Source organism: Thermobia domestica, chromosome 17, assembly GCF_964235325.1.
Source record: "Thermobia domestica chromosome 17, izTheDome1.hap1.1, whole genome shotgun sequence".
NCBI lineage: Eukaryota > Metazoa > Arthropoda > Insecta > Zygentoma > Lepismatidae > Thermobia > Thermobia domestica.
Genome location: NC_137470.1, coordinates 149,654,103 through 149,798,281, shown reverse-complemented (window position 1 = coordinate 149,798,281; position 144,179 = coordinate 149,654,103). Strand labels below are relative to the sequence as shown.

The 144,179-nt window shown below is 36.8% G+C and overlaps 3 protein-coding genes across 9 annotated transcripts in view; 2 read left to right on the top strand and 1 right to left on the bottom strand.

Annotated features, from left to right (window-relative positions):
- The window catches only part of LOC145674406 (putative Na(+)/H(+) antiporter nhx-9), a 310,549-nt gene extending 296,559 nt beyond the window's left edge, over window positions 1–13,990 (top strand). For all 6 annotated transcript variants that reach the window (XM_081744429.1, XM_081744424.1, XM_081744426.1 and 3 more), the window contains one exon: window positions 13,405–13,990. In XM_081744429.1, coding sequence (XP_081600555.1) covers window positions 13,405–13,649 — 245 coding nt within the window. In that variant the 3' untranslated portion in view covers window positions 13,650–13,990. The remainder of the gene's footprint in view (window positions 1–13,404) is intronic.
- Window positions 13,991–29,270: 15,280 nt separating this feature from the next.
- On the bottom strand, window positions 29,271–46,957 carry mRpL44 (mitochondrial ribosomal protein L44). Its single transcript, XM_081744423.1, has 6 exons — window positions 46,726–46,957; window positions 42,722–42,827; window positions 40,550–40,807; window positions 37,939–38,023; window positions 31,634–31,937; window positions 29,271–29,570 (listed from the first exon to the last, which is right to left on the bottom strand). Exons 1-6 carry the CDS (start codon window positions 46,781–46,783, stop codon window positions 29,386–29,388), a joined length of 996 nt encoding a protein of 331 aa, XP_081600549.1. The 5' UTR covers window positions 46,784–46,957; the 3' UTR covers window positions 29,271–29,385.
- A 464-nt stretch (window positions 46,958–47,421) lies between these two features.
- Window positions 47,422–109,539, top strand: Urod (uroporphyrinogen decarboxylase). Of its 2 annotated transcripts, XM_081744421.1 has the most exons (8): window positions 47,424–47,554; window positions 55,586–55,694; window positions 59,567–59,745; window positions 72,779–72,940; window positions 83,510–83,671; window positions 88,224–88,361; window positions 95,832–95,999; window positions 106,960–109,539. In XM_081744421.1, exons 1-8 carry the CDS (start codon window positions 47,552–47,554, stop codon window positions 107,098–107,100), a joined length of 1,062 nt encoding a protein of 353 aa, XP_081600547.1. In that variant the 5' UTR covers window positions 47,424–47,551; the 3' UTR covers window positions 107,101–109,539. The 2 variants fall into 2 exon arrangements, with proteins under 2 accessions (XP_081600548.1, XP_081600547.1); XM_081744422.1 differs by lacking the exon at window positions 83,510–83,671 and having other exon boundaries at window positions 47,422–47,554.
- The last annotated feature ends 34,640 nt before the right edge of the window (window positions 109,540–144,179 follow it).

Below are 144,179 nucleotides of genomic sequence, written 5' to 3'. Positions count from 1 at the left end.
TTCCAATTTTTTCATCATTCACTTGCCTTAATCATAGTCTTCCTTAGCCTAAAGGACGTAAATGAGACGTTAAAATGAGATTTCATTTTTTTCGGATCATTTCAGTCTATAATCTTGATTCACTAAATGGGGTGACATTTCTTATTTATATACTTTCCTGTCCTTTTTAAAGCGACTTTCAATTAAGTTTCCTTTCGTTGAAACCAAACTTAGTAGTAATTTGTTACAAAATGACTTCAAATAAAAGTCTGATTACTAGCTCTGATTACTAGCAATAGTATGATTAATATATGTTATGCCTTTCTTAATAATGAATCCTCTAACCAGTTGCAGAGTTACGACGAAAGTATTTGAGCTATAATTAAGATTTTGATCGTAAAAGTTTGTCATGAGTATGAATAAAATGTTCACAATTTACCAACATACTAACAACTGAAGGAATTTGTGTTAATAAAATCTAGTCTTGGCATAAAATTGCCTAAGTGAGGTGACTAGCGTGGCCAGAACAGGTGATTGAAGGGAGAGAAGGCAGGATAACATGTTTACTTCTGTCAAAATGGAAACAAACATGAAGTATTGTATTCTGTTAGGCTTGATTTCGTAGGTTTTCTCGGGATACTAGTTTCCTTCCACATTCTCATTCCACCAATTCTTCCATCATTCACTTGCCTTAATCAGTCTCCCTTAGCCTAAAGGACATAATTGTGGGACGTTAAACTGAAATATTTCATCTTAATTTCTTAGGGTTGGTAGGGGGAGATGATTTGAATTTTGATCTTCACATGGTTGCGCCAGTGAGGAGCGACCGGTTAACTTTGTCTCCATGATACAGAACAGTGAAAAGTAAGCTGAAACTAGTTAGCATGACCATTTCGTTATATTTCCCAATAGAAGTGGCAAAATTTAATCTGAAATGCTGAAAGATATAATAAGATGAGGTAGACCATAGTAGAGTATACTTTTCAGAACATTTCCGGAGACTGACTCCAGAAGTGTCCAAAACTAATACTCTGCTTCGTAGCAAAACTAATACATTGTTGGTTTAAAGGGACAAGTTTTGTCGATAGATGGCAGTACAATCTTCGTATCTCTTCCATGTATTTTTTACCCTTCACGAAAATTCACGATTTCTGTTACAAATTTCAACCTGCAGACTTCAAACTTTTAGAAAAGTAACTTCATAACCTATTAAAGGGAACAATCCGTGCCGATTTTTTTAGAAATTTCTTCATTGTTGAAATGTCTTGATTCTTGAAATGGATATCCAAACCTTTAACAATGGAACTGTTTCAACAATGAAGAAAAATCTAATTAAAAAACCAGCACGGATTGTTCCCTTTAATAGGTTATGAAGTTCCTTCTCTAAAAATTTGAAATCTCTACGTTGAAATTTGTAAAAGAAATTGTAAATTTTCGTGAAAGGTAAATAATACATGGGAGAAATACGAAGACTGTAGTGACATCTATCGGCAAAACTTGTCCCTTTACACTAACCTTAAGTTGTATATTCAGTTTTGTCTAAAAACCTATTATTTCTCGTTGAACCCTATTTCCTTATCTATAGATTGAATTAACGTGAATTTTGTTTGGCCAGTTTTTCTTGAATCATTCGTACCACACTACATGAACGCTTGTTAAGTTTAATCTTCACGGAAACAAGAAGTATAATGGTTTATGAAGCGCCTCATACTAAAATTGCTGATAGTTCGAAAAAAGTCTAAACTGACAGAATATAAAATTTGTGGAGTTCTTGGTGACTTGCTGCAGTGTTTCATAGGCATCTTACATGGATGTAACGTTTAATGTTTGAAGTTCATATGATATACTGGCCTTTATCATCACTTCCACTTTTCATGATTATCATAGACAGGAGGAGATAGATCTTTACCCACCTTTTCCTCATTCTTGCTAGGCACATGATCGAATTCTGAGCAAGTCTCCTCTATCTCGTTTGGAAATGGTTTAAGTAGTAATAAAATTTGAATCAGTAAATCAATCACTGCTTTTACTGTTACATTCTTGTCCACAACATTCACAAAAGCTTTTTCCTTAAATGTCATTGTAATGAGAATTTCATGAGCTTTCAATTGATATTCCTTATGTCCACACTTAACAACCAAACAGAAATTGCAACTTAACAAAACCACAAGACTGCTACTCACAGAGCAAAGTCCCATATATACTATTGTATAGTAATTTTAGTAGCCATGTGTACGTTCTCAGAAATATATCCCTTTGCACGAGAAAATAACTTTGATATTGCATGACTCGTACCACTGTCCTCGTCCTGTGGAAGCACTCGCAACCCCTGGTGAACGTCTCAAGCACACTGAGGATCTGTGTTGTCAACTGTTCTACTCTCTGATCTTCTTTTGTCTCTAGCGTCACAGAGAGTGTTACGACATTCAGGTCGTTCCTCAACTCGTGCAAATACTCTATCTGATATTAGCAGGCCCCCGCATTCAAGGAGACCGCCAACTAAAAGAAGAGCAAGTACAAGTGATTACGTCCAGTTTTTGTTTTTCCAAACGTTACTGCAAATCCGCCACGACAGGAAGCACGCGGAAAATGTTCTTGATGAGTGGACAGGTAAGAATGAAATCGTGAAAGTTTGAGGGAAGTATGTAAAGCATGTGTTTTCGATATGCTTTATTATATGCAACGAGAACTTTTTTTTTTTTTTTTTTTTTTTTTTTTTTTTTTTTTTTTTTTTAAGAAAAAAAACTTTTGACTGGATTTTGTTTTTAAAGAAATCATAATCCAAGACAGTTCGTTACTAGATAACTTGCCATCAAATTGAATGTCATACCGTGTGTAGTATCTGATTGTACAGTCCGCAGCAAAAAACCTGCAACATGAGCATGTAACTTTATTGTGAAACGACGAAGTCTTTTGCTCCAAAATAAATGTAATGGGGGAGGACGCCGAGGTTTCTCCTGGCGTGATTCATGCCGCTTAGACGTTATGTTGATTCCCTGGGCTGTTAGGCCTAGTTTCACAATAAACTTACATGCTCATGTTGCAGGCTTTTTGGTGCGGACTGTACCAAAAATAAGCGATTGGATGTATTCTGTCGTCGTTCAAACTACTAAGACTAATTATTTTCGTTCCTCACTACGTTGAGAGATTTTTATTCCGACTAGAAGTATAGACTTCATTATGTGATAAATTTGATACATATAGGTTTCAATTTAACATTACAAAATAGAGTAAGTTGCATTGTTTAAATGAAAGGACACAGATAAAACATTTGTAAGTTTTCTAAAATTGGTTCGTACTTTTAATCATTTTGTACAAATTTTCTGTTTGTGTTACAATTTAAGTCCGAAATTATTTTGAAAATAGCTAGCCGAAATGTGAAATAGCATTAACTGAATATGTTTACTTATTCGTATCAAGGATAGGGTATGCAACCTATATATATTTTTTCAATGGTCTAGTATAACACCTAATACAAAGGATGGAACAATGTCTGTGTAATTGGATACTTTCTGCAACTGTGATCGTTGTATTGAAACAAACTATACATGTTTTACTAAATTGTGGCTATAACTGTAAGTAGAAAGTTTAAAACAGAATTGGGGGAATATTATTTGAACATGGCTATACATTCATAGTCTTTCGTTCTGAAAATAATGGAAACTTGAAAAAGAACGTTCTAGTAGTCATTTCAAACTAGGAAATTATATACACAGCGTGTTTATAAATGAATTGTGTAATTTTAAAAGTTAATAATAAATCTATTACCTTTTTTTATATGGGCAAGCCTTACAGCACAAGCAGCGGCAATTTTACAAGTTTCTGATGCATTACTCACAATCCTTCAATACGTGTACGCTTGATCACATGACACACATCAAATTTTTCCCGTACTCTTTTGTTGATCGTCCGCCGTAATGGTCTGCAGTGCATGAGCTATCTGATCGCAAACTTCAAGGGGCACAATCATTGGCGGTATACATAAACTCTTTAGCAACCCCCCCCCCCCAAAAAAAAATGGTGTTAAATCCGGCGAACGGGTGGCCAAGGGAGAAGGTTGTTGTCACCTGTTGCAGCACGTCTTACGTTTGCATCCGACACACGAGGTTGACCAGAACTCTTGCCTTTACACAAGCATCCAGTTTCCACGAACTGTCGGTACCACTTACGTTATTCATGTATGGTGGGTCTTTCCTAAACCGTGCAGGAAACTCACGCTGCACTGTAACCACAGATCTGGACACTTCAAAACGGGGCGCGCGCACACACTTTTCCTGTTGCGACGCCATATCGGAAACTGACGCTGCGGCTACGCAGTAAGCATGACAAGCAAACATCAGGTAGCGTATAAGAAACTTGGACAGTTGCCACTGATTGCGTGTAGGTTTTAGCCATGTGCGGTAGTAAATAGATGCATTAATTTTTAAAAAACCGCACCATTAATTTAAACACGCTTTATATATAAACCGTAGCGTAATCTATGGTTTTGCAGGTCATGACTGTGTACACTCATGTCCAAAATGATTGTCACATATCTATAACTGTCTTGTAAGAATATAATTTGATAATGATTTTGCAGGATACTTTTAATACTGATACTATGTATATAATCGGGAAATGTATATTTGTGGTAAATTTCATAGGAAAAGAATTATAAACACGAAAATTAGATTGAGTAAAACAAAATGTTGCTAAATGAACAAGAGAGTTTTATTTTCGTTTTATTGTTCTTATTTACTGCTCTTTTGACATGAAATTCACCACATACTTGTCTTTGCCGATTATACACATGCTAACATTATAAGAAATACTGGGCGAATTCGTTATCAAATTATATTCCTACAACAACAAATTTATAGACATGCGACAATAATTTTGGAGATGAGTGTACATAGTGTCATTTCCTCTGTTCTATTCCTTCGATTGTAGAAAAAGCATGATGCTATGTTCTTTTTTTTATATATATATATATATATATATATATATATATATATATATATATATATAAAATAAAATATTAGGTACAGGTATATGAAGATCAGTCCAGTTTTTCACATATTTTCCTAATGTTGTGTGTACCTTGTATTTTGATATTGACATTTTGAAAATTGTACAACTTAATCCGATTCCTTTTCAGGTGGAGGACTAACGTTTAAGCCAGTGAAACCTTATAGTAACGGTACAAGTGCGTCTTTCCTTCTTACTTTCATTGGAATGCTATTTTCTTTTTCCACCTGCATTAAAGTCCGATACACTTTATAATTTGATTTCGCTTGTTTTCAGTACACGATATTACTGTATTAATTTTCTTGTCTTCAGCAGTTTTGAGTTTTAAAAAAATGCAGCATTCTACTTTTGTTTTCCTTTTGTGCTCTTTGATCTTATTAATACGAGTAATATTTGCACTAATTAGTGGATTTTTCTAGATATTAGTTTTATTATAGCAGTAAGTAAAAAGGTATGTAGTTGTTTAACGACTCCAGTGGTTGCATTTCTTGCCTGCTCGCGATCTCGCAGTTTGGGATTTAAAATAGGTAACACACCCCAACTGATATGAACTTAAAAACTACAGGACACATCCAAATGATGGACCTGATTTCAGAAATGTATTGTGAAACTAAAAAACATATGTTACTGTGAGACATGCGTTTCGAAAGGCTAACTCTTAAAGTTTAGTTTCCACGCAGTGTTTCCACTTTTTTACCGCTAAGTCAGCAGCGAACAGTTAAGCAAAATGGCGTTGGCTGGGCAATAGATTTAATTGACAGGACAGAGATAGGTTATCGGCTTGATGTGTGTCGTGTTACGCGATATGCTCCCATAGAACACTTGTGATATGTGTTTGAAGAAAACTTGGACAGTTCACCTTTCTTAGCACATGTCTATTCATAATAACATATGTGTATTAGATTTCAGAGAATAAATTACTGAAATCTGGTCCATCGTTTTGACTTTTCCTGTGTAAGAAAAAAGAAATGGTTAGATGTTTCAAAAGTTCGTGGCCATATGTTATCTTCGTTATGAGTAAAGTTAAATATAAATGGAAAGAGGAAAGTTGTTTGGAATAAATGGTTTTAAATTTAAAATGGTGGACTTTTTCCTATCCTACCAACCATTTGAACTCGACACTGGTAAAGTAATGTTAAAAGAGAAAGTAAAGTTTCCAGTTGACCAAGCTGCTCCAACGCCACGTAAGGCTACGCAGAAATGACAAGGGGGAACCTTCCCCCCTAAGGTGCGCATTGTTGTGTAAAGGGGAACCTAGAGCACCTAAAGTCAGATTCTTAATGTGGTATTGTTGGTGTGGTGAGGGCCCAAGGAACAACCTGTCGAACTGACAACGTTGGTTTTTCATTTAACATCGCGCGCTTTACCAGTGTCTAATACAAACTGCTGGTGCGATTGGGATAATTTCACTGACACCGGGAAAATTATGGAATGGAAATCAGTATTGAAAAATTGAGTCATGAGAATATCCTGAGGAAACGCGCCCTTATGGGTCAGAGTAGAATAAAGAGAACTTGAAAAGGTCGATTATTTCAAGTATCTGAGATGTATTTGGACGAGAGAGACTTACTGCACCCGAGACATCAAGTCAAGAATTGCCATAGTTAAAGCAATCAACAAGAAAAGATCACTCTTAACTAGCAGGCTTAATATTGGACTTAAGAAGTTGGTCAAGTGCTATATCTGGAGCATTGGATTGTATGATTCAGAGACTTGGACATTACGGAAGTTACAGAGGAAATATTTGGAGAGCTTCGAAATGTGGTGTTGGAGGAAGATGAAGATAAAATGGACAGAGGGCGCAATGAACGAAGAGGTTTTAAGACATATAGGAGAGAAGAGGACACTTCGAGCCAGCATCCTTTGTAGGAAGGCCAATTGGATTGGACACATCTTGCAAAGAAATTGTCTTCATACCGCCATAGAAGGAAAGATGGAAGAAAAGCTAGGACTAGGAAGAAGTACACACTTGATTGATGATTTGAAAATAGAAGAAAACATTGGGAATTAAGAGAAAGCTGAAAATCGGGGAACATGGAAGAAATATTTTCAGACCCCCCCCCCCCAAAAAAAAAAATCTATATATATAAAAGAGAACGTACAAAATCCTTTGTCCGCTCATCACGCTAATACGGCTGAACCAATTTCTTTCATTTTTGGGGGGTTATTAGGATTTGGACCCTAGATGGTTTTTATCATATCACTTTAATTTTTAATTACCAGTGTCTTGAGATAATTGACCATTCAAGTGTCCATAACGTACAAATCCTTTGTTATTAGTTCATCATAGGTAAAAATAAACGTATTTATATGCAACCCGCATGACCGTGTCACTCGGCGGGTTAACATAAATGACAGGCGATATACAGCGGAAAATAGCTTGAATCTTCTGTTTAAAATTTTTTAATTGATTTGCTTATTTTTACAGACACTTTTACAATATGCCAGCACCGGGATGACCGCAGCGAAGCGGGGCGGGTTAACATAAATGACAGGCGATATAATGTTAAGATTTACTGCAATCTTCTATGGTTTTTATCATATCACTTGAAAGCGAAAAAGTAAAAATTATCTAAGTAACAAAGTTTATTGCGTTCCGGGGTGACCGCAGCGAAGCGGGGTGAACGCTGCTAGTTAAATAATAAAAATAAAAAGGCCTACTTAGTCTGAGAACCTGCCAAAAGGCAGAATACTTCACCCTTTCGTGCATGAATTATGTTCTCATTGACATATGATATTGATTTTTTTTTTTACTTAGTGTTTTTGATATATTATGGCATGTAAAACCGAAAATTTTGAAATTTGATATTTTCTTAGCAGAATTTAATCATTATCTGTCCACTTGATTGGACCTCATGCATTTCGGGTAAGATAATAATTTCTGAATTGTGGCACATAAAGTTTGCAGAATTACACTAAAAATAAATGGAATAAACGTTATATTGTAAAAAAAAAAAAAAAAAAAAAAAAAAAAAAAAAACTTGCCAATCTCATTTTGGTACAAATCATAAGACATAAAATTCAACATATTCATGAAAATCGTACAAGTAACCACTTCTCCATGCCCTTACCCAAATTTTCAGCACCAAGCTTTCGGCTTCGTGGGTGTATATTGTTTTATAATAAGTCTAGTCTTGAAGACCATGATTTGCCCTTCAATATATTTATACTCTTCATAATGCATAGCAAATTCGAATCTCTCCTTCAGTTTATTCAGTACATACCGTAATTTATCTCCATATAAGGTCAAACCGGTATACTGACTTCAGCTACAACTTTACAACGTAAAACTTCATCTAAAGACCAATTATATCGTCTTCTTGGGTAACAGATAAGTCATTTAAAAGATTTATTTCAAGAAACACTTTGATTTCACATGAGTCAATCCAAAATGTTCCTTGCCATTTTGATTTGCACACAGATTGGTCTGAAACAGTCATTTACAAGGTTATCTGTAAATAACTGCGAAAACAAATCAGTTTTCATTTCCTGTAATATTTAAATTATTATTTCCAAGAAATGGAGAAAAATTTTGAGAAAATTTAGTGCCATATACTGACCACCTCACTTTTGCTTGTTGCCGCCTTTTGGTTGCTTCTAGTCCAAGAACGATCTTCAATTTCTTTTTCTTCATTCGCTGATGCTGGTTCACTTGTCATCCTCAACATGCAAAGTAACATATGATCATGGCAGTTTGTGTACAGGGCTACAGGTTCCTGAATTCAGTTTGATTTTAGGAAAGATTGGGAGGTGTTCTGCACATACCAATTTTGTTTGTCATAACGTGTTGGAGTAAAGTGTGGCGACATCAACTGAAAATCGAACATAGATTTCACACATATATTAGTCAGAAGTATTGATGAGGCTCATTGGTTTCCACAGAGACTCCAATTATATTTTTGTAGGTGGCAAGCAACAGATTTTGCAAAACCAATCATATCTTCAATTGATGCATGAAGTCCATTACAGTGGACAGATTGAAGATGAATGTGCTTCAGATGCATGCTGTCCACTGCATGGGACGTCTGTTTGGATGATTTCTGTAGATATAAGAACAAAACCTGATATCATGATGAAAGCTTGTTTCAGACATTGTAACAAAGAATAAAAAAAAAATCACTTGTTTTCCAAGCCCTCCATAGAAGATATCAGCAGATATTCCAGAAGTCGCTACTCCTTTTTCTTGCCTGTTTCAAGCATGCACTGATGACTTCTCATCCCTGCTTTCAGTTTCAAGATAGGTGGCAGAAAAAAATCAGATCGTCATGTCACCTAGATAACTTCTGTTGAAAAAGAATGCACTTGGGTTGCGGGTGGAGAGTTCTGACAGAACACAGTCGTAACCAATCAGCAGTGTCCACTCCAGTGGACGTTATGCACGAAAGGTTTAATAATACTCATAGCGAAGTTGGGCTATGGCCCCGGACTTTACATACACTCAGTATATAGTCTACATCTCTATCTTGAAATGTACGTTTGACGAGTTACTATATTCTAAGAAATGTTACAAGAATATACCTAACTGCTGCATCTCTTTGCAAAGGAACAAATTCTAAGGTTCCATTTGAATAGAACTACAGAAGGGAATACTTCTAATTCGTTCTGATTAAACACACAGTTGTAATTACTATAATAATAATTCCAGAATTCCACACACCTTAGATACTGAAACCTTTTATGCAAAATTGAAAAATAACAGAGTTTAACATCAGTTTGCTGAAATTAGAAGTTTGGAAATTATTCGAAGATAATCTCGTAGTTTTTTCCATAATTTATTATGTACACAATTTCTATTCTTCTGATGCACGCTTTTATTTATTTATTTTTTTTTTATTCTTCTGTAGTGCACTTGCATACTCAAGTTTTTTTAGAAGCAAAATGTCCATCTTCAATAACAAGATATATTATAGCTCTTTTTAAATTTGAGTTACTTCAGCATAAACATTAAAGTGTTCTTTAATTTTTTTAAAATTGTAGCTTAATATTTTAAAACCTGAAGTTGTCTAATATACGCAAATATATTGCATCGAAAGCTTGAGATTCTGATTTACTAAAAAGCCACTTTCGATTTTCTAATTTATAGACAAAAAAGAAATAGTTTTGTTAAAAAAAAAAAAAAAAAAAAAAAAAAAAAAAAACTTGTAGTAATTAAAAAAAAAAACTACCCATCTCTATAAAAAGTCTTATATTCTTACCTCTAAATGGAAGTAAATGAAACATACGAATCTCTTTAGACAATTGGTATATTTATTTCAAGCCAGTGTATTGGAGTGTCCAACTTACTGTTGCAAAACAGTATGAATCTCAACTTTAAAGAGGTGGTTGGACATTTTTCAAAATTAATGATTACAGGTATATTTCAGAAATACCGAAAACCAAGATTACAACGGGATTTAAAGTATAAAGTGAGTTCTATGCTTATTCATAAAAAGCAGATATTAACTGTCTTCGTACAGAGCCTTTTTTTTTTCTTTCTTCAAAATCTTAAGCCATGAGAGAACCATCACATGAGGTGATGAAACTATTTATAGAATAACACAAAGCTGGTCATTCGACATTGCCTATCTCCCCCTCCCCCCCCACTGATACACACAGACGTTTATTATTGAATTGCAAGCGTGAAAACATGTAATCAAAACGCCAGCCAAGTGTGAACTACATGCACGTGATGTAATTTATCCAGACAGCTTGCTGAGTCTCTTGAAATTCCACATCAAATCGTTGAGAAATAAGCTATGCCTTACACGAACCACATGATTCACGCGTTCAGCAAGGTCTTCTGCCGCCACAGATTACGTGTACATCGTAAATCCTTTACTTTCTAAAGAACTCGTACACAGCCATCACTCATATAGTCCCCACTCTAATCCTTACTCATTTGACCATTAATTGTGGCTGTATTATGACCTCCTGGTGAAATCTAATTACATGACGTAGTTCACACTTGGCGGGCGCTTTGATTGCACTCGATATATTTTCGTGCTTGTTAATTCAGGGATTCAATGACAGAATCTATCGATCGGCGAGTGTGGGTGGGAAGGGACAACGTCCAATTAACTTTCTCAGGTTCGTTATCGCATGTTCTTCTCTTCCAGTGGCTTAATTGGTTGGAAAAAAAAACTTAAAAAAAAGAAAAAAAAACTAGCGAATAATTCCCTCTTTTTGATGCGAAATTGAATTAAGCTTTATCTACGATCTAGCTTAGAAATTTGCGCTAATCATAAGTATTCAACCGTTGGGCCTAGACTATTTTATTCAAAGTTGGAAGGCTTCCGTGCATTGTTGTTTCCAGCTGAATCAATTTTCCTTAACGTAAGAATTATCATATTCACAACACATTCTTCTTTCATCTTACACAGTATCTTCTGTTGCATTCCTAATAACTGTTTCTTCACGAAAGTTGCTGTAACTAGTTTCTTGTATTTTAAGTTTTCAAAAGTCTTGTGTTATCTTTAGTTTTAATAGTTTCTCGCAATGTTTTCATATTTCCAAGAGCACTCACCCGACGTTTTGCTTTTAGTTTCGTACAGTTTCTTCTCTCTCCACTATTGATCAGTTATCTCTGCTTTTGATAGTTACTTGTATAATTGATCAATATTGAAAATAAAAGTACGAGGTTACCGCAAAAGTCGTAGAATTTTTTTTTTCCTCCCATAATGGAAACTTAACTTTCCATTTGCATATTCAGTGTTTCTTGCTAAGATATACATAAATGTTAGTGTGCATGAACATAGATATCCCCATCAGATATAGCACGAGAAAAATGAGCACAACGAATTGTTCATTTCATACCCGTTTTACCTTAAAATTATAACATTACAAACCATACTTTCAGCTTTGAAATTCGAAATCGCAAGGTGATACGTCTGGCGAATATGGTCTGGGCTTTACGCATAATTGTAATTATACTTGTGAAGGTTTGTAATGTAATTTGGGATAAAACACATGAAACGATTCATTGTATTAGGGTGTCAATGAAATTTCGTGACTTTTCTTTACCAAACCATAAAGTTTCGTAACATTCTCAAGAGCGAATTAGGCCGAATTTTCATGCATGCGATAGAAGAGTGCTTTGCTTGCAATTTGGTAAGTCATAAAGCCAACCGTAGACATTTTTGGTGGTGAATTTTGACGTTTTATGGAACAAAATTTTCCAATCTACTTATATTTGTCCAGATGAAAAAAAAAATCGTGATCCAAAAGTTAGATTTCGTTACTTTTTTTCCTTTTTCCTTTCATGACAATTCTGAATTCGTGACTTTTTGGACTTTCGTGATCGATAGACATCCTTCTTATATTCATTTTTCTTGTGCTTTATCCTGACGGGGATACAAATATTCATTCAACGTTGACATATGTCCTAACCTTCCATTTTCATATTCCAGATTTTCTTGCTTCGTTGCTATTTCGTAAAATGTAGCTGCCATAACTTTTGCGGTGACCCTCGTGTTTACTTTTGCTAGTTTCTATTTTTTTTTTTTTTTTTAAAAAAAGTTCTTTTATTTTCAATTTTAATCGGTTCTCTACTTTTGCGTGTTTCTTGTACAGGATATCCAGAATGGGATTGATGGTTTTTAAAAGTGTGTATAGTTTTAATATGGTCAGAGATAAAAAAAAAAAAAAAAAAAAAAATCATATTGAAGGAAAACAGTTTTCAGCAAATTTTCATACTTGGACAACTACCGGTGACGGCGCTAGTATCGCCGATAAACAGAAATGGCGTCAGCAGTTGAAAGGGCTCAATGCGTGCGGTAGTTTGCAGAAAGAAAAAGTGATGTTTAAGTTCTTCCTGTTGGTGGTATGTGAAACACCTTGTGTATTCTGGTGAAAAGGTGCGTAATCTTGAAGAAGTGAAGAACCGTATTAGGAATGAGATTGCTTCAGTAACACCTCAGATGTTACAATATCTAGGCTGAACTCACTCTCCACGTATTCTGTAAGAGTTACAAATGGACCTCACGTGGAGTTACACTGAGTTAGAATGACTTGTAAGTAAGACACCACAAACTTTTTGAGTTCTTCTTTAAAATGAGTTTTTTCTTCTGTATCTCTGACCATATTAAAACTATACACTCTTAAACAGTCCCATTCCGGACACCCTGTATTTTCTATATTTTAATGTCTATCAATTTGGATAAATTATCTGAAATTTGAATAGTAATGTCTTACTGCTGTTCCGTTATATGAAGCTAATTACTTAAGTATTTCACTGTCTTGAAAAAGTTTGAATGGAAGGGGTTGGAAGTAATTAATATTTGCTATCCATTCCTGAACCTCCTTTATTAATCTAATGTCTAAACTAAAGTACACGTACATATCCAATAATTTCATATGTTTAAAATGTATAGCTGTTGTGTTTAATTGAATGTAGCAGGAGCTCTGTACGTTTATTTCTTAATGCGTTATTTTTCTTTTCAGAGCTGGCAAGTGTGTTTCCGGAAGACTGGGAAGGAACGGACGTTCTGTTAGCACGACATGAATATCGTCAGACTGTTGCACGGCAGCGATCGATATCTAACGCCGATTCACTATCGGGTACCGCATCTCCTGCTCCATCCCTTCGTCCACGGTCGGAGCAGCACGATGGAAGGTACACACCCACGCCTTCAGGAGAGAAAAGCGCAGACGAAATGACTACATTCCATCCGAATATCCCGCACTGAAAATGGTCCAACAACGAGAATGTTTCCTAATAAAACTATGAATAGTGTTCGAATGTTTCTTGAATTAGAAACGCCTAATTATTTAAAATTAGGCCGAGAACTATTTGTGCGAATGTGAGATATCGTTTTCCTGAACGTCAGTGTTGTAGATTACCTACAAATGACAGTGCATATGTGAAATAGATAGATTTATATTCGAAATTGTACATTGTATATACATATATATATTTCTAAAATTTAATATTTTTTACATGGAAATAATGCTTTAAATTACGTACTTGTTTGTAGTGATAAAATGTTTCGAAACGTTCGATTTATTTAATGAAAAGTTAAAATTTAAAGTTTGTTTCATTTATATAGTAATTCCTTTCTGCAAATTTTCTAACGTCGTCTTTAAGTGGCTGAAGTTTTTGTTTTCAGTGAAGAACCTAAGCTAGGAAACTAGACCCAACAATGGATGAAGTGACAGACGAGTATATTCCCTTCTGTTCTCCTTAACCCAATGATCGCCAAACCGTGGATCGCGAGCTGTTAGTAGCTCACGGAGACATTTTCGATCTCCGCGTAATGTAAGTTTATATGCAATAAACAAACGTCAGTTTTTTTTTTTTTTTTTTTTTTTTTAAGTTGGTAGCCCAAAGTAGGATTTAAAAACTGTAGGTAGCTCAGAAGCTTCATAAGTGTGGCGACCATTGCCTATGGATCCGACCTACAGTACCACTTATTTTTTTTTAGGTTTGTGCACCTTTTGGGAATCGAACCAGATAGGACGGGTGTTTAACTCCTTGGCCACGAAGAGACGCTAATGTACTCTTCGAAATATGTAAGTTTTGAAAATAAATGCTGTCTAATAATAATTGTCTGCAATAAACACAAAATGACGTCGATATTTGAAAATCGCAGAAACTAGTGTTAAAATATAATTACATGCTTTATTATTATTATTATTCCTCCTTTCCAAAAGCATCCCGAAAGTAATACCTCCTCTGCTGTAAGAATTTTAAGGGGAGAAGAAAGAATTGGAAAATTTCAAGTGAAAATAGATACGTATCGTGGGTACCTAACTATTTAAAATATCGGATTCCTAACTCAGTTCAAACGCACGTCTGAATTTCGTTCTAGAAAAAGGAGTTCTTCGTAATCCATGAATTTACAGGAATTTCAATGTCCTACATGCTCTAGAATTGTTTTTAAGATACGGTAATAAATGGAAGTAAAGTGGGACTAAATCAAGACTAAGGTATTGGTGCATTACTGACCATCCCATCTTTGTAATGGGCTGTGAACTTTCCATTGATAAATGCTGACTAGCGTTTTAATGATGCAGAACAGGCGAGTAGAATGCGCACTCAATTTCGTCGAGAAGATTCCCTCAACTCATGAACTAATCTTTCTATAGCATTCTCCGCGACAAATCACCTGACGAGACTAAGGACAGAAGTCAATAAAGAGCCTTTGTGAACACAGCATTGAACCTCCGGGTTTCATAGGCCATATATTTAGTAACACATTGAGGAAAGCAGGTGACAGTAATTATGATAAAATTTACGCCACCTCATAAAATTTCCACTGTTAAAACACACAATATTAATATTTTGTTGTGAAAGACACGTTTTTAAGCCATTGTGTGTCCCCGAGGATAAGTGGCTGAGTGTCGCACTCGAAATATTGGAAGAAAAGTTTACTGAGGACAGTGTTCTTACTGATCTGGAGAAATCTATTTCCCTGATTTCTCCCTGATCTTTGGTAGGAAATTCTCTGACTTTCATGACAGCTGTCGGATGATTGTCTTGTAAATAAGGAATAAATAACTGTGAATATGTATGAGAACATTTATTCTATCGAGACAAATAGTAATCAATTGCTCATACGTACATTTCACTTACCTTCCATAAAAAAACTGAACAACTTCCATTATAATGGTTGGCTAAGCTGAAATTGGTATACAATTAGTTAGAAAACATATTTTATAAAATTTCCCTGTCACCCTGATTTCCAGTCTTTTTCTCTGAACTTCCTTGATCTGCACCATTTTTTCCGTGAGTTTTCCCTGACCTCTGACCAGTAGGAACCCTGGAAGAACATTACTAGCTAAGTAATTTGAAATATGACGTATCTGTGTAGAATTATTAGTGGTAGTTGCGATTTAGCAAGAAAACTCATGGAAAGCCACTGTTAATATGCTTACTTTATGGAGTATTCTCTGCGTGTTAACAGTATACGTAATATGTCAAAGTTTATTGCTTCAGTTTGGTATACTTCAGATATACGCGACGGTCTTTCTATATACAAAGTCCATAAAATTATCACCTGAACAAAGAACCGAGTAAAGAAATATTAACATTTAAGGGTGATCTTAGCTAATACTTGATCGCGTAGAAACTCGATTGATGTTTCATCCAACTTGTCGCTCCAAACTTCCATACAAGGAAAATTAGATACACTGTCATGATACTCTTCAAAATAACTTGAAAAGGATGGTGAAAGGAAACTTCGGATTTTTTAAAACTCCTTTATGATTATTTTAAGGATTCCTTACCTGTAATTATTATTATTATTAATATTATTATTATTAATATTAATATTATTATTATTATTATTATTATTATTAATATTATTATTAATAATAATAAAAAAAACTGTACTTTTTTTGAATTTGTTTCCACGTATCACATCAACTATCTTACACAACGTTATTGTGTAAGTTCATACATGGAAAAACATGATAGAAGCATATTCCTGTAGGTACAGTCAGCGACAAAAGTTCCTTAAGTTTAATAAAAATTTGTTTCGTAAATAACTTCAGAATGGAAGGACAATTTGAGTAGTTTTAAGTAAATTAACCCTAAACTACGCAAGGTGTGCCTAGGAGGCTCAACGGGGTACATTTTCTCTTACACACTGAAAATATTTGTCAAGGGAAATGAGATTTCTTGTTTTCCTCAAGACCCTGGTTTTACAGATCATATAAGCCTTTAAAGTTTCTCGTGCGGTTTATGTGACGTAAAATTTGATTAGAATATTTAGGTCCTCAATTGACGCAAAGTGTGCCTCAGAGGCACAAAGAGTAATTCTAATATTACGTTATTTTATTCCTTTATGGAGTAAATTTACGATGTGGTTGATATCAGTTTATATATTGAAGATGAAATAAGTCCTCAAATTGTACTTCATACATTAACTCAGTATTGTAAGCGGACGTCACATGTGTCTAGTGTGTACGAAGCTTGCTTATTGGTTTTATTTTATATATTTTTACTATTGAGTTTTTTATATCTAGACTGTACCTAATTTACCATTCGTATCTAGTTATTATTAGTTATACATGATTTGCTTATTGTTCTTCTATTAATAATAAATTCCCGCAAATGAATTGTTCCAGTTTACTGATATACTGTGGATAGGGAACATACTGATTTACTGAGGAGAAGCTTGCTGAAGTATTCTGTGCATAAATCTCTGTCGTGTATTGTAGTGACATAGTGTGTAAGATGGCTTGACAAACTCTGTTGAAGATATATATGCTGCCTTGTTAGAACATGTGAATTCTGATGGTGATAGTGACTGTATTGGAAAGGGTAGTGAAGTGGATCACGTTAGTGTAGAAAGTGAAGAGCCCGACGAAGTAGGGTTCGACAGTGACGAAAGTAACAATGATAGTGAGAGGTCCTGAACTATCTAAAGTGGGTAATGCTTTCTTTGGAAAAGACTGTGGTGGATGGAATGAAGAACCTCAATTGCAAGAAAAAGTCCCTAAAGATATTATAAAATCACAAATGAATAAAGTGAAATCGCCTCCTTTGAAAGTTGTTAAAAATCCGGCTGATGCTTTTGAATTGTACATTTCGGACGACGTCATAAATAATAGTGAAATATACAAATGCTATGGCTGAGAAAGTTTGTGCTTCGAAAAGTCCTCCTGTTCGTTGGAAGCCATGTGACGGTTCTGAAATAAAGGCTCTTGTGCTGCACATATAAAAGTCAATCACTCGAGTACAAGGATATTATGGAGTAGTTTATATGAACCACCTATATCTCGAACAAGAATGGAACTGAAAAGATTCGTTGATCTGATAACATACTTGAGGTTTGATGATGCAACAACCAGAAGTGTAAGAGAAACAGAAAAAAATTGAAGCTTTCAGAGATGTGTGGGACATTGTAAATGTTAACGTAGGGAAATTTTCTCCCCCAGGAGAGAATCTCAATTGAAGAGCAACTAGTGCATTCAGAAAATGTAGGTTTCGACAGTATATAAGATCAAAGCTAGACAGATATGGAATAAAAAAAAAAAAAAAAAAAAATCTGGGTTTGTGATTCTAAGATACTGTATCCATTGAAAGGCATACCTTACCTTCGGAAAAATAAGAAGGGAGATAGGAAACGTAATGTGGCTGAAGATGATGGACAGGTTTTAGTAGAACGGTTTCATGGTACAAAATAGTGTTACTTCTAATAACTTTGCGTCGCTTCCGCTAGCAAAAAAAAAAAAAAAAAAAAAAAAAAAAAAAAAAAAAAAAACGTTACAAAATGGTCTGACCATTGTAGGCACTATAAGAAAAAAAGATTTACACCGAAGGAGTTTCAATGAATAAAAACAGAAAAAGAAAGATCGATCTTCAGTTTCACAAGGCAATTCATGTTTGTTTCCTATGTGCCTCATAAGAAAACGTACAAACAACTATGCATCAGTCCAAATTTGAAACGTGTAACCTTGATATAATAAAGACTAACATTATTCTAGTATTCCATCACGTATGTAAAGGTTCCTCAAAACTAGTAATACATTTAAAAAATGTGTTATAGAGTGAAAATATAAAGTATATTGAAATAAGTGAAAATAGGTATTTATAAAAATATTATAAAGGAAAGATAACATTCTTTACAAAGCAGAAATATATATATATATATATATATATATATATATATATATATACTAAAATATAAAAATTACCATGAGCCTCAGAAACTCACCTTGCGTACAGTAAGGGGAAAATACCTTGCGTAGTCTAGGGCTGAAAAGAATGTAATGTTCTGTACGTTCCAGCCGTACCACCGTTATTCCCAAAATAAATTTTACAAAACTGAAAGATCTTTCGTCGCTGACTGTACATGTACACGCATGTCCAAAATGATTGTCGCATATCTATAATTGTCTTCTTATAAGAATATAATTTGATAATGATTTTGCAGGGTAGTTTTAATACTGATACTATGTGTATAATCAGGAAATGTACATTTGTGGTAAAGTTCATATGAAAAGAATTATAAATACGAAATCAGAATGAGTAAAACAAAATGTTGCTAAATGGACAAAGTTTTATTGTTCTTATTTACTGCTCTTTTGACATGAAATTTGCCAGATACATGTCTTCGCCGATTATACACATACTAACATAAGAAATACCAGGCGAATTCGTTATCAAATTATATTCCTACAACACATTTATAGATGAGACAATAATTTTGGACATGAGTGTACCTACTATTTTCATCACTAATACAGTAGATGCTTTACCTCAGCATTAGAAAAAAAAAATGGATTCTCTAAGTTGTGGCATTGCGACGTTAGACTATAGAAAGAGGACTCCGATCGGATCCGACCTGAACATTAGAGTAATAGTTACGAATAGTGAAGTGTATAGTCTCTAGGACTTGAATTATACGAACATGTATAAGTCTACAACATAAAAATAAGTTGTGTCAATGCCTAGTGATGATATGGTACTTCGATCATTTCCATAGACACGTATAAACATAACTTACACGCATTGAAATCATTCTCAGACACTCAATTGATGGAAAATTGTACTCATGTGTAACGCCTTATGTGAAGGTTTGGCTCTATCAGTGTTGTTACTGATTATTTCCGTGACTTATGACAATTTGAAACTGCCAGATACAATGATGTTATAAAATAAAGAATCTGCTTATATGTATCTTCATCCTGTTACCTCAATGAAGCCAAAAAAAAAAAAAAAAAAAAAAAAAACAACCGAGCATCGGCAGGAGGTTAAATTTACATTGAAGTGGCACCACCCGATCGTGACGCCACCCGTCTCGGAAAAAAGAAACCATGCATTTTAAAGAGAAAAATAAAGATTTTATTGGTATTACGTCATTGTGACTCACAAGTCAGTATAACTCGACTTGAGCTGCTTTTATCACTCTGATAATATCCAGCCTGAACTCAATCTCTCTCCACGTATTTTCTAACATCTGAGTTGTGACATAAGCAATCACATTCCGAATACGATTCTTTAGATTGTCCATGTTACGAACCCTTTCACCAGAATGAACAGTCTTTCGCATATCCCCAGAGGGAATAAATTCGGTGAGTGTGGTGGCGAGGGAGTTGGCTCACCACGGCCATATCCAACGTCTAGGAAATCCCGTACGATCATAGTATCACTTGCAGGCTCCAATGTGGCGGGGTCCCTCCAATTGGAATATGATTTGAGGTTGCAAATGATGTAATTCGGGAATTGCAAAGTTTTGATTCATGGCTAGGAACACATTTCCTGTAGTGGTTTCCTCCACGAAAAAGAAAGGGCTTATAATTTGTGTGTTAATGCAAACCAAACCACCACTGTGACATTTCACTGCACTTTGTGTCGATAGAAATTGAGGCAGCATCCGGAAAAAGGGCACGTAAGTCAAGTTTCTTTTGAGATATTGAGCCTTTCAGTTTTTAAACGCTTAACTCGTAATATATAAATGATTGATTTCATGTTTTATCATAAGTGTTTGATTACTTACTTTTTATCTATACTGTGTGTGATCTTAAAAAAAAAAATATTTTTAATTAGACAGTTAAATAAAATGTGTTATGTGCCCTTTTTTCCAACCAGGAGTTAGGTTTACAATAACGTATACTCTAAGATTTAAAATATTCATTTATTGTACACTCAAAGTATAAAATATCTTGGTTGTATGGCTGCAAAACTAACTTTTTGGCAAAAATAAATATGTGAGAGAAAAAGAACAGACAAAATTCACATATTAATAGGTTTTTTTTTTTTTTGTAAAACTACCCATGTTAGAAAAGCCAAGTTTCGAGAAAAACTAACTACACAACATAGTTTCTCCAAAAAACGTCTATTTATTTATAATATAGCAAGTGTAGGCAACAGCTTGACAGGTGCAGATATCTCACAAAATGTGTGTCTACGCGTAGCAAATACGATATTGTTAATTTCGTGTCTGACAAAACTTGATATATGTCGTTTTACAAAAATCGATTCACATATCTGTCTTAGGACGTGTAAACCCGTACTCCATTTAAGGATTTCGATTGAATATATGAAGGCTTTTAACAGATACAGAGACTCACTTTAATATTCGGCCACCACATTGTAGTGGCATTTTATCTTATATTATGAACTACAGTAAAGTTGAGTGATAATATTGTTTATTCTATGTGAAACTTCTATATTTCCTGCAACTTTTTACAAAAAATAAACTATAAAATTTTAACTCTTACGTACAAAAATCAGAACATTTCTTCTCAAACACAAAAATTATAATCACTTTAATATTCGGCCACCACATAATGTGGAACTTTCTTGTCGCCTTCTTCGATGCAAGAAAAAGGTTTTAATACCTAATTGGATACTCTTTATTGTGTACCACCTCCTTCAAGTGATTTTGCATATTTCCAGTTATTTTTGCGGTATATTCAGCAGCAATATTGGCCCATTCTTCTGTTAACCTTCTCTCAAGTTCCTCCTTTGATGTTACTGCCACTTTCCGAACTCTAGGATCGAGTTCATCCCACAAATTTTCAATGGGATTGAGGTCTGGACTTTGTGGTGGAGTTTCGATAGCTTTGGGGCAGTTGTACAGAAGCCAGTCACGCACAACATGCGCCTTATGTTTTGGGTCGTTATCGTGATAGAATTTTTAAAAGTCTCGCTGATTCCAAATTTGTCCGCACTCTTGTGAAAAGTCTCTTTTAGAATGCTCAGGCATTGTTCTTTTGTCATTTTAGCATTTATAAACCTGAATTCATCCATACCGACAGCAGATATGCACCTACAAACCATTATGTTACCACCACCATATTTGACTGTTGCTTGTAAATTCAGTTTCCTTAGTTCTTCATTCGCCTTTCGCCACACTATAACCCTGCTATCTGTCTTTAAAATGTTGAATTTGCTTTCCTCAGTAAAATAACGTCTTTCCATCATTCTGGTTTCTTTTGCACATAGAATTTAGGAAACTGAAGTTGTTTCTATCTGCACACTTTGACACATGGTTTCTTTGTAGCTACCTTTCCGTGGTATCCTTCGTTTCTCAGTACTTTCCGAACAGTCTCTGGGTGTACATCCTTTCCACACCCTCGCAACAATTCCGCTGCAATCTTCAGTGCTCTTAATTTTGGGTTTTTCTTCACTTTTTTCACAATCACACGTTTGTCTTGTTCATTTAGCTTGCTAGGCCGTCCCTTCTGCTTCACGGATTCTATCATGTCTTCGTTCTTATAACGTCGCAAGATATCACCGACTGTACTTCGTGGTATATTCAAGAGACGGGCAATATACCTATTGGAATCCCCCTTTTATGACGAAAAATGACCAGCTGGCTATGCTCAAAGATTATGTTACAACTTTTTCGCCCCATTGGAAGTGTTATACTGCAAAGCCAATACCCATTCACACTTTCTAACACGAAGACGAGAAAAGAGTTGTGCATACGACGTTTCTTCCCCCAGTCATATTGTTCTGTAAACTGGAGATATAGCAGCAAGATCATCAAGTCACTTTAGTGGCCGGATATTAAAGTGGCATAATATGAAGGCAGTTCGTAGAAACATAGCAGTTAGTTAGGCATAGTATGCATTTACAACTTTTACATATTAGGAAATAGTACACGAGACATGATAATTCTTCCCTGTCATCGCTTAAAAATCCCTATATATTTACATTAATGAGTCATTTGACATAAATGACAACAATGTGGGGTGGCCGAATATTAAAGTGAGTCTCTGTAGCTGAAAAATCGTGAGTAAAAACTTTTGACACCTTAACTTCAGTGTTATTCTACTTGATGGAGTTTGAGACGAGGTTTCTTCTGGTTGTTACTAGCAGACAGGGTCATAGAAGCTGAAAGGTAGGCATCTTGAAGTGCCTTGTTTTGCCCATTGTAGAATGAGTCAAATAAGTTATACTGGTCTTGAACTGGAAACTGTTCATAACATCCATTTACACAATACTCATTAACCAACTTAAAAGCTTTCGATGGAATCACGTTACCTTTTGTATGTAACATATTCTTCACCTCGAACTTTATTATTTTTGAACTTCTCGTTTCTTATATATCTATGCATCAATCGTCTCTTCTTTTCAACTGGCTCAGTTATATCCATCACTATAGTTAATTAAAAATGAACATTTAAGGCACAACCTACAAGAACACTGTATCAGTAGGTTATGTTATGATTGAACAGGCTCACAACTACTACTACTCTGAAACATGTGTTTACAAAAACTGTGCTACTGAACTCACATGTTGAGATATTGAACTGAAATTTTCAGAGTATTTCTAACGTTATGGCGTGTTAGAAAAAATGATGGACGCTAGCAGGACATTTTTTAAGCTACCTTTTTGTATCCAAATGGATACCCGGGCCCAGCATTTAGATACCCAGGCCCAGCAGTTTGGATACCCAGTGCACTTCATAAATCTTTAAATTACTGGAAGAGTACTTGAAAAATAAATTACTTGAATTACTGTAAATTTAAAATTACTGCAATATACTTGGTTTTGTGACTATATGTATTAGCTTATATTTTGTGGATAAGTATAAAATTGGAGAGCTTCAATATTGAAGTTCCAGATATTCTTCTTTGCTTCGTTTCGCGTAGTTGTCTACCTCAAGATGCTAGCGCTTTCATTCTACTCTAATACAGAGAAAGTCAATAGATCGAGTAAAGAGGTAGAAACGTGGAAGCCGAACTCTCACATATAACGGTCCAAATGACGTTTGGTTTATATATATCTTTTAAATAGTCTCTAAGAGAAAATAGAAGAAAACAATTTGCTATTTGGATATTTAATTTTTATGAAATGGAATTTTTACTTATCTTTAGCTTACAATGCTGCTTTGGTTAGTTACAATTAAGAATCATTATTTCTGATTAAATATTGAGAATAGAACCTTTACAATGCTTTTGGGGAACACTTTGTGTTGTGACGATAGCCACTTAGATCAAAAACGCCAATATGTAGAGCAAGAAGGAGCTGCTGATTCAGTGTCGACGCCGATAGCTTTTTAGTGAAAGTCTCTCATGCCAGATGATTAATGTAGCTACGTGAAGTCAAATCCAGGATTGTTGTCTGTCATCTATAAGGTAGGCCCATGTGTTCCAACATCTTTGAGGCTAAGCTAACCTGTCTATCGAAGAGATTGTCAATAGGGAGGAACTAGAGCGACAGAATTAGTTAAGCTTGCTATGTTTGTTTTGATTTGCTGCTTGTATGCTTTCTGGTGACAATTGAATATCGGGTTTCCTAGAATCCAATTCCGTTTTATTGAGAAGAGGCAATTACAGACGACTTTTCCTTTAAAGTCAGATTGTCTTTTATTCTTTACCATAACGTGATTGTTTCATACATCCTACCATCACACCGATCTACTATGTACTATATTGTTGATATTCATTGGATTAGACGCATATTAAGTTATAAACTTTGATAAAACAACTTTGATTTTTTGCTTAGGTTGGGTCATATTGAGTGCATACATAATTTTGAAGTTATTATTTTAGAGGCCTGTTGATACTAACTTTCTTCTATTCCTGAGCTACGTTCTTGCATTCATAATTTGGTTAGCTTTCCAGAAATTTCCAGTTTTCATTATTGTTCAGTTCCAGTCTTTTCAGAGATTGTTTTCTTTAACCTAATCCGTTTTATCCTGGCCTAACATTTCCTGGCAACCAAATATTTGTTATGGGCAATATCGGTAACTGATATTTGTTCATGCAAATTTTCTGACGCAATTAATAGATGGCACAAACCTGTAAGAAAGTAAGGGATTGTCCATTAAGTACAAAACGCTATTTTTAACAATGTTTGACCCACTTTGTTGCACAGTTACCTACAGTGGTGGATTTACACCTGGGGAGGGGCTGAGCTCCTCCAAAATTTTAGGATTTCTATAGAAAACGAATCAAATGTTACTCATAACCTTCAAACTCCTCCGCTTAAAATTTAAAATTTCTAAACACGAAGTATTCCTAAAGGGAAGCTCCTACCAAAATATTTTTTTCTAAATCTGTCTCTGGTTATCTTTATGCCCATCCCCTTTTTCCCCTTAAACTCACATACTAGAATCTTCAATGCTCAGGTTATAGTCACTGTGTATTTTTCCGTGTTTTTTTCAGCGCGAGTTTTCTTAAATATTGTCAGATTTTTTTTTTTTTTTCTTTGGTAATTTTACGATCAGTTAGATGCTACAAAATGATGGAAAGTTTGCGACAGTTAAATTGTTAAAAGAATCCCTTATGTTACAAAGCATAACAAATTGTAAACCTTTCTCAAGTTCTGTAGAATTACATAATTAATGGTCTATCCTAATAGTATCTAATGCCGAAATCTTTAATACACCGCATGCATTCTATTTTGATAGGAAAAGTAGGGCTACGTACAATGCTCCTGTATTAATGGCGATGTGTTGAATCGGAAATGAAACAGAAGTCTAACAAATACGTAATTTTGTATGTCATTTATATTTGTAAGTGTATATTATTAAATAAATGCACTCTAAAAACTCTGCCGTGTGTGTCAAGGTCTTTTTGTGCCTGGATACCCAGTAACGATTTCTTAAAAAATGCACTGGACGCTAGGATCCTTGTGATAAACACGGGAAAAGTCTTGTTGCACCTGAACAACACTTCTCTCTACAAGCCTTCACACGCATTGTTCCTTTTCGGGTGCCGACGCCATTTCAGCGGTATTAGCGCCATCACCGGTAGTTTTACAAGTATGAAAATTTGCTGAACTTTTTGAGTTTTCTCTTAAAATGCGTGTTTTCTTTTTTCCCCCCTCTCTGTTGTCATACTGGAGCCACACATTTTTGAAAACTGTCAACCTCATTCCGGATACCCTGTATTATGAGCTAAAAATTAACTTCCGAAAAATGTAATTAAGTAAAAAAAAATAGAAAATGTTTAACTGATTGTTAATTTTTTAACGGATTAATTACAACGTTGACAAAAACTTCTTGTTTTAAGGAAATTCATTCGGTAGGAACGAGAAATGAATGGTATTACATAAATATATGTTAATGACTTCCATGTTGTCTTATGATGGTGCAAAATACTAAAAATTGTTTACGTGAAAAGTACAAGACTAATAAGACAGAATGTTTAAAATTGAACCATTTTCCACCAATATATTCTAACATAGAAAAGAAAAAAGGCTTATGCATAATATCAACCGTTACTATTTTGTTAAGGCAAGCATGTCAACACAAGGTAGCTATATGAAATGGACCAATGAATAATATATATATATATATATATATATATATATATATATATATATATATATTAATGCACAAAGTTAAAATTGACTTAATAACTGCCTTTCCAGCTGCCTAGTAGTTAGCGTACGCGCGCCTTTCGTGAATGGAGTCTCGGGTTCAATTTCCGGTACGTGAGCTTTGAAATAGCTAATAATCATAGCAATAGTAAAAAATGCCTATAGTTGCATGGATTTCTGACTGCGCTTCTTTTTACTAACTTGAGGACGCTAAACCCAATGGAATTATTTTCAAATCTATTCGTCAATGGGATGGTGAATGATCTCATAGTTGAGATATTTACATTTATTTATATTCCATATTGGAGACCACTTTTCTACGAAGTCCATGGATGCATATGTTTGAAAACAGTCATTGGATTTAGCATCCTCAAGTTAGTATAAAAAATTTCACTTAGAAATTTATTCAATTGTAGGCACTTTTACCTGAGGGAGGAAAACAGACTGAAAGTATTAACTCACTCTCTGGCCTATGGAACCCGGAGATTCAGTGCCGCGTTTACAAAAGCTCTCCATTGACTTGTATCCTTAGCCAACTGAATCCAGTTTCTACCTTTTATTCCTATTTCTGCAAGATTGATCTTAGTATTGTCCTCCCATCTGCACCTAGGTCTTCCTAATGGTCGTTTTCCAATTGGTCTTCCAGTTAAAACTTTGAAAGCGTTTCTACTTTCTTCCATTCTGGCAACATCATCTCCCCACCTGAGCCTCCTTGACTTGATGACCCTAACAATGTTTGGTAAACGGTATGAATTATGCAGTTCCTCGTTACGAAGTTTCCGCCATTCCCCATTCACATTCCTCTTGGGATAAAGTATTTGATAATAATACACTGAGATGAACATTCGGATCCAATTACCTTGTACATTTATCTATTCTTTTACTTAATCATAATTTCGGTCGAAGCATTTTTCTGTCTGTGGCAGTTTTTGTACCTTCATGTCATACCAACTCACCGCCATGTGTTTGTGGAACCGTTGAAACTCATATGTCACCTCGTCGTTGTTTGCTGAAGTGTGTTCCGGCCAAGTGTTCTTTCAACTTAGGAAAGAGGTGCTAGTCACTGGTTTGCTCAACCTTCGCGACTGCCTCGTCAGAAATGAACAGCACTCGGCTCCTTCGACGTGAATTTCAGTACGACCAGCTGCAAACTCCCTACACCACTTGCGGACGTTTTTGACATCCACGCACGACTTGCCATACATTTCTGTCAATTAGCGATTAATTTCGATCAGTTTAGGGCCTTTTACGTTCAAAAACCGAATAACTGTGCAAACTTCGCACTGGGCGGTAGCCCCGTTACAAACGGCTGCCGAGCCAAGAGAGTATCCCAGCGAGATATGCGCAAGCTTGCTTGTGAATGTGGGAAACACGAAACAACAGCATTTCCAAAGCTGCACGAATAGTTTTGCTGCATTCTCAGCGCTTTGGGGTCTTACTTTTGAGATTACCGTTGTATCTATATATAACCAGTTGAGAATGTTCCAAGAGCATTGTCAGAACGAACTTAAAAACAATGGAGAGATGGAGCTGGAAGGATAACTGTCATTGTTCGTAGATGTAAATCATTTTATCCGCACCTTCTTCTCTTTCTGGCAAAAATCAACAAAATATAATCTCTCTATGACTTACAGTTCTCGAGATATGGTTGCTTAAATATTTAGAAATTCGAACTTTCTTGGCCAATATCTGGGGAACGGTGGCCAGTTGCCCAGTAGAAATGAAATGAAATCTTTAAGTCTTACGTCCCACAGTTATGCCGGTTAGGCTAAAGGAGACGGTGATGATAAGAGATGAGTGAAATGGTGGAATGAAGAAAGTGGGAGGAAACGGGAGAACCCCGAGAAAACCCACGAGCACGGTAGTTGCCCAGTAGACAATCAGTGGCAACCGGTTACTATTTGGTACCAAAATGTTCACCATCCTCTTAGGTATTGATCAACATCAACATCTCTCTACAACTTATGGTTCCTTAAATAGCTAGAAATTGGCAATTTTTTGACCAATATTACGGGAACGGTAAATCATAGAGAGATGATATTTGTGTTAATCAATACCTAAAAGCATGGTAAACATTTTGGTACCCACATTAATTGATGGCCACTGGCCAACTGGTCATTGGCCAGTTGAACAGTGGCCACCAGTTACTGTTTGGTACTAAAACATTTATCATCCTTTCAGATATTGATCAACACCAATAGGATTTCTCTCTGACTTACGGTTCCCGAAATATGGCTCCTTAAATCTATGGAAATCGGCCCATTTTTTGGCCAATATCTCGGGAGCTGTAAGAGTGACGCGAAAAACTTAATCACTTTCTCAGATAGTTTTTGATGCTGTATCGAATACAGGATTCAAAATTGAAATAATCGCAAATAACAGACAAATAGACATACAGAATTCAGTAAAGAACTTTTCAAGTTCGTTGAAAATTAAAGTGAATATGATTGTGGCTTCATACGTCTTGAACCACCCGACCGATTTGCAACATAGAGATGAGATTTGGGCCTGGAATGGATTTTGTCATTTCATTTTGACGGTGCAACTTAAGAGAGTGGGGAATATGTGTAGAAAAGATCGAAAATGACCGATATTAGTATCGAATCCATAAATTTCGGGGTCGCTGAGGCGAACAGTGAGACTTCGGATGCACTTCAATTCCAAATTCAGCCCTTTAGTCCAAAATGAAAAGTATTGTCCCCATGGAAGGAACGAGTATTCTGCTAGTATTTCATAAAATAATGGAAATTCAAGATAAGAGGATGGCGTGGGAGACCCGGGTTCGATTCCCGGCGGGAGCTCATGTGGTTCGGATTCCACGTTAATCAGTAGGTCCACGTCTCATATAGCCTCGCTGCTGGAAGGGACCCTAAACTAAAAATCAATCAATCAATCAATCAAGATAAGAGGACTACTATTTACAAATCACTTTAAACTTCTTTACATATTCGTATATTGTTTCAGTAAATAATACATGAAAGTAATTAAATTATTTAGGTTATGTCTCTCTTTAAGAAATATCTGTAATCACAGAAAATGCTTTATAACTTCTACATACTTTAACAATGGAAAAAAAAATTGACAATCACAGTAAATTTTTATTAACAATAATATCATCAACAAATAATTGCGCGACGACTACTCATAGTAAAGAGTCTCTTTTGTTTCTAGTCCATAGTAATTGTTGACGAAATTACAACATAACTATGTTTTTAATTGTTTCTCCCTTCCACTCCGACACACTGGGGTTTGACTTTCTCACAGGGGATGGTTTTTTCGTGAACGGCAACGGCTGTCTATTTTCTTCTAACTGAAACATTCGGCGGAGTGCATCATGTGCTGCCATCTTCTTGGCAATTTCCACCGATTCACCAGGACCTACAACAACATATAAACATTTCAGTACAGCAAATTTTTATTCAATTATTTACACATATAATAAAGACAAGACAAATTTACATTTCGATCAAACTCATCACATTCACGTACAATGCTCACATACAATTTGGTGATCTGGGGATTTAAGCACATATTTCTATGGCTGACTTTATTTCCTAAATACAACGTCCCAATTATAATACTTCTTTACCAGACAATTATGCAAAGTTTCTCAAAATACATGGTACAGGGTGATTCAAAGAAACGAGAAATTTTGAAAGTTGTGTTGGCAAACAGTGGGCGTTTGGTAACATTGAACAACGTACGCCAGCCTATCAACGATCCCTGTCATTTAGTTATCATGAATGCTTGGAGTGTTGCACAACGTGCTTTCGCGATCAAAGCGTTTCACAAGAACAGTGACAGTGTGGAGGGGGGCACGTAGAGAATTCCGACGTCTAATTTAGGACGCTACGGCCACAGGACAATCATATGGAGCTACACCAGCGTCCATTGGACAGCAACAAAGTGGTATGCTAGGTCATCATACTGTGTGATGTTTTTTAAAGGACGAGAATGGCCATACGATTACAGTCACATCAAATCGTTACGTCGCCATGCTTGAAACTTTTGTTGTGCAACAACTACAGAGATTTCAGGACATTATTGACGCAGCCTGGTTTCAACAAGGATGAATTAACGTTCAACACAGCACGAATATCGATGGCTGCTGTATGCCAATTGTTTGGAGAATGTGTAATTTCGAAAAATGGTGACACTCAATGGCCTCCTAGATCCCCTGATTTCTCGGCTTGTGATTTCTTTTATGTATTCTAAAATGCATTATTTTTACTATTAAATGAGATATTTTTTAAAAAACAACTGTTTTCATTAAATTATTCAATTTTCAAAATTTCCCGTTTTTTTTTTTTTTTTAGAATCACCCTGTACATTTTTCCAACAGCACAGAAACAGACAGTGTTACATCCGAATAAAGGGACTTTCGTATATCAGGTTGTCTACAAATATTGAGGCCTCTGCGTGATAGTATTCAAATTTCAGGGTACATGAGTCGCAGCGGGTCAGGCCTAACGTCGTTTTACAGGTAACAACTGAAACTAGTATATGTTCAATGAAGTGTTGAAGAAAAGTGAACTTTCACAAAACTGAGCTACATTTTATAATCATGTTTCGATGAAGACACAAACACTGCGCAGGCGCGTGAAAAAGATAGTGCTGTTTATGTGCAAAATATATTATCGGTAGTATATGTTGATGAAACAATAATAAGGTACAATCGCCAGCAAAAGTGGACACCAACTCCTACATATTCTATACTCTAATATTTTGGAACTGTTATTCTCAAGTCGCCGGTATCAAGAACATACAGTCAGTCCTCGACTTAAGTAAGTGAGAATTCAATTAAATCTTTCAATTTAACGTCCCACGTTTATGCTCTTTAAACTGAGACTGATGATTCAGGCAAGTGAATGATGGTGGAATGAGAATGTGGGAGGAAATGGGAGTACCCGAGAAAATAGATTATATTATACACCACAAACTTATTTGGCTGGGGGACCGAACAAGGGACTCCAGGCACCAGAGGTAAGCGCTGTACCACTGAGCCCCCATGCCCCCATTCTGGACCTAAGTAAGTAGAGTTTTACCATAATTTAAGATTTGTCGCAAACCCTTTTATATATATATATATATCCAAAACTACTGTTTCATAATACTGCAATGCAAAAATTTAATTCTGTAATATGCCTTATAAATAGCGTACAGAGTCTTATATTCTTACAACACCGAGGATTTAAAAAAAAAATAAAAAATAACAGTTAAACTTCTTATATTGGACATATCTAACGAAAGTATGACTTTACGTATCTCCAATTTAATTAACTCGAGGACTGTCTGTATAAGTTAGTAGTCATTTCTGTTCATCAATGTATCGAAACAAGGATGACATTGGAAAAGAGCATAAAACACAAAATCAATCGTATAAATTGTAACTAAAGGTTTCTCTTTTAAACACTTGACACTTTTATTAGAAATAAACATACCATAGCCAACTAGTTTCTTGTCAATATAGAATCCAACATAATAGACTGCCAGCACCGTATTTACGCCCGCCTCACGTAGTAAACGAGGCTCGGGTTCTGGAAGTCCCATTTGCCTGACGAGTTTTGACAGAAGGTCCACTGGGTCAGGAATATCCCATAGCTCGTAGATGTCTTTCTCACTCAGCTGGGCAACAATGAAATCATGAATAAATATCTGCGCTCGGTCTACACCAGAACTCCTCTTCAGAGCACCAATGATGGCTTTTAGAGTTACTACAAGCGTTTGTTTCTCCACAGGGAAATCCTAAAGAAAGGAAGGTAAAAAAAAAAAAAAAAATGTTGTAAAATGTACTGTAGGAATTTAAATTATGTAAGAATATTCAAAAGATGTACTACATAAACAATATGAGGAGGGTTAAATGAAAACCAAATACAAGTGAAAAAGCACCAATGGAATGATTTTTTTTTTTTATTCAAAAGTAATTTTCAGACCCGTTAATATATTTAACCTTGGGAGACGAGATGATCAATTCCAGTCTTGTAGAAGGAGTTAGGTCGCTGACAGATCTACATCTGATCCACTCTTGCACTTCTTCGTCTGACTGAAACCCACGTCCACGAATGTCTTTCTTCATGACGCTAAAAATGTAAAAAAATGTAACAAGGAGGAAGAGCTGGGTTGTACGGGGACGGGCATTATTACGCAAAAGGATGATTCTGTCCGACAACATTACAAGGAGTTTCGACTTTATTGTGTCTCAGTTTCTGCAGAGAGTGTTCCTAACGCTTCGCATTTATTGTAGCCACACCCTCGAGGAAGTAAACAAGCAAAGGACCCCTGCAGTCGAAGAAAAGGGTCATTATAGCTCTAATGAAACTTGTATGTACAACTTCGAATTTATTTGGCGGGGAAGAATTGGGGTGTTTCCGTTGTTGGCTTTGTGTTTGCTCTCGGGTTCAAAATTGTGGCACCACGTTCTTTTCTCCTGTAACAATACCGAACAAAAACGCATACTCTTCCTCGTGATACCGCTGCAGATGTATCAGACATGAAGCCATTCAGTCAATCTTTTCTCCCTCTGTCAGTTAATGCGGAACCCACTTTGTACAAATTTTTCGGAACTGCAGGTGTTCTTTGATAATGGCATTCATGGAGCCATGGCCAATTCCAACTTGAACACGAATTTCTTCCTCTGTGATTCGTCGGTTTTCGCAGATAAGACCATCAATCCGCGCAATCACATAAGGGTAACGGCGTGATGGACCTGTCCTGGGCGCGAATCGTCTTGCAATAATGTGCGTCCTTCTCGGACTCTCTTATTCCACTCCTGCTCACTTTTCAATGACATGTAGTGTGCGTCATACACAGCAGACATGCAACGATGAGTTTTGCGTGTTCCAAACCCTTGACCGCTAGAAAACGAACACACCTGTCTGCTCCTTTTTGCTTGCCTCGATTTCTAATGCTGGACGAATACACTTTTCAATACACTGACCTATAGAGCAAGAAACGAACAATTCTGTGTACCTGTAAGTTGTCACTACGTATTTCTCCCCCCCAGAGATGGCAGTATCGATAAGTAACAGCAGTGTTGCCAACTTTTGGGAGAAATGTGTTTTATAGAGGATGTTCTGTTTTCACTTGACTGCTCCTCGTAATAAGCGAGAAGTGATCACCTCTTTAGTTCATTAGGTGCAAAATTTTGAAGTAGAAATCCAAATTTTAAAATATACTTTTCTATATAGAAATATAGGTACTTTTGAATTATACTTTCCACTGCTTCTACTCCCTAACTCACTCTTAACAATGAAGGATGAAAAACAAATATAATACATGTATCTTTAATTTGGTTAAAAAAAAAAAAAAAAAAAAAAAGTCACTCTACAAGGACAAATTCTGCTTGGTAATAAGTTGAGTTAGAAATCTATAGACACGTTCTCCTTTTTCTCGTAATTGAGATACAGCCCTCCTTCATTCTTGTTGTAGTTTAGCGTGCCTTTTCAAAACCAAGGCTAAATGAGACGTGAACGTACAGTTCAAGGGACAATCTAAAACCATGGTAATAAGTTCAAATTTTTAATGCTCTCCCACCTAGAATCGAACCCGGTTTATACCGCGAGGAATGATTTTGCATCCACCACAAGCACCAGATTGAAGCCGATCGTAGTTCAGAGCCCACATTAGTAAGTCCCGTCTTTTATAACTTTGGTTGTATAAGAATGAACACAAAAAATCAAACTCAAAACCAAACTGATTGAAAATATTAATACATGAAATTAATTCTTTTATTCAATTACCGGTAATTATCTGAATTATTCCAGATTTTAGTTCTGCATATTCATTCAAACTAAAGTAATATACACAGGGTTCACACTTAAATTTTGAAATTCCTCTCACCCACGACACCAGGAACACTATTATGTATGAGGCCGTGGTGGCTCAATAGTAAAAGCGCTTACTTTTGGCGCGTGTGATCCCTGGTTCTATCACAGCTCCAGCCAAGTGGGTTTTGTGGTGGACAAGCACCGTGTGTGCGTGGGTTTTCTTTCGGTTCTCCCGTTTCCACCCACCTTCATCATTCCGCCAATATCATCCATCCCATCATCACCGTTTCCTTCAGCATTGGCGCATATTTGTGAAACGTTAAACAAAAAACTATTATACGATTACGTTTAGAAAAAACATTATTTTAATTGTTCTTTACCATTTCCATAGTTGTGTAACGCTCTCTTTTCTTTTAAAATGCAGTATAAGCTTACGTTTTTACTGTAAATATTTATGAGTCAAATTCTGTCTATTTGGAATACAATTAAACACTAATATAACACAATAATCATACACTAACGATATGTTAAAACCAAAACGAAGTAGTTAGTTTAACGTCCCACGATTATGCACCGGGACTAAGGGAGACGGTATGCTGAGAAATATGTGAAATGGTGGAATGAAGAAGGAAAGAGGACATGGCAGAACCTTGAGAAAACCCCCACACACTGGGTTTGTCCACCACAAAGCTCACTTGGTGCGAGATAGGATTGAACCAGAGACCCCACGCACTAGAGGTGAACGCTCTATCACTGAGCCACTGCGGCCCGTAACGATATGTTAAGTATATCAGTATTTTGAATACATAAACAAAAACAAGAAAACATAGCCATAATTTGCCCTATCTCTTTGATTATAATCAAAGAGATAGGGCAAATTATGGCTATGTTTTCTTGTTTTTGTCGACCTTTTTGCTTTTATTTTGTAGCACTTGATTTAATTTGTTCTTTTTCTTTCAAAGCTTGATGTTTCAACACCTTTTGGCGCTCCTCAATCTTCTATATTTCTAAACAATTTTCCTTTGTCAACCTATGCCTTACCATCATCTTTAAGAATCTGTCTTGATTGTTTGAGGTGTTCTTCACATTTTCTGGGGACAACTTTACAAAAATCCTTAACTTATCTGTGAAATATAGCAATTTCCCTGACTTTCGACATAGTTCGAATCATTTCCCTGACTTTCAGCATAGTTCTGAATCTTTCTGACTTTCGGCATAATTTCAATCATTTCCCTGACTTTCGGCGCAACTTCAATCATTTCGCTGACTTTCGGCATAGTTTTAATAATTTCCCCGACTCATTTTAATTTTCCTGACTTTCAAGTCAGTGTGAACCCTGATAGTCTAAAGAGTGTCGCTTATTTAGAGTTTAAAGATTCAGAATAAGAGAGCATATAAGTATATTTATTTAATGACTGACACACGTGGGAAGAACTGACTCTGTACGTCCCAGGGGGTGTTCGGCTGTCTATATAAATCTTTTTTTTTTCCCAACCTCTTCTTTTCGGATGTCATTTCACTCACTCACCATTTGGTTAAGAAACCAGAAAGTTAATCGCTGGAGACACAAGAATTCGCCAGTTGATCCTAGTTATCTTAGATCTTTTTCGGCCTACCTGAAAGTCTTTCTCCTAGATGCCTTTCAACCAACATCCTGTGAGCTTTCACTTATATCCCAGTCACCTTAGATGTCTCCATCAAATTCGTAGAAATATATTTAGCAATTCATACATTACTATGAAGTTTCACATTATTTCGCATTTTTCACTGATCCTCTCTTTTTCTACCATGCCTCAAGATTCTACAGATAGTGGACAAAGTAATGGAAATGCCAAATAACACTAAAATTTGAAATGTTCTTGGGCACACTGAAACACTCGTTGTTGCTCACAGTAGAGACTTTAGTAGCGCTCCTGGGTTCATGGACGTTCTACTCGTGCACCGGGAAAACAGTGTATCATAATTTACTGAGTTTCATCAAAATCTAAATGTTGCTGTCCATCCAGCTGAGGAATCTGTGATCAAAATAGCAACTTCATTTGGTGTAACACGAGGCACGGTATCGAAGATTATGACAATACACGGCGAACGTTAGGAGAGAGAGCTAAGCACAACAATGGCAGAGAAATAGAGATGCATGATCAGATCCATGGGATATTGAAAAGAATAGTGATGTCTCAGAATAAAATAACGGTTGTCAAAGTGATTCTAGAAGTGAACGAGCACTTGAATTCAACAGTGTCAAATAAAATAGTGTGGAGGAAACTTCACAAAATGAGTATTCGCGGTGTGACGCTATCGCCAAGCCAGTACGCTCGGAGGCGATAGGCAGCTTCGTGGTGGATAAACACCATGTGCGTGGGTTTTCCCGTTTCCTCCAGCTTTCTTCATTCCACCATTTCATTCATTTCTCGTCATCACTGTCTCCTTTAGCCTAGCCGGCATAACTGTGGGACGTAAACCTTACAGATTAATTTCATTTTATTTCGAAGGTGATGTGCATGGTACAACGACCATAAAACTTAGAATTTGGAAGACTAAAAATGCATCATTTGATCCAGCGAGACAACCTTCATCCTCCTGCCCAGTAAACACTCGATGTGTTCTGTCTTCACCCAACTGTCAAGTGAACCAGCGGCCCTATTATGGTCTCGGGTGCAAGCTATGGTATCCCGCAGCCCTCTTTTGTCATATTTCATAATAGAGTCATAGCAAAAGCGTAAGCTTAACACTGTATGGCGTGTGAAGTTTGTACTTAACGAAGTGTTTTCCACTACTTTGTCCACTATATGCATTTTGAAAAGCGACACCATATACTTATCCCTGGAAGTCAGTGCAAATTTTTTATATCCATATAGCTTAAACTATATGAAACTATAATCATGCCTATTGTATTGTATGATTGCAAGACATGGTCGCTTATTCTGAGGGCAGAAAGCAGACTGAAAGTATTTGAGAATAAAATCCTGAGCCGAATATTCGGACCCAAGAGGAGCGCGAATGGTGGAAACTTTATAACAAGGAACTGCATAATTTATATCGTTTACGAAACATTGTTAGGGTCATCAAGTCTAGGAAGCTTAGGTGGGCAGGTCATGTAGCTAGAAGGAAGAAAATAGGAACGCTTTCAAAGTTTTGGCTGGAAATCCAATCAGGAAACGACCATTAAAAAGACGTGGGCGCAGATGGGAGATCAATATTAAGATGAATTTCGCAGAAATAGGAATACAAAGTAGAAACCGGATCCAGTTCGCTAAGGACAGAAGTCAATGGAGAGCTTTATTTTATGATCCTCCGGATTCCATAGGCTATAGATTGAGTGAGTTTAGTTAGTTATAGCATATTACAGAAAAAAATAGGGTTTTATAGATTTTTAAATTCTTTGATATTAGTTGCAGAGAGTTTTCTTTTTCATGAATTAACATTCAAGCACTTCTCGTCACTCATCTAATTTCTATTTTCTCATTAATTACATTCTAATTTGGTACAGTTGAGTTGATTTTAGTTTAGCGTCCCTTTCAGCAGCGAGGCTATATGAGACGTGGACCTACTGATTAACGTGGAATCCGAACCACATGAGCTCCCGCCGGGAATCGAACCCGGGTCTCCCACGCCAAAGGCGCGTACGCTAACCGCTTAGCCACGGAGGAGCTCTAAAAATAATTTGGTACACCTATGCTGACATACTTAAATGTACTCGTTAGGTATCCTAGTCAATTTAATCTATCCACTACATTATAGAAACAATAGCGACTTCAACTCAGCTCAAGGCCATGAGCTGGGGATACAGCTACGATATCCACAAATGTACATAATTTTCTAGTCAGTTACAAAGCACACAGCCACCAGTATGTATCACAAGTACCAGCTGCATCATATAATCAAAAATTCGACGTTACCCACAAATATAGGCTCCGAATTGTCTTGCTTACAAGCCAGAAGAAAATATAAACTATATAAACTATCATCAGTTTGCTTACCGCAGAAAGAATGAGATCCTTTGTACCCAGATTCAACGCGACATCAGACAGGACATCTTCTGACATCAAATAATCTTTAACGGCACTGAAAAACACAGAATTATTAAGTCTTGAAAACTGCAAACATATAGCTTTAAACCCTAAAATAGAACTAACATATAATAATGGGCTACTTCAAATACGTTGTGACTGAAAACTTATTGAGAAATATCGGAAATTTTCCTGTACCGTCACACGTAAAAGTGGCTCTTCTGCGGCGAATTCTGACAGTAACTCTTGGACATGACGGCTAATCAAAAGTATAATTTTCACTATCTTTAAAATAGGAACTGTCATGTAATCTTTAACTTGAACCAAAATTATCAATCCATTCTTAAGCAAATAAACAGATTCTGTGACAGGGGAAATTTACTTTCGAAACTGAATATAAATTTTTAGACGGTCCACGTGTCCATAATTGGACCTATGACATATTTTTGAATACTGAAAGCTTGTTCTTGTGTGTTAAGTCATAGGATCATGTTTCACATTTTAACCAAGTCCAAATATAGAAGAAATTATTAATTTATTTAATTGGTGACAATTCCAAATACAAGGTGAAGTCATTGTACACCAGAAACAATAATCAGTAAAACATGGAAAAGAAATGTGGAAATCAATTAAGACCTGTTAGTAAAGGCACTATCCCATCTTTCTCCTTGTATAACTGAAGAAAATTTCTGGAAGAAACTCAGTCCGAGTAGAAGACTATTAAGGTCGAAACGAGAACATAATCCGTTCAACAGCAACTTCACGAAGTGCCTGTTACAAGTAACCAAAATTTCTACAATCTACCACAAATTATGTCTTTATGAAAATTGTCTGCATAGTTTTTCACACAAATATGACCCTCAAAAGATGAGGATTCTAGAGAGTGAAAGGAAGTTACATTATCATACTTACAAGTTTCTTGACATCATTGTTTAACGTGCAGACGGACCAGTGCAAGATAGAAAAAATGAAATGAAATCTAAGTTTTACGTCTCACGGATATCCCGGTTAGGCTGAAGGAGACGGGGATGATGGTTAATGAATGAAATGGTGGAATGAAGAAAGTGGGACGAAACGGGAGAACCCCGAGGAAACCCACGCACACGGTGTTTGTCCACCACAAAGTTCACTTGGCGGGAGCTGGGATCGAACCAGGGACCCAGAGCACCGGAGGTGAACGCTCTACCACTGAGCCACCGCGGCCCCTCGGTGCAAGATAGAATTCTAGGCACCTACAAATGATCTCCCTGATGTCGTTCGCATCTTGTGATAGAGCATTGAAACACAGAGCCCGAAAAGAACAAAGTTTTAGCCACAATTTGCGACCCTAGTTTGAGAAGGTTCTAACTGCACCCACCTATGTTTCGAGACAGCCCTTTAAAGTTTCGACTTGCTGTAATGTCAACATTATTGAAGATATCTTTTCGTACAGCTCACAATATGACAGAACCTTAGCAATGAGTAAATGTAGTCGTTGATCCTTTCAGGAGATGCACAACAGCATCTTTTATCGGGACGACGGGTTAGCACTCAAAACCCTGTCATCTTGTAATTCAAGTTTCGCTGAGACGACAAGACTCTATCATCAGATAGAACTCTGTCAAACTTAACACTGTTCGTATATTAGTGGTCAAATCCTGTAAATTAAATGTAGCTTTTATTCGTTGTTCGTATATATATGACAAAATAAAGAATACATTCTAAGTATTACTAGGACCGTAACTAGGGCGTGGCTGATCACCTCCTGCGAACACTCTCAGCTCCCTGAAACTTTCAGTTCTGTGTTGATATGTATGTATGAATGTAAGGTGAACTCAGGTCACACACACCCCTTCTCCAGTGTTCTGGCTATGAGCCTGACTATCACAGTTTTGGTTGTGTAGTATCACTTATGTAATATAAATAAAATAAATTTGAAATATGTAGTAACCTGACATAGCGCCATTTGAAAAAAATAAATCTGTATATTACGTTAGATAACGAGATAACTAAGAACAGATAACGATCACTAAAGTACATAACTGACTTTTTGAGAACGTTCTGGCCCTAGTTGATATATCACATGACTACCTTTCCATTTCAAAAACATCATAGATTTCAAAATGGCGGCGGAGGTTTGTGATCTACTCTGCCCATTCTTATTTTGCCAATATGTGAAACTACCACAGTTCGCAATGTCTATCTTTCATTATTTTAACGATCCAATAGTTTATTTGATGTATTTCTATAACATAGCACAGCCCTTCTCCCACCAACTTTTGAGCCCCTCCCCCTCCGTTTCCTATGGCTCTCAGCTGCTATAGCTTTGCTCACACATATTTTCACATCCTCTGTCAGGCGCACTATGTCTCATCCCTCAACTTGATTCATCCATTTGGCCCTTTAGTTGTCAGTATGATGTGATTATTCCGTAAAAAAGATTTAGGAGCCGTTCAAAAATTTTTTGACAACTGATCCGAAAACAAATTATTGGCCAAGATCGCAATCTTTTGCTCCATTTTTGGATCATTCCTAAAACTCTTGTGTACATTTACATAGGATTACTAATCTATTGCAAATTAAACACAACCTAAATTCTTACCAAACGCCTTCATCCGGGAAATAGGGGAATATCGTACACAGATAGCTCTTCAAGTAATCCCGCATTAATTCTTCACCTTCTTCTGCTAGCTTCCTGTTGTCTTCTACATTTTGATCCGAACTTTCCACCCCAAGTTCCTTCTCCTTCAGCTCTTTCTGGATAATATATGATCTATGGAGGAACGCCTGCCTCAACAGACTATCATCAAAATCTTCATTTAATCGTTTACCAAAGGCAAACAGTTCGGCGTCGTAATTCCTAGAACACAAAAAATAAAACAATTTTAAAAGAAAAAAAAATAAGATTGTGGCATTGACTTTTATTTTTTTCTGAAAATATTTCCATGAAAAAAATATTATGCGAAAGATTCAGTAATACTGATTGTGTTATTTGGACAAAAGTTTCAAAGAAAGTTCCTGCCACACTTGTACAGACTTAAAACACAGACGCGTGACGTTCGTTGATCACAGTACTACTTATTACAGTGGTGACATTACTTAATCCGTATTAATCTATGCTTTACGTACGAGAACCAGAGGAATGTAACTCTAAGAATTGAATTTTCGTTTTCTTGCATGTACGTACATTGAATGCCTCTCTTGGTGGCATTTGAGTTGTATTTAACGTCACTTTGTCATGGCTTAACTGATATTCAGTACTGTTTTTACCATCTTATTTTAAAAGAAATCGGACAAACAAACTTTCTTTTCATCTCTCCTGTAAACCTATGAAAATGGAGTTAGGTTACTCTAGTTCTCATACTCCGATATAAAATAATGTGTATATGTCTGTCGTCAGATTTTCGCACAGAAAGAGAGCCATCGAATTTTGTACACAGAGAATCTTCGCCAGATCTGATGGCGTACGAAACCGTATTTTCGATTTCCAACTCAAGGAGAAATTAGGGGTGGGTTCATACGTAGGTGTGGAGATTCAAAAAGTATAGAGTACATCAGACGTCCCTTTCAGAAAGACAACCCACACTACTCTACTGCGTTGCAGGTTGTATATTATTGAGTTAATGTGAGAAACTGGCATTCCAAAGGGTAGTATATGCAAAGCATATCCAAAAAGTAAGTTCCATTTGCAATTTATACCACAACTGGACTTCAATCGCAAGAGTACCTGGATATGCATGTGAATCGTAATTGTACTAGTTTTAAAGTTAAGGCGTCATTTAAATCTCATCTGGCCACCTATTCCCGAACATGAACGTAACATCTGCGATCTGTTTTGGAGACACAAATTTCTGCCTCCATTCTCTTACTGAATGGAGTGATACATTGCATGTGTAATGGTGAAATATACCACCTGCTACTATTCACGACCTAGATGACTCCACTTCATGAGGGCTATCCTAATAGCGAAAGTTCGTCCAACGTCATACATCTGATAAGTTGCACTCTTGCAGGTGTTTCCATTAATTTGAGAACTATCTGTATTGTAAATATGTATGCTGAGAAAAATCGATTGTTTCTTGCATTTCTGAAACAATCTATTATACTCCTTGTAACCGAACAAAGTAAAACACACTGGATTCTTAAGAATGATAATACTGTGTATAACAAACATTGTTACACACTACAAGTACAACGGCAAGATTAGCGGTCCTAGCTAGGAATCGGTATATCGTAGGTTCGTATCCGCAAACAGCTAAGCTTAACTCGGGTTTCTCCATGATATTTGCCACTAACACCAAGCAAATGATGAAACTTCTAATATACAGGCCCTGGCTGACTTTCTTCCTCAAACCCCCTTTCGGCTTGGATGAAATGTACACAGGCGCACACCCAGCAACTTTTTTTGGGACTGGTCCAGCGCTGCAAGACACTACGTCTTTGTAGTATTGAACCGATGTTATTCGAAAAGACGGTAAGCATTTGTTAAGTAATGCCATCTATACTTTCAGAAAAATAAAAGAACTAAGACTGCTATTATAAGAAAAGGAAGGGCAGAGATGAAGTGAAACATAAAATCTTCAGGTTACGTAAATCATTCTTCTGCTAAACAACTATATTTTTATCAAGAAAGCATCTATATGTACATTAATGTATATAGTTTCATTTCTACACAAAGGTTTACAAATGCCCATTTTTTCAAGGTATAGGACAACCACATACCTACAAGTTGACAAAACTGAAAGAAATAAAACAACACAAAAAGCATACTCACCAGTCCAGAAAACCAGAACGAGGCATTTGTGGTTGTGGATTCCTCTTCCGACGCCTCTCTAACTCCTGAAGTGTCGGTCTAACCCATCGCTTCATAGTTCGACACCCTACAATGAATAATTTTCAAACAGATTTTATAGGACTGACTTTGTAAACCAGATCTCTGTAGAATACAGTTACACAAACTGTTTTACAAATACTATAGGAATTTTAATGTAAATTTAGTTCCCAATATATGTATATTGTTACTTCTGCGATATTATTAGCAGTAATCAGAAAATTTTGTAACCGGCTAATTATAAACTTTTGGGAGGTGATACCTGACACCAAAATAATACAAAAAGTATAGACTAACCTGGGTGCACAAATGCTTCTTTTCAAAGTTAAACGCTGCCGAAAACATGAAAAAATGAACTTTAAAGGTCCATAGCTCCAAAACTATGAGACCTCCCGCAGTCAGGTCAAGACGTCACTTACGAACTAGTATGTAACCTATCCAAATATCCAAGCTTCAGAATCTTACGGTATTTCCGCGACAATTTTTATAAAGTTAGTTGGTGAGCACTTGAAATTATATGCCCGTAGCCAAAGTCCCTCTATACAAATTGTTGCGTGAGCACCTTAGGACTCTGAATCATGTATTTTTGGTTAGCGCATATTAGTTCCTAAGTGAACTATACCTGACTATGGTAGGTCCCATAGTTTTGGAGCTATGGAGGTTTAAAGTTCATTCTTTCATGTTGCCGAAAGGAAGAAATTTTACATCCAGTTTGGTCGATACTTTTTGTCTTATCTCGGTGTCAGTTATCACCTCCCAAACGTTGTTGGTGTTGTTTAAAACACCCTGTATAATGAACGTTTTGTAGCGAAATTCCGATTTGTATATAAACCTAAATTTCTGGGTCAGTCTTTAGAACACGTGGCTCTACATCATAATCACAGGCGTTTTAGGGGAAAAAAAATCAACAAAAGCAATAATATATAACCTTAAAGTACTTCCAAAATGGTATGATGTGTAGCCAGATTCTATATCTCACGTTGACTGTATGTCGCACTAAAACTAAAATCATATCTTAACTTTAAACATCTTTGTTAATGTTTGTGAAAGATGAAAAGAGTGACAGTCAATATCAAATAACAGCTATTTCTATAAACTTTCACTAAAATCAAGTACTTGTGCTGAAATTGTGCTCTAAGTAACCAAGGTATATAAAACATTTACTTCAATTAAAAAATAAGCAGCTATGTATTTAATTGAAATTTGTCTACTGCCATGCATGTCACACCACATAAACACTTCACACACGCCATACAACAAGTAATCAAAATCATTAAACTTAATTACATGTACCTTTTATTCACTCCTAAAATTATCATGTTTTAATTCAGTTTGGACGTCAGGTAACGCATCTAGCAACTTGTATCATTGATAAAATCTACATTAAGCTATCTGTAAATGCAACACACAAGAACTAACCTAATCTACACTTTTCCAGAATGTAAGAAACCAGTATTTCAAGTTTACAAGTGTGAAACGATTACACGAACTATGTTATGGTTAAAATGAATAAGTGCATATTAAAGACAAATGTGTATAATACTAATTTCCACTAGTGAAGTATTTCTGTACGATGTAAGAAACTTTTTTTTTTTTTTTTTTTTTTTTATGGTTAACAATATACAGTTACAAATGTTCAGCCACCAGAAGTGCTCCACCCTATGTGATTCTATGCTATATCAACTGTCTCTTGGACTATCCTAGTTTATGCGCACGCCCTCCATCACTAACGCGCCTGCTGTCTGTGGACGCACTCCCATGAGGGTCCTTTGCTGCGCTCTTGCCTTCACTCGGTCAGGTAGCATTTTCACTTTGAGTAGCAAATTAAAACAACTTGTCTTTTCCTTCCGTTAGCCACTTTTTTCCACCGTCCGTCGCTGATGCGCCTGCTACGTGCAAATGCACCACCGTGCCCTCCCCCGTGCTGTGCTCCTGCTCTAACTTGGTTAAATATAATTCTTGCTTTTTAGAGCCCACCTAGCACAAGTTGGTTTGTGTCTTTTGTGTTCGCATATTTATGTCCGTAAGGAGAAAGCATTGTAAAGTAAACCTGCACCCATAAACGCAACATTTTACACTAAGAAATAATTTCTAATGCACTACGTGTCAATTTCAAGATAACACGTGTCCAGGGTACATCAGTTTGCACGTATATTATCAATGCGTATGCAATTATTTCAGTCTAGATCATCTTAGGGCATCATTTAAAGGAAGATTATATATATATATATATATATTATTTATTCGACAGACCGTTCTTAATATGCACCAGCTAATTTTCATCAGATGACGACCAGGCTGTGTTTTACGTTGTACTGTTATTTATTTTGTTTGTATTTTAATATAATATACCTTAAACTACTCACTATTGAGAAACAATAAAACCAATAATCCTTACCTTTTCAAGTTTTCAACCCGCACTACAACTTACATACAAAGATATTCCTTCTCTGTACTAGATTGCCGAACAAGGGGATACTTACATTCATGAAATATGAACTTCTTTTAGCAGGAAATGCACTTCTTCTGCCTTAGAAAGTGTTCCTACAGCGAGAGTTACATTAATGGGTGAAAGTTGACTTTAAGACGACTCAGTATAACTACTCCGTATGCACATATAGCATAAAAACTAAGAGTGCATAAAGCAAGAATTAACTTTAAAACAACCAACTTATGGCAGGTGGTCAGTAAAAAAAGCACGAATGCTGGCTAGCCGAGCAGAAGCGTAGGAGGGGGATCCACGCGTTACATGTAGATTTCATCCGAGAGAGCAGGCGCGTCAGCGACGATGGGTGAATATACACACACGGATAGTATCCTTACCTTTAATCCCTGCACAAACCAAGAAATCAATTAAGTATTCTTCCTTGGGTTTTACAAATTTATGCCCCCATAAAATGGTATCGCGATCAAAATTTTGAACCATTTCATCACACCGGTGGAGATGCATGTCTCTCCTTTTTAGTTTTCGCTCCACACTTCTGAATTTCTCTTCATTACTGTAGCATACATGTCATAAGTTCGTTAATAAGACACGGGGTTTCAAACACTAGCAAATTATTGCCTGTGTATTTAATATCGCATCAATACGCGAAGTTGGTTCAAAATTTAACTTCTTTACTTCCCTAATTCAACACTCTACACTGGCGACTGCATAATTACTTTCTTTGTTAGTCTTATGCTGACATTTCGTCTGAATATGTTCAATTCTCCGTTATATTTGTATTTCGGCGCCACTATCTGAGCAGTTAACCCTCTGCACCAATTCTTCCACAATTATTTCATGTGGTCCCTTTGAACTTTATCTACAGCTAATCTATCTAGTGCTAATCTAAACTAACTAAACCTAACATAAATAGCCTAAACCATTAAAAACACAGAAAATATGAGAAGTACGAATTTTAAGCAAAGAATGCCGGCTCCCCAAACCCAAAAAACCCTAACCTAAACCATCAAAATTCTACAACATACAACAAGAAAGTTTGAATTTTAAGCAAAATGTTCTGGCCCCGCAATTCCAAAAACATGCCAGTTGAAAAGAATTATAACTTTTCAACAACTACGTCAAATGGTTATTTAAGTTAACCTATAACTTTTTCTATAATAAAAAGCGGTCCATGTTCCGTTAAGGGGGTCCAAAGCTAACCTAATATAACATTGTATTTTGTGGAAGAAATTACTTGGACCCCCTTACCAGAACATTGACCTAAAAAGCATTCAAAAGGAAGAAAAATAAGCTGGCAGCAACAGTCAATAGATCTATAGAGCTGGCTTATAATGACTGGCTGTCGGGGATTTCGGGTCTACATCCCGCACACAGAATGGATGTTACATATTATCATTTCAGCATTCACTTTATTATCACTTATGTCATAATGTGTGATTTAACTACTCAAAAATACAAGATAACTACAAACAAAACCAACAACATAAAAACTGCAACTTACCAGGTTTCGCTAAACAGCAGCTTCTGCTGAGTAGCGACGAAGCTGCCCTCAGGAACATTGTTTCTATACACGTACAATTACTTGTGTCAATGTTATAACTGTTTTCACAAACAAATCAATTCTTGTTCACTTTTAAAGTATCATATCTTCGTTAATTCTTCTATGCACGCAGACCCTCGTTTCAATTTGTTTACAAGACAATGCCATCACAGACTATAACCGATAATGAAGGTGCTATAAATTTCTCATTTATCAGCATACAATAACAAAACAAGCGTTGACCAGATACACCAACTAGGGAATCAGAGAACATTAACAAAATGTTTTTGTGTTTGCATTGATATAATATTTAATTCCGTAACATTTCTCACAAAATTGTCGGAAAGTAAAACGCAAATCAAATAATAATAAAATTGTAAACGTTATGCCCACTATAGGAAGCTAAAAATCGCTTTTGCTTTTACTTACTGATTTTGCGATGGAGCAAAAAGCTTGTGTTTTAAAACTTATTTATTCTCCGATATTTTTACACTCTTACCAGCAGAACGTCTTATCGCTTACTTTCATTGCGTCGCATCCCGCAAATATTCCAAGGATTAAGGTGGAATGAAGTCATTTTAATGTCTATTCCATTTATTTCGAAATATATCGCAAATTTTGTGTTATGTTGACGTAAAACGTTACTGAATGTGCGAATTATCACTCTCTTTTGGATTTCTTACTTTTTTTCAGAAGTCTCCTAGAATTTTTAGTGATCTAGCTGGCATCACTTTCTACACCGTTCTAAACAAAAGAATATCAAGTCGCGTTTGGTTGATTCTTTAAAATGGTAAGTTGAAATTTTGTATTTTAATATATATTTTTGTATGACAGAATAATTAGATGAATCGTAATTTTAGTGAATAAACTATTGCTTCAAATAGTTTTTATGAAGGTTATAAGGAAGAGTGTTGTCATTCAAAATACAACAGAAAATATCAATTTTATGGATCCGATGTGTTTAAGTTGTAGGTGATCGTTAACTAGAGGATAATTTATGAATTCTAAGTGCAGGTTAAATTTAAAGTTGCCCCTCTGTTTTTTTTTTTTAATTTTAAAGAAATAAAAAAAAATACGAACAATGCTTAGTAGAAGGGTCCAGCTGTCTTTTTTTAAGAATAAGGGCCTATGTTTAGCAGAAGGGGTCCAGCTCTTTTCTCTAAAAAAAAAAAAAAAAAAAGTTACAATTTTGGTAATTTCCGTTCATATTCGGTTATTTTAGGGTAGGGTTGGTTAGTTTAAGTGGGTTAAGTTCCAAAGTTGGGCGTCCGTTTCCAGCAAAATTTTTAAAATTTACAGAAAAGATAAGGATAATTTGATCGTTTCTGTGCTTGATAATATATAAGTGTCTCGAAAAATCTGTTTATTTGTTATATATAAGCGGTTGTAAACATGGTACTATACGGCGAGCGGAGGGAACTACTTGGCGCAAGGTAACAAAACAGTTGCATTGTGGGAAAGAAACGAGAATATATGTTATCAACATGGCGAATGTACAAGGGCAATGAAGTAACAGTTTTAACATTTGTGAAGCAATACGTTGATAACGAACAAGATATTCTAAAAGTTAGTGAAGAGCACGGATTAATGAACCTAGTTAACAAATTGCAGAGTGTGCAAAGGTGATAACAACGAAAAAACTTGGCGAAAGCGGACGCCCAACTTCGGAATAAATGTCGTTTAAGTTAGGTTAGGCTAGTTTAGGTTACGTTAGGTTAGTTTAGTTTGTGTTATATTAGTGTAGAAGTCCCGCATAATTTTCCAAAAAATGATAGAATTTCGCTTATTTTAACTAATATGACGTTAGTTTAGGTTAGTTCAGGTTAGCTTACTTTAATTTATGTTAGGTTAGATTTGGTTACGTTATGTTACGTCTAAGTACTTGTATCACTCATTTTTCCTGTAAATTTTGTGTTTTTTACGTACTTCTGGACCCCTTGTACTAAACGTACTCCAGGTTAGGTTATGTTACGTTAGATTATATTAGTGTTAGGTTGGTTCTAGTTGTTTTAAGTTTGTTTAGTTTAAATTTGGTTAGGTCTAAGTATTTGCATTTTCCATTTCTCACGTAAATTTTCTAATTTTTACGTACTTCTGTATCCCTTCTGCTAAACATTTACCAAATTTACAGGAGAAATGAGGTAAGAGATGATGATTTTGAGTTCTTATGTGATGTTTAGGTGTATAAGTTTGGCAGTAAAGTTAGGTTTAATACGAGAAAAGATAGGGAAGGTTCTAGAACACAGGTACCCCCATATAGATTTGTACCTAGGTTGGTTCCTTTCTGTACCAAAGTTTAATTCGAATAGTATTGCCGAGCGAGCGTCAGTGGAGGTGGGTTAGAGCCCCGCAGGGCACGTTGATTTCGGTCATTATTACACGTAAATGCGAAAGGGAACCTCTGTTTTAGAACCTTACCTAAAAGATATATAGAATTGAATATTATTTGCAAGATACGAAAGGTTTCGATGATTCAGCAGCATGGTAGTCGTATAGAATGACTAATCGGTGCGTTCAATGTCATATTTCCACATTCAGTTTTACAGTATTATATAAGTATAATGAAGAGGTTCTTACCGGGTAACCTATTTGCTTTTTTGTGGTTTTGAAACTGGAGGGAACCTTTCAACTCGAGCACTAACTGCAGTCGCATCGTAGAAAAATAAAGATATCCCCTATCATAGTTCGGTTCACTTTTCTAGGCCAAATATATATACGGATGGAAGGAAGGCTTTGTCTAGAAAACGAGGTGAAAAATTGCAAAGCATTAATATTGTGGCACAAAGACTTTTTCCTTGTGAAATTTGCTCCGTAGTGCTTCAGTAGATTTATTCTAGTAGCTGGTTTCGATTTTGCTAGGTATGGTTACGGGTGCTGGTATGGTTTTGGCGCGCCACATTTTGGAATATTTACAGGTAAAATTCAATACTTTGCATGAAGAGACTTGTATAAGGTTAATTTCACAGTTCCCACTGCAGCTGGTATACTCCCTCAGAAACAAAAAATTACACTCTATTAATTTTATGAAAATGGATCAAAACTTACCTAACATAGAGTTAACCCGTTCCTACCCGTACCCTACTTATCCCTATCTTACTCAACTCTACCTTACTCTGAGGGGCCGCGGTGGCTCTGTGATAGAGCGTTCACCCCTTTTGCATGGGTCCCTTGGTTCGATCCCAACTCACACCAACTGAGATTTTTGGTGGATAAACACCGTGAGCGTGAGATTTCTCGGGGTTCTTCCGTTTCTTCCCGCTTTCATCAATCCATTCTTTCGTTTATTTTTCATCATTACCGTCTCATTTAGCCTACGCGTGGGACGTAAAACTTAAAGATTTCATTTCGTTTCGTTTTTATTTTACCCTACTCTATTATACCTTTTAAAGTGACCGTACTTATCGGGGTGCAGCTGGAGCGTGTATTGTAAACTTTACCCCGTGTTTATAGGGAACAAATTTCTGCAGGCGACAGAAGTAAATACAAAATATAGCTGTATATTAGGTTTGCGAGTGTACGGTACTAGTGTAAAATCATTACAAGTGCTTTATGACGGATAAAATAAGTGCGAGCACTTGAAAAACGACTCTATTAAATGGTATATTTCTGTACAGTTTACAGACCCTGTATTTTAAAAAGTAGAGTGTTACTAGTATGAAACCATGACAAGTGCTATTGAAACTCGTATCATTGCCAAAACATCTCTTTTCACTATCCACAATTATGCATATACCCACCATCGCTGATGTGCCTGCTCCTTTCGAACATACTCCCCCTTCCTCAGACCCACTAGCTTTGCCTTGTCTTAAGTAGGTTTCTTAGTATACATGCTTTTTAGTGGCCACCTAGTACAGTTTCGTTTCTGTTTTTTCCCTGTAGTTTTTATGTCACACATCCGGAACCCCTTTTTATACGCATATCGTAAAGGTATTGTAAAATTTCAACGATTACTACTGGCAGCCTCCTTGAATGTTATCTATGATAAAAGAGATATTGAGATATTTTCATGTCGCCCAGCAATAACCTTTTAGGAGAAAATAAGGAAATTAGTGGAAGCATTAAAATTTTTCAACAATTCTGTCTAATGATGCAGCAAAAGTAAATCAGTATGGAAGTTTGATTGTAATCTACTGGAAAATGGACTTTAGAAGCGTGGGCAGGTCAGTAGCGCAGGAGGCTTCGAGAGTGAAGCATGGGAGTTACGGAGATTTGAGAATTACATAGCTGTCATATAGGCTTACTTTATACAAGCACATAGTGTGTTGGAAACACATGTAACTTACAGAGACCTATATGGAATTCAGTCGTACACTATTTTTGTTAAACGCTTTATTATATTTGCAGATTTGCCGCTTGTACATGAGTTTCTTATTCATCTATATATATAAAAGAGAACGTACAAATCCTTTGTCCGCTCATCACGCTAATACGGCTGAACCAATTTCTTTTATTTTTGGGGGGTTATTAGGATTTGGACCCTAGATGGTTTTTATCATATCACTTTAATTTTTAATTACCAGTGTCTTGAGATAATTGACCATTCAGGTGTCCATTACGTACAAATCCTTTATTAGTTCATCATAGGTATAAAAATAAACGTATGTATATGCAACCCGCATGACCGTGTCACTCGGCGGGTTAACATAAATGACAGGCGTTATAATGTTTTTTATCATATCACTTGAAAGCGAAAAAGTAAAAATTATCTAAGTAACAAAGTTTATTGCGTTCGGGGGTGACCGCAGCGAAGCGGGGCGGGTTAACATAAATGACAGGCGATATAATGTTAACATTTACTGCAATCTTCTATGGTTTTTATCATATCACTTGAAAGCGAAAAAGTAAAAATTATCTAAGTAACAAAGTTTATTGCGTTCCGGGGTGACCGCAGCGAAGCGGGGTGAACGCTGCTAGTTCTTTATAAAACAATGGATTTTACTCATAATAAATTACACATTTTTATATTGTGCGCGGGGGAAATCGGGAGATAGTCCTCCGGTTTCGCCTTGCCTTACATACATTATTGCAAAAATAACTTATAGCGACTACCTCGTTCAAGTTTCGGAATCGCAATAACACTTTGTAAGATGTTCAGAAAGCCAGTGTTAAGAGAAGGTGATCAAAGATGAGATATTTTGTGCGGCTTAGTTTCTGCTGACAGTAGCCACATGAACCTGTTTTCAACGTTATATTCCTAGCTGATTATGATCATTTTAATGTGCTTTACCCACAGTTACTCCAATGAAGGTATATTAAAATGTCTTTTTGGCGTATATTTTTGCTAGTAGACATCTTTGGAAATCCATACCTCCGGTTATGTTTAGGAAATACGAGTTTCAGTGGAATTCCTATGGGCTATTTCTTGGTTCTTTGTGAGATAGTAAAATAACGACTTTAGGACAATCAAATATTGCATTACATTGATTGAGTAAATCTGAACCATAATTGGTTTACATTCAACAATGGCTTCATGTGCTTCCGATCTGCGTTTATGAATTTCTCTCTGCTATTGCACCATATACTTCATAGGATAGTTACCAAGACAGTGGATTTAGAACGTTATGCTCTGTTCCTAGTTTATGTAATATGGCCTTAGTACGTGCGTTCATATTGTCACACAATTAATGTTTGTTTTTCCCCTTGATTACTCATTATACGTTGATTACCTTCATCGCCTTTTTTAATTTTTATTTTATTAGTCTGGTACTTAAATTTTGTGTAATTCTGTTAATTTTTCGTAAATTTTATATTTTTGAGCCACCATCTCTGGAACTTAACCCTTTTCCGTTTAAGATGTATTACTTCACAAGGTAAGTAGGGGTATATTTAGCTATTAATAGATTTACTTTCATAACACGATCTAGTTCATCTTATTGCGCATCGAAAATTGAACTGGTTTAGAAGTTTTTTATTTATTTGTTTATCTTTTTATATTTTTTATAATTTTATTTATTTATTTATTGCGACACATGGCTACGTGATCAGGCATGCTAGTGCAACTGTGTCCACAAGTGCGGAGAACTTGCATTAACTTACGTTAAAATGCCATTGCAAGCTAGTATTGCATCTAATCCACGTCAGGGTAGGGCGAGGCATGAGGTCCCCAGAGAGGAGGCGCGTTAGAGAAAATGGGTATGCGCATAAAAGGAGATTTGATTCTTTCATCAGAACTGTTTCTTCTCATTATTTAAAGTAGTGGCGTTTCTCGTGTCTACGTAAGGATTTGAACTAAAGCGAGAGTTTTAAAGTTGAATCACATAAATTTATGGTCAGAATACTCCTAATGTATCATGAAGAATTTAATAATAATTAGTTGAAATCGAGACAGACTGTACCAGTCAACACCTCCAGCGTTAGCAGTAATGCTTAAAGCTATATACAGCTCCTTCGTGGCTAAGCGGTTAGCGTACGTACCTTTGGCGTGGGAGACCCGGGTTCGATTCCCGGCTTTAACTCATGTGGTTCGTATTCCACGTTAATCAGTAGGTCCACGTCTCATATAGCCTCGCTGCTGAACGGGACGTTAAACTCAAAATCAACTCAACTCATCTCAAAGCTATATAGAGTCATTATAGAAACTAATTGGTTTGACTATTATAATAGATATTATTATTATTATTATTATTTATAATAGAAACATCAAAGAAGTGTATACTGTATGCTCAGTAAAGTATGTTGTCAGACAAAAAAGGTTGGAAACCACTGATATAGGCTATAGCCAAAAAAGTTAGTGTGTGCATTACGACAGACATTGTGGGAAAAATTATGTCCAGAACACACATACTCTTGTGGTTTACAGGCTATCATAGCGTACAGTTGTATGTGGAAGTTTTTTTTTTGTTGTTTCTTTTCACCGTAGTATACTGCAATTTTTTCTAGCAGAACACTACAAATATCCAAGCCAACTCCAACCCTAGTGAAAATTCATTCAGCACACAATAAATATAGAAATAAGTGAATCTAAAATTAATAAACTGTTTCTTATATGCATATTATTTTATTTATACTGGATGTATTCAGTTTTTTTTAAATGCATATTCATCCACAGCCCCATCTTATTTATTTATTTATTTATTTTTTAATCTCTGCAATCTACCTATCTCGTAAAAGTAATCTCAGATTATAATTTTACTATTATTTATTCCGCGTAAGCTGATAGCCAATCAAAGCAAACTTTCCTCTCTTTGCCGCTGGAAGAGAGGAGAACCAGTTCCTGATCAAGTCATCACCTGATATGCTCGAACTACGAAATAAATTACAAATGTTCGATTAAATTTACAATTATACTAAGATGGTTACGTATTTCTGTGATATATATTAGTGTAATAAAGTGTTTTAACACATCGACTGTTGACACGTATAAGAGTAAAATACATGAGCGGGACGCAAGTATTTTGTAGTTTTTAAATTTTTACGATTAATGAAGAATTTCCTCCCCGATAAACACCACCTTTACGAATACACTTATGTATCGGGTGGGGAAGATTGCGTGCCACGGTGTAATTTATAGCTATGTCGGCGGCACTTCTCCAGTAACCAAGTTGGCAGAAATCATAGTGATTGCTACGGCAACTTGGACATAAGTGACTTTAACGGCCGGGACACTGCAGGTTGGAGGCAACGGGAAACCACCACTCTATTTTTTCCTAGTTTGCTGACAACAGAAAGAGAGCATATGTACAGTGGTCTTTCCAAGGCCAAAATATAGTTAGAGAGGTAAAGTATCCCCTCATTCGGATGTCTTGGGAAGGACTATTGGAAGAGAGAGTAACAATGTAGGAATGATAGCTAGAAAATGAAGACAAGCAAGAGCAAAAGGTTTAGGATAGGAACATGGAATGTACGTACCATGTTACATGGCGGGAGATTAGGAATTCTCAAATAAGAAATGAAACAAAATAATCTACACTTGGTAGGAATTTTTGAAGTTAGATGGAAAGGAAATGGGATGCTGAACAGCGAAGGATATAGAATATTTTACTCAGGCAATGAAAAGGGCGGTCATAATGGTATAGGAATAATTCTTGATAAGCACTTAAAAGAGAAGGTTGTGAAAGTTGAATTTGTTGATGATAAAGTTATGATGTTTAGTCTTAAAGGGAAAAAGAAGAATCTAGTGATGATACAGACATACGTACCGACCACTTCGTATAGAACTGAAGAACCAGAAGGTAAGTATGAGAAAATAGAAGAAATTATAGACAGGGAGAGGAATGGTGCATGCGTAATTGTAATGGGAGATTTCAATGCAGTTGTGGTAGGAGGACAGGAAGGTAGTGTCGTAGGCAGACATGGTTTAGGCGAAAGAAATAAAAAGGAAGAGAGACTGGTCAATTTCTGTAGACAAAATTGACTAGTAATTGGGAACATTTGGTTCAGTCAGCTCAAGAGAAGATGTAGCTGGAAATCTTGAATAGACGCCCGAAAATTTCAAGTTGATTATGCTAAGAGTCAGGACAGCTATCGTAATAGTTTGTGAAAACGAAGATCCTTCCAAGGGCCGACATTTTCTCTGATCATAATCTTCTGCTGACCGAAGTGTATATCCAACTGAAAATGTAGGCAGAGGAAAGGTAGGCAACAAGAAGTTGAAAAACGAAGAAAAAATCTTTTCGTTAAAATACTGCGTGATGCGGAGAAGACTTGTTTTGAACCCCTATCAGCTTATCTGAAATGGTTATCTGAATCAGTTTATCTGAATTATAGTTGGCAGCAGCCCTCCCTCAGGTGTGTGAATACGTGGCCATTTATTTTTAATACAGTTTCTCTTTCACTTAATGTATTGGCATGACATGATTGTAATTGAAGTTTCGTTTAACAGGTTGAGAACATTACCCTTGAGAATGATAATCTTCTGCGAGCTGCCAAAGGGTTGAGCGTGGATAAGCTCCCTGTTTGGATTATGCGACAGGCGGGACGGTATTTGCCAGGTAAGTTACGTTTATCTTCAATATATTGCTTATACAAAGTGATAAAAAATTATGTGAGTTTAGCTCTGTTATCTGAGTGCTTAAAAGAAGAGAAAATAAAGTGTCTTAGCTTTTAAACAAAGTGTCCCGTATTTCATTATTGTGAAATAATACAGACTAAGTTTCCTTTGAAAATCCTATTCAGACCATGTATATCGAAGTTGAACATACTTAATGCAGATACAGATTATGAAGTTTTTATCTGTATCACCACTAAAATAGACTGGAATGTGGGATAAGTTAAGTAAAATAAAATAATTTATGCGCAGGAATACATGCGAATCGTACTAAAATGTTACTATATATACACCAGGGATCGACGAATTTCGTTTTCTGTGTTCGGGCAACTCCGGGCTAATGACACAGCTACGCTTTCTTGTTAACATGTATTTTCGTTTTCAACTTAGCGTTGCCAGTCCTAATATGATAATACCACTTTCAGCTGTTCTAGCAGTGAGGAGTTACAGTTATTGACGAAATATTTTACTTGCGGAATCTAGAAAAAGCATTATCACTTTATAACATTCTTTAATGGTAAGAGAAAGAGTTTGAATTGATTTTGAAATAATAGTTACGAGAAGGTGGGATGCTAACGGAAGGATTTCATTTCATTTATAATTTAAATAGACTTTCAAATTTTTGAAGCGAGATTGAAGAATAAAATTAAAATTAAAAATTAAATGTTAGTGGTGGTGACACACATAAACATTATTACATTACACTATATTACCATTAAAGAAACAAACTAATGTACTTAACATCGTACCTTCAGAAATGTTGAATATGTCCATTTCCTTTACGAAGGTGAAGTCGAACATGCCGTTTCATGTTGACGGCTCTCAAACATAATGTTTCTTGGCTAATAATGTTGACAGTTTCAGTCGTGATGTTCTGGTTCAATATTTTCAGTGTTCCTAGGTTGTTCCTGTTGATTCTACTTTAGGGGTGCTTTACCCTGCCAATGGTTCTGCGGGAATCATTGTTCAAGATACAATCTGCTGCGACCTGTTCTTTCTTGTGTACATGTTGAAGAAAACATCTTAAGAGAACTACTTTTATACGAGGTGTGATCAAAAAATACGGCGAATAATTTTATTAGAAACAGACTAACAAGCTTACATATAATTTGATTTAATCTCCTTCAAAGTACTGTCCTTGGCTAGCAATGCACTTAACTCAACGTTGAATCCATGGCTGGGTGCATTTGTGGAAGGCGTCTTTTGGAAGGGCATTTAGCTGATCTGTTGTGGCCCTCTCATTGTCAGGAATGGTATGAAAACATTTTCCTTTAAGCACGGTTTTAGTTTTGGGGAAGAGCTAGAAGTTGCATGGTGCTATATCCGGAGAATACTGTGGATGTGGACAAACACCAATATTATTATCGACCAAAAACTCCTGTTCGCCAGTCAAAAGTTCGGGAGCGAATTTCGCACTCACTCTTCTCATTTGCAAATCGGTAGGTAAAGTGCTTTGCACGCACCCGTATGAGATGCTAATTTCTTCGACAGGATCTCGAATACTTATTCGCATGTTTGAACCAAAAATTTTTGCCACTTTTTCCACTTTTTTTTCTGTTTTGGAGGTTAATAAACGTCCCGAACGTTGCCCGTCTTCTACCGACTCAATTCCGCTTTTATATCGCTCATACCATTTGTAAACAGCCTTCAGAGTTAGAGCATTATCGCCATACACCAATTTCAACATTTCATGAATTCCTTTGACACTTTTTTGGAACTTGAAACTGAACTTAATGTTCACGCGTTGTTCGAAATCCATCATACACAGATGGACATGGTAAATACAACCTCACTCTAGCGGCTCTGGACGCTGATTGACAAGTTAGAACGTGTCGTGTTCCAGCTTGACTCTGCCTGTCTCAACGGATCAAGCTATTGGACAAATTACATCAAATGCTTGTAGCGTCAGCAGTTGCTGCTTAAAAAAAAAGCTTTTTTAATAATCTAGACATCGATAAGTTTGTACACCAATAAATTCGTCATTAATCATTTTCGTTGAAATAAAAGAATAGGATCTGTGGGGAATGTTTTTAATGTGTGTAATTTTGATCAGTAGCGTCTATTTGAAACTTCCCAAGCACTGACTCACGGCTAGGCATTGACAAATATGAAACAGGTACATACCTTCGGCTTATTGATGTCTTGATGAACAGTATAATACACACTAGTAAGAAGGTGTTCCTCCTGATAGGTCTTCGATGCTACTACCCTGACTTTGGAAAAGTCCAGTATTTTCGATACTCGACTCAAGGCGAGGTTATGGAACTTCGTGAATTCGTGGTGAAATACGTAAAGACGTGTGCCTCCTGAAATCCACTTCTCTTGGCAGTGCATGATCTTACACGTTGAATTGCGAAAGCTGGATGACTTCAGTGCTTGTCAACGATTTCAAAGACAGAATTACAAAGCAGTTTTACAGACAAAGAATTCATTAATTAATCACAATTTAGTTTTGAAATATCCACCATTTTCTTTCGCTGTTCGTTGAATATCCTTTGGAGAATATTGAACTAAAAGTACAATCACGGACAAAGTTTAACAATGATATTGATGAGCGTCCGTGACAGTATTCACCGTATTTTTTGATCACGGCTTGTAATGATAATAATAACTAAAATAAAATATTTAACTGTGTCTTTTTTTTTTTAAATATATTTTGACAATCCAGATTTGCGGTAACTCTTGGCTGTTAGCTTTTATTAGAACGAAAATTCAACGAAAAACGAGATTTTCGTTGCATTTTCGTTTTTACCTTAATTCTATATTCCCGAATATTTCTATTTCACTATCTTGTTGTTGGTATTTTCCTCCTCACTTAGCCACAGAGTTGTTTCTCATAATATTTAACACGAATAATGAAAAGAAACTGAAATCATGATGAATAGAACAACCCACGTTATGCTTTATTTTTTGTTTAATTATGCTTTATTTTTTTTCCAAATTATGCTTTATTATGTTTTATTGTTAATCTCAATGATTGTTTTACATTAATCGTGTATAATGTATAATATTTACTATACATTAAATATTCTAAATATGTTGATGTATTTATTAATGTTTTATGCAACCAGTTTCTTTCATGTTTAATGAACTTTCTACTTAATGCACTGTAAAGAGATATGCTTTACTCGAGTCAGTTTTTTCTAGGACTTGTGTGCGCCTTGGAGGTGCATATATACAGAAAGGGAAAGTATAAGATGCCACCAAAGAGTACAGAAAGTGCTCAAGTTCAAGAGGTACACATAACAATATAGTGTGGAGTTCTTGTGTACTATTCATTGTTGGCGGAATTTTTTTTTTCTTTTCTCCACATCAAAGGATTACACCGAAAAGTTTACAGAAATTGAAATAAGCTTTTCATTGTTGCATTGTTGTATTCTCAATGATTTTGCATTGTAAATATTGGTTTAAAAAAATATTAATACAGTATGTTAAACTTCCAGTGAAGCGGAATTTTCCCAGAATTGTGCTATATATTTTAAATTATGCTTTATGCTTTATTTTCTAAAATTATGCTTTATTATGTTTTTAAAATTAGTTTTTTTCTCGACCCTTAGACAACCACAATCATGTTCAGGGTACCAATCATATGTGTAAATTGCTGTTATGCTTTTTATGCTTTTGGGTTGATGAACTTGGGCCAATCTTCTTTTTTTTTCTCTTTTTCTTCCATTTTTTGCAGTAAAAATTTGGGTTATGAAATAAAAGAAGATGTACTCAGGTAAATATTTTATTTTACTTGTTATTATACCAGTACATAAACGAAAATGAATACGTTTTAAACTATTTTTATAATTTCTGTTTCTTTCTTTGTAGAATTCCGTAAATTGAGGGAACAGTATGACTTTTTCACCCTGTGCCAGACTCCAGAGTTGGCAGCTGAAGTCACCTTAATGCCCATCAAGAGATTCGACTTGGATGCTGCAATTATCTTCTCGGATATTCTTGTGATCCCACAGGCTCTGGGAATGACAGTGGAAATGAAACCGGGTATTGTAAGCATTACAGGTTACTTTATTCGTACCATATTTTAAGTTGATAAATATTTTTAACCAGTGGTTTAGTTTAGCCGGAACGCCGTCCCGGAAAACATTTGTTTTAGATGCTCTGTAGTTCAATAACAATTGGCTCGTGAGTTACGCGTATTATAGCAGTTCCGGTAAATATTTTTTTTTTTCTAGCTAAATCACGGTCTTTAACACAACCAAATCATTTATTTTGAAAATACGATAAGTCATTGACTGTCAAATGAAGAGCTTGTACCCTTACTGCGAAAATTTTAATCAAAATTAATTTGATGGCAGTGTTTTCGATTAATACTACAGGGTTTATCCGTAAAACAATGATATTGGCAGTCGTGAGGTTCTCCAGTTGCCAGCAGTGCGCTCCCTAGCAGGGGGATTTGTGTTGGGGGAGTCTAAGCTTAAGCAACGCATCGGGCGGCAGTCGCATCCGAGCTCTGACGCAGTGAATCTCGCGTGGCATGTTTTTGAGTTTTTGTCACTGCAGAAAACGTGACAAATGACGTTCGCACTAAATTTTGCTTTCACCTGGATAAAACCGCCTCCGAGATGCTTGCCTTGCTAAAGGAGACTTACAAAGACGACGCCCTGTCAAGGTTCCAGGTTATCCCGCGGTTCAGTGAGTTCGAGAACGGACGGGAGACCGTTGGAAACATGGAACCAATCTGGACGTCTTTCAACGAGTGGTTTTGACAAAAATGTGGCCAAAGTGACACATCTTTTGGACTCCGACCGTCATTTGAGTGTAAGATTAATCACCAAAGACCTCAACGTGTGCAAAACAACTGTTAACAAAATTTTTTTTCTGAAAATCTGCCGTGACAAAAACTCAACAGCTTTTCCGCCACGTGTGATCCTCACTGCGTCAGATCTTGGACCCAACTGCTGCCCGGTGCGTTGCTGAGCTTAGACCGCCACTCAAATCCCCACGTCGGGAGCGCACTGCTAGCGACTGAAGCACCACGGGCGGGCAGTCTTTTTTTTTATGAAGAAACCCTGTATATGGTGATTTCAGGTTTTTTTTTTTTTTTTTTTTTTTGACGGTTCGCTATGGTGCACAGTACCAGCAGGTTTTTCTGAGGTGTTTCAAGAAATGTTATATATCTAGTTATTTCTTTATTTTTGTATGGTTCGAATTATTATGGAGTTTCGTTTATCAAAACTCTTTTATTTACTTCCATTCGTTCTTTCGTCCGGGACAGAGAAACACATCAACAGCCACTTGATGGATCACCATCACGATGTAGAGAGTCAAAAGATAGAAATAGTGTTCTGGATCGAGGTTATATTCAAACCGGAAGTGGTAGAATTAAATTCCATTTTTTTTTTTTTTTTTTTTTTTTTTTTGTTGTTGTTCATTATAAGGCGAAAACGGTAATATGTAGCGAGAAGCTTTTTCCTGTATTCGATTATCCTAAAAATACTGTAATATTCAGTAGAGAAACGTTACGCGGGTTTTACCCCTTCACCTTTTATTAGAAAAGTTTCTATACAGTTTATACACTAGATTACAAATGAGTAATTATAGTTCTTTTCTCTATAATTACCTCCTGCCAATAGAACTCGGAGGTTTAGGGTTTGTTGGTTAGGAACAACGACGCTGCTCGAAGCAGCTGGGTCTAAAGAAACCTCTTTCCCAAACCACTGCAGAGGCAGGATAGTATCTCCTGCCCAAAGCAGCGCGGAGATAGCCGAGGATATCTCTTGTCCGAAGGAACGCAGGGGTAGGGTAATATCATCTGCCCGTTGCAGCGAAGATAGGCCAGGGTACCTCTTGCCCGATGCAGCGCAGAGTTAAGTTTGGAGGAGTCTCTCACGCCCAGTGCAGCTTAGAGACATAGATAGGATTTGATCAATTGATAACTGGTATCTTCTGCCTTGATGTATCCATTATGTTTATAACCAGTATGTCGCGATGGCTTAGTGGTAGAGTGTTCACTTCTGATGCATGGGATCCTTGGTTCGATCCCAGCTCGCGCCAAGGAGCTTTATCATGGACAAACACCGTGTGCGTGGTTTTTCTCGGGGTTCTCCCGTTTCCTCCCACTTTCTTCATTCCACCATTTCATTCATTTCTCATCATCAGTCTCCTTTAGCCTAACCGGCATAATCGTGGGACGTAAAACGTAAAGATTTCATTTCATTTTCAGTTTTATAAACAGTCTTTGGAGGCGGACCCTGTGGAGGGGTTAAAGGGGTCTTCTTCGTATTTCTTCGTGTCCTCTTCGTGTTCCATCGGAGACGGCATCCGTCGGCTGCTTGGTGGTGCTTGTGCTAAAGGACGTGCTGCCGTTTACTAATACGAAGGGATATTACAATGCACTTCATTTTTAAGTCTCTACGAAAAACTGGAAATGATAAAAATCCACTACGATTTCCGGTTTTAATATTGAACTACGTAGAGCAAAAATAAGAAGAGGTAGCGAGAAGCAATTTTTTCTGGATCGATTTAGCATTCTAAGAATAGGTACCATCTTCTCTCTTAATCAGTCCGGAAGTGGTTTATTTCTATCACTTCCTGTTTTAACGTTGACCGCTATAGAATCTAAACTGTACTGGATAGCGAAAAGCAGGTTTCTGCAATGAATTAAACTCCCCTAAACGTAACCAAGAATATACAGGGCGGCCCAAAAGTAGGTATACAGACCAGCATCGATCAAATATGACATTTTAATTGATTAAGATAATGCAATTTTTTGCTTGGTTTGTTCCGTGTTTAAGGTATAACTGCAAATAAATTAAGAACAGATAAGGAAGAAACTAAGTCAATACCTGTATGAATAACAATAAGTAAATGATATAAAATGTTATGACTGATCAGTAGGGGACTGTATACCTACTTTTGGTCTACCCTGTATACCAGCTATACACTAATCTCTGTACTAAATCCGGAAGTGGTAGAAATATACTGCCACTTCCGGTTTCAGTATTGGGAATACAAGCCAAACTCCTTTACGTGATGTACAAATGACCCTGCTGCGTGTTAATTTGATTTGGTTTGATTTAATTTGATTTGGAGACTGGTACACTCAGCAATAAAAGTTCTTTCCGTTTGGTAAAATTTATTTTGGGAATAACGGTGGTAGGCCTGGAACATACAGAAAATTACATTCTTTTTAATTTACTGAAAACTGTACTCAAATTGTCCTTCCATCCTGAAGTTATTTACCAAACTAATTTTATCAAATAGAAAGAACTTTTGTCGGTGACTGTACAAAAGTGTATTTTATGTACTTACAAGTTAATAAATCAGTAGATCTCAGTACTTGCTAATATCTTTGCTAATTGCGTGAATTTTAAGACTTGGCTTTCCAGCTAATCAGAACGAATATATGGTGAGTATCGGAACTTTTTGAACCCAGAACAAAAGCGCTGTTTGTGGTCATTTGTTGCGCTTTTCCCTCGTTTGCAAATTGGAATGCTTTTAAAAATACTCATTTTATTTGATCCACGAGTGCATGGTGTTCTCGTCTCACCTGCATGGCGCATAGTAGAAATGTGGAATATGGTCAGTGTTAGTATTTATGTCTATAATACTGGAAATTTATAGAAGACGAATAAAATACAGGGTGTCTATAAAGTCACGTAACTGATCTGACTTCATCTGCGAAAATATGCTCCACTAAAGTCCGTATAACCGTGGTATGCGGTCATCTGCGTGGTAGAACGTGCGAACAGGTACAAGATTTCACTCGTAAGTTCAAAAACCTCCTCAACAAGACAAGTTATTAAGAGCACTGTCAACAAAATCAAGAGAATTGGCAGAGTGATGATGAACGACGATCTGAAAGCCATCTGTTTCACAGAAGAAAAATGGAATAAAATCTTCGAGTTTTTACATCCCATAGTTATGCCGGGTAGGCTAAAGGAGACGGTGATGATGAGAAATAAATGAAATCTTGGAATGAAGAAAGTGAGAGGAAACGGGAGAACTCCGAGAAAACCCATGCATACGGTGTTTGTCCACCACAAAGTTCACTTGGAGGGAGCAGGGTTTGAACCCAGGGCCTCATGCACTGTTTCACGGAAGACCATCTACAGCTTTGACAGCGTTGTGACCCGCAGTTCACGTACATCGACAAGAAGACTCAGGAGGCAACTTGTCATTCCTCGAAGCAGTGTTCGGAAAACATTGCGCTTCGCATTGAAAAAAGAACCTAACGTGCAAATTCTTCATAAACTGGAGGCGGAGGACTGCGCAGCGATGTGTTATGATTTGCTACAGGCTGTTAGGTTTGAAGGTTTAATAGAAAATGTTCTGGTTAGTATGAAGCCACATTCCACACATGGGGTTAATCAACAGAAACAATTGTAGGATTTGGACACTTGAGCAGCGGAATGCAGAGCTAGACTGGGAACGACACACACGCAGCGCTGATGTATGGATGGATATTACCAAAAGGAAAGTGTATGGACCATTCATGTTTGCAGAGCGAACAACAACGGGAGATATCTACCTAGACATGCTGCAAAACTACCTGATTCCTCAGTTGATCCAGAGCTCCTTCGTGGCTAAGTGGTTAGCGTACGCGCCTTCGGCGTTGGAGACTCGGGTTCGATTCCCCACGGGAGCTCATGTGGTTCGGATTCCACGTTAATCAGTAGGTCCACGTCTCATATAGCCTCGTTGCTGAAAGGGACGATAAACTAAAATGAACTCAACTCAACTCCTCAGTTGATCCAGGATGACATTTTGCGTAGCGTTGTTTTCCAACAGGATGAGGCACTACCTCAGTTTTCTCCAAGTGTGCGGGAATCCTTCAATATTATTTTCCCAGGAAGATGGATTGGTCGTTCAGCACCAAGAGCTTGGTCTCCCTGTCACCCGACTTGATCCCAATTGACTTTTTCCTTTGGGTCTTCTTTAAAACTTGTATGTATCAGATAAAAGTCACCAGCGTGAAACAATTAAAGGAACGCATCTACGCAACTGCGGCAGACATTACGCCATCTATCCTTGAACGAGTTTTTCGAGCCACGAAACAGCACTTATTCAAGGGCATCACCTTCAAATTTAGTGGTTTCTTAAAGTAGGTATGTCTATGTGAGTTAAAGTTACAATTATCACACAACTTTGTCAAAAAGTTCTGGTTCATATCCATGACGAACGCACTTTTTGATATTTTCGTCCTTACGTCAGTAAAGTTTATGTAAATGGAAAATGTTAGGTGACTCTATAGACACCCTGTTTAAATGATTGAAGACTTAATAGTGTAAATAGGGAGAACCTAATGGAAACAACTGACTCTCTGTATGCACGTAAAACCTGGAATACAATAACCTTACAGGGAAAAAAAATATTAATTGGCCTACCTTTATTGCTATAGCATGGATTGGTACGGAAATGGTTTCTCAATATGTACATGAGCTCCTCCGTGGCTAAGCGGTTAGCGTACGCGCCTTTGGCGTGGGAGGCCCGGGTTCGATTCCCGGCGGGAGCTCATGTGGTTCGGATTCCAAGTTAATCAGTAGGTTCACGTCTCATATAGCCTCGCTGCTGAACGGGACGTTAAACTCAAAATCAAGTCAAGTCAATATGTACATGACACAAAAGCAGTTTCCTAACACTCGGATCAACAAACGCTCTTTTTAACAAGAGAATTGTTTCAAGAACTTTGCTTTAATGTGTAGCACGTTTTTCATTGAGGTATCCACATTTCTGCTAAGCGGATACTAACATGTCTTGGAGAGCCGGCAATTAGTACTAACGCCACAGTACAGATTGCAGTTTTAGTATAAACTAGCCTTTGGTCGGCTGGGGCCTTCCATCCCCAGACCCTCACGTTTGCTCGGCCTATGGCCTATCGTCTCACATGCCTTTGGTTCTTAATACTCTGTTTAATGACTCGCAATTTATTTCTACAGCAGCGTTTGTTTTGTCACTCACAATGTGTTGACTTACTGTATGATGATGATGATGAAATCTCATTTTCAAGAGCTGTCTGTTTATTTTGTTATTTCTGATTTTCGAAAAAGAAATCCCGGATTTTTGTTGCACCAGACCTCTTGCATACTGCCAAGACAGAGTTTGATTATTTTTCTTATAACTTTGTAGCATTTCCACATCACCCCTAAAGTGTCCTGCTATAGGCATAGTCCTCTTTTAATGCTGGCATTCGCTTGATCATGTCTTTTGTATACTACCAAGTAGAACTCTAGTATTTGTCTGCGCAGGAATTAACAAATTCTCTTTTTTAAAACGAGATTGTTTCAAGAACGTTGCCCTAATGTCGATCATGATTTTCAGCGATGTTCCACATTTTTGCGAGGCGTATACTAACATATCTTGGAGAGCTGGCAAGCAGTACTAACAACATAGTACAGAATGAAGTTTTGGTATGAATATTCTGTCGTGGATTTTTTTTTTCTTTTTCAGATTCGTAAAGAAATATTCCAGTATATCAATAAGAAGTTTATATTGAGTTTAAAGTTAAAACATCCAATAGCTGTATCCACAAGGTGTCCCAATAGGAAGTGACAATACTTTGTGAAATGATAGTATGGGTGATTTTATGCACAAAAGTTCATATAAATATGGGTTCTATTCTGAACGATATGAGGCCTACAGATTGTGAACCCTTTTTGTTCTTATGTTGCTTATTGGTCATCCTGTAGTTGTTCTATAGAGGTGAAGTATGGCACATTGAAAGGTGGTGGAATGGTCTCACCAACGGTATACAACCTTTGGCAGTGGTTTCTTTGAGAGGAAAGTTATTGAGGGAAATTTGGGAATTAGTGTTGTTACCCAATTCCCTTAACTAATCTTAACTTTCCCTGTATAAGGTAACTACAGGATGAGTAATGAACAATATATCAAAAATGGTTCAGAACATGGAGCTCTGAAACCGTTGAGAAAATTAAATGAAGTCTTTCAGGTTAATGCCTCACAGTTATCCTGTTATGCTAAAGGAGGCGACGATTTAGGGAAGTGAATGGTGATGGAATGAGAATGTAGGAGGAAACGGCATAACCCCGAGAAAACCCACGGACACTGTTGTCCACCACAAACTTACTTGGCTGGGGATCAAACCAGAGATCCAGCGCACCAGAGGTAAGCGCTCTAGCAACTGAGCCAAAGTACCTTCCCCCCCTGAAACAGTTCAGAATAGGACCCACGCTCATATGAACATGAACTTTTTTGCTTAGTATCACCCGGACTACCATTTCACAAAATATTGGCACTTCCTCCCTGAGCACCCTGTATATCACGGTTTAGGTAGTATTACCTCCATGTATATCGTCTTTTCATTTAACAATTCCACTACTCCATTACGTGCTGATCTTTCGTAATATTCTATTTGTTCCCTCCAAGAATCCAATAACATTACTTGTATTTCTATAAACATTCGCAATGAGAAACTCTCATCAGTGTATTGACATGATGTTTTGAGAGTTTACCCAAGATAATAACATCAGGGTGGCAACAAAGCTGGAAAAACTGGAAAACTCAAGGAATTTGAGAACGGAGAAGGTCAGAGAATTTCAATTTGCCAAGAATGAGATTTTAAAAACATTTGAAATGAAAATTTTAAGGCTATTTCAGATATGGTTGAGTGCTTGTTTTTCAGTTGGCAACTTCAAACTTAGAATTTTATCTGTGTTTTCCACTTACGGTATTGAAACAAACTTAACGTTCTGTAGTTGTGCAAATATCTTTTGCTCCTGCAGTGGAATATCATATTAGTAAATCATCCACAAAATACAGTCGAATCAACGATGCAATGGTTAATTCATTTTCGACGCACACGTATTCCAACCTATTTTCTTTTTCATTCCCATTAGTTTCGATTTTATCGGAGCTTCCTGTTTTTTAAAGTGAATGTAACTTATTACACAAGTGAAAGTATTTTTAGATATGGGTACTCGTATTTGAGCTGCTTTGATTCTTTGAATTTTAATTCGCAAATTATTAACAGATGCTTATTTCGAAAGTTCCTATGAGTTTACGAAAGTAGCTGATAATAGTTGCACATCAGCATATGCATTGGGTCAATGCTTAGTGGATAGCAAGACTAATTTCATCGGACTCTTGACCTTTAAATATGGGATACGCCTGTAGATACCGAGTGTATTTTTTACTTTATGCTTATAATGCAATATTTATTAATTGTTATACATTTATACATACATTTTTAATAATTTTCCATCAGTAGTTATACGTTATCAGTAGTTATCAGTAGTAGTTATCAGTAGTTATCTCATAAGTTTTCTTCTTTTTTTTAAGTATTGTTTATTCTGATTTTAAAATTATTCTGACATTAATAATAATGCAGTAATTTGCGGACAATATTTATGGTACATAAGTTCAAATAAATGTTCATTCTCCCTCTCTCTGTAGTTATTCTGTGTGCCAAATTTTTATATGCTTTTTCAATGTCAGTACGAAATGTTCAGAAGTTTTATAAAACAACATTTCTTTCAGACGATATGTAAAAAGTATTTTGTAACTGGAATACAGCTTTTCAAATGAGTCACAAAACTGTTCTGAGGGCTGAAGGGTATTGCTCCCATGAGGACATCTTTGCTAGCACCTTTTCTCAAAAATACGCAACAAAGGCTGGATTTCTTTAGCAATTCTCAGTGAAATGAAAGGAAAGAAAAACGGACGGTCAGAATCTGCGAGCCAAATTATCGTAAAATAATACTCTTTTGTTTTGAGTTGATTTTGAGTTTAACGTCCCTTTCAGCAGCGAGGCTATATGAGACGCAGACCTACTGATTAATCACATGAGCTCCCGCCGAAAATCAAACCCGAGTCTCCTACGCCAAAGTAATACTCATTTGTTTCAAGTATACAATGAAATTTCATGATTTGCAATCCCTGTTTTAATGTTGACATCTTCATACCTTTACTTAGGAAAAGAAAATTGTAAACGAGTTTTCCTTCATATTCCTATGTCGTTGGTCTCGCTTGTTTTTCGACAAAATCTTTAGGTTTTGGAATTCTTGCATCGTAAAATAATAATGTTTCCAGTATATTGTGGAAGTAACGAAATATCATGATATATGATTCCTGTTTTGATGGTGACATCTTCATGCCTTTACTATGGGGAAGAAAAATCGTAAATGGGATCTCGATCATGTTCTCATGTTACTGCTCTATATCTTGGTTTTCGCCAAAACCTGTAAATTATGGAACTTGAGAAGTAAACAGATTCCTTCTTGGTGACGGTTCATTATTACATATTATATTAAACGAAGGAAACAAATCCAAGCAATCGATCATATTTCAGATTGTGGGTTTGAAATATTGTGCATGTTGATACTAAGTTAGACACGAATTTGGTGACGTAGTCAGCAGAGCATTCACTTCTGGGGCCAAAGTTCCTACTTTCAAACCATGGATGCGCGATGTGGGTTTTGTGGTAAATAAACACCGAGTGAGCAAATTCGCTCAGGGCTCTTCCATTTACTCCTTATTTACATTTCTTTCGCTCTTGCATCATTAACTCAGTAATTACTATTTTGTTTGTGGGGCGGCGTTGAACTAATGCGTTAGTGTGAAGTACAAACGTTAAACAATTAGCTTTCGTTTGTCAATAACTGTAAGGCACCTTCGTGAATTGTGCACACATAACGACTTTACACTAATGCAATCTTACCCAGATACAAACAGCATCAAACTGGTTTAAAGACGCATTAATAGGAAACCTAGGCAAAGATCTTTCGAGTATTTTCATACTACTGTAACATTTTTGAGGGAGTTGGCTGTTTTTATAAAATTTTGGTTACTTTATGAGCTCAACTTGTGTATATGAAGAGGTGAGTTCAAAATTGAGATTACAAACATTCGAGGTCTGCTGTATTCGTATCAGAATGCCGCTAAAATCTGTAGACGATTCTGAAGGTTGGTTGCTCGCTGCATGGCTTGACAGCCATAGAACTTGTAATAGCATGCAATTCAATAGCGCAAAGAGTGATCATCATATCGCTTAGCATCGAAAACTCTGCATTCTTATTCATTTTCATGTAAGTTCCGCAATAGCGGTATAGACCATCCATTTTCGGATAAGTTGAGTTGGTAACGTTTATTTGATGTTCATCCCAGATAAGTGTTCAACGAATGTAAAAAGTTCGTTACTGAACTAGCAAAGTTTTCAATTTTGAGCCATCCATTTGATAGAGCATCGAAAACTATCTGAGAAAGCAATGGAGATTTTCGCGTCACTCTTACCATTCCCGAGATATTGGCCAAAAAACAGTTCCGATTTCGGGAAAGGGTCTTTCCTAGTAAGATAGTGAAATCGGCCCTTGACCTAAAACCACCTAAAAAAAAAAAAAAAAAAAAAAAAAAATTCTACCTCCTCTCCTTACCGAGTTATCGTATCATATATGCTCAAAATTCAATATTTTTTATTTTTGTTAGGGGTGGTCGAAAAATTTTGAAAATTTCACAGATTGTAGATACTATCTAGATGTAAATGTGTATATTTTTTCAAAATCATCGATGCGTATTTTCTTTATTTTTTTTGCGTGTTGAAAATTTCAAAAAAAAAAAAAAAAATGTAGATAATTTTTGAGGGGGAACACATCGCTGATTTTTTGGTTAAAAAATTTGTTATACCCTTACGTACAACATATATTTTTTTCCGGGCCTGAAAATGATAACTGTCAAAAAGAAATAAAACTGAAAACAAACGTGTTTTTCGCACAGTTTTCCCACCATTTTAGGGCCCCTTCAAACAATCCTTTGCCAAAGTTCAAAATTTTCCTTTCTCTTGCGTCCCTTCCGCTTCTGTCGTTCTTCAGCTGCTTCCATTGTGTCCATTTCGGAATAGAAACACCAAATATATCTCTGTAACAGTGCTTCCACTTCAACTGAATCTTGCACAACAAAGTTACACAGCTCGCGGTAGAGAGCGCTACCGATAGAGAGCGCCACTATGTGTCTGGTCAGTGAAGCAAGTTCTGATAGAAACGAGGAGCCAACGCGAGGTGTGTGTAACTGCGTTGTGCAAGAGCCGGTTGAAGTGGAAGCACTGTTACGGAGATATATGTGGTGTTTCTTTTCCGAAACGGACACAATCGAAGCAGCCAAAGAACGACAGAATCGGAAGGAACGCAAGAGAAAAAAAAATTGCGAACTCTGGCAAAGGATTGTTTGAAGGGGCCTTTAGTGAGAAAACTGCGCGAAAAACACGTTTGTTTTCAGTTTTATTTCTTTTTGACAATGTTGCCATCACTTTCAGGCCCCGAAAAAAATATATATTGTTCCTAAGGGTATAATAATTTTTTTAACCAAAAAATACAGCGACGTGACCCCCTCTTTCAAATTTTTTCTACAATTTTTTGAAATTTTCAACATGCCAAAAAATAAAGAAAATATGTATCGATGGTTGTGAAAAAAAATTGCACATTTACATCTAGATAGTATCCACAATCTGTGAAACTTTCAAAATTTTTGGACTACCCCCACCAAAATTATAAAATATTCAATTTTGAGCATGTATGATACGATAATACGGTAGGGATTCAATTTTTTTTTTTTTTTTTTTTTTTAGGTAGTTTTGGGTCAATAACGACCCAATTTGGATCAAGGGCCGATTTCAGTATCTTACTAGGAAAGGCCCTTTAAGGACCCATATCTCAGGAACCGTAAGTCATAGGGAGATGATATTGATGTTGATCAACACCTAAGAGGATGGTAAATATTTTCGTACCAAATAGTAACCGGTGGCCACTGTCCAACTGGCCACCATTCCACAAATATTGGCCAAAAAGTTCCGAATTTCGGGAGATTTAAGGAGCCGTATCCCGAGAACTGTAAGTCATAGAGAGATGATATTTTGCGAATGTTTGCGAGAAACAGAAGGTGTGAATAAAAAGATCTACTTGTACACGTAGGAACAATGATAGTTATCCTTCCCGCTCTATCTCTCCATTCTTTTTTAAGTTCGTTCTGGCAATGCCCTTGAAGCATTCTCAACTGGTTAAGTATTAAAACTACTCAATTTTTTAGGAATATTAACAGTGAAAGCGATGTTCAAATATTCATACAGAAGTCTGTATTCAGGATGAAGATGAAATAAAACACATGAGAACCAAGAATAAATAAATAAATAAAAAAGTGGAGGCTTATTTGTCAACTGTCCAGAACAGAAAGCTTAGTTATATTTCGGGAAACAAATTTTACAAAGAACGAAAGAAAATCTCTTTATATGATGTATACACAGGAAGACGAAATACGAAATCTTTCAGATTTACGATCCATGCTTATGCTGTATAGGCTGAAAGAGATGATGATGATGAGAAATAAACGGAATGAAGAAAATGAGTGGAAACGGTAGAATCCCAAGAAAATCCACGCACACGATGTTTGTCCACTACAAAGCCCACTTGGTGCGAACTGACATCGAACCAGGGATCCCACGCACTAGATGTGAACGCTCTACCACTGAGCCGCTGCGGCCTCAGTAATGAATTGTACAAACTACAAGACATGGCATCTGTTTGTAGTATCGTGTCCGCCATGATGCTAGTGAATGACAATATTTCCTGTCCTAAGGTGAGACTAAGAGATCTTTTACTTAAAATACAAAATTGACATGTTTGTTTTATTAGCTTACGAACGTTGAAAAGATAAGTCTTGAATTTCAGTTTTACCTAACTCAGTTTTACAGTTTTAGCAGCGATTATTGCTTCCTTCAGATAAATTTGCTTTATCTGATGAAATTTTTGTTCTGGTTATTGGAATTCTTGAACTACAATCGATTGATTTGTTTCAATAGAAGCACTGGGAATAGTAGTCGTAATTGGGAGGTTACAAGTTCAGTTACTCTCACAGGCTATCCTGAATAACAAGTGCCTATATGGCTACTATATAGCTACTCCGGCGCAAGACATCCGAGAACAGAAGAGAATTTCTATTCACGTGCCGCAAAAAACGGTGTAAATTGGTTCTTGCATTTTGATTCTGTGTAGTTTGTATTCTTTTTTGTATTTTGACATTATTCTATATATATTTGTCTTTAGAAAATCTGTAATCTATTTGTTTTTTTATTTTCAGGGTCCTGTTCTTCCAAATCCGATTGTTCAACCAGAAGATGTAGATAAACTTCAGTTTCCTGTAGATGTGAGGGCAAGACTGGGTTATGTTTTTGATGCAATTACATTAACGAGAACAAAGCTACAGGGTAAAGTCCCACTGCTTGGCTTTTCAGGTGCTCCTGTAAGTACTTTGCACTGCACTCATTACATTTATGAGGATTCTCAAACTTTTTTTTTTAAATCTAAAAAATGCTTTTTGAAAATTAATTGTGTTGGGATGTAGAGTTCTAGTATTGCAGCGCAAGGTGGCTAGTATATCTGAATGATGTATGAATGAATAATCTTGGGCACTGTATTTTTCAAACCGTAAACTACAAAATTTTAAGTTTAGAAATTGTAAAAGACAATGTATGTATGGTACTTGTGCTCGAAATTTACACAAAATAAACTGGGAATAATATGACTAATAATCTTTAAGATATGAGGGTATTTTGCACTGAGAACTAACGATAGAAAATGATGCGGAAATAGACTTGGGAGCGTGACACTAAATAGAATACAAAATTTACAATTTTTCTTTTGCTTGTTTTTCATAAGTGAAATGAGATAATGAAATGGAACTTACCACAATCATAGATAATGTTATTCTACAACAGAAAATATCAGGACCTTGGAAGAGAAAGGGCGAACTCGAAAAATCGATTTTTTTTTTTCCTCGCATCAGATAGTCTGGACAACACATAGATGCCGCGTTTTGCTCTTGTTCACCCTTAGTATTCTCACAGTTTCTAGATAAACAAAGATTCTCCCTTGATATTTTTAGGAACTTGCAAAACTTTCAACTTGATTTCCCAACACCCTGATTTCAGGATTCGCACTTTCTCTTCCAAGGTCCTGATATGAAACCTGAAGAATTTTCAATGTTGCCATCCATAGAAATTACAGTGTTGCCAAAATAACATTTCCCGCAAAATCTAAGTTAAGGTAGAGACTAAAGGAACGAACTCAACTGCATGTGAGTCTCGGGTTCGATTCCCGGTGGGGCCACTCGGTCGAAAAAGTATGAAAAGCTATTTCAGGCCAGCCATCCTGAATGAGATTTTCTTAGGTTTTCCTCAGTCACACCAGGCAAATGCCAGGAACGTACCTGACATTCCCTGTCCCAATCCGATTCCTTCCTTCCCTTTCATCAGATAGTGTAATCGCCGAAAAACGTTATCCCTCATACGTGAGGGGTTAACATGGCCATAGATGCTGAAAGTCCAGAAATATAATTCCTAATCCTTATCCTTGAAAATACCATTCTGATATGCCTGAAATAACTGAGGAACAATCGGTAAAATTGGCCTCCGCTCAGGGACTATTTCAGGGGTACAGTCCCCTGATCCCCAACCTGTAGGCAACCCTCCCAAATTTAAAACTGAATGTTGTTTTTTAAACTTTCATCTGGGCATTATTTTTGAGTTCATGCTTTTGTATATTGAGTCATTATGCAAGCCAAGGTTATAAAAGACAGTATCATTAATATTTACTACAAGACACGACGGGGGTCTGAATTCTGTGTAGTTGGTGGGTGCAGAGACCAGCATGAAAGATAAATTATCTCCGTGTAGGCCGTTGTTTCCCTATTACATTATTTTATCTCAAATAGAGGAGGATTACAGGACATCGCCACAGGCTCATCATACAAGGAGCATTAATTTGTTTCCATTAAAACTTTTATATCTAAAAGCATTCTTAGAGATGCGAGTAGTAAGTGTAAAAATGCAATAATTTTATTTATTGCCCAAGAGAATGTTCGATGGCCCCCAGTGTAGTAAATTGTAGCATAAAATACCTTTCAGAAATAGACTAGATGTTTCCGCTGAGGGTTCATGTGCTTCTGCTCCCATTTAACCAGTACTTTCACATATGATATAGGTACAGTTCTGATCTTTCCCAAACAATTAACTGAAAACGTGGACAATTGCACTTTGCTTAGGTTTTTTAAGTTCACATAGTATATATTCTTTCCACATAATAGAGTATACTTTATGAGTGTATGAGTTCGTTCCTCGCTTCCGATAAGGAATGGTCAAGTAATAATTTGCGTGGGTGTGAGTGAGAGAACGAACAAATACCTTCCCAAATACAGTCGGGCGAGAGGTGCTGAAATGTCTTGAGGAAAGAGGCACCTTCTGGGTAGAAAAATTCCATTGTTTCGCTCTTCTGCGAATATCGACTGGCTAGGCGTTAGTTCCAAGAATTGGCATTGGAAATATGAGGGTTGGTTAAAAAGTACATATAACGATATCGTTATATATGGTGTGCGACGCGAATGTCCACTGATGGTACTTAATGAGTGGGCAAGAACCCTGGAATCCAATTCTTCATGATTGCATTTCACCATAACACAATCACAACACTATTGGGTTGTCTATTCCAGTAATCCACCAAGGGTTAAGGTCATTTTGAGTTTATGTGCACTGAAGTGTAACAGTTCACATGTTCACTCGGAAACACGAGATCACGAAAATCCGAACGATAGAGAATTATGCTTTTTATTTATTTTTTTTTTTTTTAAAAGAGCGGTCTAAATACATGCTTAAAACTGCTTATATATTATACTAAATTTCTTATACTAATACTATGCAGAAAACCAGTTTTATAACTAACACTCGACAAGTTCTATGAAAGCCTAAATGCTTATATAAAGGAGAAAATTAACATTTTTAGAAAAGTAATTCGTGTTTTAGATTTGAAAAAAAAAAAAAAAAAAGGAATTTTGGAGAAAATAAAGATGGGTAGCACCTATGACCAAGTGGGGATCAAATCGGCCTGTACAGCATGTATTGTTTTTTACACACAAAAAAAAATGCAGTATATTTGTTGAAAAGAAGCAAAAATAAACCTTTCATCAAAAGGAACAAAAACAATAAAACAGAGAATCCTGAATACATATTAACCCATAGAAATTAAATAAAAGATAACTCGCGGGTAAAATTGACCCCCTTGGTCTTTCTAGGGTTAATGCAATTATTATAGGATGTCGTACATATTACAATAAGAATTCACTATGGGAAACGTAACTTTATAGCGTAGTTATGTTTTTACTACTTTCTGGTAAGTATTTCATTAGATATATAGAATGATGTGAAAAACTTAAGAACGAGTTTGATAAACTAACATAAAATATTGCTTATTCGGTGGAAATGAACGGATCACCATCTGGATGTTTCCAGCGTAACAAATGGCGCGCACATCGAGTGTATCTAATTCCAATCAACATCACTAAAAACTTCATGAGTTTATGAAACTAGTGTGAACGTTTGAACAAATTAGTACTTCAGGAATCACATCCTTTCGAATCCAGGAAGTTTTTATGTGGGCACTCTATATACGGTTGTTCCAGTCTTGATATTCAGTCGTAAAATCGCGTGATAAACTTCAGAACAAAAATTTAAGAATGATCAAAAAAAAAAAAAAAATGGTTCAAAAGATTTTGATCTTGGCCAATAATTAGTTTTTGGATCAGAGACCTCAAAATTTTTGATACTGCCTTTAAATCTAGTTTTCGTATTGTTTTACAGAATAACCACATCATACTGAGTTAAGTAATAGTTTGGGTTTAGCTGCACTATATGTAGTTCTCGAGATATAAGGCGTACAAGAAAATTTTTGATTGAATCAAATATATTGGAATTTTTGAAGACCCTAAATCGAGTTTTCGAATTTTTTGTAAAATAAGCACATCATACTGAGTTAAGTGGTAGTTTTGGTTTGGCTACACTGTATAGTTCTCCAGATAAGGCCTATAAGAAAATTTTTGCCTGAAATATATTGAATCTTTTTATCCAAAAAGGTGCCGGTACTACGTACCGGCCAGAAAAAGCACTGATTATAAGGTTGTCTATGATTTACGCGTATTGCGTTTTTGAGGCATAACACTCAACCAGTGTTTCTTAAAACCATTAAACTAAACAAAAAGCAAACCTAACCTGTTGCTCACATGTGTAGTGAGAAAACAAATAGGTATTACAAAGTTATTTCCTCTTCTGCTATTATATTTCATTTTATATGAAAGTTTCATAATGTTTCTCTTTTCCCCTCCACGCATTTATGTACTGTGCCACACACTTTTCTCTAAAAGCCCATGCATTCTCAACCGTAAAAGGAACTTAGTTAAACTAGATTCACTTACAGAATGAGTAGTCTCAGTCCAATGATTCAAATATATAAGAGGGGGCGCGGTGGCTCAGTGGTAGAGCGTTCACCTCCGGTGCTTGGGGTCCCTAGTTCGATCCCAGCTCGCGCCGTGTGGACTTTGTGGTGGACAAACACCGTGCTCGTGGGGTTTCTCGGAGTTCTTCCGTTTCCTCCCACTTTCTTCATTCCACCATTTCACTCATTTCTCATTATCACCGTCTCCTTTAGCCTAACCGGCATAATCGTGGGACGTTAAACTTAAAGATTTCATTTCATTTTTTCAAATATATAAGATGTTTTCCGTTAGGTTCTACTATAACACATCGGACTTAATCTTCAGGTACCGAAATTTGAAATAGAGTAGTAAATATTACAAACACAATCTTGTTCTCTTTTCTTTCTCTTTCTTTAAATATTAATCTATTATGCTAGTGAAAGATAAAGGAAACACACCTGCGAAGGAAAGATGGTAATCCTTTTTGTAGAATTCAATATCGAGGTTCAATCTCAATGTATCAGTTTGCTATTCTAGTGCAACTAGCTCTTTTATCTTTATTTCTTGATTTTTCTTCTACATCTGTTAAAAAAATAAAAGCTTGTTTCCACCTTCAATGACGAGGAATTTGTTTGTGACAAAGACAAGACTAGTTTTTTATAATAAAACTGTGGTAACTAACTAAATGGAACAGGTGTTCACTACTGTTCGAGAATTGAGTTCTTGTATTTGACAACAACCAAGCAATTCATGCTGGGATTTAACCATTTGCTTTAACACTGTCAATGTGACCTTTAAATAATTCGATCTAAACATGATTTATAAATGTAGTATTCAAATGCAGGATGAGGCATAAGTCGGTTAACACTCCTGTAGCACACGAACGGCTTGGTGTTCACACTTGGTTCATAGTATATGTTGTTCGGGTGGATAATGGGCCATATTGTACGGCGGTTGCCATGGCGGACATCTTCGAAGCCCCCATCTTGGATCCAATTTTGAATTTTTAAATGGGAAGGGGGCATGCGGGGTATCTTTGATACAAGCTTGATCTCAGGGAAACAGTGGTGCAGTCCATTTTCACCTACCGTTATTGGTTAAGAAGTTATTGCGTCACAAAGGGTGAAAATTTGGCATTACAGCATGTGGCCTATGTGCTTTCCTTCTTGAGCAGGATACACTGCAAGGCGCCTCCGCCAATCCGCATGGACTCGCAACACCATGTCCGGGTTGACGGTTTCACAACATTGCAGAATTCGCTGCATCAGATGGTAGATATGACGGATGAGTTTTTGATAAACCAGGTTCTTCAGATGGCCCCAGAGGATCTAGCGGCATAAAATATGAGGATCGTGGTGGCCACTCTATCGGTCCCCGTCGCCCTATTCAATGTCCCGGAAATTGTCTATCGAGCCATTGGCATGAACATAACGCATAATGAAGTGGCGTTGGAAAAAAAGGTTGGGAAATCACCGTTCTCATTCAAGAGAGCAGGGAACACATCATCCTCGAGCAGATCACAATATTTCTCACCAGTCAGGGTGCTGTGGATGAAGTACGGACCAATAATGCGCGTCCACCAGATTCCACACCACACCATCACTTTTCCCACCCACCTCTTTGCTGTCTTGGCACCAATCTGGATTTGTGTCACTCCAGTATCTGTGATGTTTATTGACCTCTCCGTGGACGAAAAATAATGCCTCATCACTGAAAAGAACACGTTGTGGGAACATGGGATCCCCCTCACACCTTTCTATGGCCAATTCGGCAAACTGCACTCGCCTATCTGGATCATCCTCTGTTAACCGCTGCTGGAGTTCCAGCTTGAATGGGTGCCACTTGTTTAAATGCATCACCCGAAGCATTGATCACTGACTGATTTCTGTTATGGATGACACACGACTAGAACTACGTTTTGGGCCTTTCACAACAGCAGCCAACACTTGTGTCCCCTCGTTGTCGGCCCCTATCACGTTTTTTGAAGTGACCTCTTCATGTATGTAGTTTCATTTGGAAATGTAACGTTTTTGTAGCCTATGTATTACTGGTTCTTAGAAAAAGTGGTGCCATATATTTCCCGTTGCGTGAGTACGTATTGGTTATTTGTCTTCCCGTGGAGTTAAGAAAGCTACAGAAATTGCATTTTAATTGCAGTTCAAACCAATTAGTATTGCAATTGCGTATTTCTTTAAATGTCGTAGCATCAGGGGCGGCTTTAGGATTTTAATCTTGGATAGGCCCGCTCCCTCGCTTATGGATACATTTACATATTTGATTGCTTAATGACAGTGGAAAATTAATTTTACACAATTGGTTGATGTTATTTGTTAAATAGTTATCCACCGTTAATGTAAATAATGGAAAATATATTTACTCTTTATTGTATCTTTTAGCGTTTATATATTTTTCAAATTTTTGTGTAGACCCGTGCCCACCCGGCTTACCCGCTAAAGCCGCCACTGCGTAGCATATGCTTCTAGTATTTACTGTCTTTCATTTTTTAAAAGTAATAACGTACATATAATGGCATGTGTGGAATTAAAAATATAAGTTGTTCATTAATCTCTAGTTTCAAACATAACTTCTACAAAACAAGCCTCATTATTCATTACTGTGATTCCTTTCTGTTTATTTGTTTTGCAGATTTGTTATTACATAATCTGATCACACAATTTTCCAGACAGAATTTTAAGATGTTCTTGTTCAAGGAATCAAATTTCTTCTTGCACTTTTGGTTGTTTAAGAGTACAAAGGGGTAGCACCTACTTGCTTTGCTCTTGTCAGTTTACTTAATAAAATATGAAATACGATATATGGTATTTTAACTGAAAAAGCTAGTATACTATTAGTTATGTAACCGTTCGTCAAACAAAGTGCTAGAAACAACCAGAAAAACTAACGTTGATATGCAGATATTCAGATCATGTCTTTTAACGTCCAGTCGCCGTCACTGATCGAAGGTATAGTAGTCGTACGTGCCAGGGCTGGATTAACCCATCTGGAGGCACGAGGGTAGAAAAAAAAAATCTGTGGCCCCTGCTGATTTCACGTAATACATTTCTGTGAAAGTACAGTAGGAAAGTTAAGGGAATATGTTTCATATTTTTGGTCATATTTTATTTTATGATAATGATCGTATCTTCATGATTCTTTTTAGATAGCCAGTTCACATTTTGATCAGAGTGGAGGCCCTTGTCAACCTGGAGGCCCGGCGCTATATCCCCTCTAAGCCCCTCCCTTAATCCGGCCCTGGTACGCCCTGTAGTGAATATTAGTAGCTACTTAGTAATTAGAGCACATTTTTACCAATTAATTAATTAATTGAGCCATGGTTCCAGTGATGAACTTCTCTGTTCCTCCTTGCACTGTGTTAGTTTCTTCTGCGTGCGTACACCCATTTATGTTGTTAATGAAATGATTCACTTAAAATATCATCAAGAAAATGTCATAAATGCTTATCTTATATATAAAAGAGAACGCACAAATCCTTTGTTCCCTCATCACGCTAATACGGCTGAACCAATTTCTTTCATTTTTGGGGGGTTATTAGGATTTGGACCCTAGATGGTTTTTATCATATCACTTTAATTTTTAATTACCAGTGTCTTGAGATAATTGACCATTCAAGTGTCCATAACGTACAAATCCTTTGTTAGTTCATCATAGGTAAAAATAAACGTATTTATATGCAACCCGCATGACCGTGTCACTCGGCGGGTTAACATAAATGACAGGCGATATAATGTTAACATTTACTGCAATCTACTATGGTTTTTATCATATCACTTGAAAGCGAAAAAGTAAAAATTATCTAAGTAACAAAGTTTATTGCGTTCCGGGGTGACCGCAGCGAAGCGGGGCGGGTTAACATAAATGACAGGCGATATAATGTTAACATTTACTGCAATCTTCTATGGTTTTTATCATATCACTTGAAAGCGAAAAAGTAAAAATTATCTAAGTAACAAAGTTTATTGCGTTCCGGGGTGACCGCAGCGAAGCGGGGTGAACGCTGCTAGTAGGCTATAAAACAGCTATATCACAGCCTTTATTTTTTAATGAAATAATTAATTCATGCGTTTAATTACATTGTTCGTTTAGAAGATGCCTGGAGTTCATGATGGCTCAATGGTAGAAAACTTACCTCTGGTGCGTGGGGACCCTAGTTCCATCCCCGGCTAAGTAAGTTTGTGGTGGACAACATTGTGTATGTTTATCTGGGAACTCCCGTTTCCTCCCACATTTTCATTCCACCATATTCTTTCACCATCATTCTCCTGCCTTAACATTTATCTCCTTTATTTAGCCTTAAAGGCATAATCGTGGAACGTTAAATTGCAAGAAAGAAAGAGAGAAATATATTTTGCGTCTCCCGAATGGACACACGGACAGACAGAGAGTAAATGCATAAAGTGGTTTTTGGTAAACCAAAGTGCTTAATGACGAGATCTTGGTGTTTTGTGGAAAGTAAATAATCTTGCCTTTCGAACGCTTATGCAAAAATATCAAACAATTTTATTTTGTTTTATAACAAAATTTAGTTTTGGCTGCTTCGAAATAATATCCTGTACATTCGACTGGAGAAGTAGGAAGATTATCTTGTAAAGTTACTAGGAAAAGTGCTCAATGGCATGTGTTTTTTTTTTTTTTTTTTTTTTCAGTAACGTTGAAGTGAGTGCGATGAGGACACAGTAATCTAATGGTTAGAGCGTTAGAGTCATGTCCGCGTTGTCCCGAGTTCGATTCCCGGCCGGTGCTTTCCAATTTTCGGCGTCTACCCAGCGTCGTGATGCAAAATGGGGAGTCAAGTGAAAACAAGACCTGGCAGCCACTATGTTGGAGACAGGGCGACGCAACTCGCTGACCACGTGCTTGCCGCTAGGCTTGACGTAGTTCAGCCAGTTGCTAACAGATGGCGCTGGAGCAGGCTTAGGCTCACAAAATAAAACTGTTGCGCCAAGTGGTTCGGTTTGGTTTGAAGTGAGTGCAGTTTGCTGTACCGTTCAGAACACCATACCCTCTTAACCTACGAAGTTGTGCGATCAATTATTTGTTTCTTTCTCGAAATTACCAACAAAAGAAATTGTATAGCTACCTACGTCCTTCTGCTAGTGACTGTACAACATGCGCCCATCCAGTAATTTTTGTTGGGGGTGGTCCAAGCATTGGGGGGAGGGGGCACGTCCAATACTACAAACCACTACGTCTGTGTAGTATTGAACGGATATTATTCTGCACCCGAAAAGATAAGTAATTGGAAAATACTTCCACCCATATTTTCAGAAAAAAAAAATGATAGAACTAAATTGTTTTTATAAGAGAAAGAGTACAGATAAAGTGTAAGATCAAATTTTCGTGCTACATCAATCATTTTCTTGTTAAACAAGGATAATTTTATTGAGAAAGTGTATAAATGGATGTTGAGTTACGAATATTTTTTTTTGGGGGGGGGGATGGGAGGAGCGGATCCGATGGAATCGTTCCGTTTGTTGATCCATTCGATCACCAAAATCTTGCTTTAATTGTTTAATGAGATCAGCTAGGTCAGAAAAGTTAATTTTTCTGTTACCATTTGATTATGTTGGATTTCCAATGTCAGGACGACTCATTTTAATATTTCTTAAAAAAATTGTGCCACTCCTTAACAAAGTATACTCCGTTTTGATACTTCTTTTAACAAAATTACTATGTAGCCTTATAGCCAATCTGCACACTTTAAGTTTACTGTTTAGGAAATTGTCGACTAAGGTTCATACGAATCTCCTAAGGTTCCTGGCGGCAAACCACCAAAAATTTATATAACGACGAAATTGAAACAAACAAACCCTCAGTTCAAATAAATCTATATAACAACTAAGGCTACTAAAACCTCCATAAAACACTTCTTATTGCATTACTATTTTTTCTTTTTTATTATGGCACTTAATTATTAAAATAAATACACACCTCAAAGATCATGCGTATAGCTTTTTACAAGATGGTTATGGAATTATATCTTATTGATATTTTTTGTTGCTATGACAACGAATCTCTATATTAATACAAAAACAGCTACGTATATTAACAGCTAAGCAATTACGTTTCTATATCCTTTTTCTATATATTTCTTCTTCCTTTTCTTTAATAGCTTATCCATCAAATGAAAGCACATCCTGTCCAAAGATGTTGAAATACAAAATATAAAAATACAAGTAAAAATACACGTATCGTTGTAAGAAGATGGATGTTATTAATGAAAAATGAATGATTATTAAGTAATTGGTGGCATGAATATCTGGGAAAATCTTGAGAAAGAGCACGTATACGATATTATCCACTACAAACTGACATGGACTCGGGTCAAACCTTGGATCTAAAGATGAGCGCTATGGTGCCATTGAGCCGTTGTACCGTCCGTAAAATTGCTTGATTTAGGTTGAACACTACACTTGAAGTTAGCAAAAGGAAGTTTCGTCAACTTTTGAACGCGAATGTACGAGTGTATTTTTATAGCTGATGAAGGTAAATGTCTGTAAGTGTATTAGTTTTAGCTGTGTATTAATAAAGTGTTTTTTGTATCTTGAACAGTGGACATTGATGGCGTACATGATCGAAGGTGGGGGCTCGAAGACCTTATCAAAAGCGAAAGCATGGCTTTACCGACATCCAGACAGCAGTCGTAGGCTACTAAATATTCTTCAGAGCACAATCATCGATTACTTGGTGGAACAAGTTGTGGCAGGAGCACAAGTAAATAAGTTATTCAAGTCTGAATTTTTTCCCCGTTTTTTTTTTCTGTTGTTTATAAGTAAAAAAGTGAACCAGTACCTAAATTGTTCACAAGCATTGCCAGAACGAACTTAAAAAGAATGGAGAGATGGAGCGGGAAGGATAACTGTCATTGTTCCTAGAGGAAAAAAGTAAATCCTTTTATACGCACCTTCTTCTCTTTCTCGCAAAAATTAGCAAAATATCATCTCTCTATGACTTACAGTTCCCTTAAGTTACTAGAAATTCGAACTCTTTTGGCCAATATCTGAGGAACGGTGGCCAGTTAGCCAGTAGGCAGTTAATCAGTGGCCACCAATTACTATTTGGTACCAAAATGTTCATCATCCTTTTAGGAATTGATCAACACCAATATGATGTCTGTGTGACTTACGGTACCCGAGATTTGGTTCCTTAAATCTCCCGAAGTTAGAACTATCTTTTGGCCAATATCACGAGAACGGTAAGTCATAGAGAGATGGTATTGATGTTAATCAATCCCTAATAGAATGTTAAACATTTTCGTACCGATATTAATTGATGGCCACTGGCCAACTATCCGTTGGCCAAACCAGTGGCCAGTTGGACAGTGGGCACCGGTTACCATTTGGTACGAAAATATTCATTATCCTTTTAGATATTGATCAACACTAATATGATCTCTCTATGACTTACGATTTCCTAGGTATGGCTCCTTAAATCTCTGGAAATCGGCTATTTTTTGGCCAATATCTCAGGAACGGTGAGAGTGAACCGAAAAATTTAATCACTTTCTTAGATAGTTTTTGATGCTCTATCGAATGCAGGGTTCAAAATTGAAAAAAAAAAAAAAAGTTGCATGAAAACATCGCAAATAATAAACTGACAGACACACAGACAGAGAATTCAGTAAGAAACTTTTTATGTTCGTTGAAAATAAATCATAATGTAAACACACTGTTATACAGCTATGTTTGTAAATTCGTCTTATGCGCTAATGACAGCTTTACTTACATACAAAAAACTGGTACATACGTATTTTTAACTTCTTAAAGAGCATGGAGAAAATTCCATTAAAATTCTCCTACGATAGGGAAATTGTGTTATACACGGAGTTGGTGGACGCAAGTGCTGGCGTTGGAAAGGTCCGGATCTCCTGACCACAGTGGTAATGTCAGAAGTCGGCTTCGGCCATGAGGCTCCAGAAATGGGGTCCCAAAGCTTTGGGCACGGATCCCTTCTAAATGCCTATTAAACATGGAATTGTTTTACGAGGATGGTGATGTTGGAAAGGTTCAGGTCGTCTCAGCACAGCGATAATGTCAGAAATCGGGCTCTGGCCTCGAAGTCCCAGAAATGGGGTCTCGAAAGGGCTCCCACAGACCTTGAAAATCAGGGAATTTGATTTTTCTCTGGGAAAAATCAGGGAAATAGGTTAAGTTCCAAAGCTAGTCGTCCGTTTCTAGCAAAATTTTGAAATTTACTGGGAAGTAATGCATAATTTGCTCGTTTGTATGCTTAATAATATGTAAGGAGAGCGGAAGGTGTGTGTATTTATTTTATAAGTGGATATAATAATGGAACTGTTAGGCAAGCGGAGGAAACTACTTCGCGCAAGATTAGCACATGGTTCGATTGTGGGAAAGTAACAAGCATTTCTATTGTGAACGTGTCTGCAGGTGTACAGAGACACTCCAGTTGGTATCCTTACGCAGAGACGAGAACATACATTCTATTAATTTTAACAAAATACGTCCAAATTTCCCTATGTCTAAGCAAACCCGACCCGACCCTACCCTACTTATTCCTACCTTACTCTTCTCTACCATACCCTACTCTATTGTACCCTTTTAAAGCATCCTAAAAATTGATGATTTTTACGTTTTCATAGCTGTTATTATCTTTTTATCGAAAACTAAGCGGACGACCAACTTCGGAATAAACGCTAGGGAAAGTATTTAATGTCAGGGAAACCAAGTAGTCGTTCTCGGTAATGAAAGTAACTTTCAAGTAATAAGGTTATTTGGGATTTAGAGATCTTGCAATACAACAATATATCTAGAATAATAGGTTACAGATGCATTAAATTATATCAAGCTGTATTGTGCCATGATTTGTGCTTCGGTTCTTTACTCTGAAATCAGTTCAGCTACAGCATTTTGAATGTCTTGTTGTAGGCAGAGTGTGGCGTCTCTGACCTTCTGAACTGAAATACATACGTCTTTTTAGCTTACTTAAAAGACGAGATTCTGAATTCAACCCGTTTCTGTATATCTGTGTTGTACGTATGTTCAGCCATAACAGTTTGACACAGGCGCACCGATTTTAATTGTACTTTTCTGTTTGTTCGAAATAATATTCTTTTCCGGTTATTCCACACAAATTTCATGAGGATCTAACCATAGTCTTTGAAGCTACACCATGAAACTTCTCAATAGCTGACAGTGTTTATACCATAATTGAATATATGATCACGCATAATTTCATCACAGGGTAACCAATTTTGTTGATTTACTTTTTGTTTGACGCAGTATGTTCTCCCGGTGGTTTCGTATAAATTTTATTAGGATCTGATAATAGCCATCGGAGCTAGACCGTGAAACTTCTCTACGGTTGATAGTGTAATTTCATAATTACAGACTTTATTGTGTGTATTCTTACGCATAACTTCAACACAGAATGAGGATTTGATTATTCTTTTTTAGTTTCAAAGAGTATACTTTCTTGTCGGTTCCATGTAACTTTTATCAGGATCTAATGACAGTCTTTGAAATTGGATCGTGAAACTCCTTAACAGCTGATAGTGTCTGTATCCTGTGTATGTTCACGTATAGTTCCGTATCGCATAGACCGATTAAATATATATTTGATCACGCATATTTTCTAGGTCGACCTATTTTATAGAAAATTAATGCCCTACCTCTAGTTTAGGTACCGTGTTTACTCGCGTAATAGTCGCACTTTTTTGTTCCAATTTTATAATGCGAAAATCCAACTGCGACTATTACGCTAGGAAAACTGCCATTCAGTTATCGCTACGATCAAAACACTTTCCAATTTTGATACATACAGCATTGTGTCAACACAGAAAATTAAATATAGCCTACATACGGTAACTTACCGATTCGTGGGAGACAAAAAAAAAAAAAAAAAAAAAAAGTCGTCTTGATGTTGACACAAAAGAACGATATATTTACATAATCGGGAAACACGTGAATATCAACTACGTAACACCACAAAGAAGAAACACACACGCACAAGAAGTGTCAGAGGCTATATTGCAGCCAGGAAGTGATTTTTGCAATCACAACTAGATGTTTGAAACTCTCGAGGCAATACGATGGAAAACCACAACAGACGAGATGGTTGTAAATAGGTGCCATACTGGAACGAGTCATACTTGGAGAGCGCGCGCAGAATGGAGGGTGGAAGTAGATTGCCTGATCTCTGTTGACAGAGGGTTACGATGTTATTTGTCAGCAAACACGAAAAGTTCTTTTGGTGGCGCAAGATGAGCAATTTCGAAGAAAGTCTCGTTCACAAAGACAAAAATTACATGAACAGCTACATTTATGCGGGGAAATTCTTTGGTGAATGTTTTTGTTTCAAATTTAAGGTACGACTATTATGCGAGTATAAACGTTATTTAACTAAGATAATGGGGTCACGATATTTAACTAAGATAATGGGGTCACGAAAAAGTAAAACATAAATAAATAAATAAATTTTGTCAGGGAAAATAAGGGAAAGTCAGGGAAATCAGTTTACAAAAATCTGTGGGATCCCTGCTTTAGTAAACACACCCTCGTGCAAGATATGAGATACTGTCAGTTACAGCATCAGTGTAGTGTCGTCGTTGTCTGCTGAGTGCGAGGACATGTCGAAATTTCGGGAAACGAGTGCTGACACAGCAGACAATCACACTGCGGATGTTGCACTGGAGCAATCTGTTCCGTGCCCCGTTCTCTGTATCCATTTGATTCAGTGGACACACTCTCTTGCTGGAAAGCGGACTGAAGTGAAACCAATGAAAATGAGCTGCTTCGGCTTGAATAGAGCTTCCGTATTTCTTGGCTAGAAACCGAGACACCTCGTGAAGATTTACAGTATATTTACAATCATACACTTGTCTGTTACTGGAATATCAGATTTTATTAATAATCCAACACTCACCAAAAGTGTTTGACGAAGTCAAGACAATTCAAACTAATCTACTGTGGTGCAGATTGCATAGCGTTCAATTTGTACAAACAACAGGTTAAAAATAATAATGAAATTTGACATCTGAGGAAGGGGCGTTGAGAAACAATACTACTTTCATCCTTGTGTCATTTTATTTAGTTGCTTCGACGTCAAAACTTAAAATTCACTCGATTAAATGAAGTTCCCATTCCTTTACTGTAGCATTTTAAACTTATTATTACTATTATTGTTATTATTATTAAATTAGTTAAATAATTTAGTCACCTATCGTGTAGTAACTATTTTATACAACAGTACGTACAAGTGTTTCTACATGTTAGAATTCAGTAAAATAGAAACATTTTATTTCTAGATGCTGCAAGTGTTTGAATCAAGTGCAGAATATTTAGGACCAGAACTGTTCCGAGAGTTTGCACTTCCATGTATTACTGAAATACAGAAGCAAGTCCGAAAGAAACTAAAGGAAAAAGGAGTTGCGGAGGTTCCAATGGTAAGTGTCGTATGCTTTCTCTTCTGTTACATGAGCTTTTTGCCTCCAAACGATGAACCGTACCCATTGCTTTCTGAATTTTTGTAAATAACTTAATTACGTGGAAGGAAACAACCATTCAGGAAGCTTCTTCATTGCCTATGAAATACAAGTTGATCCGTTTCCATCCCAACAACTTACAGACAGCGACGTCTTTCAAATCAGATTTTACAGAGCAAGAAATCTGTAGGTACAGCCAGGTCCAAAATTATTGTCGCATATCTATAACTGTCTTCTTGTAAGAATATAATTTGATAATGATCTTGCAGGGTACTTTTAATACTGATACTATGTGTATAATTGGGAAATGTATATTTATGGTAAATTTCATAGGAAAAGAATTATAAATACGAAAATTAGAATGAGTAAAACAAAATGTTGTTAAATAGACAAGAAAGTTTTATTTTCGTTTTATTGTTTTTATTTACTGTTCTTTTGACATGAAATTTGCCACACACATGTCTTTGCCGATTATACACATACTAACATTATAAGAAATACAGGGCAAATTCATTATCAAATTATATTCCTACAACAACATATTTATAGACAAGCGACAATAATTTTGGATATGAGTGTACATATGTATCAATCTCTCAGCCGTTGCGTAGCAGAGTCAAGTAGTTGTAGTGAGTAAAATGCCGCTGAAAGAAAAATCACTTTTGGGAAGGATACTTCATTGTTCTTTCCCATGGAAAATTTACCATTTCCCGCATAGTGCAATAGTGTCGGAAGAATGGCTTTATGGTAGGACGGGCCACTCTTAATAGCACAGCAGACTCCTCCACAACCCACGTTACCAAGGAAGTTTCATCTAAAGTGGACGCCATTGAAACTCAGACGACCTGTTCTAAACAAGACCCGGATATTGTAGCCTGTGAAAGTCTATTACCACAGCGTGTTATGGCAAACGATTTTGTGGCCTGCGAAAATCTTTTATCACAGCGTCTTATGGCCAAACGATTACATGTAGCCCTGGCAACAATCCATTATCACAACGTGTTATGGCCAAACGATTATATGCGGCCCAGGCAACAGTCCATTACCACAGCGTGTTCTGGTCAAACAATTGCATCTGGGCCAATCAGCAGGGAATAGTGCAATCATTTCAAACTGAGGCTGCAGTCTGTCCACAAGACAAGCATCTATGCGTTAACAGCACGCAATGTCGCGGAGTGAAGTACTAAGGGCAAAAGTCTGTACGAGCGCCACCTACCTGATGACCTCAGGAAATTTGTTGTGACAATGGACGAAGCATGGATCTATCGTCTTTAAAGTTAGTTCTGTTAATAATATGGAAACTAGCTGAACCTGCGCCGTCTACTCAGCTCATCGTTCTGTCACGATCATGGATCTCCTTTCCACTATGCATCTCTCCTTACTCACACAAGTAAAGGATAGCAAACTCACAAAGGAAGTGAATTGCTATGTATAGATGTTGGAGTGAGTTTGTAGCAAATTTGTAGAAGTAATACGATATCAAGTGGAAATATTTTTTTTTCTAATAAATCCATATCCATCCGAGTACGCCACATTGCGTCTTTTGAGGCCTTTGAAGTTACCACCATGCAATAGGTTTTGCCATTCATATTTAGCAAAGCGCCTGCAATGTCCATCAACCCGCCATACGTAACTTCTCTACTGGTTGCCTAACACCGTAGTTTCGGTCTGTTACAATGTTAATGTTATGGGCTCAAAGCGGCCTCTAAAATGTTGAATAGAACAATAACGACAAGATTTTTGAAAATTTGAATGAGAACTGGACAATCTACACAAAATTTGGAATCGACCAGTGAAAACAGCACGTATAATTTTCGAGATCTCATTGTCGAAAGGATTGGGGACAAACATATAAACCTAGCATTTTAATATATAGATGACTGTGCAAACGTTCAGGCAATTTTTTACAGGGGTGTTAAAAGAAACGACCAATGTAACTTCGTGCTTCCATACAAGCTAGTTTCTCGAAGGGTTTTATGTTTGTTCTGGGTTTTGCACCAAAGGTAACCTCAAGATTCGCAAGGTAAGAAAAAAAAAGAAAAAAAAGAAAATATCAAGATTAGTGCTGCTGATTGCCAAGAGCATGTCCTATCCTCAACTCACACAGGGTACAGATACCAATCCCATGGATTACTGTGCTTTTGAACTTCTAAAATGGTGCCTTTCATAATGTCAAGTTTGCATGATAAATGGGCTCTAGGAATCCTGCAAGCAGGAGTGCGACAATATGTCTCTGGTACAGCTGCAACGAAGTCTGATGCAGTGGAAACTGTGATGTCGTGCAATTTGAAACGTATGTGCTCTTGCTAGGCAAGCATACTCAACGATAATACTGCTGGAAGATTTCGGTAATGGGTTTACAAAATATTAGTGGGCTAAAGGAAATTACTGGATCATAGGAATGATGAAAACATTTCGAAAATATGCACATTTTATTACTATAAATTTTAAGAAGAATAAATATGCAACAATTAATAACCAATAAAAAAATACCTAAGTTGTTTCCGAAACGTAAATATGATTTAGTTTGCGTTAAACAATTTAAACGTTTCTGCTGTGGAAAGTGAGTTTTGTTAATTTTTCACAATTTTTCGTAATCTTAAGGATATAATTTTCTAACAGGTTATTCTCAATAGGTTTACATAAGCCTGAAGGGCCAAAAGAAATAAGGGTCTGTGCCCAAATGCACATTGATATTCCACGAACTTCAGTTGAAATGGGTTACTATCACTGTCAAACACAAGAAAAATAAATAAAATTTTTAAGCACAAATCGCTAACTAAACCTGTAAAATGCAGATTCTACATTTGTTCACAATTACATTTCTCCCTTTTTCTCACTTTTCACACTTTACGTTATGTTACCACTGATTCAACATTTTTTAACATAAACTTCAGAAGCTATTCAACTACGTGGCTACAGATTTAACTACTTTCCTTCAAATACGCAGCTGACAGCGCGAGAACATTACACGTAACATTATACAAATGGCAGCACCGCATAGAAGTTGCATAAACTGATATACAGTTTTGCCATCTTACACAACAGACTCGTTAAACTTTTTTTTTCTTTTTTTTTTTTTTTTTAAGAATAATGTTATAAATGGTTCATGCATGTGGCCATCACATTGAACATACTCGATGGTGGCGAAGCGGAGTACCTTAGGTGAACAACTATTTCAATTTGTTCGGACGGAAATGGATCAGCCGCTGTACTGTTAAATAACCTAATATTTTTTCAATACTTTTATATATTTGAGTTAATTTATATACCTTTATTAAGAAATTTATTCCGGAGTTTGGATTTTATGAGATACAAATGTGAGAATCTTTTTATATACATAAAGAACCTACTGTATCTTGATGGAAGATTTTTTAATTGCAAACTAGCGTCAATTATCCGTTTCGCGGGGTTAAAATAAGAAAAATAGTAACAAGATCCCTTAGTCAGTCACTTTTTACTATTACTGAAGCGCTCCCTGATACACGATACTTTTTGTCTTAAGCCGCGGTGGCTCAGTGTAGAGCGTTCACCTCTGGTGCTTGGGGTCCCGGGTTCGATCACAGCGCCCGCCAAGTGAACTTTGTGGTGAACAAACACCGTGTGTGTGGGTTTTCTCGGGGTTCTCCCGTTTCCTCCCACTTTCTTCATTCCATCATTTCATTCATTTCTCATCATCACCGTCTTCTTTAGCCTAACCGGCATAACCGTGGGACGTAAAACTCAAATATTTCATTTGATTTTTTTTTTGTCTTAAAAATTAAATATTACTATTGTGGGCTAAATTTGGATTTAAACGGTATCGGAAGTGTCACTGTTGATTTCAGCGACCCCGAAAACTTTGGATTCGACATTAGTATCGGCCATTTTCGATTATTTTTATGTCTTCCCCTCCCCCAAGTTGCGGGGCTGAATTTGGATTTAAACGGCATCGGAAGTGTCACTGTTCATCTCAGTGTCCCCGAAAACTGGATTCGGTACTAATATCGGTCATTTTCGATCATTTTTAAAAAATATTTTCCTCCTCCCCCTCCTCTAAGTACTGCGTCAAAGTGAAATTGTAAAAACCATTCCAGGCCCAAACCTCATCTCTGTTGAAAATTTGATCCAGATCGGTTGGGTGGTTCAAGACATTGAGAGTCACAAACATAGTCACTTTCAGTTTTACATATATAGTTTATCACTTTCTCTAATGATAATTAGGTCTAAACTTCGGAGGATGATGTTTTTCTTTTCCATGGTAAATTTGACCAATGTTGAATGTTGCCATATATTTCTGCAGAGATAACAAAATAAAAAAAAAAAAAAAATTAAAAAGAAAGGAAAAGTTGTTGCAAGTTTACTTCTTAGGGAAGCACGGTGTCTTAGTGGTAGAGCCACTGAGGTAGAACATTACCTCTATTCTACATTCAACTTTTATAGGTAGAAGTGTACCACGAAATCTGTATCTAAAATAAATAAATAAATAATAGTACGTCTTATTTTTTTCTTTAAAATTTTTAATTTCAGAAATGGCAATTTGCTTGTTTTCAAACCTCAACAAGTATTTGCAATGGAGTAGGTTTAAATGTGCATTGGGTATAAAATGTTGCACATTTTAATTTACTTTCAAATGTTTCTTCTTTGTTTGAAATCATTATTTTTAAAATAACGGATCTACAGCGTTTGCCGCAAACCTTTGTAACCTGCAAAATAGACTTATGCACTTATAGAAAATTGCCGCTCGAAAGAAAAAGAAAAAACTGAAGATCTAAGAAATTAATTATTGTTTGTTTTCAACTCCCTAAATATAGTAGAACTTTTTGTACAAAAATTAAAAAAAATAATAAATTTTGTCAGCAACTATCATTGGTTGCTTTGATATGGATTTATCCATACATGTGTGCGTACAGTTTTCTTACTTTGTGAAACCCGGTTTTGACAAGTGTCGCTGTCCGCGAATTGTTTGGATGAAAACGGATCAGCTTCTGTAGTATGAATGATTGTGAAACAATGTTTTTTTAGTTTATTGCAATACATTTTATTACAATGCTATAGAGACTAGATATTTTTAAGGGAAAGAATATCTGTCTCACCCGTATTCAATGGATGATAGTAGTTGCTCGCTTTACATAAAAATAGAAACACTAATAGAAATCAAAGTAATGACTATGTGACAGCTTTCGTGCTTTGTGTGGAGACGCACATTTTCAACAAGTGACATTCAGTGTATCTACAAAGTACATTGCAGAAGAAATAACGATATTCCGTATTATTTTTGCTTAATGAAGAGTTAATGTAAGGTTAACCCTAGAACTGTCATGGACGAAGGTATCTATTTTGCCCACCGTTCAAATTTTCAAAATTTTGCTGGATTAACTGCTTGCGTTCCAGTGACATCCAGCGGGGATGTTATGAAAACATATCTTTTATTAAGGATCGTATTAGTCCAGGAGGTCACGAATTTTTTTTTAGCTGACGCAAAAAACGAGTTAGTTCTACTGTTTCTCCTTGGGTGACAGCAAGCACCTTACTCATCTCCGGTCAGTGTTGCCAACATGAAGGAGCATAAAATCCCTTCACAACATCAAAATTTTCCTTTCTCAACCCAAATATTCAACAATGCAAATATTTTTTTTTTTATCAGTAATGTGAATGCTCTCCTCGCGCGTTTGTGTGTGAGAGAGAGAGATCGCGTGCGATTGTACAAAGATATTTATTGAACTTTAAACAATAACTCTGCCCTATATGACGGTCTAGACAGTCTTTTAAAAGTAAATGAAAACCTGGTATTAGAGCACGCAAAGGGTTAAATGTTTCCTAAGAGCTCTTGATTTCTACGATTGTTCCCCGCGGGAGCTGATGTGGTTCAGATTCTACGTTAATCAGTAGGTCCACGTGTCATATAGCCTTGCTGCTGAAAGAGATATGAAACTCAAACTCATTCTACGATTGTTCGTCTGATTGTAAGGTTCACTTTTGTTAGTTTTATAACTTCATCTATTTTATTTTTATAAAGTGGTAATTCATGTGCTGTGGGTAGGTTTCACTCCCTGTTGCTAGTGGGTGTAACCTATATGTTCTGGGGGCTAAAATTTCTTTGTAGTCCAAAACCTACATTTTTATTTATTTATTTTTGTACTTGTTACCTTTGTTTTTTATTTAAACTCCAAAGCTTACAAGAGCGTAATAAAATTTTATTCTAAAAGTGAACGTAAACACATACTTACATGCCCATGCCTTACATAACACATGCCCATACGTTAATAATGTGAACACTGTCATATACAGGATGTTACAGACATTTGTAATAGTATTTTGGGAATGAATTCTTTACGCCAAAATAAGAAAAAGAAGTTCATATTCACTTGTGGTCGGAAGTACATACTTTCGTAGTTATAGGGAGCCGAAAACGTGTAAAAATGAACTTTAAAGGACCATAGTTTCAGTTCTAGGACCGATCGTAGTGGGGTCAAGACATCACTGAGGAACTGGTATGTGAACTATCCAAATATCCATCTTTCAGAAGCTCCGATACTTGCACAATCATTTTTAGAGAGGCTGCATGGAGTACTTGATCGCTCTCCACCTACCTCTCTAAAAATTGGTGTGTAAGTACTGAAGCATTCTTAAACATGGATATTTTGGATAGTTCACATATTAGTTCTTCAGTGATGTCTTGACCAGACTATGATAGGTCCTATAGTAGTGGAGCTATCAAGTTTTAAATTTCACTTGTTTCACGTTTCGCTCGCCACCCTATAACTCCGAAACTATCCACGTTTGAGCATAGGCCCATAACTTTTTTTATTTTTATTTTGATCTGAGGAATCTGTTCGCAAACTATTTTGACACATTTTTGTAACACCCTGTATAAAACGTTTACGATAAATGTATAGTTGAACTACTTTAAATTTTCTTTTGGTAGTTTAGTTTAAGATGTTAACTTGAATTCAATTGATGTAGTGTAACAATTACTTAAAAAAAGCGTGGGCAAATTTGCCCCATCCCCTTGGTATACTACACGTAACAGATATGTGCTTAGTACTAGTTACCGTTAAAATTATCCGAACAGTTTTTCTGCTGATACTCGAATACCCGTTACCATTATTTAGATATATATATATAATATATATATATTATATAATATATATATATATATATATATATATATATATATATATAATGCATTATTAGAATTTTAAAAGCATTACTGCGCACTTCTAGGGTTTTAAAGATCTGAAAAATCAAGTTTCCGGAAACTGTAACTTTTAATCGAGGTTCCAATCTTTTTTCTTGTCAATACTGTTACGTGTAGGTTCTTGTTGTATACTTACATGCGCCATTTCATATCTGGCGCCTACGTATAATAATAAAGTGTTTCATCCGATGATGTTAAAAAAAAAAAAAAAGAAAAAGATTGGAATAAACGAAATTTGTTTGATTCCACAGACAATATTTGCAAAAGGAGCCCATTATGCACTGGAAGATCTAGCTGGAAGCGGATACGAAGTAATCAGTATAGATTGGACTATTGATCCTGAAGAAGCGAGAAAAAGAGTCGGACCAAATGTTACACTGCAGGGGAACCTCGATCCTTGTGCCTTATATGCACCTAAGGTAAGAATGACACCTTTCTTTCTATTTTATCTTTTCATCTTGCTAAAATAGTAAACTAAGTTAACAAGATGGGTGAAATCTCGCAGTATTTTGTTATTAAGGTGGATCACCACCCGGAAGTCAGTACATATTTTAGCTCATTCCCTTAATTACTGCGCAATGAAACAAATTATAAATATTGTACTATAAGACAGAGTTATGTTTCAGCTATAACACAGGACACTGATTCATTTGGGAGCTCTTCCGTGGCTAAGCGGTTAGCGTACGCGCCTTTGGCGTGGGAGGCCCGGGTTCGATTCCCGGCGGGAGCTCATGTGGTTCGGATTCCACGTTAATCAGTAGGTCCACGTCTCACATAGGCTTGCTGCTGAACGAAACGTTAAACTCAAAATCAACTCAACTGATTCATTTTGTTGTGTCTTCTGATATCGGAAAAGGTAACAAATAAAATAAAATATTTGATTCATTTTACAATGAGCACACAAGATGGCGCTTGCTGTTGGATCTTACTAGAAGTACTCATTTTTATTAAATGTTTATTTGTATATGTAAAATATGCTAAAGTAACAATCTTATTACGAAATAGATATATTATTTGACCGTTTCTCGTCTTGTTTTACATTTTATTTAAATATAATTTTACATTTAAGGAAATAGATTTTGAGAAGAAATTTGCTCAGAACGCCATAATGCGTTGTTTCCAAATTTGTACGTTTACTGTGGTAGTCAGGATAAGAAAATTCCTGGATTGTAGCGTTGCAATTCGAGAAGCGAAACTCAGCTGTGAATTTCGGTAAGGGTCGAAAATTAATTTCTCCAATAAGTACCTTTCTTTATTATCTGGCATCAGTAAACACTCGACACTAACTGGCAACGCCACACTATACAAGCAGCGTTTAGCATAGCACCGAGAACAGCTAGTGATCCACCTTAAAGATCACAAGGATCATGGGTGGTTCAGTGGCTTACCTCTGGTACGATCTCCGGCTGAGTAAGTTTGTGGTGGACAGCATCATGTCTGTGGGTTTTCCTGGGCTACTCTATAATTTCCTCTCATTCTTATTCCACTATTTTTTCCATCATTCACTTGCCTTAATCATCCGTCTCCCTTAGCCTAAAGGAACATAATTATGGATTGATAAACTGAAACATTTCATTTGATTATAAAGGTCAGAGAGACAAACACGTTCTTATAATAGATTTAGGTGTAAAATCGTGCGAACTTCCAGAAGCATAATTTGTTTCCAGAGAAAATATTTGAATTTTTAATATAAACTGTGGCTAAAAACTAATGCCTTTTGATGTGTGTCTTTAAATAACTAATTAATACTACAGTTGTTTAAAAATATTTTTACAAAAGTAACAGGAAACTCCCAAACGGAGAAGATTGGCTCTGGTTTTCATCTTTTGCTCCAATGGACTAGGTTCAGTTATAGGAGTGTGATTCTTTAAATTAATCAGTTACAATTTTGTTAAAATTTAATTTAACGAATTAAATTTTGCAGGAATTAATTTTTAATTGATAAATCGTTTAAAAGAAATTCTAACGATTAAAAAATTAATCATTTTTCTTTTGAAACCCGTGGGTAATGGACATTCTGCAACAACTCTTTTTGTGAATATATTCTAAAAACTGTGTTCCTGGTAGAACTAACAGATGTACTAAAAATTCGATTAGAAAATACACAATTTGTATTGCTTTCCTCAATTTTATGACTTTTTGATTTTATTAATTATCAGTTTCGTTCGAAAATAGTAACTTTTCCTAATAATACAGGGTGTAAACTTAATTTCTGACCCACCTAGAAATTTTATGAAATGCATGAATAAGTAAGAATACAATGAAGAAACGTTGCACATCTGATTTATTTGGAAAGAAAAATGTCCAATTTATCAGTAATCAGTACTGTTTCCCTGATGTTCCAAGCATTGTAAGATTCTAGTTCGGAAACCCTCCACTAGGTTGTGACAGTCCTCTTGTGTGATGACGGACTACTACTCTTCCTTGAGGCGTTGAATCCAAGTTTCTCTGTTGCGAGGCTTTGGTTTCTGAAACACGCTGTCCAGCAGTCGAGACCATAAGTGCTCAATAACATTAAGGTCCGGACTATTACCTGGCCAATCATTCCACACTCCGGGGAACTCCTTGGCGATCATATTCATCGTTGCCTTTGCAGTATGACATTTGACTCCATCCTGCATCAAAATCGCATACTGCTGAACAGGAAACATGATGGGATTAGTAAGACACGCTCGGTAAATTGGAAGTATTTTATGTCGGTAGTATTGGGAGTCAATCGTCTTTCCTTTCTCAACAACAATATGTTCCGTTTTCCCATAGCTTGAAATTCCTCCTGTCACCATAACCTTTAGGACGAACGTGGGCTTCCGTATAGGAGGGATCGTTTCAGGAGACGATGTTCGAACCCAATGATTTTGCTGGTTCGGTACAGGAGAGAGCTCCATCAGACTCTCATCGGTAAATTGCACTTGAGCACGTTTCATCTGTCCCTCACGAGAGTCATCAGCAAAGCCTTCATCTTGCAGTCTCTTACCAAAGTTGTACCGGTCAGATATGTTTTTCTGCGAAAGCAGTGGTTTTCTAGGCTGCACATAACATTTTCTTCCCCAGTCTGAAGACATTTAGAGATTGCCATGTGATTAATCTTCTTTCCCTGAGATTGATATCTTTCTGAAAAGTTCAGTCTTTTAGTTACAGTTCTTGTTCCAACACCTGGTTTGTCTTTAACCCATTCCCGTATTTGCCTCTCTGTTCTTGGTGTAACTTTAGTTGGCTGCCCTATTCTTTGTGCATCATTAACATCCCCTTCATTCTCTCGCACCCACTTCCTTACAGTGTTTCGGCTAATTCTCAGTTTCTTAGTTATGTTTCGAATACTTTGACGACCAGCACTAAGCACTTCAATGTTATGGCGAAGCATTTCTCTATCTGTTGACATTGTACTGTATTGCACGTTGTACACTTGCACTTAAAAATATCAGTTTGTATTTTAAAAAACAATTCACTTATTTCAAAAAAGAGTAGATTTTAAATATACATGTATGTGGTTTCAAAATCCATGAAAATTTACGCAATAAATTCACATTAAAAGGGGATCAAACAGATTTCTTTTTTCTGTAAACTTAATTTCTGACCCGTTTGAGTAATTTTCCCGCGCAGATGGCGCCAAACAAATGCTCACAATTTTACACTGGCTGCAGCTCACTAAATAATGCCAAAGGCAACAATGCGATCATTTGTCCGATAATGAACAGTATTGCTTACAAAATAGACCTCGTCATGTGCACTATATGTAAACAAGACAGGTTCGTGATAACAACATACACAAACAAACACAGAAAACGAAAGTGACGTGGATATGAAAAATTATTCGGTCAAAACTAGTAGTAATTAAGATATGGAACTTTAGAGAGGTCAGTTTGATGATCTGTGAGAACTGTGTAACGCGAAAAATCAAGTAACTAAAAAAACAGAGTGGGTCAGAAATTAGGTTTACACTCTGTAGATTAATTTTACCAATTATAAGCTGTTTACTGCTTCTTATATGATTATGATTGCTGAAAAGGGTCATTATTATTATTATTATTATTATTATTATTATTATTATTATTATTATTATTATTATTATTATTATTATTATTATTATTATTATTATTATTATAGAGAAGCTATTTGTAAAATCGATAATGTAAATATCCTATGCATAGAAAAAAGAAAAAGAAAAGAGCTCGGCAAAATATATAGGACATGTGAATAGATTAAACTACTTTTCTGTAACAATCAAATGATTACACAGTCACATAGACACACACACACAAAGAAAAGTTCTGTCCATCGGATCCCAGGGTATGGATTCAATGTATTTTGTTACACAAAATTGAAATTTCGAAATCCCACGATGATTGACCGTCATTTTTTTTTATTATTATTATTATTATGGGCGAAAAACGCTCTATCTCAAATCGCTCAAATTTTTCACCCATAAAAAAAGGTTGACACCGTCAGTCGTCCTGGGGTTTTGAAATTTGGATTCTGTGTAACAAAATACATCGAAATCATACTCTGGTGTCTGCTGCAAAGTTTTATTTTTTATTTATTTTCTTTTTTCCTTCTTTTTTTTATATGTGTGCAGGGTGCGAAATCCCGGGGGGGAGGGATTTCCCCCCACCAAAAATTTTACACTTGCTTTTCCCCCTCACCAAAATCTGTAAGGGGGGACACCTTAATAGGAAAATATAAGTAGGTCTATAAAGAAAAATTTCAGACAAACAATCATTTTAAATGCATGCTGTTTTAAAAAACGTAGTTTATTTGTAAAAGCATCAGGTGTTTAACTTTTTCGGTTGTTGACGAGATGAAGACCTTTATTCTCTAGCGTACCAGTTGCATGCAAAATTGGTAAAATTTCTCAAACAAACAGATTGTTTTTCAATTTCAGTGGACGAACCTACAAACAGGTTTGCGGATAAGCACTTGCTGTTATATGAACATATGTGGATGAAGAAAATAAACCTTGTTGTCGTTTTTATAAATTAGTGCCTGTAGAAAATGCCGATGCAAAATCCCTTAAAGAGAAAATTATTCAAGCATTTTCCGAAGATGGCATAGATATTTTTAATCTTAAAGAAAAACTGGTTGGATTTAGTTCGGCAGTGTTTACTGGGAGAAACGAAGGTGTTCCTGCTCAAATTAGAAGAAATGTCAACCCGTGCCTAATTAGCGTACACTGCATGGCACATCGAATTGATCTTGTTTCTGAAAGAGTTTTTGGTGTTGTGAATGCTGTTCACAACTTTGCATGTTTGTTAGGCGAACTTTACCAGGTGTTCAGTAAGTCATCTACAGCTGCAACACTTAAAAGTATCACGACAGTCACAGATGCCGCAGGACAAAAATTTGAACGATTACAGTGGTTCGGATTTCACCTTAAACTGTAAGTCCACATTTCATAGCCTCACTGCTGAAAAGGGTCATTAAACTTAAATCAGCAAATCAATCGTATTATAGTGTTTGTGCTTTTATTTTCTAAAGTTTAACGTCCTATGAATATTCACCACGGCTAAGGAAGACGGTCATGATGAGATGAATTATAATGGTTAATTAGGATAGTGGAAGGAAGCGAGAGGACCCCGAGAAAACCCACACAATTGTTTGTATACCACAAGCAGAATTTGGCGCGAGCTAGGATCCAGCCGATGATTCCACGCACCTGAGGTGAGCACTCTACCACTGAGGCAACACGGCTTTTTGTTGTCTATCAAGTATTTGTATTGAAATCATTATTTATAATAATATATTCTTGCTAATAATACAATATACAGTAGATACATAGTATTATTTAGACTTACAAAGGTGACCGTATATCTGAACGACCAAACTGAAACACTATGTACGTAGCGAAGAAACGAGAATTTCATAAATAATAATAAAAACTATACTCTGACTCTACAGCTCATGAGGATCTATGGCTTGCCAGGTGGAGCGCTTCAAGTTAGTAGTTCTAATGCTTGGTTAGGACATCGGTTCTCAGGGACTATTATTTTTGACTTATATATCTCTACTGCTATTTTCGCGAATGTAATCTTCAATATAATGGTAAACACAAGGGTACTGTGCTCCCACTAGAGTCTAACCCTGGACCATACGCACCGAAGTGTATATTAAATGCAGTAGATAAGTTACCAATTTTGGTTAAATGAATAACATTAAAGTATTTTTAAATAACAATTACGACTATTTGAACATTTATTATTATTATTATTATTATTATTATTATTATTATTATTATTATTATTATTATTATTATTATTAATAGTAATAATAATAATAATAATAATCCATTAATATTTCAATTTTTTGGAGGCTCCACGAAGCATTAGTGTGGATCGCTGAACTTCTTCCCCCCCCACCATTTTCAAATGATTTCGCATCCTGTATGTGTGTGACTGTATTGTTATATACTAAACATTTCCAACATTTTAATATATTTCCTCAGAATATTACACAACAATATATAAGGTAGATAGTGGTGATTGATAGAAGACAATAATGTCTTTTTAACACCAAGTTAGGTAACAAATCTGTTTATTTCTTGAAAATAACACCAGGTAGATAGTCTCCTTTTTTGATATGTATACGCAAAATCTTCGAAAGAAATAAACTATCAAGGATTTCAGTTCTCTTGGTAGAAATACCTCGATCTCTTCCAAAATTCTTCATAGAGTATTGCTTTATCCCTCTTCATAATTTGTGCCAATTTGATACTCTTTCATGTCTTTTAATGTTGAATTCCTGCCGAAAGGTACGCTACATTGCACTAGTACAACCAAAACACTACTTTTAAAATACATCTCAATCACCAAAGGAAACTGTGCTGAAGTCCAATACTTCATTAGTAATAGATATAATAAAATGGATGATATATATAATAAAATTGTATATTTCCTGCTACCACGTAGCAGTTTTATCCTCACCGCCGTGAGGGTTACCAATCTCTGAAAGTGGCAGATTAATTGTCGAACTGTGTGCAAATCTAATTTCCAAAAATATGCAAGTACAAGATGTCATTTTTATCCTACTGTTCTGAGCCGAATGAGAGCTACCATGGGAGGTTAAATAGCAAAAGTAGAGATAGTTGGAAGGGATGTTTGCCTCTAACCAACTATATTCTATTGGGGCATGGGTTTGTCTAAAAAAGAGGAGTTACGGTATGATACGCATCTTGGTCCAGTTAACATAATCACGGTTCACACTTATCTTTAAAGTCAGGGAAAGTCATGGAAATGCTTGAAAACATGCCGAAAGTCAGGGAAATCTGCTATATTTCACAGAAGAGTCAGTAGCTTCCTTTTTCGGTGCTCACAAACAATATGAAAATGACATCAAAGAATCAAAACAAATTGAAGATGATGATGATATGGAATGGGCTAAAAAAAAAAGAAAATTGTGTTTAATGTTAAAGAAGCATGAGTAGTGCCGAAAGTTACTAACACTTCAGGATTTGGAAGAACAAATTTAATCAAAAATTTAAATGTTAACAAAAGAAAAGTTAGGTTCGTTGGTTGTAGATAATCAAGGAAGTAGGCCAATTATGACACGTGTTTACTTGTTCCCACCTTCACCTGGGGTTGAACCCGGATCACCCAACTGGTAGATACCCGCTTTACTGACAGTTTCACGGCGGCTGTAATGTGGATAGTATGGAAACAACCAGATTGAATTCGATTGGAGTTTGCGGTCTCGGGTTCGATTTCCTTTGGGGACACTCAGTCGGAAAAGTCTAAAAACATTTTCAGACCAGCCATCCTCAGTGGGTTTTTTCTTGAGACTTCTTATGTATCCCAGGCTAATACCGGGATGGTACTTAACCCACGAGGACTCCTGTAGCGGAGAAAAGACCGAAGGTGTGTTTAAGTTGCTACCACTATTCGGAAACGCGTCACAGGTTCATGGCCAGCAGTAACTTTGTTCTTTGCATCCTCCCCTACCACCTCATTATCAATTAAATATTGTTCACTTACTCTACGACAATTAGGGAGCTGTATTGTTTATTTTCGGTCGTTTCGTCCCAGTGCGAGTTCTCGCGTCACAACATTGTACAGTCTTCTGCTTTTGTAAACCATTGTTAACGCATTTAGCGAAACCCATTCATCAAACTGGAAATGTTGAGACTCCATTGAAATCCTGGAACTTATTTTTCCCAGATAATGTTCTTGCGAAGATAGTACACTATGCCAATATTTGGATTAATGGGCATAGAAAAGAATTTTCTAGAGAACGAGATGCTAGATTTGTCAGAGTTAAATGCTGTCATTGGTCTTCTTTATATGGCTGGTCTTTTGAAATGTAATCATACCAATCTAAGCAATGGCATAGGAAAGGGGGGGGGCGGAGCCCCCCCCCCCCAAAGAGGTCCGACAATGTACTTTGGTACTTTAATGTTTGTATTTTTTATATATATTTTTATGTTTATATATTTTTTGTTTGTAATTTTTCTATATGTACCTATAACAGTACTTGCCCCCCCCCCCCCAAACACACATCCTGGCTACGCTACTGAATCTAAGGGATGTACGGGCTAGTGATGGGACAGGAGTAGAAAGGTTCAAACTAACCATGTCCGTGAGCAGGTTTCAATTCCCGTTGCGAGCATTACACTTTGACGATGTCACAAACCGTGAAGGAAGAAAGAGTTTGGACAACCTAGTGGTCATCAGAGAGTTACTTGGCAGATTTGTAGAAAGGTGCAAAGCAAACTACTCACCAAGTGAATATCTAATATTGACGAATCCTTGGAAGCCTTTCATGGGAAATGCAAGTTTAGGCAATATATTCCAAACAAGCTGGCCAAATATGGCTTGAAATTATTCATACTAGCAGACTCCCGTAGGTTTTACTCATACAACATGGAATTGTACAGTGGTAAGTAGTCAAATGGCCCATTTCAAGTTGATAACAGCGCCAAGAGTATAGTTGAAAGACTCACCCAGCCAGTTTCTAATAGTGGACGTAATATAACAAACGTCAACTGGTACACGTCCATACTTCTCGCAGAAGCGCTTCTAATAGATCACAATTTAACTCTTGTGGGTATTCTCTGCAAGAAAAAAGATGTATTAAATACTTCCATATCAATACCTTAAATCAAAAAAATCTTATGTGTACTCTTTCAACAAAAAATAAGCATTTTCTATGTGTTACAGTATATATATATATATATATATATATATATATATATATATATATATATATATATATATATATATATATATATATATATATATATATATATATATATATATTAAATTAAAATCGGTATAAAGACCGGTGCGAGTTCTGGCGTTATAAAAATAGTGCGAGTTCTCCCGGGTTAACATAAAGGTTTCTGGTCGCTTCCTTCATTCTCCAGTTTCCCGGGTAGCCTACTCATTGAGAGACGCCATCCCTCATACATGACGGGCTTACATGGACACAGATGCCGAATGCACAGATATATATATATATCCTAATTCCCAGTTCAATTGAAGATCAACGCTCCTTTTAGCACCGAGGCTATATGAGATGTGAACCTGCAGTTTAACATGGGATCCGAATCACATGAACTATTGGGAATCGAAGCCATGTCTCTCGCGTCAAAGATGCCTACGCTAAGCATATAGCCATGAGGGAACTCTGGAAAACAACTAGAGTTCTTAGGAATTAGATATGTAGAAGAGTGAGGAAAGTTACCGGAGGGAGAATGGAACGTGATTGAGATTTTTTTTTTAAATTTAACGTCCCATGATTATGCACCGGGGCTAAGAGAGACGGTGATGATAATGAATTAAATAATTGAATGAAGAGAGTGAGGGAAAAACGGGAGAATCCCGAGAAAGCCCACGCGCACAGTATTAAGATGAAAATATTTTTTAACAAATATGTAATGCAATCGAACGGTAGAAATACCTATATATACGTGATTCACACTCTACAGAAGAACTGCCTCTTCAAATAATATATATACATTACTAGCACTCAAAGTCGTAATGGTGTTTCAGACACTGCCAAGGGCACTTTGTATTGGAAACATTAATCGTGGAACATGGGAACGTTTTGAGAAAGAAGTTAGCCAAGGCCTGCTTGTTAAAGTTAGCATCTCAGCATTCGTTATTATGACTAGTAAAACCTTGAAAGAACTTCAGCCAGGATGAGAGGACAAGGAGATTGATCTGCATCTCTCGATTCCTAGTTAAGGGCGTTAGGTATTTATACTACACTAGGGTGGTAATTTACTTGAGTTACTCAAAACAAAAGGGCCAATTATCTAATTTTATGCTTCTGGTTGCCGAGTGAGGTCCGATCTTTAATGTGTGCGGAATTTAGTGAATTCATAATGAACGTATGATACGTGAATAATTTCCTCCTTGTATAAATGTATTGTAATATCCTACACGTGGTCTGTATTTGGCGGGTGGGTGTGTAAAGTGCGTTAAGTTAAAAGTTAGTGTTCTAGAGAAGTCACATGTGAAAGTTCAGATATAAGTTCAAAATCCGGTTTTGGGTTTCAGACATAAATCCAAAAAACAGTCTTATTAACATGAATAGCTACAACAGCTAATCATTTTTCCAAAACCGGATTTTGGATTTGTCTGAACTTTTAAATGCGATTTCTCTAAAATAATAATTTTTGACAACGCATTTTACACACCCACCCGCCATTTGTAAAGAAGACCACGTGCTTCTTATTTGCAATGGAAACCACAGGCTCTGTTACTACAATTACTACGAGCAAGCAGACGACAGGCACGGTCACCGTCATTAAGTCATGTGAAAGAAGAGGAACTCTAGCCCCACCACTGTCCAGAAGAGTATAAAACACGCTGTAAGACCTTCGTCGGCATCAGTTTCGTCTGGTCTCCCCTCTCTTAGCTCGCCTAGAGCTCTAAAAATCTAACCCAACCCAAGCCTCTTACCTTCCATGAAGCTATGAGGTCTTCTGCCCATTTAGCTTGCCTAGAGCTTTGTGGGATCTCAAACTCTTCTCTTTGGTTGCCTGGAGCACTGAAAGTTCCTAACCGCAGCTACTTAGTGTTCCTGGAGCTTTGTGATTTCCCTTCCTGCTTAGCTTGCCTGGAGCTGTGTGAGACCTTAACCTCTCGTTGCTTGCGTGGAGCACTAAGAATTCCTAACCATAACCATTTAGCTTGCCTGGAGTTCTGTGGTATCCTTCCCTTGGGTATCTGGGTCTTGGGACACATATTTTACCCAAACAAACTACATAGAGAATATTGTATTAGTCTTCCGACCACAATTAGAGTGACTTTGTGTGTTATATTTGTATATAACAGATTTTTATAATAAACATTTGTTTACGTACTACCTCATCAAGATAATTTTAAAATATATAACGAAACGTTAAATCATTTTGTCACTTGATAACGTTCTATTTTTATTTTACAGGATAAACTGCAAGATGCTGTGAAGGAAATGGTGAAGAAATTTGGTAAAGATAGATACATTGTGAACTTAGGACATGGCATTTATCCGGATGTTGAGCCGGAAGCAGTGAAAGTGTTAGTGGATACTGTCCATGAATTGTGAACAGTAAAATAGAAAAAAAAAAAAAAAACAATATATATTTGGGATAAGGTTTGATTTTCAGTGGGAACAATAGCGAGAAGACTGCAAAATACTAGTTAGATTTCATAGACGAAACTTTTCTGCACACTGTAAGGAGAAAGGGGAAAAAGTATGTGAAAGGGACCAGTGAAAAATGTTTTCATGTTTTCCATAATTGATAATGAAGATCCTTATCGATACTTGAGAAATTTCAGGAACTGTTTTTGACTATAATGAGTGACACAATAATAATAATAAAACAAGAAAGAGGAGGCAAGAGTATTTAATTATAGTGTCTTTCTGAGTTGTATTGAAGTTTATTTAATTTCGTAGTGCGAAAGCTCAGAGCCGTTTGCAAATTCATACTTCACTCCGTCTCATATTTACTGTTAGTGTAATGTAAATTTACTTTCAGCCAGGTAAAGTATTGGAAGAGTATTAAAGCAGTAATGCAATAACCGGGCTGTAATTACTTCGTTCAACTTCATAGTTGAAAATGTGATCTTAAAATGTTTTGAATTGAGCAGATTTGTAACAACGCATTAAATAATTGTGGGCTATTGTTTTTTTCTTTCTTTATCCTGTTTTCATTGTTGCTGCATCTTTGCAGCCGATTTTCAATTACGAATTTAGTGATACCTTAACAAAGTTACTTACTAATTACATCATGTGTTAGTAAATTTGGTTTATTAAACTCAAGCTGCATCTGTACGTGTCTGTGTATGTTGTTGTAGTAGTTAGCCGAGGTTACTTAGGCAATAGAGCAAGGATTATGGCGGTCAGTTCCTTTGACTGTAGTTGAAATCAGTACATTGAAAACTATAAATTAGAGAGTTGTTCTGAAATGTGAGATTCATAATTAGGAACGTAATACCATGTACAAAAGAACTGATCTGTAAGATTTCTGTACACATCTACTCATTGTGCACAAGGCAAGTAATTTTCTCAAAGTATAGGGTACTCTGATTCTTATAGTGACAACAAGTTGGAAGAACCTTCATAGTTTTATCTATGTATGTACAGGGTGGCCACAAAGTCCCGTTACCATTGAAAATAAGTAACATAAACTACTGAACGTACATAAATAACTACACGGAAAGAACTGAATGACATGAACAACATTTTCGAGAAGTTTTATTGAGAGGAAACATTATGTGTCCAAAGGATCAGTCTGTCGACCGTTATTCTCATGACAAAGCATAATACACGGCCAGGTTCTGTGCGATATTTTGCGCAGCATTGTTGTCGTAACTTGAGTGAAAACTTGTTTCACAGCTTATGTCAGTTCGGCTGTGATATCATAACTGTTTTGTGCAACGATGCCCTTTATGAACCCTCCATAGCGCATTATCGCAGGTGGAGTTTCTCTCATGCACCCAACAACTTGCAATTATACGTTCTTCAGTACTATAACTGGAATTATCTGCCATCGTTCACACAATCTGAAACAATGGGAAACCTTACATTAGCATTTATCACGGGGTAACGGGAAAACTTACATTAGCATTTATCAAGGGGTAACGGGAAAACTTATATTAGCATTTATCAAGAAGTAACGGGACTTTGTGGCCATTCTGTATATACTGTCATGTTTTAAAAAGGCATCTTTGTGGCCATTCTGTATATACTGTCATGTTTTAAAAAGGCATCTCTTTGAAAATTGTATCCATAGGTGAAATTACCATTACTTTTTCCAGATTTACATTAGAGGCTAAGAACTGTAATATCTGAATGGTTGCGAATAGAATAACACTAATAGACAGATAGTTTTTTTTATTTTTAGTAGTTACGTTAGACAATAGTGAAAACGGAAGAATGTGTGCACGGATTGAACTAACTACACATGAATTTGTAAAAGGCTTAAGATGAAATACACAGGATTCGTCTATGTATCACATGGAAGTTCTTAAAGTGCCTAACCTTTGTCGAACATAATCATATGATGGCGTTGAAAGAAACCTAGCCATCTCAATTTACTTGTAAGTTCTTTTCCGTATCAAACTAAGGTAACTTTTATATCTACGTCAGCAATAAAATTTTAGACAGAAGCACTGACTTGTTTGAGAGTATGATGCCCTTCCCAAAAGCATTGGAGCAGCAATTGCTGAATTGTGGAACACTTACCTCGAAAAGAGTGGTACCGAATTTGTTCTTAGATTCAGATATTTAAACTTTGTGGAAAAGAAATATATTTTGACCATGAACAATTTGTTCTCTTTTCAGGTTATCATTTCATTGTTATTCTTTGGTACTCGTGAATGTCTTTTGCCCTATACAATGATCAATAAATGTGTCGGAATAAAGAGTATGGCCTGGTTTCTTTTGGCGACTAAATATGCATTTATGTTGTAAAAATGTGAAGAAACTTTTCTGTTCATGTATGTATATAGTATGCAGTTAATATAATTACCATTCTTTGAATTTGTCGTTGTGTTTTTCTTTTTTAACCAAATTGCTTCTATGGGTGGTGCAAGAGATACCAGGTTTGATATCTGGTGAGAACGTAGAATTTCTGGTGTTCACCCACCACCATCACACAGTTGGTGAGCTCCTTGAATGAAGAGATCAAATTCCAATCTGAAAGTCAGAAATAATAATCTTGGAAGCGAATATACTTTTCATAGATCACCCAGTTGAATGTGCCCTACCTGGCCGGTAGTAGCTCTTTACGGGCTGTATCTCCAAGGATTTTATTTATTTATTTATTTATTTTACCCTAAAGGACATACAGCGTGATTCAAAATGATGTAAACAATTACAACTCCTTATAACTTTTTTTTTATTAATCATCCAAATAGATTCAAATCTTACAGTTAAATGCCAAAACTCTCCAAGTTTTGTGATAAAAAAAAATGAAAATAGTACATCACAAATGTTCTATGTGGGCCCCCTTTGTTACCCTGCATACATCTATTCGGTATTCCAATTCCGCCCAGATCCGTTTCAACATGTTTGCATCAACAGTTTGCGCTGCAGCAGTGCTGCGCTCTTTCATTTCTTTCATATCTTGGGGCAGAGGGGGTTTGTAGACAATGTGTTTTAGATGTCCCCACAGAAAAAAAATCGCAGGGGGTTAAGTCCGGCCAACGTAGAAGCTGATGATCATTTTTACCTGACCGTCCAATCCAGCGGTGTGGCAGTCTGTTGTTGAGGAAATTTCTGACATTGTGATGAAAGTGACATAAGCCACGTAGTAAGCATTTGTAGAAATGTTTGTCCAGTCACAGTTCCTTCGTCAAAGAAATACGGACCACAAACTTCTGAAGATGAAATTGCACAAAACACATTCGTCTTCGGTGAATCATGCACAATTTCACAGATTTGGTGAGGCTTCTCAGTTCCCCAAATGCGAACATTTTGTTTATTCACTCTTCCTGTCGCATGGAACGTAGCCTCATCACTGAAACAAAGTTTGCCCAAGAAATCATCATCAACACTGCACAACTCTTGAAATGACTCACAAAAAGTCTTGCGACACGTGTGATCATTAGGTGTTAAGTGTTGTAACAACTGCACTCGATACGGATACATCTTTAAATGTTTACGCACTGCACGCCAAACAGTTGTTTGAGGCATTTGAAGCTCTTTGCTAACTCTCCTTGTTGGCTTTTGTGGGCTGCGTTGAAAACTGATTCGAACCCTTTCGACATCTGCCTCAGAAGTGGACGGCCTACCGGGCGATTTTTCTTTACAAATGCATCCCATTCTGTTGAATTTGTCATATCACTTACCTATGGAGTTCTTTGATATCGGATCTTTATGAAATTTTGTGCGGAACTTGCGTTGAATACTAACAACAGACCGACAAACGTGAAACTGTAAAACGCAAAATGCTCTCTCTGCACCACAGGCAGCCATCTTGGAACTAATCACTCTGTCACCTAGCGGATAAATTTTAAACTACTACGCTCGTTCCAAACAAAACTTGAGGATAATATTGAAAGTATTTCCATAGAGATTTCATTGTTGATAGAGTATTATCACTTATAGAACGTTTCCTTATCGTTCACATAATTTTGAATCACGCTGTATTAAATTTATACTGTAGGACATTTTTTCTCACGCCTCATAACTCAATTGATATACAACTTTCTGGTATGTTCAAGGTAACATAAGAAAGCTTGTTGTTTTTACCAATTTTTCAGATCATTGAACAGAATTTTTCCTGATAAATAGAACGATATACTGCACATATTAGTAATATAAAGCCACAGACAGAAATATTAGCGTAAGTCACAATAAAAAGTGAATTCTCCGTGATACAGTTTCGTTTCTCTGCTGATTTTTAATCCTAAGAAAGTATGTGAACTAAAACAAAGTGTCGTACAAGACCGGCCTGAGACAATGTGCCACCGCCTACAGTTGCATCATTTGCCGCCCCCTTTCTCCAGAAAGAACAAATTTTAAAAGCTACGATATTAAGTAGCTATCCCATCATGAACAGTGAAGAGGAGGGAAAGGACACTCGCACCCAGAAAGGCCTCAACACTACAAATACAATCCCAGTGTGTCTGTCTTTTTCTTAAAATAATAATCTATTATGTTAGTGAAAGATAAAGCAGGTGCACCTGCAGAGGAAATATGGTAATCCTTTTTATACAATTCAATATCGAACTTCAATCTCAATATATATTTGCAATTCTAGTGGAACTGGGCCTTTTATCTTATTTCTTGATTTTCCGTCTATATTTGTTAATTTTTTAAAAAAAATAACTTGTCTCCACCTTCCATGATAAGGAACTTGTTTGTGACAAAGATAAAATAGCTTTCATATCAAAACTATGATAACTTACTAAATGGAACAGGTGTTCGCTACTGTTCGAGAATTGAGTTCTTGAATTTGATAACAATTAAGCAATTCATGCTGGGATTTGTTTGGCCATTTGCTTTAGCACTGTCCATGTGACTTTAAACTAATGCGACCTAAACATAATTTATGAACGTAGTATTCAAGTAGAAGGTCAACTTAATAAATTTAATTTCCATCATCATGAGGTCTGTTTCCAACAAGAAATGTTTACAGTGAAAGTCATAAGTATTCGTACACCGACTTCAAACTATGAATAAATGACTGTAGCTCTGATTTCCTTGGAGATAGAGCATTGAGACATACGGCACTGCATTCTGCATTAAGTTCTTTAGTATTTACAAAAGAAACGTTCCATGAATGTGAAAACATAGATAAATAGTAGCAAAAGAAACAAAAGTAGACATGGTTTTGATGTGTCAAAAGTATTCGTACACGTGCGAAATGTCCAGAAAGAAAATGATTTTGCATGATTCAGTACTTGGATGGGTACCCTTTGGCCCTAATTACAGCTAGAAGGAGCTTCGGCATCGAGTGCGCCAAATATCGACTATCTTCGACTGTTATAGAAACTCATTCCTCTTCAAGTGCAGTTTGCAAAGAACGTTTACTCGTAATGCTGCAATTATGGAGTTTCTTTTCGAGTCAGTATCGTAACACTCAATCGGATTGAGGTCAGGCGATTGATGAGGAGTGGCCAGTTGCTTTGGCACATTGTATAGTAACCAAAGCCTTGTATTGTGTGCCATATATTTGGAATCATTATCCTGTTGAAATACAAAGTGGTCGTGCAGGCCTATTTGATCAGCACTAGGACGTAGATTTTTCTTCAAGATATCAGTATACATATGCTGGTATATAATATCATCGATAATTGTCAACTTTTGCACTCCCGAAGCACGCATGCGCCCGTAAACTACCACTTCTCCACCTCAATGCTTGACGGTTTGCTGCAGATATTTCGGGTTCATCTCTGTATTTGGCTTCAGCCACATTATTTTTCTACCGTCGGAACCAAACACATTAAATTTACTATCATCTGAGAATATCACTTTTTCCCAGAAAGCTACATCTTTGTTCACGTAAGCTTACGCAATCTGGAGCCGCTTCTTCCTACTCATCTCGTAAGCAAAAAATTTCTTTCAAGCAACGCGCCCATTATAACCTTGTTTGTTTCACGCACGACGCACAGTACTTTCCGAAACTAACGTAACTGCTTTGGCTGCTTCTGCCAGCATCTGTGGAGCACTGATTCTTGGGTTCTTCTTAATTTCATTCAGCAGTATGCGCTCACATCATCCAAAGATCTTCCGAGGACGTCCACTTCGCGGCATATTTTTGACTGTGTTTGTTTCGCAGAAGCTATGATTGACTGCACGGTCGAATGTGGTCGTCCAATAACATATTATATCTTCCGTATGAATTTGCAGTCAATGGTAGATCGCTATGAAGCCTTATAACTATTTTACTTTCTGCATCTGTTGTCTCCGTCTCTTTTTGACCCATTACGTCTTCCGTCTTGAATAACTCTTTGAACTTGAATGCTATTTCACTTGCCTGTGGTTGTATTTAGCTTTGCAAACCTCCAGAGGAAGTTCTATGTCAACAACAGCTCGAATAGCTGGACGTTTTTGTCTTTAATTTCAGTGTACGAATACTTTTGACAGATGAAATCCATGTTCATTTTCGTTTCTTTTGCCATTATTTCTCTATGCTTTTGCACTCACGGAACGTTAGTTTTGTAAATAATAAAGAACTTAATGGAGAATGCAGTACCGTTTGTCCCAATGCTCTATCTCCAACAAAGTCGGAGCTACAGGCATTTATTCATAGCTTGCAGCCGGTGTACGAATACTTATGACTTTCACTGTATGTTAAATAATGTATTTATGACAGATTTTCCCATCCCTCGAATTTTGCAGCTCCGTACAAAGGCACGTGTTGCACATATGGTAAAGCCAGCCCTGGTCTCGTAATAGCTCCTATTTGGGACAAACAGAATACAGTCGATAAAATAAACAAGCTAAGGTACACAGGTTAATGGAAACGAAATATTTTTCTATTGGAGTCTTGGGCCCTACCCTAATTTTTGTTGTTTTATTTCAACGCCTCACAGATATGCCCTTTAGGCTAATGGAAACGGATGATTAATGAAAATGAATTATTGTGGAATTAAGTTGTTTCTGTTCTTCAAATAGGAATCGAATTGGAGGTCACGTGCACCGAAGGTGCATGCGCTAGCCGCTAGATCAGCGGAAGGGCTCCTACATACACGGTCCGCTGAATAATTTCAGGGACCCCCTTGAAAGAATATACTTAACGATACCAGAAGACTTTATTACCACGTTAGTTTTCTACATACATTCCTTTCCCCACCACACACTCGCGGGACCGGTGTCGTGCCCACGGTTGAAGCTATCCATGCATTACCGGGGGGTACAAAATGAGCAGCCAAAAACTACCCCCCCCCCAATAAATCATATTGACATCCGCTTTTATTCTTTCCTTCTTGTGGAACCAGATATATTACCAAAAGGATACCGTCTTTTAAGTTGGTTTCAGGGTTGCCAGTAATATAGTAACGTTAAGGGACAGGGACAGGGTGAGTTCAAGGAGTGCTTACACAAAGATTACCCCCCAATAAATTATTTTGACAAACACATGTAGTAGATCTTTCTTCTAAAAGGAGATGACCTTCACCAACAGGTGCCGTCTATGAATACCAGTTTTAAGAAAACCGAAGATTGACAATAAAGCAGGAGAAAAGGATAAGGAAGTTTAGTTGTCCCTATCTGCTCACGCGGTCATCGGGTCTCTAGTTGGCGTCAAAAGACATAAACAAAGCTCTTTATTCGATTCACAGCCATACCCCTAAATTCTTCGACCTTTTTAGCCAATACGATTCCAGTGTCTAATGTCAAACTCTCATCAACTCCACGTGGAGTAACACTTCTTTGAGAAACTTTTGTGTATCCGTTTGTAATGAGTAACATAAGTTACGAGGGGCAAAAGCCAACGAAGAGAATTATGAAAGTCAGCTCAAATAATTGTCATATTTCTTACCTGCTGCAATACTTACAGATTCATTGAAGCTATTATGTCTATTCCTTCTTGCGTTTCATGTTAATTTTGTCTGATTTTAAAGTAGGAAATTTTCCATAATATTATTGTAAATATATATTTGTTTTGTGGTTTTCTTTGTTTTGTTTCATTTTCAAGGCGAGTTATTTTTTAAAACATTTCTTTTACCGAGAGTTACTTTGTAAAAAAAATCTGACTTTAAAATCAAGAATAGTTATTATTTATTATTTTATTTATCGTACTTTTTATTATTTTTCTTTGTTTCTCTGCCTGCATTATGTTTTAAATAAATATTTTAGTAATGCCTATAAGAAAAAGAGACAAATGATTGGATAATGAACCAATTAGTTAAAATAGATACACATATTTTCCCAGGTTGTAGTTCATAAAATTACCTGTATGCTTATTCGAAGTGACTGCAAATTGCAAGGAATAACCAATGGAAATCATAACACTATTTCACTTTGAAATAAGTATAATAGGCTATCTGATTCTCGTTTTATTGGATTGGATTAGATATCTGAGTTTAGTGTCCCGTTCAGCAGCAAGGCTGTATGAGACGTGGATCTACAGCTTAACGTGGGATCCGGACCACATGAATTCCCGCTGAGAATCGAACCTGGGTCTCCCACCCCGAAGGCGCGTATGCTACACACACACACGAGGGAATTATTTCTGGTCTGGTATACACTAACGCATATATATATATATATATATATATATATATATATATATATATATATATATATATATATATATATATATATATATACAGGGTGCGAATTACCGGGGGGGGATGAGGGGGATTTTCCCCCTCAATCACATTTTGTTCACCCCCAAAGAAGTCAGCTGAAGTATCCCCACCGGGGATGATCGCTTTCCCCCTCAAACTATGCTTAGTGTAACTCCAAATTTCACTGATTTTTGTTATTTCTTGTAAATTTAATCTTCTAGCTGTATTTCGAAATGATCGATGTAAACTCTTCAGTTTTGGTCATTTCTACTTACCACCTAATTACCCACTATTTTCAACGTTGTTTAGTAGAACTATATTATTATGACTACGGTTGTTACTTGCAACTGTACCTTCGTACTCTTCAGTTCGTCATCGTTTGTGAATTTGAATGTACTAATTGCGTATAACAAAGCCACATATAGATTTATAAATGTTCTTAGCGGTTGGCCAAGAAGAAGTAAACAAATAGCTTCTTCTACCATACTTGGCGAAGTTCGGATATGTCATATTCATCCTCTATATTTGTATCGATTATCATCTTATTTTAATTTTTGTTATAACATGTTATTTCATTTTCAAGTGTACTCTTTGTTAGCACATGGTCTTCATTCCCTAGTAGGTTGTGTGTATGCAACTCAAAAGTTGCATTTAATTTGTGATAATAAGCATAGTAATCACTGCTTTTACAGTTTACGGAAATGAACTTTTGAAACTGTACTCAAAATCTGAGATATAGGTATTCTCTCGTAAGTATATGTTAACGTACACGCTGGGGGATACGCTCCTAGTGAGCAGACATGTTAATGAAGGTGATTTTTAGGTGAATAAGCGAATAATTCAAGATTTGTTTCAGCATTTGTTAATACGACTGGTTCTCCGTGTCATTGTCCGTGTCTGTATAAGCATTTCAACTGGAGCGGTTTTCTTTTTAAATTAATCCTTCATTTTTCCATCTTTTCGCTGTACAGTTTGCTGTCCACGCAATTAATGTTGTCTGAAAAACTTCAGTGTAATGTTTTACTTTATTTGAATAACGTAGCCCATAGTGAATCAACTCATCTTCAACCTAACAGTAAAGTAATTTTTAAGTGTTGACTTTCCGTGCCCATCACGGAATCGATATTTGGAGAAAAAAAGTCGTGATGAGCATAGCTTTAGCGGGAAGTAGAAGCACAAGCTCGAAATTTGAATTGAGAGATTTTAAATATTTGGCCTTCGATTTGACCTTGATGTGAGAAATCGGGACCAGCAACAATCAATCCATTTCTTATTTGATAGGCTAATATCTAGATTTTCTTAAAAAAAAAAAAAAATGTCCGGTTTAACTGATAATTTTAGTGGTTTTCACAAGACTGAATTACGTTTCCTTTCGCAACCTGTATGTATTAATGCAAAGTGGAAGCTTTCAATATGAGTGGAAAAATTAACATATACTTGTGACCATGGCTATCGCTCGAGCCAAATTACTAACTAAATAAACCTTAGAGAGCTACGGGGACAAGAGTGAGTACAACATTAAAACACGTTCAGAAAGGTTTAGTGGGGTGTGTGTATGTCAGACAATATATATGTGCATAGTTATTGTCGGTAGATTTATTAAATTAATAAATCTCTTATTTATTACAGATGTCACACACACACACATACAGGTATATATATATATATGGAGGGTAAGGCATTTATTGTCTAATTTTGAACCTTTAGACTATGTCCTTTGGCCTAATTTTATCCCCCCCAATATATATTATCTAATTCGCACACTGTATATATATATATATATATATATGGGTGTGTTATGTATCCACATAATTAAAACAATACACAACTAGATAGGTATGCAGAGAAGAAATATCCTGGCGATACAAGTAGTTGATGGAGAAATCAACAAATTCCTTCAAATTGGAAGCATTTCATATGTCAATGGAATGAAAAAAAATCACTGATAGTGATCAGTCTTTGAAAAATACGAAATTCTCTGGGTTAAGTTATGACCCTTAAGCTCCTATTCTACAACTGCTTCAAGTTCGAAAATGTTATTATTCGCCTTGTTTACCTTCATTTTCAATGAATTTAAATGGTTCGTTACTGAATTCTCTCTGTCTGTGTGTCTGATATCTGCATTTTTTTTGTTTTGTTTTCAATTTTGAGTCGTCCAGTCCATAGAGCATCAAAAACTACCTGAAAGAAGTGATGACATTTTTTGCGTCACTCTTACCGTTTACAAGATATTGGAAGAAGTTCCGATTTCGGTAGATTTAAGGAGCCATATCTCGGGAACCTTAAGTGATAGTGAGATGATATTGGTGTTGATCAATACCTAAGAGGATGGTGAACATTTTGGTACCAAATAGTAACCGATGGCCACTGCTTATATCTGCATTTTCAGTATATATACGGTGATAAAAATGTGACAGCTCTATATAGCTAATTCAATAGATCCCCTAATACGCAGGTTCCAAATATGTAAGTGTATTATCTATCGAATTTAAACAAATAAATTAATTATTAAATTTCATATAAATTTCGGAAAAAATTAATTCGTTCTAAGTTAGCTCTGGCAATACTCTTCGAGCATTCTCAACTGCTTTATGTTCCTGCGCAAACAGCAACTTGCATGTCTCTTCGCTACTCTCATTTTCATATCTTCATTCTCACCACCGTGGTTAATCTGATTGAGTAAAAAATTATGATTAACTAAGCAAATTCATCACCATCGCAATGCCGAACACGTACGAGTATTTCAAACTTGGACCGTTTCCGATTTTGAAAACTCTCCTCCGTACACTATAAGATATTATTACACCGTACCTTGTATATCACATCGTTATTTAAAAATCATATACAATACCTTTTTTAAGTAATAAGTTAAAACTTGCAATCACTCTTATTGAAACGTTCGAATTGCAAGCGGAGCGAGCAAGATTTTTTTCTAATCTAATTTTTTTTTTTTTTTTTTTTTTTTTTTTTACAAACTGACAAACATATTGATTTAATAGGGCACCAATAAGTTTTCGGAATGACTCGTCATTTACTCATTTCCAGCGCTTTTTCTTTCTTGCTTGTTCGTCGCCCCTTACTATCAGCGCCCGTGGCGACCGCTCTTCTTGCCCCCCTTTAGCTACGGCTCTGACAATGTACGAACTGCTATATATATTTGAGTTTTCAAAATAGCAGGATATTGAAGAATTTATTTCGTGTTTTCATAATTACTAACAAATTTCAGTGAAAATATATATCCTAGCACAGTGGGGAGCAAATTTTTTGTAAGGTGAGTCCAAAGAGAAAACTTTAGGTATATGAGGAACTTCTTGTAATAGTAAAACAATGCTATTAAACTTTGAAAGATTATGAACTAAAGATTATTAAGGGTTAAAGTGAGGGGAACGCGGGGGGATCCCGTCCTCCGACCTTGAAAAAATATGTACGGCGTCCCCCAGTTCCTAAAAATTAAAATGGGCAAAGATAGGCAAGGGGACGGCGCGACCTCATGCCGCTACCTACCATACCCCTACCTTTTCAGATCCGCTTTTACCCGTAATAACAATTAATACGATTATCAATAACACGCATGCTACGATAATTTTATAATTAATGTCACGTAATTATGTATTGTTATAACGTATTAAATAATCTTAGTGAGTGCCTCATTATTACAAAACACTCATCCTAGGTTTGACAACAGCGCGCTGATCACTAATTGGTTGCCAAAAGTTAGTTTAGCTGGCTCACTGTATGGTAACTAACTACAGTGAATATAAGTGTTGTCTACTGTAGGGATATGTATCTTTCTTTAACTTAGAAATATTTAGACATTTCTGGTAACCGTAGGGACATACGGACGGTATTTACAAATTGGTGCGGAAGATAGGGATTTAAATAAAAACTTTGTGAGTGAAAATAAAATGCAATTAATCCTAATATTGGTAATAGTAATTGTTCAAGGTCAGAGTGTTTTATACTAGAAATGGAGTGGGTCAGTGTGTAAAGTTTTTTGAGTAGGTCATTGGGTCGTGGGTCAACAGCATGTGACATACTGAGACCCACCACCCATCATGACCCACTGCAACCCACCACTCACCATGGCTCACTCTGATCCACCGACTCTCTGCATTATAGACAGCATCTTCTGAATACTGGTGAATTTGTCTACGTTTTACTTGCATGGCTTTCATTTCCTTTCCTTTTTCATTTGTTTCTGTTTACTTACTTGAGATGAGTATATCTAAGTGAAAAAAGAACCTCAGGCATTTTTGGATATTGATATTTGTAATCGTAATAAAAGCAATAGGACTTATACTACTACTTGGCTTTTGAGAAACAGCCTGTGAGTTTTTAGAGGAGCTAAATACTGGAAATAATAATTTTTGAGTTACTGTAATATATAAATTATTATGAAAAAATTTGAATGTAATTTTGTGTGCCTAACCATCACGGCCAAATTGAAAAGTCAAATGAAATGACTTTTGGCTTGGGTCTTAATCCAAACTGGGATGGTATCACATAGCTTTTATTATAAATCATATCCTAAGGGGGTAGTGGGGATCCGATTTTTTCTGAAAAAAAAAAAAAGAGTATCTGCTACGGATGGGCACGGGAGAGTTTTCTTTGAAACTCGACTCGACTCGAAACAGACATTTTTCAGCTCGACTCGAAAAATTTCCTGCAACTCGATTCGAACTTGGGCCGTTTCGAGTCGAGTCGAGCCAAAATGAGCCAATTCGAGCTAATCCCTGTGTGTAGTTCCAAGTACTCTTTTCAAGTATCCTACAGGGGCAAAATGATTATCAATTATGCTACTCCTACTACTTCTTCTTCTTCTTCTTCATCTTCTTCTTCTTCTTCTTCTTCTTCTTCTTCTTATTATTATTATTATTATTATTATTATTATTATTATTATTATTATTATTATTATTATTATTATTATTATTAGTTTAGCGTCCCATGATTATGCACTGAGGTTAAGGAAGACGTTGATGATTACAGCCCGGATTTATATGCGAAATGCATGTTTATAGTGACATGCAAGAATGTATGGAAAATGTTTTCTTCCTTCCGACGGACTTGCAAGAATTCGTTTGAGATGCATGTAATGGTGCATGTAAGTGCATATTTTGAGTGAATTTCGATGTGTATGCATATTTTGTAAACTTTGCAGGATACTGCATATTCCTGAATGTTATTGCTGCATACTAGCATATTTGAGAGTATATCACAAGAAAGTAGGCTATATTTAAAGTGAACTGACTCCGTTTGTAAACGCAGTGTAGAACAAAATGTTGTACAGAATAATAGAAGAAAGTGTTGCGTAACTGAAACAATCAAATGCTAATATCTAGCAGTAGACGCGCTAGTATTAAATGTAAATAAATTATTGTGAAAGCTCCATCGCACTTACGTATTTTTCGCGAAGTTGCTACAATTGTTCCAGTTCCTTCTCATCCAGTGAAGAGCTCGTGGCTGCAAGCTGTGCAGTATTATACAGATATCTTAAAAATCAATGAAGACAGCCGTAGACTCACTAAGTTCCGATGATGCAGCCGCTATTTATGTATCTCAAAAATGTTTCTCTACAAGTGGCATTGAGAACAAAATTAAGTACATACATAACCACTTCTCGGCAATACCTGAAGTCGTCAGACAGTTGGAATCCTGTAAGAAGGCTTTGCAGCATTCACTCTCCTTGTTGGGCGAATTATCGCAGACTTTGTCCAGTGAAACAATTCATGGTCTTGCCAAAATAGCGTCAGATAAACTTTGCAAAGTATTTGGCAAAAAAAATCCGGGTACAAAACAATCTGTGCCATTACAAATGTACTTTATGGTGAAAACATGGAATGGGAAGAGAATGTAACACAGGAAGACTTTCATGTATTTCACATGTACGAGTGACTTCTGTTGATGTAGAAAGAAACTTTTCGATCTACAAAACGTTTTTTACTGATAAACACAGAGTTGACAGAAAAAAAAAAACTTAAGGAAGATATTAGTAGTTCATTACAACAGAGATCGTTAAGATAAGATATTTTTGTAAGAACCTGATATTTTATTTTCTTAGTGTATATTTCAGTGCATATGTTAAATTTTTAAATGCATATTTTAGTGCATATTTTTATACTATATTTTTCGTGCATGTTTGCATGAATATTTTGGGGTTTGTTTATGTATGGAAATCCGGGCTCTATTGATGATAATGATTGAATAAAGAAAGCCGAAGGAAACAGAATACGGAGAAAACTCGCGCACACAACTTGTCAGTCACTAAACTCACTTGCCAAGAGCTGAGATCGAACCTCGGACACATCGCACCACTGGACACAGTAAGGCCTACATGACTGAACAACTCAAAGGTCAAATTTCTTAACCTGGAAACTTTAAATTTTAACAGTGCATGGGATTTGTAATGTGGGATACCATTAAGGAGAGATTTTTAGAAAATCGATATGGAAGGAAGAAAAGGGTGCTGGCAATAATTATACTAAAATTTCCATATCTCCGAATCTCTGAAGGCAGAGAGAGACATAAAATTTGGTATATAAACTTGCCATTTAAAATAATTATACACGTGTTTCGTCGGTTTTTGGTATTTTCCCTAGAATGGAAGAAGGGGAAGGAATGGGGTTACAATTGTTATAACAAAATGAAAATATCTCAAAATCCTTTAAGGTTAGAGACATGAAATTTGGTATTTAGACTTTTAAAGTTATTTTAATTTGGTATTTAAAGTTATTAAAGATGTGTTTCAGCGTTTTTAGATATTTCCCTTAGAAGGGAAGAGAAAAGCAGAAAGTGAAAAAGACGGTAAGAAAATTGGTGGATGCTGTAATTGTTAAAATAAGATAGCAATATCTCGAAATTCCTAAAGCTTAGAGACATAATTTATTTTATTTAGACTTTTCATTTAAAACAGTTAAAGAATTGTTTCTGCATTTTCTGGATTTCCTTAGAAGGGGAAAAGAAAGGTGGGAGGAAAAAGGGATTGGTTTGCAACTGTTATAATAAGATGGCCCTATCTCGAAATACCGAAAAATTTGAGACATATGAGGGATATGAAAAGTGGTATTTAAACTCCTTAATCAACGAACTTCAATATGGATACAGCACAAAATCTCAAAGAGGCGAGCATTCAGAGCACTTGACAAAATTAACAACTTTAATAGCCAATGATAATGCCTGCTTCAGGGTTTCTGAAAAAGTTTTATTTATTTATTTATTTATTTATTTTTTACTAAGGCTTGTGTGTGAATTAAGTAGTGCAAACCCATAACTGTAGAATTTTTGTTCTTTGCCAGCTTTATAAATCCAGACTGCGAAGCTAACATCGCTGGAGCTGCATCAGCACATATTTCTACAACTCTGTTCCAGGACAAACCATTTTCAATAAAAAATTATTGCGAGAAGGAAAAACAACAGAACCTTTTGATGATGTCTCCAATCTTTTTGAAATATTTTCATGGAGTGCTCTGCTTGTGTCACCGTGTAACCTATTGCTGTGGCTATCCGAAAATCTTACATGATAAAGTATGTAATTTGATATATCATTGAAAAGATAATGACAAAAATAAAATTTATATAGGAAAAAGTTTTGTCTCGCTGTTCTTAAACAATAAGCGAGATATCATATATGTATGCCCCTTCGACAGAAACTTATAAAACTGAGAAAGAATAAGTAGGTTATTCATTTATTTATGTTTGGAAGACTTAAGTACTCGATATATTTTTAATTTAGATTATTTGAGTTGGTCATGTCAGGACAGTTGCGTGATCCTCTAATCCAACTCTCTGGAAAGTGAGACAGTGTGGTGGAAAACAGCTTATTCTGAGAAAGTTGATCTTATATGATTGTCTGTACACCCGCCGGTGGCGGTTCAAGGCCCACATTCCGTCCTTCATAACCTTGGTGTTGCGTAATGACTAAAGAAATTGAATTTAATTGAAACATATTCTGGAGTAACATTTCTGGTTTCAATTGGAACTCTGGAGTAATGTTATCTACTAATGAACGTTTTCCATCAGTATTTCATTATACATCTCAGGCTTAGGGGGCATAAATAAATAAATGACACTCCTGATTAAACTAATAAATTTCATTTCAAGTAACTTAATTTTAATATATACAAAGATAATATTTGCAGTCTGGAACATAATTTGTCAACACTGATCAATTGATTTAATATATATATGTTTATAACTGATCCAATGAACAGTGACAGTTTTATTTATCTTGTGAAAGCATTAATATTTTACAAAAAGTAATGTATTGATTGATATAGAAGATTTTTCAAGAGACCGATTCTCCGCATTGAGCGGTTGGTTTATTACCTGTCACTCAATGTGTCGCGTGCCAATTTTTCCTCTCCTAAATTTGTGGTCAAGACGTGTGGTAGTTTTATTGCTCCGTGCCTTTTCCTTATTTTATTGGGGGTACAGAAATATTCTATCGTTGGACAAACTCCTCTCTGCAGTTCGTGCACTGGCAACCGTGTATGACTACAAAACTTGTACCTCAAAAGCCTTCGTTTGAAAAAGCCATCTGCTGTTTTAACACAGTATGTTTTGACATTTTACAACTATGATTTATGAGGGGGTAAAGCTTCGGACCCCGGTATTTCGTGCGCGCCACACCGGAATTTAAATTTTAAATTTTAAATTTTAAAAGGGTTATATTTCGTTACATCATGTAGTTCGCTACTCTCCCGACAGATGTCATAGAAACAGTGTATCAATGGATAAACTGCTAACTACAGTCTCCATTATACTGCATACTGGAAGGTGATTACTACTTATATATATATATACAGATGGTGATCAGAAAAATGGAAACACCTGTAGTTTGCAACACGTCAGATGTATGGGTTGGCAGTGGTGTCGTGGCGCCCGCAGCGCTGGACCGCTGGTGGTAGTGTGTTAGATCGGTCTCCATACTACGTCAGGTACAGTGGAACAGCAGTGTCCAGTGGCTGCAGCAGACGGAGGTAGTGTAAAATGGGAGACCTCTCAGAGTTTCAAAGAGGGCAAATTGTTGGTGCGTGGTTACGTGGAGTGAGTGTGACGGCAGTGGCTACTGTGTTAGGTGTGTCGTGTGGGACAGTGTCGAAGGTGATGACGGCCTACACAACACACGGGAAAACCACATCGGGGAAGCGGAACAGTGGGCGGAAGAAAATCACGAGTGACAGGTCACTCCGGGTATTAAAGCGCATTGTCACGCAGAACCGTCGTGCCACTGCGGAGCAAGTGACGGAGGAACTCAATCAGCACCTCCCCCACCCTGTTTCGACAATCACAATCCGCCGCGAATTACATGACATGAACTTACGGGGTCGTGTTGCACGGGCCAAACCGCTCATCAGGGACCATAACGCTTTCGCACGCCGCAAATGGTGCCGCGAACATGCAACTTGGACCGTTCAGGACTGGAAACGTGTGATATGGTCGGATGAGTCATTCTTCACCCTATTCCCAACCACGGGCCATGTTTATGTGTGGAGAACGCCCAAAGAAGCTTATGATCTGCAGTGTCTCCGCCCAACTGTGAAACATGGCGGCGACTCGGTGATGCTGTGGGCCGCCATATCATGGCTTTCATTGGGTCCTGTGGTCACACTTAGCGGACGAATCACTGCCAACGATTATGTCGCAATTTTAGGAGACCACTTGCATCCTATGGTCCGGGGGATACGGACAAAATCTCGCGGCCGAAACCTCGCCGGCCAAAACCTCGCGGGACAAAATCTCGCCGGGCCAAAACCTCGCGTGGCCAAAACCTCGCCGGGCCAAAACCTCGCGTTGCCAAAATCTCGCCGGGCCAAAACCTCGCCACCCAAAACAACGCGTGGTCAAAACCTCGCCGCGAATGAAACTTTTCTTTAAAATTTAGCAATGAATTTCTTAATATACAATTCCACATTACAAATAATAATAATAATAATAATAATAATAATAATAATAATAATAATAATAATAATAATCATAATAATAATAATAATAATAATAGGATACAAAACATAGTGTGCGTGGGCTTTCTCGGGTTATTCCCGTTTCCTCCTACTTTCTTTATTCGATCATTTCCTTCATCCTGGTCATCTACGTCTCCTTTAACCTACAGGACATAATCAAGGGACGTCGTAAAAACTCATATATTCTTTCATACTTTCATAAATATTATTAGATTTTTGTTAAAATTTTAAGTTTTTGGATGTTCCAAAGTTCACGAAACTAACCCCGTTAGTTGTCATTACTTTCCTTATGCAGACTTTCTTTCCCTATAACCAGTTTAAAAACATCCTGTCGCCCTACCTTCACATTGAAATCCTCTAATACAGAAATAGAATTTTCATATGGTATCGCGGGACTTGGTCAAATACCCGTGATACTTCTTCTGAAACAGCGTCTTTTATACCGTCATCGTTATCATCTGTTGGAACATTTACATTTCGGTCAGGCGAGATTTTGGGTATGGCGATATTTTGGGGCGCGAGGTTTTGGCCACGCGGAGTTTTGGCCAGGCGAGATTTTGTCCCGCGAGTTTTGGGCGGAGAGGTTTTGTTCAGGCGAGGTTTCGGCCCGGCGAGATTTTGGGCCGCGAGGTTTTGGGAGGCGAGGTTTTGGCCAGGCGAGGTTTTGGCCCCGCGAGATTTTGGCCCGCGACGTTTTGGCCAGGCGAGGTTTTGGCCAGGCGAGGTTTTGGCCAGGCGAGATTTTGTCCCGCGAGGTTTTGGGCGGCGAGGTTTTGGCCAGGCGAGGTTTCGGCCCGGCGAGATTTTGGGCCGCGAGGTTTTGGGAGGCGAGGTTTTGGTCTGCGAGGTTTTGTACCCAAACCATAGTCCGGATGTTGTTCCCGAACAATGACGCCACCTTCCAGAATGATAATGTACACATTCACACAGCTGGCGTTGTTGCTGCGTGGCTTGAGGAACACCGGGATGAAGTTCAACACCTCCCCTGGCCCGGCCAATCCCCAGATCTCAACATAATTGAACATCTGTGGTCCGTCTTGGAAACATGACTCCGGCGACGATTTCCACCTCCATCCTCTCTCACAGAACTGGCCGATGCCCTGCACGAGGAATGGTGTAAAATTCCACTTGCTACCATTCACGACCTCTATGCCTCCATCCCACGTCGCATCAAGGCTGTTCTGAATGTGAAAGGTGGCCCGACACCATATTAATCTGGTAAGTTGCAATTTTTTTCAGGTGTTTCCATTTTTCTGATCACCATCTGTATATACACAGAGTGTCTCAAAGTCCCCTAACATAGTGTAATTCGATTATTATCAGAGTTGTAACAAAATGTAAGAGGGGAAACAGTTTCCAAATATGATTTTTTTAATCTAAAGCGAAGGATTTTTTTTTTTAAATTTGACGAGCCGATTGGGCTGTACACTCTTTATGCGCCCAATGTTAAATGAAAATGCAATGTTGCCATTTACCTGGACCCACAACACAAGTGAGTGAAGTTACTGTCCTAACGTGTCGGTGGCCAGCCACCATACCCCATTCACCATACTCTTATAAAATTTACCCACCTACAGCGGATTCTAAATGAGGAAAGGAGGTTTAAATATATCACACCGCCCTGCGAAATAATTTTTTTTTCTCCGGCAAAAGCTTGAAGAGGAGATTTAACCTAATTTACGCGTGCTGATTTCAAATATCGAAACCGTTTTCGTCTATCACGTACAGTTTTTTACTATTTGCAATCGATTTTTTTATATTGTTGTAATTTCGATAGAAAACATCATAATAGAGAATATGTGTAATTTGAATGAGACATGATCAAATTGCAACAAATATGCAAAACATACTTTATGTAACATATTCATTTGTAAAAGGTATAAATCTCACCACAAGAGCACTATATTTTTGCCTATCGCATTCAGTTTGCTACTATATGAAATCATTTTTTTTCTTACTGTTTTAATTTCAACACAAAGTTCACCATAATAGACAATATCTGCAATGTGAATAGAACATGATCAAATTGTAACGAATATACAAAAAAACATTATTTAATGTAACATGTTCATTGTTAGATCATTACAAGAACTTTTTTTTTCTGCGCTTTGATGTGAATGAACGCTGTGTTGATTTCCGTTTGTGTTCCTGAGTAGGGTTATCTCGCACTAGACACCAACAATAATCTGACATCAAGGAGACGTCCCATCGCCCCTGATATCTTCGTTCCATTTCTTTTATGTCCTGATGGAACAGGTCACCATGTTCCTCGCTGAATGCTCCTAAATTTGCAGGTAAGTAGTCCAGATGACGTGTGTCAAGTTAGCATACACACATTTAGCTAACACGACCAAAAGTATACAATCGTTAGTGCTACGTTAGTGCTGGTTAGTGCTAGCTTCCCAATGTTAGTGCTGCTATATTTAAAAAAAATAGAGCGACTTTTTTGTTGTATGCCAACTTGACGTCAAGTTATCATACACATATACAAAAATTAAAGCACTTACGAAAATAACTATACCAATCGTTAGTGCTACGTTAGTGCTAGCTTCCCAACGTTACTGCTGCTATACTTGAAAAAATAGAGCGACTTTTTTGTTGTATGCCAACTTGATGTCAAGTTAGCATACACATATGCAAAAATTAAAGCACTAACGAAAGTAACTGTATCAATCGTTAGTGCTACGTTAGTGCTGGCTAGTGCTAGCTTCCCAATGTTAGTGCTGATATACTTAAAAAACTAGAGCGACTTTTTTGTTGTATGCCAACTCGATGTCAAGTTAGCATACACATATGCAAAAATTAAAGCACTAACGAAAATAACTATACCAATCGTTAGTGCTACGTTAGTGCTAGCTTCCCAACGTTATTGCTGCTATACTTGAGAAACTAGAGCGACTTTTTTGTTGTATGCCAACTTGACGTCAGAGGCGGATCCAGGGGTGGGGGACGATCGGGGCAATCGCCCCCCCCCCACCCAGAATAGGAAACTTTCTTATTTTATATATATATATATATATATATATATATATATAAATATCCCAAAGTTTGGAGCCCTTAAAAGTAGCAGTATGACAACCCACCGCCTACCCCAGAAGTCGGTCCTGGATCCGCCCCTGTCATACACATACGCAAAAATTAAAGCACTAACGAAAGTAACTATACCAATTGTTAGTGCTGGCTAATGCCAGCTTCCCAACGTTTGTGCTGCTATACTTAAAAAAACTAGAGCGACTGTTTTGTTGTATGCCAACTTGACGTCAAGTTATCATACACATATGCAAAAATTAAAGCACTAACGAAAGTAACTATACCAATCATTAGTGCTACATTAGTGTTGGTAAGTGCTAGCTCCCCAACGTTAGTGCTGCCATACTTAGAAAAATTGGGCAACATTTTTGTTGTATGCCAACTTGTCGTCAAGTTAGCATACACATATGCACTAACAAAAGGAATTATACCAATCGTTAGTGCTGGTTAGTGCTAGCTTCTCAATGATAGTGCTGCTATACTAAAATATAGAGCGACTTTTTTGTTGTATGCCAACTTGACGTTCAAGTTAGCATACACATATACAAAAATTAAAGTACTATTGAAAGTAATTATACTAATCGTTAGTGCTGATTAGTGCTAGCTTCCCAACGTTAATGCTGCTATTGTTAAAAAAATATAGAGCGACTTTTGAAATTAACTATGCCAACCGTAAATGCGAATATGAATTTAATATTCTCTAACTTGACGAGAAAGTTGCTTTTTGTTAAAATTTTAAAAAGTAACATTCTTATTGGTTTGTTAAAAATGTTTATTTCATTTATTAATTCTAATTGTTGAAACAATGTGTTTATAATATAATATAATATAATGGCTTATCGCTAAATTACTCCAAATGTGAAGTGGGATTCCTCGGTGCTTCAGAAGAACAAATTAAGAACTTACATGATATCTTTAATAAATCAGCACCTGGTTTTCAACTCCTTACTCCAACTAATGCAGAGCTTTTAGGTTCAGCTATCTGAACAGAAGCACAGAGCAAAATGTTATTAGACAAGACCCCCAAACTAGAATTTTTTTGTCACGACTTTCCAAACTGGAATGCCGAGATTATTTTATTTCCTTCGATGGTCTCCATCTTGGAAGGAAGATGTCCTACTGGAAAAGTTCGACGATACGCTTAAAACTGGACTGGGATCTATCCTCAATTGTTCTCTTGATAACAACTCTTGGATACAAGCTTCATTACCAGTCAAAAATGAAGGTCTTGGAATCCGTCGCGCTACAGATAGGGCTATTCCGTCTTTTCTGCGTCTTTCTATGGTGCAAGCCAATGAATTAGCTCTCTTCTTCAATGGAATAACGACGAAATCACCAGTCCAGATGTGCTGGACTGCATAGCTAAATGAACAAATTTAGTTGGGTTAGACCCTCCGGCTCTCGAAAATCGTGAGAATCAGTCGGCCTAGGACGAGCCTATTGTTAATTACCATGTAGCTTCTTTGTTGCAGACTACAAATAACATTGAAGATAAGGCCAGGCTTCTCGCGGTCATGTTCCCTGAAAACGGTGCATGGCTTCAAGCTCTACCATCACCTTCTCTGGGCCTACATCTATCCAATGAGAGCTTCCGAGTTTCCGTCGCTCTACGGTTGGGAGCAGATATATGTGAACCACACCACTGCCCCAGTTGCAACACCTTAGTAGATAAAAAAGGATTACACGATTTGTCGTGCAAAAGCAGCGTCGGAATACATCCACGTCACTCAAGTGTGAATGATATATAAGAGCTTTAATATCTGCGGGGCTCCCAGCAGTGTGGAAAACGAATGGATGTAGCCGGTCAGATGGGAAAACACCTGATGGTATGACATTAGTACCATGGAAGAAAGGAAAGGCATTCATTTGGGATTTCACATGTTCAGATACTTATGCCCCCTCCAACTTTCAATATTCCTCAGTACAAGCTGGACTCTTAGCTGCTCAAAGAGCAAAAGAAAAAAGGAATAAATATAGTAATCTACTCGATAACTATTGCTTTGTTGAAATAGCAATTGAGTCTAGCGGTTCTTGGGAAGAAGGCGGCCTCAAATTTATAAATGAAATCGGCCACAGTCTATAAATTAAAGCAGGAGATACTGGAGCAAAATCTTTCCTGATTCAATGTATTAGCATAGCCATTCAACGTGGGAACGTGTCAGCTATAATGGGAACATTACCCACCGGTAAAGAGCTAGAAGAGGTCTTTCTTCTGTGATTGCAGAGCAGGGAGGTTTGGAGTAAAAACAAATCATTGGTGGAACAATTTATGTAACAACCGATCAAGGAGTATGGAGAGACAGCTCACAGTCCACAAGTTTATATGAAAAGTTATGGCAGAATGCTGTACCGTACGTCAAGAAGTGACATAACATGACCTGTTGCAGCCATTGAAAGCAGAAGATTTAGTACAGTGAAACCTCCCTTAACGGACACCTCTCAATAACGGACAACTCTATAATACGGACAGATTTTTTTGTCCCGGCAAAAATATATGTTCTCTTACGGAACAAAACCCTCCCTTTTACGGACACTCTCAGATACTGACGTGGACAGTCCTTTTCCCCGCCAAAGGTTTCAATAACCTCTTCACAAGGGACAGGAATTATTCTTGGCTCTGCAATATATTACAGTAGACAGGTAAGTCTTTTCCTCACAAGTGTATCTATCATGAGTCTAGACCTGGTGAATTATCAAACAGAATAGCTTCAAGCTGAACTTGAAATTATTTTTTCTGTCCGCAATAAACTGCTTTCTGGTAAAATCCTAGATAACCTTCAATAAGTAATAACACTCATGCAGCGTCAGTCGTATGGCCAAGAATTCTATGCAAAAGATCTTCCCTTCCCTAACAAATTTAGCCCCTACCTCCCACGCACATGTTTCTTCCGAAACCGTACTGAGAATTCTCAGAGAACATTTCTTAATGAGTTTTATTACCCTTGTAGAGAAAAAAGCATGCCTTTTTCGGTAAACTAAAGAGTTTAGCCGGTTGCAGTATACGAATATATTAACACATCCCTCAGCAATAATATTAAACTGAAATGAATTTCTCCTTCATCCCTCCGAGTAATTCAAATACGTACTAAATAGAGTATTTACACATAGAATTTTACGTATTTACTCTCTACATACTATATTTACTGTATATTACTGCATACAATTACCGTTGTGAGAAATTAAATTTCTGTAACCTTTCTGTAACGGACACCTCTCAGTAACGGACAAATATTTACGTCCCATTGGTGCCCGTTATTCGGAGGTTTCACTGTATTACCTGCCAAACAGTATGGGAACAAAGGTGTGTATGCGAGCAGTGGTTTCTTGGAAAATATCTCCGATCATGCTGAACGGGTAGCAATTAGAGGAGTCATGTATGTTAGGAAGCTTTCTGAGGCCAGCAAAGCGAAACAAGAGGCACGTAGAACAGGCGAATAAGAAAGTAAAGAGACAGAGAAGAGTTTAAGCGTTCTTGATGTTAGTAAAATTGTAAATCATGAAAAATTTCTCATAGTCTATGGTTCTCATAGTCTATGTATTGTTAAATTGTCTTGTATTGTTAACTTTGTCTACATGCTTGTGTTGAGTTCCTTTTTCTAGTATAAACAATTCTGTAATCTCTTGAATTCTAATCAAATCTTATTATTGTCAAATTTTCTAATGTTAATTAACTTGAATGTTGCAAATTTAAATGAGGCCGTGGGTTATAACAATATTTGATTGTTAAATTTTTTATGTAAATTAATTAGGCAAAAATTGCATTGTTTGTGATTATAAAAATGTTAATTAAATATTTATAATTATGACTGTTATATCAAAGATGATATTAATAGTATCATAATATGAATAAATTAAGTTGGCCCAAACAAAGGTGATAGTTTTAGCATAAAATCAGCGTGAACAGAATATATTATAGAGATTGAAACAGCCTGATGCGATAATTTGGAGAACGATGGTCACGAATCTAAACCTTATTTTTCTACGTAGCTGAATTTTCCCCCCGCATAACGCACTAACGATAAAATTAGTGTGAATCGTTAGTTCTTCTTAGTACACAAATCTCTAATTTTAGTGCTTCTTTAGTGTAGGTGCTACAAGTAAAAAACCTTTGGGATGTTTCACTAGCGATAAAATTAGTTTCAATCATTAGTGCTTCTTAGTGCTCCAATTCCTAAAGTTAGTGCTTCATTGGTGTATTTACTACAAGTAAAAAACCTTTGGGTTGCTTCGTTAATGCTTCACTATTAGTGTGGATTGACCAATTATATCACAAAACTCCCATAATAAATACATGGGGAACTTTTCCTTGGGTCAAATCCCCAACTAATTCAAAAGCAGCTATGATATCTTCTAGTGCAATCGTTAGTGCTTGCTAGTGCAGCAACTCCCAACATTACTGCTTCTTGTTGTGAATGCTTTTGTGGGGAGGGGTTACCAATAATACACTGACCGCTGGTGTTTATCTCATTTCTGTCTGACAATTAGTGTAAAAGTGCATAAAATTCGAAAGATGTAAAGTTAGCCCCGTCCGAGTTTTTCATTAATATCTTCTAAAGTGTCATAGCACTAACGTTGGTGTTTAATGCACTACTGTGCTCTAACGAAGCATTAACATGTAAAAAGTTTTAGTAGCATTTAACGGGGCGAACTTATGACACATAACATTTTTCATTTTCTGAAATTCCCGCCAAATTTAAAGCACTAGTGACCATATAAAGTGTAATGGTTACTACTCCGTTAGTAGGTCTTATTGCAGAACTCCCGTCATTACTGCTTCAATAGTATGGACGCTAGATAATAAAGCTTAGGGGAACCTTACTACACGCTAGTCCCTCGCTACAAAAGCATTCACGATGAGTAGCAGTAATGTTCGGAGTTGATGCACTAGCAAGCACTAACCAAGCACTAACGATTGCACTAGAATAGATTATTACTACTTTTGAATTTGACGAGAATTTAACCCAAAGAAAATTTTCCCATGGTTTTCTTATGGGAGTTTCGTGATATATAATTGGCAATATTTAAACTAATATTGAAGCACTAACGGAACTATTAGTGTTTTCTAGAAGCACTAATGAAGCACTATCGATTGCACTAAGTTTCATCGTTAGTGCTTTTCCGGGGGGGCTAACGCTTTTTGCTTCTAGCATCCAACCTATTGAAACACTTGTGTTGGAAGTTGGTGCTCTAAGAAGCACTAACGAAGCGCTAACAATTTTCCAAGAAGAAATTATTAGTGCTTTTGAGTTTGGCGGAAATTTGATGCAATGAAAACTTCCCCATGTATTTATTATGAGAGTTTCCTGACATATAATTGGCTATATCTTCACTAATAGTGAAGAACTAACAAAACTATCAGTGTTTTCTAGAAGCACTAACGATGCACTAACCACTGGCACAAATTAATTCGTTAGTGTGTGATGTGATGGCCAGCGTGTACAATTGTTTCGGTTCTAGAGTCTACGCTAAAGAAGCACTAACGTTAGGGGTTGTGCACTAAGAAGTACTAACGATAGCACTAGAAGATGTCATTAATGCTTTTGAACTTGGTGGGAATATGACGCAAAAAAAGAAAACAGTCTCCATGTATTTCTTCTGGAAGTTTCGTGACGTATAATTAGCCATATCTATACCAATAGTGAAGCACTAAAGAAACTATTAGTGTTTTTTAGAAGCACTAACGATGCACTAACGAATGGCACTAATTTATTCGTTGGTGCTTGAAGTGGAAGCAGCGTATATCATTGTTTTGGCTCTAGAGCCTGCACTAATGAAACACTACCATTATGGGTTTGTGCACTAACAAGTAAACCTTACGTTTGGGTAAATCGAGTTGCTGACTGAGACACATATGAGAAAGTAGTACTAAATGTGATCAGTATTTTAGTGAAGTTGTAGGTGTGAAGCTCCAGGGGTTTAGGAGATACAGCTACCAGAACATCACATGGAAGTTCAGAATAGTCTTCATACAGTTGGAGGTCAAAGCTCTGTAAGACCTCTTGTAACGACAAAAGATGAATAACAAATATATGGGTACATATTAGGACTAGGGGGAAGTCATATAGTAAGGGTATGCCTGACGGCGGCCATCTTGAAACCCGCCATTTTGAATTAAGGTTAAGTTTTTAAAATAAAAATAGGGTCATGTGATACGCGATTTAAGGCGCAAATTTAATCAGAAGAACAATGGTGACGTTAATTTTGATTTATGCGCAATTGGTAAAAAGTTACAGGGAAATCAAGCGACTGATACCTAGTGGTTGTACTGGCATGATTCAGCCTCTAGATGTTCACTTCTTTCGCCCGTACAAAGCATTTGTTCGTTTCATTACTGATATAGCAGTAACAGAAAATGACGTGAACATATGGCATCGTGATAGGTTCATACAACTTCAGTCGTTTACAATTTACCAGTTCAGTGCTCCTCGTTTTCGCAATATGATTCGATTCGCTTTCAATCAGGCTGGATATTTGAATGAAGAACCTGGACGTTGGATCGCTCCTTACGACTACTGCTTTGACGGAATTGTTAACGACAAATGTGTCAAGTGTAACTCGATTGCCTTTGTCAGGTGTGCTCACTGTGAACAGAGCATTTGTGCAAGTCATACACTCTTTTCTGAATTACATATTGATTGTACTAATAGAGGAGTTTTCTGGAAGAAAGACCCAAGTTCAATTATGACTCAATTCCACTTTGGTCATTTTTCCTTAAATTAGCAACTTGTTTATGCGATAACAAATGCTGGTTAATGATAAAGCAAAAATGATTATACTGTTGGATTTATGGTAAAATTTGCTATTAATAAGGTGTCAATGTTATGCGTTTTGTTTAAAACTTTTGTCTGATTCAAAATGGCGGATTTGAACGTGGCCACCATCAAGGCAACTCTTCCCATAGACCTAATATTTATCCACCTGCTTTTTATTTAATTATTATCATTAACACAAAATTTACACGGTGGGGTAAAGGACTAATACATATGCTGCAACAATATTTAATTTCCTTGTAACTTTTTACCAATTGCGCGTAAACCAAAATTAACGTCACCATTGTTCTTCTGATTTAATTTGCGCCTTAAATCACGTATCACATGACCCTATTTTTATTTTAAAAACTTAACCTTAATTCAAAATAGCGGGTTTCAAGATGGCCGCCGTCAGATATACCCTTACTATATGACTTCTCCCTAGTCCTAATATGTACCCATATATTTGTTATTCACCTTTTGTCGTTACAAGAGGTCTTACAGAGCTTTGACCTCCAACTGTATGAAGACTATTCTGTACTTCCATGTGATGTTCGGGTAGCTGTATCTCCTAAACCCCTGGAGCTTCGCACCTACAACTTCACTGAAATACTGACCACATTTAGTACTACTTTCTCATATGTGTCTCAGTCAGCAACTCGATTAACCCAAACGTAAGGTTTACTTGTAAGAAGCACTAACGATACATTAATCAGTGGTACTATAAGTTTTCGTTAGTACATGAAGTGGGGTAGCAGCGTAAAGGTGCCATCACAAAGATTTTTTATTTGTAGCACCTACACTAATGAACCACTAATGTTAGGGATTGGTGCACTAAGAAGTACTAACGATTGACAATAATTTTATCGTTAGAGCGTTATGTAGGGGGACAAGTACACGGACGTAGAAGAATAAGGTTTAAATTCGTGATCATCGGTCTCCAAATAATCGAAGCAAGCTGTTTCAATCTCAATAAAATGTTCCGTTCACACCAATACGAAACCATTATGCAAGCTTTGTGTTAGATACAAAGGTAAATCTGTCCACCATTAATAAAGGAAACAAAAAAGCGAGTTTTTATTTTTAAAAGATACTGATTTTATGCTAGAACTATGGCCTTTATATGGGCCAACTGAATTTATTTGTTATGATACTATTAGATCTAATATAAAAGTTATAATTATAAATATTTAATTAACATTTTCTATAATCATAAACAAAGCAATTTTTGCTTAATTATTATTCATTAAAAAATTAACAATCAAATATTGTTATAACCGACGGCCTCATTCAAATTTGCAACATTTAAAGTTAGTTAATATTAGAAATTTGACAATAATAAGATTCTATTATAAGAGCATTGTTTCAAAACTAGATTTGAAAACGAAATAATAAATTTATCAAAGTAATAAGAATGTTTTTTTTTTTTAAATTTTATCTACCAAAAAGCAACTTTCTCGACAAGTTAGAGAATATCCTATTTATATTCGCATTTACGGTTAGTATAGTTAATTTCAAAAGTCGCTCGACTCTTTATGTATATCAGCATTAACATTGGGAAGCTAGCAATAACCAGCACTAAAGCAGCACTAACATTTGGTATAGCTACTTTTATTAGTGCTTTAATTTTTGCATATATGTATGCTAACTTGACGTCAAGTTGGCATACAACAAAAAAGCCACTCTATTTTTTAAATATAAGCAGCACCAAAGTTGGGAAGCTAGCACTAACCAGCACTAACGTATAGCTAACGGTTGGTATAGTTACTTTCGTTAGTGCTTTAATTTTTGCACATGTGTATGCTAACTTGACGTCAAGTTGGCATACAAAAAAAGTTGCTCCATTTTTTTCAGTATAGCACAACTAACGTTGGGAAGCTAGCACTAACGTAGCACTAACGATTGGTGTAGCTACTTTCGTTAGTGCTTTAATTTTTGGATATGTATGCTAAATTGACGTCAAGTTGGCATACAACAAAAAAGTTGCTCTATTTTTTAAGTATACCAGCACTAACGCCGTGAAGTTGCACTAACGTAGCACTAACAATTGGTGTAGTTACTTTCGTTAGTGCTTTAAGTTTTGCATATTTGTATGCTAACTCTACGTCAAGTTGGGATACAACATAAAAGTCTCTCTATTTTATTAAATATAGCAGCACAAACGTTGGGAAGCTGGCACTAGCGGCTGGCACTGGCGTCTCGTGAATACCAACAACAGGGGGCAACTTCAAAATTTGAAATGGAAAGTGGTATAACTGTTGGAATCGTTCGAAAGGACATTAAATGTCATGCACCTTATAGAGGACAAATTTTGTCATATTCTTTCCCATTTAGTCGCTAGGGGCGTTGTTGCAGACTTGTATCTGACTACCCGTAGCAGGCCTTTATCTCAGCTAATAATGCACATTGAGCCGTCAAACAAACAATTGAACTACCAAATCGTATGTGTAGAATGCAATAAAAATAGTAGCGATACCAGTGGCGTATCGTGAATATCTCCAACGGGAGTTATCTGCAAAATTTGACATGGAAACAGGGGTTGGTTGTACCTCCATTGAAACAAGCGCACAATTGGAGAAACGTCGAGAGGAAACACGTTGGCATATTTCTTCCTCGTTGGCAGCAACACGTTCGCATTACTAGGTTAAAGTCAGATGGTGCCAGGGTGTCCCCAGTCACACCAGGCGAACGCCGGGAGGGTACGTGCAAACCATGCCCTGGCAAACAACCGCCGACGCCTTTGCAGAATTAACTCGGGGCCTAAGCCAAGGGTAGCCAGACCCACAATGACGTGGACGCGCGATGTATCTTGTGTGCGTACGTACAATATGAAATATCTCCCAAATCCGGGAGCACGTGTGGTGGGCTTGTTTATCGTTGTTTCGAACAGCACACTCATTTATCATTGCCAGTGATTGTGTGGTGGTACTCTTGTAGATCCAGTAGCTAACACGTACATGACCTTGCTCAAGACATAGTCTATGCGGCCTCGAACAGGCGATTGCTGCTATGTCAGACAGAGGGCAGAAGGACAGATGCTGTAGCCAAAACAGGTAACACAAGCGTGTAGAGTCCGAGAGTGATAAACCTCTGCAGTGAGTTAAAGGGGTCCGTGTATTGGACAAGATGTCGTGCATTGAGTTCTACTACCCCTGTGCATTACAGGCTCGTGACGGGACGAATACGAAACTTCCATAAGCAGTGAAACCTCTTTGACTGTGTTGATGTTTGAGTGATTGCAGTAGGAAGTGTCGGTAGTAAATAACATTCATGCGGTATACGAATTTGGAGGCATTCCAAATGCTCATGATTTTAGGGGAATGCCGGAAAAATTATAGGGCTGCAGCTCGATTATACGCTGAACGCTATCCACAGCGACAAGCTATTTCCCACAATCTGCTGCGGAGATTAGCAGCACGATTGCGGCAGACAGGCAACATGCGTGGACGCTATTGTGTCCGGAGAAGAGTCGTACAAAATGAAGACGTTGCCATTGATGTACTTGCCTCTATTGCAGTAAATCCTCGTGTATCTTCGCGGCAGATCGCACGCGATCGTCGTATCAGTCAAGGTAATGTCCTGCGTATTCTGTGGAAATCGCATTTTCACCCATACCTCCACTCTTTGCATCAAGAACTAAGTGATGCGGACTGTAATTTACGGCTTCTGTTCTGGAACTGGGTGGTCAATCGCGTGAGAGAACATCCGAATTTCATTCACTTCATTTTATGGACTGATGAAGCGACATTCTGCAGTGATGGCAACGCGAATCTCCACAATGCACATTACTGGGCAGCGGAGAACCCTCACTGGATGAGAGAAGTCAATCGGCAACACCGATGGCGCATTAATGTGTTGGGTGGCATAGTAGGGACTCAGGTCATTGGGTCATGGTTCTTTGCTGGTCATTTAACAGGCGCAATGTTTCGTGGTTTCTTGCGACATCATCTAAAGCCGCTATAGGAAAACGTACCGCTCCATATACGTCAGACGCTGTCGTTTCAATTAGATGGCTGTCTAGCCCATAATGCTGCCATGTGTATGGAAGAGCTAAATGTTCTATTTCCGCAACGCTGGATAGGAAGAGGTTCCAATCCACAGTTTCCTCCGCGGTCGCCCGACCTTACTTGTATGGACTAATTTTTCTGGGATCGAATTAAGGATCTTGTGTATGTCAACCGAGCAGCTACAATTCGCAAAATGCAAGACCGCATTACAACCGCATTCCGGACCATCAACGTGGCCGATTTGGAAGCTGTTCCTCACAATTACGTACAGCGAATATATCGCTGTATTGCTGTTCGGGAACATCACTTTGGACACTTGTGAAAGCCAGGAGGCGTTGACTACACTCCGCAGAAGATAAGCTGATTCTTTAGCTCTTTACTCATCTATCCAATGGCTTGATTGTAACGCCTCAGCTTTCTGTCCCCATGTTTTGTTCCGTGCTCTGGCAACAGTACATTCGGTTCGTCTTTCTTCGTTGCAACCAATCGTTTCTTCTTCCGTTTTGTTATAGCATCGTACATTGTCCCTCATCATAGTTCTCCCAATCCACTACGCTTCTGTCGCAGCCATACGAAAACCACTTTCTTCAAATATTGCGTATGACATTGGTTCATTATTTAGAGTTTCATTCAACAGCAGCAAATGTACCTCTACTTACTGTTACAGTATGTACCCTCCCCCAGTCTGGTCTCTTGCTGACGCCATTGTTGTCGACACTTATACTGTGTGATTTCGCGTATGTACAACTGTACGTCCCGTTCGTTTTAAACCAGTGTTTACTCTTCCCTTTGGTTCCGCATGCAGAAACCCTCGCATCATCTGACTTTGAACTCGTAATGCGATTGTGTTGCTGCCACAGAGAAAGAAATATGCCAACGTGTTTCCTCACGACGTTTCTCCCATTGTGCGCTTCTTTCAATGGAGGCACAACCAACCCCCTTTTTCCATTTCAAATTTTGAAATTGCCCCCCGTTGGAGATATTCACGATACGCCACTGGTGTCGCTACAATTTTCATTGCATTCTACACATACGATTTGGTAGTTCAATTATTTGTTCGACGGCTCTATGTGCATTATTAGCTGAGATAAAGGCCTGCTACGGGTAGTCAGATACAAGTCTGCAAAAACGCCTCTAGCGGCTAAATGGGAAAGGATATGACAAAGTTTGTCCTCTAAAAGTTGCATGACATTTAATGTCCTTTCGAACGATTCCAACAATTATACCACGTTCTATTTCAAATTTTGAAGTTGCCCCCGTTGGAGGTATTCACTAGACGCCGCTGGTTTCGCTAGTATTTTTATTGCATTGTACACATACGATTTGCTATTGCAATTTTTTGTTTGAAGGCTCTACGTGCAGTATTAACTGTGATATAGGCCTGGAACGTTCTTATTGTATCTTCCTGTATATATATGGGATATAAATAATAATATACCATAGATATAATGTATACCTATGTATATTATAATATATAAATTTCAATCACTTGAATGAGAATCATATTTACCCTTACTTATTGTTTATTTAGTACATGAAGGTGTGTGAGGGAGTCGATTACGGGTGAGGGCGGCTGAGGGTGAGTGTGAGGGAGTTGATTGAGGGTGAGGACGGCTGAGGTTGAGTGTGAGGGTGTCAATTGAGGGTGAGGATGGCTAAGGGTAAGTGTGAGGGTATCGATTGAGGCTGAGGGTGAGTGTGAGGAAGTTAATTAAGGGTGAGGGTGGCTGAGGGTGAGTGTGAGGTAGTCGATTGAGGGTGGCTGAGGGTGAGGGTGAGGAAGTTGATTGAGGGTGAGTGTAAGTGAGGGTTACAAAAAATGCCCATCTCTGCTTCTGATACTTATACATAGCATAGTTTGAGACCACAATAATAATAATAATAATAATAATAATAATAATAATAATAATAATAATAATAATAATAATAATAATAATAATAATAATACGAAGAAGAAGAAGAAGAAGAAATAAAAAGTCCTAAAGATGAAAAAATATAATTTGGAGGGTACTGGCAACCCCTGCAGTAACCCTACGTTGGGAAAATTATGCTAATGAGTTGGCAACACACTTGTGACAATAATATAAAAAATGTTAGCCATTGCTGCAATACAAAACAAGATAAAAATTCAGAACGAAATTCCTATAAAAACGCCCTGTTTTTCCATGTTGGAAAGGTTGTTGCAGACTTTTGCCGTGGCGGATCTGGTAATCCCCCCCATTAGTCACAGCCTCATGACTAATATATCGTTAGAAATCTTATGGAACAGAGATTCCAATGGGTAATACTTGTGCAACTCCTGCCCTAGAGGAAGAAGAGGAAACAATAAGTCCTAAAGGTGAAAAAAGATAATTTGGAGGGTACTGGCAACCCTTGCAGTCTCCGTACGCTGGAAAAATAATGCTAATATGTAGGCAACACACGTGTGACAATAATATAAAAAAATAAAGAAAAGCATAATAAATTCGTTTTATGTAGGAAGGGGGTATGGTTCCCCCAAAAGCCAGGTGCAAAAAAAAAAAAAAAAAAAAAGATAGAAAGAAAAATACAAAATTTACCCTCCCTCTTCGCCGTGGTACCTCCCAAATACATAAACCGCATACCAGCGGAAAGCTTCACCCTTCAGAAATACATTGATATCAAAATTATCTTCGTAGCCTAATTAGATGCTGAGCTATTGAAGTTTAAAATAACGCAGCAGTTGCTTTAATAGCCACTAACTCAACAGATGGTGCGCAATGTTGTGTATTTACAGAGCAAAATATTTTGACCTTACGTTTGAAGGAGGTATTTTAATAGATGCAATTATTTTAATATATTACATATTACAACTTTTATTATTTATAATAGAAAATATGTCTTTATCATTACTATCAATGAGAGTAAAATTATAAGGTCACTGAAAATTTGCAGCTCAACGTGCAGAAAAGTTCTCCCAAGTGACAATTTCTTTAATAATAAGCCAGTCATAGTAGGTTGTGTTTAGATATATTACTGTTTTGTGTAACATATCTGGTTTTATCTATACACATAAAAATCAAATTCACTATGTGACTTAATAACTCTTGAACCACTCAACGGATCTCGATCAAATTTTCAACATAGATCAGGTTCAAGCCTGGGATGGATTTTGTCATTTCACATTGATAGTGTAACTTACGGGAGCGGGAGGGGGATATATATACAAAACCGATAAAAAATGACCGATATTAATGAAATGAAATATTTACATCCCACGATTATGTCGTCTAGGCTAAAGGAGACGGTAATTAACGTGCCTGAAGTTGGCCCCCCCACCTCTCCCAAATTACATCAAACGTTGCACATCGTTAGTGCATCGTGAGTACACGTTAGTGCACGTTAGTGCATTTAGAACTAACGTTAGTGCTATCAGCGTTTACGAGATATTGAAGATTTTTGGTGGGGGACCAACTTCATATGAAGTTAGCTCCCCACCCATCTTTATGCAGACAGATTTTCACAAAACTTAGCGCATCGTTAGTGCACTTAAACACACTAAGCACTACCGTTAGTGCTACCATATTTTGGGATTTATTCAAGATTTTCGTTGGGGGGCCAACTTCAGAAATATCAAATTCTATACAAATTGAGATAGAAACATGGGGTTAACGGCAATCGTTGTGCATCGTTAGTGCACTTAAAAGCACTAAGCACTAACGTTAGTGCTACCATACTTTGGGATTTATTCAAGATTTTTAGTGGGGGGCCAACTTCAGAAATATCAAATTCTATACAAATAGAGGTAGAAACATGGGGTTAACGGCAATCGTTAGTGCATCGTTAGTGCACTTAAACGCACTAAGCACTAACGTTAGTGCTACCACATTTTGGGATTTATTCAAAATTTTTGGAGGGGGCCAACTTCAGAAATATCAAATTCCATACAAAGTGTCAGTATTTTCAGGAAGCACTAACGATTGCACTAATTACTTTGTTAGTGCTTGACGTGGGCGCAAATTCACGCTGACCACCAAAGATATTTTACTTGTAGCACCTATACTAATTAAGCACTAACGTTGGGGGTTGGTGCACGAAGAAGCACTAACGATGCACTAAGGATTGTACTAGAAGTGATCATTAGTGCTTTTTAATTTGGCAGAAATTTGACACAGTGAAAAACTCCCCTTAAATTTCCTATGTGAGTTTCCTGAGATGTAACTGGCCATAACTACACTAATAGTGAAGCACTAACGAAACTGAATGTATTTTCTAGAAGCATGAACGATGCACTAACGAACGGCTCTAATTTTTTCGTTATTGGTTGAAGTGGGGGCGCCAAGTTAATGAAGGCTTCCAAAGTTTTTTTTTTACTTGTAGGACCTACATTAATGAAGAACTAACGTTAGGTGTTAGTGCACTATGAAGCACTAACAGTTTCAGTAGAAGAGGTCATTAATGCTTTTGATTTTGGCGGAAATTTGACGCAATGAAAAATTCCTCATGAATTTCTTATGGGATTTTCGTTGCATATAATTGGCCATATCTACATCAATAGTTAAGCATTAACGGAACTATGAATGTTTTGCAGATACGCTAACGATACATTAACAAATGGACTTATTTGTCGTTAGTGCTTGAAGTGGGAACCAAGTTCACGCTGGCCCGCAAAGGTTTTTTACTTGTAGCACTTACACTAATGAAGCACTAAACTTACAATTGTTAGGTGTTGGTGCA

Bases quoted from the DNA above. Each gene is read 5' to 3' on its own strand.
- Urod (XM_081744421.1), top strand. The intron at 83,672-88,223 runs GTAAATAAGTTA...TTTTATTTCTAG, and splicing joins AAGTTGTGGCAGGAGCACAA to ATGCTGCAAGTGTTTGAATC. The intron at 96,000-106,959 runs GTAAGAATGACA...TTTATTTTACAG, and splicing joins GTGCCTTATATGCACCTAAG to GATAAACTGCAAGATGCTGT.
- mRpL44 (XM_081744423.1), bottom strand. From the start codon at position 46,783: ATGTTCCTGAGGGCAGCTTCGTCGCTACTCAGCAGAAGCTGCTGTTTA. The intron at 42,828-46,725 runs GTAAGTTGCAGT...TATTCATTGTAG, and splicing joins CTGCTGTTTAGCGAAACCTG to GGTGTCGAACTATGAAGCGA. The intron at 31,938-37,938 runs GTAAGCAAACTG...TCCTTTCTTTAG, and splicing joins AGGATCTCATTCTTTCTGCG to GATTTCCCTGTGGAGAAACA.